The sequence below is a fragment of the Melospiza melodia genome, chromosome 24 (assembly GCF_035770615.1).
Source record: "Melospiza melodia melodia isolate bMelMel2 chromosome 24, bMelMel2.pri, whole genome shotgun sequence".
Lineage (NCBI taxonomy): Eukaryota > Metazoa > Chordata > Aves > Passeriformes > Passerellidae > Melospiza > Melospiza melodia.
The window spans coordinates 12,561,459-12,687,667 of NC_086217.1; the positions used below are offsets into that span (position 1 = coordinate 12,561,459).

Here is a 126,209-nt window from a genome sequence, read left to right on the forward strand (position 1 = left end):
GGCAGCCCTGTCACCCCACGGCAGCAGCGGCACCCCGCTGAACTGAGGGGTGTTTACTGGAGAGGCAAAGTCATCGCTTCCAGTGGGGGATGAATCACCCCTGTCAGGAATTCTGCCCGGGGGCTTTTCTGTAAGAGCGTGGAATTTCAACACTGGCCGCCCGTGCCCTCCCGGGTCCCCCCTTCTTGCACAACCTCTCGCCGGGGTTGCTGTTCCCAGGCCGGCCTTGCAGCCGCAGCGGGCACCGGGGGAACCCTGCAGAGCGTCCCTGCGGAGGGTCCATGCAGAGGGTCCCTGGGGAGGGTCCCTGGGGAGGGTCCACGCAGAGGGTCCCTGCACAAGGTCCCTGCACCGGGGGGACCCTGACACGGGGTCCCTGAACGGAGCGCGGCCCCACAGCCCGTACAGGCTGGGACAGGGCCAGCCGGGCTCGCAGCCTCCGCAGCTGCCCGCTCTCGGAGCTGCGCCCCCGGGCCCACAGAGCTGCCCCTGTCCCGAGCGGGTCCCCAGGGCCGAGGGCTCCCCCGCTCAGCGCTGTCGCTGCCGCGGTCGCTGTCGCCAGGCAGTGCTGCAGCACCGAGCCTGCACTCGCACCCAGCAGCGGTGCAGAGAGGGGACGTGCAGGGGATCAGCTGCAGTGTGGGCTCTGATGGAGCATCTTCGCTCTGCCACAGGCACAGCCCACCCCCGTCGGGCCGATGGTTCCCTGGGCTGAGTGCGGGCAGGGGGAGGCATGAGGCTGCAGACGGAGAGGCAGCCCCTGGCAAAGCCCTGCCAGCTGCCGCTGCCACCCTCCTGGAGCTGTCCTGCTCTGGGGGGACACCACTGCCCCAGCACGGGCCAGGCCACCAGACAGAAGGGGAGGAGCGGCCAGAGCTTTCCCAGCAGACTGAGGTGACCCCGAGCAGCCCTGCAGCCATGCTGGGACTGGGGATTCTCTCCGTTTCAACACACTGCAGAAACTCCGTGAGAACTCAGCGAGACCAGAGATGTTTTTGGATAAGGGGGAAGCGCACTCAGAGCAGGAAATGAAACATCACCTTTGAGATTGTGGCTGCTCTCAGCCTGGCGCAGCACAGATGGGCTGTGCTGGCTCCCAAACCGTCCCACAGGTGAGGAGAGCAGAGCCAGTGGCTGAGGGAGCCCAGAGAGAAGCATTCCCAGCATCTCCTTTCCTGGACACAGGGCTGCCAGGAGCAGCCATTCCCGGGAGACCCTTCGCAATGGGAACGTGCTCCCTGCTACATTTGGGGTGTCCCTGTGCCCCCCAGGCAGGGTCCCTGTGCCAGTGACAGCCAGCCCTTCTGCCACCACGGTTCGGCACAACAGGCCCACATGGCAGCCCTGCCCCTGGGGCATTGCTTCCAGCAGGAGGAAGCAGCTTTCTCAGGAGCCTGGAGGATTTGCCTGCCCCACTTTGCATGCCTGAGGCTGCCCGGGGACACAGCCACAGCCCCACACCCCAAGGCAGGGCAGAACCATCATCCCAGTTCAGAGCACCCAGGTGGGCATGTAGGAAAGATCAGGACAAAGCACCTCAGCCATAGGAAACTGCTTTATTTTTTGCTTTGCACTTTCTGCCATTCCTGGAAATGCATGAAGTGCCCGCCCTGAACCGCCTGGGTCAAGCAGCCCCCTTGCCCCACTCAGCCCCTGCCCCTCTCCCCCGTGCCAGGATTCTCACTCCCAGAGGGGCTCCCAGGACCCACAGGCTGCAGTCCCATGCACCAGCTCCACCCCAGCCCCACACATCAGCTCCAGGCTGATTTATAGAAACCCAGAGCCTGGGGCTGACGGTGCCTCCTGCCAAACCTCATTAACGGCTGGCCCGGGAGAAGGCAAACAGCTCATGCAGCAACAAGGAAATCCTTGTTTAAGCATTTCTGGCCATGCAAGGCCCTTCACCCCATACCCAGGGGAGAAGGAGGAAGACGAGGAGGTGAGGAGGAGGTGCAGGCTACCAGCCCCAGACTGGCACCACCCTGGCATGCAGGAGAACCAAGAAGGAGACACAAAGGGACATATCAGGCTCTGCACCAGGATGGGGTGTGAGCTGGGGGGAAGCAGGAAGCTACATGGGCATGATGGGGGCAGAGAACTGTGCCACAGAATCCTGCCTGCCCCTCTGTGCCCCTGCGCCCACCAACACCCGGCCATGGGTGCAGTGAGCTCTGGGCACACCGGGCAGTGTGGGAGCCCGTGGGAGCCAGAACCAGTGTGCCAGCCCACAGTGGGCACGGGACACCAGCACGGCGGCCTGCGGAGCCGGCACGGCGTGCTCCAGAGCTGCATCAATGACCTGCATCTGCCTGCCCCACGTATGGCTCAGGATCTATTTCATCATCTGGAGAAAAGCATTTACTGCCAATAAACGGGCTAATTAATTCTCCTCAAAGACCTCTCAATTATTCATCTCGGGCCACAGAGAAAACAATTAGAGCACTTACCTCAGCCCTGGCTCAGCCAGCGCAGCAGCTGGTGGCAGGCAGGGCACGGCAGCACGGCTCTGGGCACGGACCCGCGGTGCCCGGCCGTGCCCGGTGTGCCCACCCGGCCGGGGCGGCCCGCGGAGCGCTGGAGCGGGGCTGTGGAGCGGCCACAGCCGCCAGCCCTGAGCCGTGACCGGCCCCAGCGCTCTCCAGGGCGCTCCGGAGCATCCCCGGCTCAGGGCTCGGGCAGAGACCCCCGGCCGCTCCCTCCCCACAGCCCCCCGGGTACCCCGGGCAGCGGGGGCTTCTCCCCGGCGGTTCTCGGGCTCCTTGGCCCTCGGGGTGTCCCATCTGCCCCGCAGAGCAGCCCTGCTCAGGTGCACCCTGAGGAAGGAAACGGGGGGCACGATGGGCTGGGGGGCCGCTCCCGGCCCGGCCGGAGCCCACGGGGGCAGCGCCCGAGACGGCCCCGGTGTCCGGTAGGTCAGCCCGGCCCCGCACCGGCACCGCCGGGGCCCCGGGGAGCGGGGCCATCGCCGCCCGGGCCGGGCGGGCAGAGCCCCCGGAGCCGCCGAGCCGGGCCGGGCCGGGCCGGGCCGGGCGGGCAGCGCCCCGCGGGTGCCGGGCCCGGAGCCGCCCGTGGGGCGGGCAGCGCGGCCGGCCGGGCCGGGAAGGGTTAAGGGCGGCCGGCGCCCCCCCGGCGCGGAGGCCGGGCCTGTCGGGAAGCCGGGATCTCTGCGGCGGTTTTACTGGAAAAGTCGCTGCCGGCGAGGGGGGGCACCCGCGGCCTCGCCGGCTGGGGACGGGGCACCGGCCGGGACCCCGCGGCCACCGGGCTCCGGCAGGGACCGACCGAGCCTCCCCGGGCAGCCCGCGGGTCCCGCACCGGGCACGGCCCCGGCAGCCCCGGCACCGTGTCCGTCGGGGTCTGTCCCGGGCCGAAGCTCGGGCACTGCCGCAGCCCGGGACATGGCACCGGGGTCCCGGTCCCGAGTGCCCGACCCGGCCCGGCTGAGCCTGGAGCCGGCGCTCCCCGCGCTCCCGGGCATCGCCCCGCCGTTCCCGGCAGCAGAAACTGCTCGGCTCCGTGGCCCCGGTCCCTCGAGGGCGATGCACGGCAGCTGCCCCGGCCCCGGTGGGAGCGGGGCTCTCGGAACGGGCCGGGCCGGTGCCGCCGTGCCGGGACGAGCCGCGGAGCCCAAGGGCGGCCGGGCTGGAGCAGCACCGGCGGTGTGGCCGCAGGGCTGAGGCAGCCCCAAGGAAAGCAGCTCGAGCTCACGGTGAGCGGGTTACGGTCACTGCCAGTCCTGAGCCAGCCCTGGGCACCCAGCATAAGACCCCCGGGGCATGGCCTGGGCACTGACAGCTCCGTGGCCCCAGCCATGCGCTGCCAGCCTGTGCCAGGGCAGCCAGGTGCATGTGCCAGGGCAGAGGGCTCAGCCCCAGCCCGGTGGTGCCCCGAGAGCTGCAGCACCGTGCTCCCCCATCCCACAGCCCCTCCTGCGGCCGGGATGCGCCAGGCTCAGCCCCGGGGACGTGCGGATGCAGCGGCTGGGGCTGGCAGGCTGGGATGGGGCTGCCAGTGGGGCTGGTAGCAGGGGGGCCCAGCTCCGGGAATCGGCCCCAGTGGTTGCCAGGCCTGTGGTAGGGAGGGGGGAAACCCGATCCTCCGCGGTGGGATCTGGGCTCCACTCCCGGCTCCCCAGCCAGGCCTCAGCTGCTAATTTTAGCCCCGGGGAGGCACGGCTGGAGCAAGAGCTGAGCCCAGCGGGGCAGGGGCTTAGCCCACCACAGAGGCTGGCATGGGCAGGTGGTGACTGCAGTCCTGTGGTGCAGTGTGGTCCTGGGTGAGCCCCCTGCTAGTGCCCAGCTGCCAGCCAAGCCCCTGGCCAGACGCTGGCGCTGCCCACCCTCTGCCCAGCTCCCTTGGTGTCCATTCAGCCGCTCCACATAAGGCCACAAGTGCTTCCATGGTCCCTGTGCTGGCCCTGCTGGGTGCTGGTACCAAGGGGGGAACCCCAGGCAGGTCCCAGAGCGAATTCCAGGGAAAGGCACGGGGCTGAAGGACAAGGGGCTCTGGGGAGCACAGCCAGCCACACTGCGCAGTGCTGCAGAAGCTGTGGCTGCTGCCCAGCGAAGGAGCCCCTGCTCGGCTGCGGACCCTGCTGGGCTGGGGAGGCTGCCACAGCAGGGCCCTGAGCTGCCCTCCAGCCTTGGGCACACCAGGGCAGCCAACCAGCCCATCAGGTGCCATGGGAATGGATGGGTGGGTGGCTGGGAAGGCCAAGCTGAGGGGTGCTCCAGCCATCCGACCCTTCCAGGCAGAGAGAGCGGCTCCAAGGCTCCCCTGCCCGGGGGGATCCCTGTCCGGGGCCCCGCGCTGCTGCTCCCCAGCCCTTCACCTGACCGGCTGCGCTTACTGGAAGGGGAAGCTGACGAGAAGGCGGCGTGTGCGGCGGGGCAGCTTTGGGGAGGCTCAGCTGGGCTCAGCAGCCGGCACAGCTCAGCTGTCCGTGCTCCCAGGTCCAGGGCCAGTAACGGGAAGCGTCTGCTCTCAATGACGGTAAATCAGATCGGGGAGATTAGAGGCCTTTTTGCCTAATCATGAGCAGCTTGAAGTTGGAGGACAAGTTCCTGGAACAAAGAGGAAATGGAGGCAGTAAATAAAGTAAAACTGTTAACATGTGGCCCTGCGTGTGAGAAACGTCTCATGAAGGACTGTTTATGGCTCACTCATCTGCGGGCTGACAGCGCGGGGGGCGATGCCGAGGGAGGGGCTCATGGACAGGGGCACAGCCGGGCCATGGGCACCAGCGGGGCGGCTGCGGGGGCTCAGGATGGGGGACCTGGGGCAGCCAAGGCTGGGGGGGCCCGTGGCAGAGGGAGGGAGAGGGCAGCGGCATGGCACGGGCTGGAGCACACAGCATCCCCAGGAGGGCAGGGCTGAGGGGCAGAGGCGCCTTAATGGGCGCACCTGCCCTATTGGTGCCCTGCAAAGGCCGGGAGAGGCGCTGGGCGCTGCAGAGCGGTGCCCCCCGCGCTGGGAGCAGGGAGTGCGGTCCGGCTGGTCCAGCCCAGCGCGGGGAGGCGAGGGGGTCTCGCCACTGCTTTGGACACAGCCCTCCTGCCGGGGGGCAGCGGGGATTCCTGCCAAGAAATCCCCCAATTCCCGGGTCCCCTCAGAGCAGGCAGAGTGCCGAGATCTGTGAAGCTGCCCGGAGACCCCAGAGCTCCGCTGCAGCGCCAGCGCACCTGCGGTGCCACCGGGCTTTGGGCACGCCAGGGCGATCGGCTGCGGCCAGGGCAGACACAGCCGGAGCCGGAGCAGCTCCCAGCGCCCAGACCCCGGGGCAGCCTCCCGGCAGCGGGGCGGGAGCGATTCCTGCGCAGCCATGGAAAGAGGATCCCCCTGGCTCAGCCATGGAAAGAGGATCCCCCTGGCTCCCTCCCTCGGACACCCAGCACGGGGAGGGGCCGGGGGGCAGCGCAGGGCCGGGGCAGCCCCCACCGGTGTGAGGTGGGGATGGAGGGATGTGGCTGGCGGGGCCGGCGCTCCGAGGCGGTGCCCGCGCAGGAGCCACTGCCCGTTCCCGCCCCGCGTTCCCGGGAAGGAGCCGCTGCCCCGTTCCCGCCCCGTATTCCCGGGAAGGAGGCGCTACCCGTTCCCGCCCCGTATTCCCGGGAAGGAGCCGCTGCCCCGTTCCCGCCCCGTATTCCCGGGAAGGAGCCGCTGCCCCGTTCCCGCCCCGTATTCCCGGGAAGGAGGCGCTGCCCGTTCCCGCCCGCCCCGTATTCCCGGGAAGGAGGCGCTGCCCGTTCCCGCCCCGTATTCCCGGGAAGGAGCCGCTGCCCGTTCCCGCCCCGCGCTCCCGGGAAGGAGCCGCTGCCCGTTCCCGCCCCGCGCTCCCGGGAAGGAGCCGCTGCCCGTTCCCGCCCCGTATTCCCGGGAAGGAAGGAAGGAAGGGCGATCCCGCCCCCGCCCGGGAGCCCTTGCGGGGGGCGGTCCGGGCCATGCGGGCGGCGCTGCGGCGGGGGCGGCTGCCCGGGCCCGTGGGGGGGCCCGGGGGTCGGCAGCCGCTCGTGGTGGACCTGCGGAGCGACACGGTGACCCGGCCGTGTGCGGCCATGCGCCGGGCCATGGCCCGCGCCGCCGTGGGCGACGACGACTACGGGGAGGACCCGGCGGTGAACGGTGGGCGGGGAAATGGGGGGAACGGGCCCCCGGGGGTCCCTGCCTGACCCGGGGGCAGCCGGGACCCCCGGGGGTCCCCGAGCCCTCCCAGGACATCCGTGTCCCCGCAGAGCTGCAGCGCCGGGCCGCGGCCACTCTGGGCACCGAATCCGCTCTGTTCGTGCCCACGGCCACCATGGCCAACCTCATCGCCGGTGAGTCCGGGACTGCGCTCGCAGCCCCTCGTGCCCCCAGGCTGGGGATGCTGCCCCGTCCCCTCCCTCACTGCCCTTCTCCCCCAGTGATGTGCCACTGCCAGCGCAGGGGGGCTCAGCTCTTCCTGGGCCGGGACGCCCACCTGCACGTCTACGAGCACGGCGGGGCCGCGCAGGTGAGCGCGGCGGCAGTGGCGCTGGTGGCGCTGGTGGCGCTGGTGGCAGTGCAGGAGGGCGGCCGCGTGCTGCCCTCCGCTGGCTGCCAGGGCCCGGCCCCGCGCAGGATCCGCTGCCAGGGCATCCCCTGGATCGCTGTCCCGAGGCACGGGCTGCAGCACGAGTGAGGCTGGACACACCCGATGGTGGAGGGCACAGAGGGCTGGAGACGCCGTGCGCCGCCACCGCCCCCTGTCAGCTCCGCGCTCTCCGTGCCCTGGGCACAGGTCGCCGGTGTGCACTCCCAGGCACTGCCAGATCTGCCGAATGGCACCTTCGACCTGGAGCAGCTGGAGCTGACCATCCGCGAGGCCCACGGCAGCCGGTACCACCCGCGTCCTGAGCTCATCTGCCTGGAGAACACGCACAGCTCGGCGGGCGGCCGGGCACTGCCCCTCACCTATCTCAGGCAGGTGAGAGCCCACAGAGGGTGCTGGCACAGTGCTGCCCGGCGTGGGCAGCTGGGCCCTGCACAATGGCACTGCGGGGACACTGGAGCTCAGAGATGGCTCGTGGTGGTGGCACTACATGCCCCAGGGTCCCTCCCAAACCAGCTGTCCCCCTGACTACCAGGTCCGCGGGCTTGCAGACCGTTACGGGCTGCGGGTGCACATGGACGGCGCACGGCTGATGAATGCAGCAGTGGCCCAGGGCGTGGAGCCAGCCCAGATTGCCCAGCACTGTGACTCTGTGTCCCTCTGCTTCTCCAAGGTCTGCTTGTGAGGGGAGGGATAGCAGGGCTGGCAGGGGCCAGCACAAGCTGCAGCCTGCCCTGTTTGCAGGTGTTGGGCTGAGAGCAGCCCTGGCAGGCTGGGAGCTGGGGCAGCAGCCCGGCACAACTGGGTGACGCCGGCGGTGGCTCTGCAGGGCCTGGGCGCCCCGGCGGGCGCGGTGCTGGCGGGCAGCGGGCAGTTTGTGGCCGAGGCCTGGCGCGTGAGGAAGCTGCTGGGCGGGGGCATGCGGCAGGCGGGGGTGCTGGCGGCCGCCGCTCTCCTCGGGCTGCAGCACGCCAAGGAGACACTGAGCAGGGACCACGAGCACGCCCGGAGCTTTGCAGAAGGTACCTCAGGGCCCCGAGGGTGCTGGGCTCTAACAGCACACCTGGCACAGCCCAGCAGTACCACCCTGCTGCTGGTGCCTTGGGCACATCCCTGCACGGCCACACTGGGTCTCCAGCCGGGTGAGGATGCTGCTGGGATCCTCACCTGGCTGCAGTGCCGGGATCATGGCATGACCGTCCCCGTGCTGTGCTCAGTGACCCTGGTACCACATGCGGGAGAAAGGGCTCTCCTTCCCCCAGAACCTCTGGGAGGGGCAGGTAGCCTGTTCCAGGTGGCTGGGCAGGGGGCTTGCACACCCGGGCCTCCCGCAGGTGTCCAGGCGCTGGACTCTCCGCTGTGCTCCGTCAGCCTGGCAGCAGTGGAGACCAACATCGTGATGCTGGACGTGCCGGGGGCCTGGCCGTGCCCCGCCGAGCTCTGCGAGCGCCTGCGCGCCGTCAGCGAGGAGGAGGAGGCCGAGGCCGGGCGGGCTGTCAGCGTGCTGCTGCTGCCCTGGTCGGCGCGGGCCCTGCGCGCCGTCTGGCACCGCGACGTCTCGGCCCGCGGCACCGAGCTCGCCCGGAGAAAGCTGGAGTTTGTGGCCAGGAAGTGCCAGGAGGAATTGGCCTCGGGACTGCATCGAGCGCCTCCAGGCACGGGGGGAGCCTGAGCGTTGTGCCAGCCCCGCAGCTGCGGCGCTTGGGCAGCCCAGAGCAAGCGGTGGGAGCGGCCCCTTTGTGCTCCAGATGTGCGCCCAGCCGTCTGAAACATGACATCAGCCCTCACAGGCAGCCTGACAAACCAGTGTGAGCCCAGCCCAGCGGAGACCGCAGCCCCTGAGACAGTCAGTGCACAAAATAAACACCTTTTGGTGGTACTGTCGCTGTGCGGGATGTTTTCTCTCTTTTCCTTGCTCTGCAGCAGGGACATCATCACAGCCAAGGTCCCCATGGAGGGACAGTTGCTCCTGAGGACATGGAACCGTCTCAGCCACAGGACCAGGGTTGCTGCACAACAGTGCCAAGGTTTGTGTCTGGCCAGGACTGTCCCAGAGTGTGAGCCCAGCCTGGCCCAGATGTCTGTGTCACTCCCGTGTCACAGAGGCCTATGTGATTCTGTCCCACAGCAGCAGGTGGGCTCCCCAGGCCCCCCTGTCACGTTCTGGGTCAGCGAGCCCCAGAGCTCTGCACAGGAAGAAGGGATTCTCTCAGCAGCAGTTGCTTCGGGTGTGCACTCACTGCCTCCCTGGGAAGCACCACCCCAGGCAGCAGTAATTCCCATTTTATTTGTATTGCCAATGTGCCGTTTAAAGGACACTGAGGGATCAACGTTCATGGTCCAGCTGCCCAGTCAGAGCCTTGCAGCCCTCAGTCCCCTCTGCCCCAGTGGGCAGGGGCACTGCAGGGAAGGGGCACCAGCCTGGGCTGGGCTGAGCAGAGAGGGCACAGTGTGGGTCTGAGACAGCTGTGGCTCTGTGTTAGACCGAGGGGGCAGCAGGCAGGGGATGCCAGGTGCCCACTGCCACCACACAGGGCCATGGTCCCCATCTACTGCTGAGGTGCCATCATGCTCTTGAAATCATGTTCAGAATCACCTGGGGTGAGGAGCCAAACCCTGTGAAAAGCCCCTGACCCTGCACCTCTCCTCAGGGAGGTGGCAGCCTACCTGATCCGCCCTGGCACAGCCCTCCTGCCCACCTGAGTGAGGACATAGCTGTCCTCTGACAGCCTCTCAATGACATCAAAGTGATCCACACCAGCCAGGTCCAGCACAGAGACAGACCAGCCTGCTGCACGCAGGGCCTGCAGACAGAGCAGAGTGTAGGATGGACCCCAAGCTCCCCCTGCCCCGGACAAGCAGCAGGAATAATGTCCTGGCCAGGACCTCCAGTGAGCAGAAACTGCTCTGGATCCGCACAGAAGCTCTTCCTCCCAGCTGGGTAAGTTGGTGAGGGCTGCCTGGAGCAGTGTCCCCACCAGAGCCGAGCAGGGTGCTGGGGGAGCTCGCCTGGCTGTACTCCTGTGGCTGACTGGTGCTCACCTGGCCATGGTCCTGCCATCACCTGGTGCTCACCTGGCTGTACTCCTGGGACTGCCTGCGAAACTCTGGGGAGTCATGCTGGGCCACAGCCACGAGCACCTCACAGGCTGGTGGCACGGCTGGGGTGACGAGTCTCATGGGGCTGTTCCTCTGGGCCTCCTCCCTGCAGGAGCCACGCCGCGGAGCTGATGCAGCCCTTTGTGCCATCAGCTGGGCTGCCCTGCTGGGCGGGCGCAGGGGCAGAGGGGCTGCGGAGCCACCGGCACCCCTGCCCGTGCTCTGTCCCACAGCCTGTGGGCTCACCGGCTCATGCTCAGAGCATCGTTCACGTAGGTGTGCAGGATGGGCTCCAGGTCATACAGGCCGCTCACCAGCACCGCTCCTGGGGCAGAGGAGGAGCTGCAGGTGAGGAGCTCCTCCTCTGCCCCAGGAGCTCCCACAGCCCCGGGACCTCATATTGAGCATAATCAGCCCCGCAGCCTTGTCCCAGCCACGGAGACCTGTTCTCCTCTCGACTCTGTTCGGGACGTGGCAACGCTACCTTTGATATCTGGCACCACTTGGAATTCCGTCCAGTCTGTGGACAGCACCATGGCTGCCAGGTGGGCCCCTGCCGAGTGTCCGCACAGGTAAATGCCCCTGGAAGGAGGGAGTGGCTGAGAGGGACACCTGGGGACAGCTGGGGACACCTGGGCACACTTTGCCCCGTGCAGAGGAGGTGGCACAGCCCGAATGTGTCAGCTCAGGTGTTTCCCGATCCGCCAGCCGCTGCCTTGTGCAGTGATGGGATTGTGGCCACAGGCGCTGCCCAGTGCTCGGGCCGAGGTGCCGAAGCCCCCGGCCGCTCCCACAGAGCAGCCCCGGCCCGGGAGCTGCCCACCTGATCCTGGGGTAGTGCTGCACCAGGAAGGCGAGGCTGCGGCGCACCTGCAGCACCATGGTGTCCATGTGGCCTGAGCAGAGGACAAAGGGCAGGGCTGCAGGCGCTGGCTGCGCAGGCAGTCGCAGCCTCTGCAGGGCAGCACCTACCCTTGGGGGCGATGTCGTAGCCCACCGCCACCACTGCCACCCCCTGCGACACCAGCGGCGGGGCTGCAAACCCCGAGTCGTCCTTACTGCGGAGAGAGATGCTGCATGAGCCGCGGGGCCGCTGGGGACCGGCCAGACCGTGTCCCCGCAGCAAGCCCCGGTGTCGGGAGAAGGGGTCAGCGAGAGTCGGTGAGGGGTCCCTTCGCGAGGAGCCCATCCCGGCAGCCCGGCTCACCTCAGGCACTGCCAGTACCCGCCGTGGATGTAGACCAGCGCCGGGAAGGCTGCGCAGCACAGCGGGGTGAGCCGGGTGTCCGCCCGGCCCGCTCCCGGCCCCGCCGCCCCGACACTCACCTTCGGAAGGCTCCGTGGGAAAGTAGATGTCCAGCTTCTCCCGGTCCCCGTCGCCGTAGGGCACGTGCAGCAGGGTCTGCCCGCTGGCCCGGGCCCGCTCGGTTCCTGCGGGGGAAGGCGGTGGGGCGCGGCGCCGTGGCACCGAGCGCAGCCCCGGTCCCGGTGCCGCGATCCCCACCTGCCGCCGTCACCGCCAGGTGCGCGTCGATGATGGTGTCCCGGTCCAGGCGGGGGGACCAGCGACTGGGGGAGTAATGGTCCTCCAGCGCCTGCGGGGAGGCGGCGGGGCAGCGCCGGGGCAGCGCCGGGGCAGCGCCAGCACCCCCGGCCGGCGACCCGGAGCGGACCCGCGCTCTGCCATGCCCCGGGGCCGTACCTCCGCGGACATGTCCCGCCACCCGCCCATTGTGGGGCCGCTCCCGGTGTCGCTCCCGGTGTCTGTTCCCCTCCCGATCCCGGTCCCGTTCCCGGTGAAGCTCCCCGTCCCGATCCCGGTGCCGTCCCCGGTCCTAGTCCCGGTGCCGTTCCCGGGCCGCCCGCCCGCCGAGGGGCGGGGCCTAGGGGGGGCGGGCTGGAGGGCGCGTTCCCATTGGCTGTCCCGGAGGCGAGGCCCGAGCCCGGGGGCGGAGCCAGATCATGGAGGCGAGGCCAGAGCCCGGCGGCGGGGCCGTCTCCCATTGGTCGCTCGGGGCCGGGAGGGCGGAGCCTGCGGGCCGAGGAAAATAAAAATTTTGGCGCCCGTGGTCCCCATTGGACAGGGTTGCCGCGCGGCCGTGCAGACTCTTTCTCGATTGGCTGACGCTGCGGAGCGTGGGGGAGAGGCCTCCTCCGATTGGCTGACGGGCCCGGCCGGCTCGGCGCGCGCGGGCTCGGGCCGGCAGTCCGCCATGAACTGCCTGACGGTGCCCGGTGTCCACCCCGGCTCCCCCAGCCGGCCCCGCGGGCAGATTCAGGTACGGGCCCGCCCCGGGGCACGGGCGGGGGGGTAGGTACAGGTGCCACCTCGGGGCACCGGTGTGGGAGCAGATACGGGTACGGCAACGCTGCTGGGCATCGGGATGGGGGCAGATAAGGGCACGGCACTGCCCCGAGCACGGGCCGGAGGCAGATACGGGCACGGGCCGGGGGCAGATACGGGCCCGGTACTGCCCCGGGTACGAGCCGGGGGCAGATACGGGTCGGGGACAGACACGGGTACGATACTGCCCCGGGTACATGCCGGGGGCAGATACGGGCACGGTGCTGCCCCGGGTACGGCCTGGGGCCAGATACGGGCACGGTACTGCCGGAGCCCCGCGCACGGGCCGGGGGCAGGTGTGGGCGCCGCGCCGGGCTGAGGGGGCTGCCGGGCCCCGGCGGGGTGCAGCCGGGGCTGCCCGCTGGCCGCCGTTCTGAGCGCACCGTTCCGCCCCCAGGTGATCTTCGGGCCCATGTTCTCCGGGAAAAGGTAGGCACGGAGCGGGGGGCGGGAGGGCGGCGGGCTGGGGTTGGGGCCCGCTGACACCGTGTCTTGCAGCACGGAGCTCATGCGGCGAGTGCGGCGCTTCCAGCTCGCCCAGTACCGGTGCCTGCTGGTGAAGTACGCCAAGGACACGCGCTACAGCTCCTCCGGGGTCTGCACACACGACAGGTGAGCTCCGGGGCAGGAGGGCTCCCCGCTTCACGGGGCTGCCCGCCTGCCCGGCTCACTCCCTCCCTGCCCGCAGGAGCACCATGGAGGCCCTGCCCGCCGGGCTCCTCCACGACGTGTACCAGGAGGCGCTGGGGGCCGCCGTCATCGGCATCGATGAGGGCCAGTTCGTAAGTACACAGCCGGGCTGGGTGTGCTGGGCTCCGCGGGACACACGCTGCTCGCTGCTCCTGTGCACGCTCTGTGTCCTTGTAGCAGAGGGTGGGGGGTCATGCCCTGGGGAGTTTGATCTGTGTGGCCTTACAGTCAAAGTGCTCACAAAGCCTCCTGTGCTCACAGTCAAAGCCTCCTTCCCTGTAGTCCCTGCAGACAGCACGGTGGGACTGCAGCCCGTTTCACAGACAGGGCACGTGGCTCTGACTTTCTTTGTCCCTGGTGCTGCTGTCTGGGCACGCACTGTGGGATCTGGAGCCAAGTGCTGCCCCCATCCTTCTTTACAATGTCCTGTACCCCTCCAGTTCCCAGACATTGTGGAGTTCTGTGAGAAAATGGCCAACACTGGGAAAACCGTCATTGTTGCTGCTCTGGATGGTACCTTCCAGAGGAAGGTAAAACACTCATTTTGGTACCGCAGCTGCTTTGGGACCCTCGTGGAGCCCACCCAGCAGCACCTTCCATGCTGTCTCACAGGCCTTTGGGAGCATCCTGAACCTGGTGCCGCTGGCGGAGAGCGTGGTGAAGCTGAACGCTGTGTGCATGGAGTGCTTCCGAGAGGCCTCCTACACCAAGAGGCTGGGAGCAGAGCGGGAGGTGAGTGCCCTTGGAACAGAAACTGTTTCACTCTCTGTCCCGCTGGTACAGAGACTCCCTCCGGGATCCGGGCTCTGCAGCCACTCCCGTGTTTCCCTGCCAGGTGGAAGTGATCGGAGGAGCTGACAAGTACCACTCGGTGTGCCGAGCCTGCTACTTCCGCGCGCGGCCCCAGCAGCCCGGGCCAGACAACAAGGAGAATGTGCCCCTGGGCCTGAGGCAGCTGGAGACAGCTGCCCCTCGCAAGATCTTCACTTGACTGCTGCGAAAACGGAGGGCGAGGGAGCTCAGTGCTGTGGTGCACAGGCCCCTCTGTACTTTAACAAACTGTCCAGCCCTCCCCACCAAGCAGCACAACTGAGGATCCACCAGGCCTGATGCTGGTGGAAGCGGAAGGAAAAGCCTGGCTAGAGCGAGTTCCCATCTCAGAACAGGGACAGGGACCGGCACAGTCTCTGGTGCTGCCACACACAGGCCCTGGGGCACTGCCCGTGGGGCCAGGCTGCAGCACTGCTGCTCACTGTGCCTCTGGCCGGCTCCCACAGGGCTCCAAGCGGGCTCAGGCTGACACCATGCTGCTTCTGCTGCCTGTGAATGCAGCCCTTGTGCACTGTTGCTACATTCAGGGTTTCTCAAGACATTGTACAGCCATTCGTATTTTTAATGCAATTTTTAACTTCCTTCCTTAGCAGTCTGAGGTAACTTGTCCCTTGTCACAGAGCTGTGACACAGCTTTTAAACTGACACACGCGTCAGCCCAGCCCTGGGCAGCCCCCAGCCTCTCTGCCAGCCTGCCCACTGGTGTCAGTTATTGCTGAAACAGAAGGAGGCCTGGCAGCTGACTCTGCTGAGGTGCTGAGCCTCGAGGGCTGGCTGTGTTCTAGCAGGCTGTTACAGACTCGTTTGGAGGAACTGGTCCCAGGAAGAGCTTCCTCCAAATTCAGGGCAGTTTTTCTCAGGTTCAAGGCTGGTGCTGTCTCTTTGGTGCTGTGTTTCCTCTCAGGGGTTTGGAGGCCCAGAGTTTCATCTACCAAGATCTGGACAGTTATTCCAGGGAAGATCCAGCTGCTTTGTAAAGGGGCTGTCCTGAGGAGCTGCTTCTCCAGTCCAGTCATGTCTCTTGCTTTCTCCTCAGCCTTCCAAAATCCTCGAGGCTGACTCTTGGTCTGCTCTAAGCAGGATCCTCTTCCCTCTTTGTTAGACTCAGATTCTGGAAGGTTGTTGTTTCCTTATTGTCTGCAAAATTGTTTTTTCCCTGGAAGTGTTTTTTCCCAGCACCCACAGGCTCTGAGCAGTAGCTCTTTGTTCTGGCCAGGCCAGACCTCTGCATCTCTGAGTCCAGGGCTGCTGTTTGCCTGTGCCCTGCAAGGCTCCAAGAGCTGCCTGAACCCCACTGCTGCCCCCATGCTTCAGGTGAGAATTATTGTGCTCACAAGCACTTGACTGCCAGGCTGGGCTTCTCCCCAGGGCTGGAGAAGGCGCTGCTGCTCTAGTTTAATAAATAACTGAATTAATTTGTGTGTGTATTTTTTACCAGAGCATTCTGCTAAGGCTTCCTGGCAGTGCCCAGTGAGACAGCAGGGGCTGCTCACAGGCTGGGGCTGGAGCATGACGAGGGTGGCCTAAAAATAGGCACCAGCATGAGTGTGCTGTTTGCAGCACAGCAGCTGGAGGGGCTGCGCTGCCCCACTGACGCCCCAAGCCCTGCAGGGGCAGAAGGACTGCAGGAGCCTTTTCTGCTTCTGAGAAACTGCATTTCTGCTTCCCCTTCCCTGAAAAGGCACGTGGTGGCTCACAGGGTGGCTTGGTGAAAAAGTTTATTCCAACCTACAGTGACAACTACTCAAACGCTGGCCCCAGCAGGGATGGCCCACACACACGGCTGCTGGGAACAGCTTTACCACAGCACAGCAGCAAACACAACCTGAGAAATGCCCGTGGGCTCCTGGTGTGGCTGGAGTGCAGGCAGGAGCTGCGGGCAGGCTGCAGGAGCTCGGGCTCGCAGCAGCGCTCGGGCAGGCACACCAGGGAAAGAAAGTGCTGCAGGATGTCCTCAGCCACGGCCCTGCTGAGGATCTCAGTGCTCACCACTCCCACAGAGCCCAAGGCACACCATCCAAGCACCAGCAGCTCCAGTGCAGGCTGGGGAAGGCACAGCACGGCGTTAGAGAAGGGCAGAGGGGGCTTTGGCAAGAGCTGGCCCAGAAGCAGCCGCAGGGGAAGGCGGGGGAAGGCAGAGCTGGGCCTGGCTGTGCTGCAGCAGCGAGATGGCTCAGGGGAAAGCAGCCAGCAGGGCTGAAAGGCACTGGAGACAGGACGGGCCAGGGCACAGTCACAGGGGCAGAGCCTCGCCAGGGCCGGGGCATAAACTGCAGCCCACCACCAACGCAGCACAGCAAAAGCAGAGGCTTGTACGTGCCAGGGCTGCCCGCACACCCAACCTCCTGCAGCTGCATTGCTCACCAGCAGCTGCAAATCATGGTGTGCCAAATCACCCACCAAATCACACACTGGACCCTCCAGTGAGGATCTCAGCTCTGGGACCAGGCAGAAGCCCCTCCTGCACCCCATGGAAAGGCCCAGTCACCTTCAAACAAAGCAGCCACCACCCTCCCACCCTGCGTTAGGAATTGCACCGTTCAGCCGTCCCGCGGGAGCCAGCCGGGCTCAGTACACCGGGGGAGGCTGGTAGCCCTCCGGGGCCTCTGCCGTGTGCGTGAAGGGCGGCTGCTGGTAGCTCTCGTGGCTGATGTTGGGATAGCTGGAGTACGGAGCCGGAACCCCCGGGCTGGGGTCGGCGTAGCTTTGAGCAAAGTCCTCCACCCCCATTTTGTACCTCTTGTAAGCGAAGGTGAGCAGGAGCGCCTGCAGAGAGAAGGGGAGCAGCATCAAGGCCGTTCCAGGCTGTGAGTGCAGGGGGCCCCTCTGCTCTCCCCCCAGGTGGGGCAGAGGGGTTCACTCACCCAGGAGAAGATGGAGAAGAAGCTGAAGGTGATGGCAGCGCGGGCAGAGTCTGCTCCAAGGAACACATCCTCGGCCCGTGTCCAGGACCACTGGTTGGTCAAGAAACAGAAGCCGATGAACCACAGGAAGGTCCAGAGACCTGTGGGGGGAAGTGGCATGAGGGGCCAGGGCCGGTCCTGCTGCTCCTGGGCAGCCCCGGGCCCAGACCCTGCTCCACCGTGCAGGCTGGCGCAGGCACCCGGCCAGGGGCAGCCGCTCCTCGGGGCACTCAGTGGCAGCAGCAGCACCAGCATTAGCAGCAGTACCACCAGCAGCAGCAGCAGCACCAGCAGCAGCACCACTAGCAGCAGCACCAGCACCAGCAGCTGTACCAGCATTAGCAGCAGTACCAGCAGCAGCACCAGCAGCATAAGCAGCCCCAGCAACAGCAGCAGCAGCAGCAGCAGCAGCAGCGCGTGGCCCGCGGGCAGCACGCCAGACGGCAGCGACTCGGGAGCGGCTCCCTGGGCCAGGCACCGGCAGCCACGTCACGGGACAAGGCGGCCATTGTGGCACAGCCCGGCCCGCGCTGCCCCCGGTACCTGAGAAGCCGAGGTCGGCCAGGACCAGGTACTTGCGGTCCGTAGCGTTGCTGATCTGGGGGAAATAGACGTCCACCATGAAGAAGAAGATGCAGGCGAGGAAGGCGAGGACGCCGATGCCGATGCCGTAGCGACAGGCGTCTTCGTTGTGGTTGAAGATGCAGTAGAGCTGCGGGTCCTCGGACAGGTTCGTGTAGCCGTCCCCGACCAGGCAGGCGAACACGATCAGGGCGAAGACCTGCGGGGCGGAGCCGGTGTCCGGTGGGCGGCACCGAGACCGGGGGAGCCCTTTGGGGGCTGCCGGGCCCGTTGGGCGAGGGGCGCCGGCCTGCGGCGGGGCTCTCCCGTCCCGTCCCGTCCCGTCCGTCCTGACTCACCGCGCTGACGATCCGCGCCACCACCTGCGGCTGCTGCACGAAGCGCACCAGGTCGAAGGCACCGCCGGCCTTGGCCGCCCCGTAGGCGCCTCCGCCGCCCTCCATGGCGTTCGGCCGCGGCTGCTGCGCGGCACCGCCCCGGGAGGGCCGGTCCAGGCGGCCCGGGACGCCGGGGCGGGGCGGCCGGGCTGGCTCCGGCGGAACAGGGGCTCCCCCGCCCGGGCGCTCAGCGCCGCGCCCGTCCCGCACCCTGTCCCGGTGCCCTCCTTCCGCCCCGGTGAACGGGGGACGGGAGCGCCGGCCCGACCCTCGGCCGCCGCCGGGCCCCGGTGAGCACAGCCGAGGGGAAACGGGGGCTTCGGGGGGCTCCCGCCGCCCCCGCCCGGTACCGGGAGGCGGCAAGAAGGACGGGACGGGACGGACAGGGCTCGGCAGCCCCCGTTCCCCGCAGGTCCGCACCCCCGGCCCGGGCGGCGGGAGCGCCGGGGGGCGTCCCGTCGGTGCCCGCTACCGGGGCGAGCGGCCACCGGCGCCGAGCAGCCTTAGCCCGCCCCGCGGCGGAGAGGGAGAGTAGGAGAGGAGGGAGACGGCACCGGGCGGGGAGCACGGTGGGGGCACGGGGGGATCTTTGTTCCGACGGGACCTCTCAGGGCCGGTCCTGGCCCGTCCCGAGCCGAGCTCCGGGACTGGTGCTCGGGACTTCGTGCCCGAGCCGAAGGGTCCCGGACGGCGGGCGGAACCTCTCGGCCGCGGAACCGCCCCATCCGCCCTCTCTTCCTTCCTGAGACCGGGTTGGAGCCGGGGTTAGTCCCGGCTTAGCCCCGCGGACTCCGCGCTCCGGCTGCCCCCGGCCCGCACGCCGCGGCTCCGGCTCCGGCTCCGTCCCGCAGCGCCGGGGAGCGGCGGGAACCGGGGAGCGGCGGGAACCGGGGAGCCGCGGTAAGCGGGGCTGCTCACCCCGGCAGGGCCCGGGCTGGACGGACCCGCCCGGCCTCGCAGGATGTCCCAGCCGCCCTCCATCACCCTGCACGTCCCCGAGGGCTCCGAGAGCCATGGGTGAGTGTGACCTCCCCGCTGCCCTGCCGTGCCCAGGTACGATGGGCTACGACCCCGCGCCCTGCAGGCTCCAGGTGTCCGTGCCACCGTGTCCCTGTGTTCCTTCAGCCAGGAGCCCAGTCCGGACAACGAGAGAGCCCTGCACACCTCGTTCCACCAGCTCATCCTGGAGCAGAGCAGCTTGATCGAGGCAGGTCTGGAGCTGGAGATGCAGGAGAGGACCAGAGGTAAAGCACTGCAGCCTCAGCCAGGGCAGGCTGGGGACAGTGTGTGTGTCCAGGGCTCTCCCTCTGCTTGGGCCAGCTGTGCCAAAATGCTGGGGCCAAAGCATTCACGGGAGCCTGCTAATGCCTTGGCAGAGCAGAGCAGGGCAGTCCAGGGGAGATCTTGGGGACACAGAAAGCGTCCCTGGAGAAAGGGGTGCTCTGGGAGGAGCACACACCTAGCCTGTGTGCTGGAGCAGAGCAGCAGGGATGCAGGGATGAGCCATGGCCTCTCTGCATCCTGCCTTCTCCCTCCCAGAGTCCCCAGCTTACCTGGCTGTTCCAGACGCCTGTGCCATGGCCTGGCCAGAGCCCAGGCAAGATGAGGAGCACCCCAGCCACTCCTCTGCCTCCCTGCAGATCTTGGCCAGCATGCCCAGCCGCACCATCGGTAGGTGCCACCCGCATCCCCCCTTCCCCAGCTCCAGAGCCCTTGGAGCTCTGCCCAAGCCCTGCTGTGGCCCGCAGGACGCAGCCTCGGGGCCATCATCTCGCAGTACTGCAACCGCACGGCGCGGCTGCGGCGCCGGAGCGTCCGCCCGCCCCTGCAGCAGCTCTGCCGCACGGCGCGGCCCAGCCTGCGCCACTACGACCTGGAGAGCGACCCCAGCAGGGCCACGCTGCAAGGTGAGGGTGCCCGGACCGCGAAAGGAGGGCTGGCACTGTCCCCGTGCTGGGCTAGGGACAGGCAGGCCGTGAGTCGGCGGGCCGTGTCCCACTGAGCCCTTGTGCCCCAGAGAAGCGGTGCCTGCTGGTGAAGGAGCTGCTGAGCCTCTCGCCCAGCCAGTGCAGCCACATGCTGCTCACTATGCCCCTCAGCCTGGCGGAGAAACGCATCCTCAGGTAGGGCCCCTTCCCTGAGCGCCTGCTGGGCAGGGCTCCCCCAGCCGGAGCTGTCCCGGGCCCTGTGGGACCCCTGACCCCCTCTCTCCTGGCAGGCGGCAGCTGAGCGGACAGAGGGGCCCCGTGAGGCAGCGCGCCCAGCACTGGGACCCCTTCTCACCCTGCGCGGGGTCCAGGGTCTGCGTTGGCCTCGTAAGTCAGGCACAGCTCTGCACAGAGGCTGGGAGGGCTCCGTGCCGGCTCCAGCCCCACCGCTCTCCCTTGTTGCTCTCCCCAGGGCTGCCGAGGTCTCTGGTACAGGCTCCTGTCCCTGCTCCGCGCTGCCCAGCCCGGGCACTATGCCCTGAAGCAGATTGGTGGCCGCTTTGGCTCCAGTGTCCTGTCCTACTTCCTCTTCCTCAAGACACTCCTTATGTTGAACTTCTGTTCATTCTTCATCCTGCTGGCCTTCGTGGTGGTCCTGCAGGCCGTGTACCCTGCTGCATCAGTGAGCCCCCAGCCCTTCACTGGGCTGGAGCTGCTCACAGGAGCGGTAAGCGTGGCCCAGGCACCCCAGGCTGTGCCAAGCCTGGCGGGCAGCCCTGCTTTCCCACTGTAATGATAGTCCAGCTCTTGCCCTTGCCCAGCCTGGGCCCCAGGACTAGCAGTGCTGTGGATGCACAGAGTGGTGCTGCCCCAGCCCAAGGCTCTGTGTCCTGAGGCTGGCACACAGTGCCAGGCTGGGCAGGAAGCTGTGAGCACTGCCAAGGTCACCGTGGGCCCCTCATGTGCTTTCCCACAGGGCCACTTCACTCACTCGCTGCTGTACTACGGCTACTACAGCAACGCCACCCTGAACGACCCCTGCACCTCCACTCCTGAGGGCAGCGTGTGCCCCCTCCCAGCCCCCCTGCTCCCCTACAACCTGCCACTGGCCTACCTGTTCAGTGTTGGGGCCTCCTTCCTTGTCACCTGCATCCTGCTGGTCTACAGGTGGGTCAGGGGCACCTGTGGCACTGCAGCCTTCCCCTTCAGCCAGCCCCCATCCCTGATGCCCTTCACCTCGCTGCAGCGTGTCCTGCTCCTTTCGGGAGAGCGTGAAGAGCGCCATAGGGGACTTGGCCATCAAGGTCTTCTGTGCCTGGGACTTCAAGGTGATCCAGAGGCGCTCGGTGAAGCTGCAGTGCGAGAACATCTGCACCCAGCTGAAGGTGGAGGAGCAAAGCACCCCAGAGCCCAGCGTTGCTGTGCTTTGTCCGTCACCCCTCTGGGTCCTGCTGTGCTGCAGTGGGACCCAGCCCTGCTCCAGACCCGGGGGGATTTGGCAGCTCTGCTCTGCTCTCTCGCAGGAGCTGCTGGCGGAGCGCCGCTCCCGCTGCCGCTCCCAGAGCCGCTGCCAGCGCCTGCGGCACGGCCTGGTGGTGCTGCTGGCCTGGCTGCTGGCGCTGGGCTGGGCGTCGGGCTGCGTGCTGGCTGTGCACTACCTCTTGGAGCACATGCACACGGTGAGTGCCCCCTCTCACCCGGGATCCCTGCCCTGGCCTTGGAGGAACAGGGCTGGGGTACTGGGAGAGGGGCAGGGACAGCCCCTTGCAGCTCTGCTCCTGGCCTGGGCATCTGCTGCTCTCCCCAGGACACCACAGCTGGCTGCCAACAGCTGTGCGCTCAGCCAGTTCCTGCTCGCCAGGTTCAGCAGGAGCAGCAAGCACAGGGCAGTGGCAGATGGCAGCAAGAAGCCATTCTGCTGGTCCTGCCCCTTGTGGTGTCCCTCCTCAATGCCTTGATGCCCCATCTGTTCAACCTGCTGGCCATGTGGGAGAAGCAGGACTCCCCAGTGACACAGGTCTCCGTGGCCATCTTCAGGTGGGCTGGCTGGGCTCTGGTGGAGGGAGTGTTCTGCACCTGAGGCAGGCAAGGAGGCTTTGGGGCCAGGCACCCCATCTGTGGGGTTTGGCCCCTCCGTCCCCTGGGCTCAGGGACTTCTGGCACTGCTCCTGCTCCCCAGGAACCTCATCCTGAAGGTGGTGATTCTCAGCCTGCTGTGCTACCACTGGCTCAGCCGGAGCGTTATCTGCTCGACAGAGGAGGTGAGCACCACTGCCTCGGGGCCATGGAGGGCTGGGCTGAGCACAAGGAGCTGGTGGCATCTTCCCTGTCAGATATCAGGAAGGAATTCTTCCCTGTGAGGGTGGTGAGGCTCTGGCATAGGTTCCCAGAGAGGCTGTGGGTGCCCCATCCTATGAACTGTAAAAGGCCAGGTTGGGCAGGACTCAGAGCAACCTGGTCTAGTGGAAGGGTGTCTCTGCCCATGGCAGGGTGAGGAGAGAGATGAGCTTTAGGGATCCTCCCAGCCCAAACCAGTCTGTGGTTCTATGCCATGCTTGATTGTCTCCCCAGTGCTGGGAGACGTGTGTGGGGCAGGAGCTGTATCGCTTCATGGTGATGGATTTAATATTCACCCTGCTGGACACACTCTTCGGGGAGCTCATCTGGAGGTGAGAGACCCCAAGACATGTCCCCCCCATGTGCCATCCCTGCATGGCCCCAGCTCTCTGGTGCACCCAGGCTCTGCTGCCATCAGAGGGGGAAGGTGGGGTGTGAAGTGCCCCCAGGCAGCGTGGGGCAGAGTTCATTTCCACCCAGGCTGATTCTGGAGAAGAGGCTGAAGACAAAGCAGAGGCCGGAGTTTGACATCGCCCGAAATGTGCTGGAGCTGATCTATGGGCAGACCCTGACCTGGTGAGACGTTTCTGCCTGGCGTGGCTCCTTCCTCTGCTGGCAAATGCCTTGTGGTTCCCAGGGGCCCTGTGGGTGCTGTGGCTGTGCCCACCACTGTGCCCCTGGGGCTCAGACCCAGGCAAGCTCGTCTTTCCCCTGCTCCCAGGCTGGGCGTTCTCTTCGCTCCGCTCCTGCCAGCTGTGCAGATGCTGAAGCTGCTGCTGCTGTTCTATATCAAAAAGGTGTGGTTCCCCACCCCCTGCAAGTCCCTGCGGGGGCACTGTGCCCTGTCAGCCTGTGCTGCAGCAGTGCCACACGGAGCAGCCTCGTCCCTGTGGGGCTGAGCACAGCCCTGGGGACAGCACGGCCCGAGCTCATGGGCTGGCTCCCCGCGGGCAGCAGGGAGGGCACAGCTCTCAGGAGCTGGCAGCCACGGGACGCTGCTCCCTCCCACAGACCAGCCTGCTGCGGAACTGCCAGTCCCCCAGCAAGCCCTGGCAGGCCTCACGCATGAGCACCGTGTTCATCACTCTGCTGTGCTTCCCCTCCTTCCTGGGTGCAGCTGCCTTCCTCTCCTACACCGTCTGGTCGTGAGTACCCACCAGGCCGCTGCCCAGGGCACGGAGCCCGGCTGCCTGGAGAAGGAGGGCTGGGGAGAGCATGGCCCCTGTCCCTGGCACTGCCCAGCTGCAGGCTGTGAAGGGCTGCCCCAGGCAGGGCAGGTGCCTCCCTCCCTGCTGCTGGCTGGCCCCGCTCGCGTCCTGCGGCTGCTCCTGGTGCAGGGGCAGGGATGAGGACCCCCTTGTCCAGCCGGGGGTGCTGGGGACGGTGAGGCTGGGTCCCTGGAGGGCTGGACCCCTGAGACAGGCAGTGCCCTGCTCTGGGGGCAGCAGTTGCTTTAACAGCAGCTACAGCTGCCCGTTGCTCTGAACGCCCTGTTGGTCTGTTTGCTCAGGGTGCAGCCATCAGAAACCTGCGGCCCCTTCCGGGGGCTGGAAACCATCTACAAGTCAGGGAAGAGGTGGGTGCTAGTGCTGGAGCAGTCCAACCCCAACATCACCTGGTTTGCTTGGGTCTACCAGCACCTGTTGGAGAACACATGCCTACTGTTCTTCATGTCTGTGGCCCTGATGTGAGTATGGACCCGAGCCAAAGCTGAACCCCAGGCTCTCCCTTTGAGGGTCCTGCTGTCACAGCCCTGAGCTGGCTGGAGCCAAGGTGTCACTCCAGAGCCCTGTGCCCCATCCCAGTGCCAGGAGCAGCGTCCCTCAGCCTCCTGCCTGATGCCACCATCCCACCCTGCTGTCATTACAGAGCTGGGATCTACTTCAACATCCAGGTGGTGAGAGGCCGCCAGAAGGTCATCTGCCTGCTGCAGGAGCAGATTGCCAATGTGAGCGCTGCCCTGCCCGTGCCCGCTGCTTCACCGCCTGCCGCAGCCCCAGCACTGCCAGCGTGGGCTGTGGCCCCAGCAGGGCAGGCACTCAGCCCCCCGGTGCTGTCTCTGGTGTTGCAGGAAGGGAAGGATAAGCTGTTCCTCATGGAGAAGCTCCGCTCCGTGTACAAGTACAGAGGCAGGTGCTCCTGAGTGCCAGGTGAGGCCAGCAGGAAGGGCAGTGGGCAGGGGCTGCAGGCACCCAGAGCTCAGCCATGGGCACACACGCTCCTCTGCCTGTCCCGAGGGATGCCTTTGTGTTACTGAGGCCCAGAGACAGGGAAGAGGATGGAGGCAGGTGTGGGACAGGGACCCAGGATCTTAGGGACTCTGTCCTCTTGGTGTCCACAGGAAGGAATGGGATGGAACAGACTCTGCTTGCAGCTGGGACTGAATCTGTGCATCACAACACAGCGCTGGAAGCTGGGGGACCATGGAGTGCTGGGGAAGATCCTCCTCTTGCCATGGCCAAGGACCTATTGGGAGGTGTCATTGGGAGTGCTGCATCCCAGGGATGCAGGAGCTCCTGCTGCCTGGAGCTGCTGGGATGCAGCAGGCACGGGACCCAGCCTGCCTACACACCCCAGGGCACAGCAGGACTGCCTCACCTCACAGCCCTGCTCCGTGGGGCTCACTACTTGCAGAGAACTGCCCTTCAGCTCTCCCTCCTGCCAGCGTGCCCTGGCTGCTCTCAGAATCCTCTGGGGACCATGAGCTTTCTCCACAACCACCTTCACCTGCCTAGGGGCAGCAGGCATGAAGCTAGCTCTAGCCCAGTGCCAGGCTCACCAGGAGAGCAGCAGGCTGACTGCAGCCCCACAAACGAGGTCACTGGGCCAGCCCCAGCCCCGCCTGGTGGGACAGACCTGGAGGAATCTCCGTGCTGCCGAGGGCTGGGCTGGGCAGGGCTCTGCGGGCCCAATTAAAGTGCTGCTGTGCAGGAGTGCTCGGGCTGGTGTCTGACCTGTCGGCCTGGAAGCAGGCAGGGGGGGTGTCAGTGCTGCTGGTGGTGGTGACTCAGCAGCAGTGTCAGGCTGTGCTCGGGCTCCTTGGCACAGCCTGCATTCCCTTGGAGTGCCTGGGGCAGAGCCCACGCTGCTGGAGTGAAGGGCACTGCCACCCCCTTGCCACTCCCCATCACGGTGCAGCAGCTGCAGCCCCCAGCCCCAGGAGCCACTCCCTGACATGCCTGGGATGGAGCTGCTCCGGTGCCACAGCGCTGACAGGCCCTGGCAGGCTGTGCTGTGCTGTGCCAGGCACGGGCAGCCACCAGTCCCAGGCTTGGCACCAGGGCTGCCAGCTGAGGCAGCTGCCACCATTGAGGGCACAGGGTGTTATCTGCATGGATAGACAGTGCTTAGTGGTGTGGGCACAGGGCAGGGTCTCTACACAGCCCCAGCCCTTCTGGGGTGCATCAGGAACAGCATTGCTCAGCCCACAATGATCCTGCCCCCCTGCTCAGCCTGCTGAGGCTGCAGCTGGAGCGCTGTGTCCAGTTCGGGGCTCCTCAGGACAGGAGGGACATGAACTGCTGGAGCAGGCCCAGCAGAGGCTACGGAGACAGTGAGGGGACTGAAGCACCTCTCTAATGAGAACGGGCACGGGGCCTGCTCAGCCTTGAGGAGAGGCAGCTGACAGGGCACCTCATCCTCTGTCAGCAGGGCGGTGTCAGGGGATGGCCCAGGCTCTGCTCCACGGTGCCCGGCAGTGGGACAAGCAGCAACAGGCAGAAACTGATGCACAGGAAGTTCCACCTGAACATGATCTCGATGCGTCCCCTCCAATATTCTATGGTACTCTGTTAGAACTTCCCTGTGCCAGTGACAGCACGCTGGAGCAGATTGCCCAGAGAAGGTGTGGTGCCTCCTCACTGGTGACAGTCCAGAACTGCCTGGGTGCAATCCTGTGCCATGTCCTCTGGGATGACCCAGGGTGATCCCTTCCAGTGTGACCCAATCTGAAACTGCTGAGCCCAGGTGAGTGCTGGAGAGCAGCTGTGGGCTGGCACTTGCTGCAGCTTGTGAGACATCCCTACTGAAGCAGCCCTGTCACTGGCCTTGCCCTAGCTCCTGACACCCAGCAGGTCACCCAGGCCCTCCCCAGGGTCACCCCACTGTGCCTGGGCTGGCGTGAGGCTCACATCCCAGAGCTGCTGGCTGGAGCCCCCGTGCACTCAGTCTTAAACTCAGCCTTACCCACCCCTGCCGTGCTTAGCTCAGCTCAGCTGCTGCTCAGCTCAGTGCCACCGCAGGGACTTGCAGGGGGTGGGGAATCACACCTTTTTGATATAGAACAGCAGCAGCAGCTTCAGCATCTGCACAGCTGGCAGGAGCGGAGCGAAGAGAACGCCCAGCCTGGGAGCAGGGGAAAGACGAGCTTGCCTGGGTCTGAGCCCCAGGGGCACAGTGGTGGGCACAGCCACAGCACCCACAGGGCCCCTGGGAACCACACACCTCCAACCCCACTGCAGGAGCCCCTCCTGTGCCTGGAGCTGCCAGCACAGTGTGGCCTCTGTGGCTTCTGCCTGTCCCTTCCCTGAAAGCCCAGGATTTCCCCCCCGAGCACAAGGCAGGCACCAGCCTGGACAGTGTGGTGGGGGTTTTACTGTGAAGTCCCACAGGGATCCAGTCCATCACATCAGCAGCCCAAGGCGCCGTCCAGGCAGGGCAGCTGCTCCTTGGCCATTTCCCCTTGCGGCAGGAGCGTCCCGGGCTGCCGGCTGGGCTCAGCAGGGCTCTCGGAGGGCGCTCCGGAGCCACTGCAGCACCTCGGCCAGCCCGGTGCCGTCGCGGGCGCTGGTCTCCAGCATGGTGATGGGCTGCGTGGCACAGGCCACCATGTCCTGCATGCGGAACAGCGACTTCATCTCCGCCAGTGACATGTAGCAGGGCAGGTCACTGCAGCGGGGAGACGGGAGCTGCAGCATCAGCCCAGCACGAGGCTCCGTGCCCGGCCAGCCCCGGCTGAGCGCTCCCCAGCCCGACAAGAGCAGCAGAGCACAGCCCGCTCCCGGCACCCCCGGCGGGCTCCTCCTCACATCTTGTTGAAGAGCACCAGGACGGGCACGGAGGCGAGCGGCGCGGCGGAGAGCACCGAGAGCAGCTGGATGCAGGACGAGGAGAGCTGCGTGGGGTTGGAGGCGTCCACCACGAACTGCAGGGAACAGGGAAAGCGGGGAGCGGCTGTGCCGGGAGCAACCCGGGCCGGGCCGGGCCAGAGCGGGGCACGGCGGAGGGGATCCCGCACCGGGGCGAAACCGGGGCACCGACCCACGAGCCCGTGTCCCCCGGGAACACCCCGGGACCGCGGCCCCGGTGCTGCTCACCCACCAGGAGAGCGCTGCACTCGCTGTAGTAGCTGGGCCAGATGGGGCCCATGCAGCCGCCCAGCTCCCGCACGGTCACTCTCCGCGGCAGCCGCAGGTCCGTCAGGTTGGTGCCCACCTGCGGGACGGGCACCGGTACCGGTACCGGTACCGCGGGGTGCGGCCGAGCCCCGCGCCCGCCCCGCGCTCTCCGGGCCGTACCTACCGTGGGCAGCGTGGCCGGGGGCTCGCCCAGCTCCGCGGGCTGCTCGGCGCTCAGCTGTGCCTCGCGTTAAGGACACGGCGGCTCCGGGAACGGCCCAGGGCACGCTCCGCCCGGCCCCGCAGCCCAGCCCGGCCCGGCCCGTCCCTCCCGGTGCCCCGTGCCCCGTGGCCAGGATATGGCGCAGCCGCCGCACCAGCAGGCTCTTGCCGCCGCCCGCCGCCCCCAGCAGCAGGAAGGTGGGCGGGGAGCGGCCCGCGGCCATGGCGGAGCCGCCCCGCGCACCGGCCCCGCCCCGGCGGAAGCGGCCCCGCCCGGCGGAAGCCGGAAGCGGAAGAGCCGCGGCGGGGCGGGGAACGGACCGGACCGGACCGGGCCTGGAGCGAGCGGGCCGGGCCGGCGGCGGGCGGACACCATGGGGCGCGGCGGCGGCACCTTCGAGCGGCTCCTCGGTACCGGCGCGGGTCCCTCGGCGGGACGGGACGGGACGGGAAGGGAAGCGGGTCGGGGTCCGCAGCGCTCGGCCCCGAGAGCGGGCGGGCCCGGGGCACAGCCGGGCCGACCGGGCCGGGTGGCGGTGCCGCAGCCCGGTGCCGCCCGGGAGGTCACCGAGCGCTGGGGTGCCTGTACCGGGAGGGTCGGTGCTGTCCCGGAGCCATCGGGGTTTGTTTACCCCGAGCCTCGGGGCGGCGCCACGCCCGCAGCCTCCGGGAGCGGCGGTGGCGGAGCGGAGCCGCGGGAGCAGCGCGGCTCACGGCGGCACCGGGTTTGTTCGCTGCAGATAAGGCCACGAGCCAGCTCCTGCTGGAGACAGACTGGGAATCCATCCTGCAGATCTGCGACATGATCCGCCAGGGCGACACGCAGTAAGTGCTGCGGGCACGGCTCTGCCGGCTGCGCGGGGAAGCACAGACACCCTGCCAGGGTCTCGGACCTGTAACACGCATCTCATCGTACCCTTCCGTGAGAGCATCACAGGGGCTGTACGGCACACCCTGATGTGCTTCCCAGAGCCTGGCAGCTGCACATTACCCCTGGCCTGAAATTCTTAGGGAAACTCAAGCTGGAGTGTGCTTATTCCTTGCCAGTTTCACTCAGTGAATCACACACCCCTGAGCTCGCTGTGCCCTTTGTGGCACGGTGGGGATTGGTGGCTGTCAGCAGCAGGTGGGATCACCCTGAGAACGTGTCCCCTCTTCCCCTGCCCAGGGCGAAATACGCCGTCAACGCCATCAAGAAGAAGGTGAATGACAAGAATCCCCACGTGGCCCTGTACGCGCTGGAGGTAACTGCACCTGGCTGGGAGCAGGCAGGGGCTTCCCACCACTGCCTTCAGGCTGCACAGCTCCCTGCAGCCCAGCGTGGAGCCAGCCTCTTCCCGGCTCTGGCACTGAGGTTTTGGGGTGATCAGGCCAGGGCCTTCATGCTTTAGCTCCATCTTGGCTTTGGAACAGGCAGAGCTGAGGCTTGGGCTGCTCCCCCCGGGGTTGGTTCCACAGAGCACAAGGCCCCCAGCCCCCAGGGAGGCGAAGGGCAGCTGGCTCCCAGTGCAGGGAGTGGATTGGCATGGCCCCAGCACAGCTCACAGTTTAAATACTGCCCCCTGTTCAGCCTGCAGTGTGTGCTGGGACCCCCACAGGTTGCAGGGGAGGCAGGAAGCTGTGGGCTGATGTTGTCTTGGCCCTTGCAGGTCATGGAGTCGGTGGTTAAAAACTGTGGCCAAACAGTCCATGACGAGGTGGCCAATAAACAGACCATGGAGGAGCTGAAGGAAATACTCAAGGTAAATTGATTTATTTTACTGTCAGTTTCTTTCCTATGGAAAAGCAGCAGCAACAGGAAGAAATGTATGTGTCCTCTCTTGTGTCCTCTTTGGGTAAGGAGCAGAAGGGAAACTGGAAATGCACTTCAGAAAAGAGCAGATTATCGTGTGCTGTGAAAGGATGAGTGTAGGCAGTGAGGAGGGCTTCTGGGAGGAGGAGATGTGGTGGGAGCAGAGGTTTGCCTGCGCTGTGAAATGGCAGGAATGTGCTGTGGGGGCCTGGGCCATTCCATGGTAAATGCTCCTGGATGCAACACTTGGGTGGGAACAGCAAAGGAAAACAGGTGATGGCCAGGCACCTGTACCAAGGACCTGGGCAGTGGCAAGGTGAATTCCCTCTCATGGAACAGTGTGAGACACATAGGCAGGTTAAGCAACAAAGGAAAAACCAGCTGGAGCTGCCTCTGTGTCACGGCCATGTCACTGGAGTTGTTCAGGATGTGACCATGGCTGCTGGCACTGATGAGTTGTTGTTACAAGCTGTCACCAGTCTGATACCTGCTGGAGCTTCATGTGTCCTTGGACTGGGGAATTCCTTTAGTGAAGTGGAAATGAGAACCCCTGTCTCCAGCTCCCAGCTCAGAACAGCAATGCCCAGGCAAGAGCTCATTAGCATTGTACTTCTGTCTTCCACCAGAAATAAACAAACAGGTGACCCAGATCCTTGGAGACCGAGCTCTGTGAGCCATGTGTCACCTTCCTGTTAGGGCTGACTCAGTCTCCCTGCAGGATCTCCTCCTGAGGCAGGAGCACTGCCATAGCATGACAGCCAGGTGTGGTAGCACAGCTGCTCAAAGGGCTGAGGAGATCTAATCACATCCAGGGATTTTGTGGTTCTCTCAGTCCTTGCCTGCCTCAGGAGTTTCACAACTGTCCCATTCTCCTTCCACACTTGGAGCTTTGCTGCTTGTGAACACTCAATGCTGGTAAAACACTCCAAGTTCTGATGAGGTTCAGGGCTGTGACAAAAATGGAATGCAGGATTTTTCCAAATGTCCTAGAAGTTGGAGCTCCAAGAATTGTCAGTAAGTGATGCTGTGTGGGCTGAGGTCTTGGCTAAAATCAGAGCTCGACAGTGCTGCTGTGCTTCCTGGGGATTTCTGGAAGAGCCAGTCATGTGGATGTGATCATTTGGGCAGCTGATGACACGGCAGCCCTGAGGCTGGCTGAGGTCAGAACAGGCTTGCCAACTTTCCTCCAGTTCCCCGAAGTGTGGTGCAGTTGCCCTGCCTCCAAAGGGCAGCCGTGCCAGCTGTCCTCACTTTGTCACATCCTGAGATGGCTCTGAGTTCTCCTGGGGTGGCGGTGCTGGCAGCCTGCAGGCACCCCCAGCGCTGTCAGGGGTGGACAGGGTGGGCTCTGCTGTCCTGGCCAGCTGGGGCTCCCACCGAGTTCTGAGTGTGGGATGGGGGGCTCTGCTGAGGGGGTGCTGGCACTTGCTCTGAGCATCAAGGCCACAGCTCTGTTCAGTCCGTGCTGCACAAGGACATTGTGTTCTTTGTGCTGGAGGGGACAGTGGGGCAGCTGAAGGGGCTCTTTGTGCTGTGCATTGTCCTTGCTGCAAGTTTCTGACAGCTCTTACCTCTCCTGAGGACTCTAAAGTCTCTCTTTCCTGAGTGGTATTTCTGGCTTCTCCTTAGGGGGTTCACACCATCCTTTGGGTTTCAGGGGCATTTTCTGAGAGGTTTTTTCTCCTCCCTCCCTTCCTGTGCAGAGGCAAGTGGAGACGAGTGTCCGCAGTAAGATCCTGTACCTCATCCAGGCCTGGGCTCACGCCTTCCGCAACGAGCCCAAGTACAAGGTGGTGCAGGACACCTACCAGATCATGAAGGTTGAAGGTGAGGACTGTGGCCACAGGTGAGGGGACACCTGGTCAAGCAGCTCTGCCCTGCAGGAGCCTTGACAGTTCAGTGCCTGGTGTGAGCAAAATCTGGACTTTCAACACTGAGCTCTTCCTTGGTTCCCAATACCCAACAAACCCTTCAGGATGACCAAACCTTGCTGCAGACACGGCACAGTGCAATGGACCAGGGCAGCCTTGCTCTAGGCCTCCAGCCCAGCCTTCAGGGCTGGCAGGGAGACCTGAAAAGCAGGAGCTGCAACTGTTCTTGGGGAGACTGGCAGCAAGTCATTGTGTCCTCTGGGAGGGATTTGCTGTGGGGCAGTTCCTTCCTCACAGGCTTTTGTTCCTGCTCCCAGCATGGTCCCACTTGCTGACACTGTTGGTGTGGCATTTTCCCTTCTGTCCAGGACAGCAGTGTTCACTTCTGGGGCAGGGACGTGCTGCTGCCTCTGCTTCCTTCTGTGCCCCAGAAGGCAGTGGCACAAGATGGGAGGGTCAGTCCAGCATCCTGAGCTGGTGTTGCCAAGCTCTGGCCCTTGAAGCCCTTGAGCTCACAGCCCTGCCTGCCCATCCAGTGTGCTTTTTATCCCCCTCGGTTCAAAGTACTGAGAAATAAATAAGCCTTATCCAGAGGCCTGTGATGTCCCTTGTGGGTGTGCAAGGGAAACAGTTGGGGACTGTCCTCAGAGCATGGCTGAGGGGAGCCTGCTCCTGGTGTGTCACAGGGAGGTGCTGGTCAAGACAAGAGGTGGTGCTGAGCTGGCACCTGTAGCACGAGCTTACAGGCACGTGGCCTCCCTGTGCCAGAGGATTCCTCTCGCAATGGGCTCCCTTTTCTCTCCATTCTCCTCCTGCAGGGCACGTCTTCCCGGAGTTCAAGGAGAGCGACGCCATGTTCGCTGCAGAGAGGGTGAGCTCTGTGGTGGGGGAGCAGCTGTGGGACACACATCCCATCCCTTTCCCATCCCCTCCTGCAAACCTGCAGGTCTCACATTCCTCCGTTTTGTGCGGATTGGCGACCTCGCTGGGAGAACTGGCCAGGACAGGGAGTCAGAGCCATCATTCCTCCTGCTCACTGGCCTTGCAGCAGCTTGGCAGGCTGGACATGGCAGCAGGGCATTGCTGAAGTGATTGCTGTGCAGACAGTTTCCTAGTAAATCTTGTACTGGCTGGGAAAACATCACAGTCTCTGAGGAACACAAGAGGAGATAACTGGGGATTAATATTTCCTGTTGAGCTGCAGATGCCTCCAGTCTCCCCACAAGACATGAGAGAGCCCTGTTGCCATCAGAGCTCCTGAAAGGGCCGGTGCTGATGCACTCCTCCCTCCTGACTCCATTTCCCTTGGCCTCTGCAGGCTCCAGACTGGGTGGATGCAGAGGAGTGCCACAGGTGCCGAGTGCAGTTTGGCGTCGTGACGCGCAAGGTGGGTGCTGCTCCTGGGCTCCCTGCTCTGCACAGCCCTTGGCGCTTGCAGGACTCCCTGCAGGACTTGCTGTGTGAAGTGTGCTGGGTCAGGCCACATTTCCCGGCTGCTGGCAGGGAAATGAGTGTCTGATGTTGGCTAAGGGAGAAGGAGTGTCTTGCCGCCACACTCACGTCTCCTGCCCTTCACAGCACCACTGCCGGGCCTGCGGGCAGATCTTCTGTGGAAAATGCTCCTCCAAGTATTCCACCATCCCCAAGTTTGGGATTGAGAAAGAAGTGAGAGTCTGTGAGCCCTGCTACGAGCATCTCAACAAGTCAGTACCCTTCGTGGTGGGTTTCTTTGCCTGAGACACCTGGGACATTGAGGAGGGAAGCGTGGTGTGGAACTAGCTCCCTGCAGAGCACAAAGGGGGCTGCCCAGGCTGTGCAGGCTGGGCTGGGCCCTCTTCCTTCCTGGGAGTGGGCTTTGCTGCTGGAACATGGTGCAGAGCTGGGCTCTGGTGCAGAGAAGGGAGCTTTCAGTCCATACTATCACTTGTCACTACAGGAAAACTGAGGGTAAAGCTGCTGCCACCTCCGAACTGCCCCCTGAGTACCTGACCAGCCCCCTCTCTCAGCAGTCCCAGGTGAGCAGCTCCCCATAGGTGATCTGGTGATCCTGACCTGTTTGTTGATCCCATTACTGACCACCTCCTTATCTTTCCACTTGCAGCTGCCTCCAAAGCGTGATGAGACAGCTCTGCAGGAGGAAGAGGAGCTCCAGCTGGCTATTGCCTTGTCTCAGTCAGAGGCTGAGGAGAAGGAGAGAATGGTTTGTTGGCTCCTGGGGTCTGGGAGGGGTTGGTGTTCTTCAGCCCAGCTGTGCTGAGCCATAACAGATCTCTGGACATGTCCTGGTGTGAGCAAGGCTCAAAGCCTGTGGAGTGGGAGGGTGAAAGCAGGGCCTGGCACGGGCTGTGTTGTGGTTGGTTTGGAGCAGCCTGGGTTCTCTCTGAGTTGGCAATTTTCTCTTTTGCAGAGGCAGAAAACAACCTACTCCATGTATCCCAAGGCTGAGCCCACTCCTGTCACGTCCTCGGCTCCCCCAGTCAGCACACTCTACTCCCCACCCGTGGTACGTCCCTGGCAGCTCCTGCACGTGAAGTCCTGGACACAGGCCCCTTCCTGAGCCCAAGTCTGCCCCAATTGTGTCCAGTTGAATCCCCATACTGAGGGAAAATATTTGTCCCGTTCAACCCCTTGCTTGTTCACTCTGTTTTGAGCAAGAAGGTGTGTTCTAAGCCAGGACTGAGGTGCCTCCACTGCCTCCCAGCTTGTGTCCCCTTTGAGGCTCAGCACTGATGGTCATACATGGCCAGCTCTGAGCTGAGCACCTGGGTGAGACCTGGGGATCTCTGGTTTTGCTGAACTGGCTTTCTCCATTTGTCTCTTTCCAGAATTCCTCTGCTCCCTTGGCCGAGGACATTGACCCAGAGGTAAGGATCCTGGCCCTGCTAGTCTGCAGCACAGGCTTGCTCCTGCAAGGCAGTGATACTCATCTTCCTTCTCTCCCTGGCAGCTGGCTCGGTACCTGAACCGCAACTACTGGGAGAAGAAGCAGGAGGAGGTTCGCAAGAGCCCCACACCGTCAGCACCCCTGTCCCTGACAGAGCCTGCTGTGCAGCCTGGGGATGCCCACCCTGCCCCTCTTGGGGTGGTTGAGGTAAGGGGGGGCCTGGGCCTGCGTCTGGCACCCACCGAGGGGCAAGAAGCACCCGACTCTTGGGCTCTGCTGGCTCTTGGCACTGGGAGGTCACAGCTGACTGGCTGCCCCATCCTTCCTTCCAGCAGCAGTACCAGAACGGTGAGTCCGAGGAGAACCACGAGCAATTCCTGAAGGCACTGCAGAACGCGGTCACCACGTTCGTCAACCGCATGAAGAGCAACCACATGCGAGGCCGCAGCATCACCAACGACTCTGCCGTGTTGTCCCTCTTCCAGTCCATCAACAACATGCACCCGCAGCTGCTGGAGCTGCTCAACCAGCTGGACGAGCGCAGGCGTGCGTGGGGGCTGGGGGAGCTGCGGGCTGGGCGCGAGTGGGCGGCAGCCGGGGCTTCCCCGGTGTCAGGGCTCAGCACTCCCGTGGCACAGGCTCACTGGAGAGGGGCTGCTGTGCAGTGCAGGGGCAGCCCGAGCGCGCTGGCCCCTGTTCCTGAGGCTGTCCCTTCCCTCCCCAGTGTACTATGAGGGCCTGCAGGACAAGCTGGCCCAGATCCGCGACGCGCGCGGGGCCCTGAACGCGCTGCGGGAGGAGCACCAGGAGAAGCTGCGCCGTGCCGCGGAGGAGGCAGAGCGCCAGCGCCAGATCCAGCTGGCACAGAAGCTGGAGATCATGAGGCAGAAGAAGCAGGTGAGGCAGGGGAGCACGTCCAGGGCATTGCAGGGCAGCCCAGGGCGGGCAGGGATGGTGCCCTGCTGGCAGGGGCGTGTGGTGTGGTGCCTCTCACCACCCAGCCCTGTTCCCACAGGAGTACCTGGAGATGCAGCGTCAGCTGGCCATCCAGAGGCTGCAGGAGCAGGAGAAGGAGAGGCAGCTGCGCCTGGAGCAGCAGAAGCAGACTATCCAGATGAGAGCCCAGATGCCAGCTTTCTCCCTGCCTTATGCCCAGGTACAGCTGCTGGGCAAGGCTCCCCCTGCCAGGTTCCAGGGGCTGCAGCTTTAACCTGGCTTTCCTTCTCCCACCAGCTCCAGGCCATGCCCGCAGCCAGCGGGGTCATCTACCAGCCCTCTGGGCCCACCAGCTTCCCTGGCACGTTCAGCCCAGCTGGCTCTGTGGAGGGCTCTCCCATGCACAGTGTGTACATGAACCAGGCTGCACAAGGCGGAACCGGGCCCTACGCTGCCATGCCCGGCACTGGTACGTCGGGCAGCTCAGCCTCTGGGGGTAGGGGAGAGCCCAGGGTGGTTTCTCCAACCTCTGCTCTCTCCCCCCAGATCCCAGCATGGTGAATGCCTACATGTACCAGGCGGGTGCCAGCAGCGGGCAGGGGCCTCAGCAGGGGCCAGCGGTGCCCACCACCACCCCTGCATATTCATCCTACCAGCCCACACCCACGCAGGGCTACCAGGCAAGTGAGGCAGCATGGCCTGCAGCCAGCTGGGACGGGCTGGGGGGTTTGGTGGGGCTGGGCAACGTACCCAAACTCAGCAACGAGATCTCTGAGCAGGAGGGAGGACAGGCTGATTGGTTCCAGATCTCCACATCTGCTGCTCTTGCTGTGGAAGTGGGCTGGAGTGAGATCCAGTTCTGGGCTCAAGGGCCTTGTCCGGAGAAGTGAGCCATTGCTGTCTGTGCCACCTCTCACCAGCCTCTCCCCACAGACTGCAGCCTCACAGTCACAGAGCATCCCAGCCATCTCCCAGGCACCCCAGTCGGGCACCATGGGCTACATGGGCAGCCAGTCTGTCTCCATGGGCTACCAGCCCTACAGCATGCAGGTGAGCACTCCCTGCTTGGGCGTGGGGGGACAGGGCATGGCTGGGCTCCAGCCCATGGACCCATCCTGGGGGCAGTCACCCACCACTGCCCTGTGGGTGCTGCATGGACCCCAGCCCCTCTAACAGCCACCCCCTCATTCCCATAGGGTCTTATGTCTGCCCTGCCGGGCCAGGACACAGCTCTGAGCAGCCTGCCGGCCCAGCAGTCCTACCTGCCCGGGCAGCAGCCCCTCTACCAACAGGTGAGTGCCACCAGCCCTGAGGGTCAGGACACGGTGGGGCACGTGTGCTAACGAAGGCACACACTGACAAAGGTGTTTCCTCTGCTGCAGGTGGCCCCAGCTGGGGGTCCCCCCCAGCAGCAGCCCCCGGCAGCGCCTGCCCCCGGGCAGCAGCCCCCGGGCAGCGGGGAGGCCCAGCTCATCTCGTTTGACTGATGGCAGACACAGGGCTCCGGTGTAACACTACTCTTCATCCGAAATCACTCTGTACTTCGACTACTCGCGCTGCCCCCTGGCCCGTGCCCCAGGGGCGGTGGGGCCCGAGGCTCCTGCTGCCGGCTTTGGGGACCAAGGGGCAGGGGGGCAGCCCCACGCCCTGCAGCTGGGGCAGCAGCCCTGGCTCACCCACCCGCCCTCGGCAGCGGCGGCCCCGGGGCCGGGCGGGAGCTCGGCCTGCCCTGTCCTTGTCCCGGGCCTGTGGCACGGGCCCCTGCCCAGCGCCGGTGCCAGCCCTGCCCGTCTGTCCCGGCGCTGTGGCGCGGGCCCGAGGGTGCAGCCTCCAGCCCTGCCCGGCCCCAGTGCCAGCCCTGCCCCGTCTGTCCCGGCGCTGTGGCACGGGCACCTGCCCGGCCCCGGTGCCAGCCTGCCCCTGTCCTTGTCCTGGGGCTGGGGCTCGGGCCCCTGCCCCATCTGTCCCGGGGCTGTGGCACAGGCCCCGAGCGCTCCCGCCCTGCCCTGTCCTTGTCCCGGGGCTGTGGCACGGCCCCAGGGGCGCAGCCTCCAGCCCTGCACCGTCCCCGCCGCGCCCCGCTCCCTCACGGCCCGGGCCCCGCGCTGGCCCGGCCTGTCCTATCCCGCCCGTCCCGGCGGAGACCGAGCGCTACCGGTGACAATAAAGTGTTGGAACGAACCGCGGCTCCTGTGCTGGGCATCTCCCCGCGAACGAACGGGGCAGTGTTTGCCGCGGGCTGGCAGCAGCTCCGAGGGCAGCAGCTCCCGTCAGACCTCACCCGCAGCACCGGCCAGCTGCAGGTCAATCTGAGCTCTGGCCACTGAAATTTCCTCCCTACAATGTCTGGAATGTATCTGTGCTGTACATGCATAGTCCTAAATTATTAAGCTTCATGGAGCATTAGAATGTGTTACTACACTTAGTGAAGGTCAAAAAGGTAAAATGACAAGGTTTTCTGACTATTCTTGTTGCTTTTAATTTGCATTCATTATGCTTCAGGTTTACTGTTAACCATGCTGTGCAGTGTAGAAATATAACCAGTTCTCCTTCCAAACGTTCCAGAGAGGAAGCACTTTCTGTTCCTTCAGACATGGAATTTTTTCTATCCCATTTAGAAATGATAAATAGTAATGGATTTATCACGGCGGCCGTTGCGGTCCCATCGGCCCGCTTTGGCCTACATCTCCCATGGCGCACCGCTTTTCGGGCGCTGTGTCGCTATTGGCTGGGAGCGGCGCGCGGGGCCGCCGGGAGCGCGGGCAGGGCGGAGCGCTCGGTGTCCTCGGGCCGCCATGCTGCCCGCCGCGCTGCCCGCCGCCCGCCGGGCGCTGCTCCCGCGGCCCCCGCTGCTCCCGCTGCCGCTCCGGCCGCCGCCGCCGCGCCGCGGGGCCCCCGCCGGGCTGCGGGCGCTCGGCACCGGCCCAGCGCGGCGCTCGGAGGCGCTGGCCGGGGCGCCGCTGGACACGGCCGCCAAGGAGTACTCGCCCAAGGTGCGGCAGCTGGTGCGGGACATCGCGGGGCTGACGCTGCTGGAGGTGGCCGATCTCAACGCGCTGCTCAAGGTGGGTGCGGGACCCGGCCCCGCTCGGCCCGGCCTGACCCGGCTCGGCTCGGCTCGGCCCGGCCGCGTGCGCCGCCTGACCGGCAGCTGGTGCCGCCGCTCGCTCTTCCCGTAGGAGACGCTGAAGATCCCGGACGTGGGGGTGATGCCCGCGGCCGCCGCCGCCTCCCTGCTGCCCGCCCAGGCGGCTCCGCAGGTACCGGGAGGGGCGGGAGCGGGGCCGCGGGGGCCGCGGGGCGGGCTCGGCCGGGGGGCTCGGCCGCGGGGCTTCACCGCGCTCCGGCTGCTTCCAGGAGGAGGAGGAGGAGGTGGTCCCGCTCAAGAAGGAGAAAACTCATTTCACCGTCCGGCTGACCGAGTTTAAAGCCGCTGACAAGGTGAAGCTGATCAAGGAGGTGAAGAACTTCGTGCCCGGAGTGAACCTGGTGCAGGTGAGGAGGTGCTGCCCCAGCTCTGGGGTTTTGCCCCCAGGTCCAGCAGCCTTGGCTCTCTATTCAAAGGGGAGCCTGGATGTGTGCATTCAGAAGCACAGGCTGCCTGTGTGCATCTCAGTGCAGGGAGACGTGCGGAGCAGCGTTTGGTAGCTCCTTCATCTGGCATTTTCCGTTGTCAGAACAGGGGGATAAGGAGGAGGCTCAGAGCAAAGGACTCAGAGATGTCCATGCCAGCCTCCACTTCTCCAAACCTGAGAGCTGCCGTGCATGAGCTTTCCTGCAGAGCTCAGGACTAGTCAGCATTTCTTGCTACAGCTGGGTTTGGCTTGCCTTTCCCAAAGTCAATGTATTTCTGAAGTTAAATGAGCCTCTGTAATTCACACTTCTTGCAGTCCAGGCTTCCAGCTCTTTTCAGGGCCCTTCATTTTATAGGTGGTGATACTTCTTTCCTTGGAGGAGTCGGGCCTCAGCCCTGGGCAGTGTCTGAGCTCAGCCCTTGACCTTGGATGTGGGCTCAGCATGTTGGGTGATGAAGCTGCTACTGCTGAAGCATGTAATGTGCTGCACATCTCCAGGGTGGTGCTTTCATGTCTTGGGGTCAATAGTAGCACTTCCAGTATTCCAGCTGCAGTGTTGAGTATTGCAATATCTGCTCCTGCTGTAACCCAGGAGAGCAGAAGTGTTTGCAGATAATCTTGTGATCCATTCTTGTTGCTGCATTGCAAAGCCAGCAGAGAGTCAGTGGCACAGGTACAAGTTTGGCTGTCTTGTGGGAATAATTTCCTGACTGTCAGGAAGTTATCCTGGAAGTTGTTCATCTGTTATTGGCCCCAAGCAAACATGAAAATACCAAACCCTGTAAAGGACTCAATCAACAGATAATTAACTGGAGAGCTGATGCCCAGTGAGCCTGGCTTTGCACGTGGCACCTGCTGCATGAGCTGTTGGTGGTGCCAGTTATTGCAGCTAAACTCAAGTGTGATGTACCCAGGCCCAGCACACTGGTGAAGCACACACACAACACAAACAGCTGTGGAGGTTCTACCTGCAGGGACTCTGTTCAAAGAGGAGCCAAAGCCCTTTTATTGTAAATTTTGCTGCCATCCAGTCAAGGTGTTTTAATGAGGTTTTCGGGTGGATCTGCCCATAGTCTGTAGGGCTGCTGGTGTTATGGAGGGAAGCACAGGCAGTGCTTACCTTGGGCACTGCTGGGACCCAAACATCAGTCCTGTGGCAATAACTGTGTGATGAGACAGGTGTGTGACCAGCACACTCGGGAGCAGGGCTGGCTGCATCCCAGGAAGCTCACTGGGAGCTGCCCAGCAGATGCTTACCCTGTCACCACCAGCCCTGGGCTCTGGCTGCACTGGGAGCTGCTGCTCTGCCCCATTGCTGCTGCTGCACGGGTTCCACTTGGCTTGGGCTCTGCTCCTCTTCCCACTGAACACCAGGACCATCTGCCTCTCTGGACTGGGGCTGCTTTAGAATGGAGTCACACCTTCCTGAGCAGAGTTCAGAAATTAATAACCTGTGTTGTGTTGCCTGTGCTCATCACAGGGAGTGTGTCCAGGCTCCTGTCCAAATCCTGTCCTGGTGAGCAAAGGCATTCTTGCCCCACCAGCCCACTGCTCGCACATCTGTGCCTTCCAACCCCAGCAAAAAAAGCATTTTTCTTCCACCACAGATACAGAGGCATTGAACCCAGCAGGAAGTAAAGGGACAAAACCTTCCTGCCAGCACAGTGGCCAGTCCAGTGGGTGCTGAACACCTGCAGTGCTGTGGCAGAGAGCTGCTGTGTGTAAGAGCAGCAGGGGCTTGTCCCCCCTGGGCTCACTTCCTTCTCTATAGCAGCACTGCAGTAAATTCTTTAAATTAGCTCAGCAGTTTTGCAGCTTGCCTTAAGCATCGCAGTGCTGCTTAGTACCAGTAGTTCTGCTTTAAAAGTCCCTGAAATGTCAGAGTACTGTGTTGCCGAGTAGTCTGTGCTGGAGCTGTGTCCACTCCCTGCAGTGGCCTCCTCTCCTGCTGGCACAAGAATGTGAACCAAAACACGGTCCTGAGCAGAGCCAGCCCGGCGGATGCTGCCCAGCAGGGCACTGCAGGGGCTCTGCTGCACCCCCTCCTCTCAGGGTGGCCTGCACACCAGCAGCACCTGTGCAAGGATTCAAGGAAAGGTTTCCCAGCAGGTGTGTCACCACTGGCAGCCAGGGTTAGCTGCCTTCTGTGGGATGTGCCGCAGTTCAAGTGCAAGTCTCAGGGTTTGTGCTGGTCACTGAGCTTCCACGGTTGGCTTAAGCAGAGGTCAGGATCATGGCTCTAAATCCAGTAATCCAGTTAGTGAAAGCCTGTTTACAAGCCTGTACTTTGTCCCTCTCGCAGGCAAAGAAGCTGGTGGAGTCCCTTCCGCAGGAGATCAAGGCCAACGCCTCCAAGGAGGAAGCAGAGAAGATCAAAGCAGCGCTGGAGGCAGCAGGAGGGACTGTTGTTCTGGAGTAGGCTCGCCGTGGAGGGACTGGTGCTGCAGCTGCTGCCCCGGCCGGGCTCTGGACCTTTCCGAGTGCACAGTGGGAGCACTGTCCCAGAGAATGCTGTACGGTTGGGCAGAGCTGCTGCTTCTGCCATCACCATGAACTCTACCTTATAAATACCCAAAAAAACCTGTACAATGATTCATCTTTCTCAAGTGCTGATTGTCCCCGTGCTCCCCATGTCATGGAATCAGAATGGTTTAGGGTGGAAGTGACCTTGAAAGATCATCTCATTCCAGCCCCTTGCTATGGGCAGGAACACCTTCCACCAGGTGAGGTTGCTCCAAGCCCTGTCCAGCCTGGCCTTGAACACTTCCAGGGATGGGGCGGCCACAGCTTCTCTTCACAGCAGCCTGTGCCAGGGCCTCACCACCCTCACAGCCAAAACTTATTTCTAATATCTAATCTAAACCTACTCTGAGTTTGAAGCCATTCCCCCTTGTCCTGTCACGACACGCTCTTGTAAAAAGTCTCTCTCCATCTTTCTTGTAGGCTCCCTTCAGGTACTGGAAGCGTGTACCAGCGCATCGCCCACCTCCTCACACTGCCTCTTGCTGATGCCTCACCTCTCTGTTAGTTATTTACGAGAAGAACACACTCCCACAGGTTGTGGAGATGCGTGCGGGGTGGGAAGGTGTATTCTGGAGCTGTGACTGTCCCTGCGCTCAGTGTGTGCACGCTGGAACGCTGCCCTGTGTACCCGTGCCTCCCGCCCCTCTTCACTCTGGCTGGTGGCTTCAGCTCCCCATTAATTAATCCCTTAATGGTGGCCGGGAAGGGCCTTCCCCGGGCTGGAAATGGGGATGCGTGCGGGGTGGGAGCGAGGATTCCGGAGCCTGCGGCTGCCGCGTTCGCCGCAGCTCGGGGATGCGAGCCCCGGGCCCGCCCCACCCCCTTCCGGTACCGGGAGAGGGCGTGGCTTAACGGAAGGGGGCGTGGCCTTGTCCCGGTGAGGGCTGGCTTGTGGCAGCAGCGGCGCCCATGGCGGAGCAGCGCGTTTCGCGCTGGTACTTCGGCGGCCTCGCGTCGTCCGGGGCCGCCTGCTGCACGCACCCCCTGGATCTGCTGAAGGTGAGGGGGGACACGGCCCGGGGCGGCCCCGGCGGCGCGGGGAGCCCGTCGGGGGGCACGGCGGGCAGTGTGAGAGGCTGGCAATGGCTGCGGTGGCTGGGGGGGCTCTGAGAGGATGGCGAGGCGGTTACGGGGGCGGTGGCGTGAGGGGACGGTTATGGGGGCAGGTATCGGTGAGCGCTGGGGGGCGGTTATGGGGACAGGTATCGGTTAGGGCTTGCGGGCGGGTGTTGGTCGTGAGGGTCCCGGAGAGGGTGTGAGAGGCTGGGGAGGAGGTTGGGGGAGTTGGGACTGGCTGTAGGGGTTCTGGGGGGTCTGCGGTGGAGCGGGGAGGCGTTCCGAGCGTCCTGCAGCGGCTTTGGGGCGCTGGAAGTGGCTGTAAGGGGACGGGGAGGCGCTCCGAGGGTCCCGGGAGCGGCCGTAGGGGACTGGGCTGCAGCGGGGGCAGCGGCCGGGACGGGACGGGGAGCGGGTCTGAGCGTCCCGGAGCGGCTGCGGGACCGGTTCTGAGCCACCTGGCTGCGGGGGTGCGGCTGTGAGGGTCCCAGAGCTACTTCGAGAGGATGGGGAGCTGCTCTGGGGTTCTGGAAGGGTTGTGAAGGCACCGGGAGTGGCTGTGAGGGTCCCAGAGCAACGGAGGGAGCTGGAGAACAGCTGTAGAGGTCTGGGGAAACAGCTGCTGCTCTGAGGAGCTGACTCGTGGCTGTGCAGGGACACGGCTGAGGGGTCACAAAAGACCCTGGTCAGGGTAATGGGTGGGTGTGTGGCTGAGGGGTCCGGGAGCTTGGGGTGCCAGCTCCAGGAGCTGTGCTGGGTGCCCTGGGCGGCCCTGCCTGGACACGGCAGTGCTGGACGCTGGCCCACTGGGCTCGGAGCCCTCCGGCCAAGATGTCACCTAGGCGCCGCAGATGACCTGGCATGCCTGCTGCTGCACAAAGGGCGCCGCGCGCAGCCTGCGCTGCCAGCACCCACACGCGGGGCAAATGCCAGCGCTGCCCAGAGCCTTGTGCGCCGGCCAAGTGGCGACGGGCCTGGCAGCGGAGCAGGCTGCAAGGGGGAGGGAGGAGGCAGCCCAGGACAGGGCCTGCCCTTCCCAGGGCCATGCCTGTGGGTGAGGCTGGGACACACGGCCCCTTCCCACCCCACGGAGAGAGGGGAAGATGTTCCGGGCACAGGCCCAGGAGAGGAGCCAGCCTGGCAGGGCAGTGCCGCCTCCCCAGCGCTCGGCCTGTTGCCTTGCCCAGCTGGCCGTGTCTGCCCAGTGGAGGTGGCTGCCAGCCCGTGGGAGCTTGTGTGGGGTGCCTGGCGAGGCGCTAAGAAAGGGAATAAGTCTGGCACCTGCCTCTAGGTCTGTCTCCGAGCCAGCGTGATGGCTGTGACATTTGGGCTGCATCCCCGTGCTGTCCTGTGTGGATGAGCAGCCCCTGCATTCCTGCAGTGCGAGCAGCACAACCTGGCCAGCTGTTTTTGCCAGATCAATAATCACACTGACTATTGAATACAGACCCTTCTTTGGCCATGTGTTCCCCCACAGCAGGGGCTGGTGCCAGGCCTGGGGAGGCACAAGGGGCCTCAGGCTCTGGCAGGGCAGGGGACGAAGGGCGCTTCATTGCACCTCTGGACTTTGGCCCCAGTGAGAGGCCCTGGCCAGCTCACCTACAGAGTGCTTGTGCCCTTAGGCCAACTGTGCAGCTGCTGGCTGCCCACGGGCTGCTGGCCCTGCAGCGACCAGCGGTGACCAGAGCCTGGCCAGCCCGTCCCATGCCTGCCTGCCCTTCCTGCAGAGCTGGGACTGCAGGCAGTGGACTCTGTCCCTACATGGCCCTGCCCGCTTCAGCTGCTCCAGGCTGTGAACTGCCGCAAGCTCTGGTCCCTGATGTCCAAAATCCACCTGTGGGGATTGCAGTCAGGCCCCTGCACCCCTGCTGCTGCTTCATATGAGAGACAGTGGCTGTTCCCAATATCCTGCAGAGTGTCACACGACCCAGCTGTGCCACAGCTTCCGTAGTGGCCTGATCCCCTGTCAGCAGCCCTTTGCTCTGCTTATCTCCTGGGGCCTTTGACCCACATGTGGTCTCCGCAGCGCTCAGAGCATGCTCCAGCATCAGCGCACACGGCTGCCCCGTCCCAGCCAGCTCCTGTGCCTGTCACCGTTGCCCCTGGAGATGGTGGGAAGCGTTGGGCTGCTGCAGGCAGGAAGGCGCCTGGCCAGCTGTGGGGTTCTCTTGGTGCACTGAGGAGGAGGGGAAGTGGCTCTGCAGGCCTGCTGCATTGCATGGCCGTGATTTCACCAGCCCAGCTGCATCCCCTCGAGCAAACCCACACAGGGCTCACTCATGTACTGCAGGGCGCACACCCACACACCCACACCTTCCACCCTGAGGTGCCCGGAAGGGCAGGCGCACCCTTCACCTTGGGCGGCTGTGAGGGCAGGGCCCGGGCGGTGCTGCAGGCAGGAGCCTCGGCACTCTTCCCTCCCTCCCTCCCTCTCTGCCTCCGCCCCTCCGCTGCCAGGCCGGGCCAGCCTGCTCGGGGCTGTCCATGTCTTGCAGTTGGCTCCTGTGCCAGTGCTGCTGTCCTGGCACAGCTCCAATTCCCACCTGTTGCGTGCCCCTCTGTCCCTGCCCAGCCCCGCTGGGCTGACGCGCGGCGCTCTGCCCCAGGTGCACCTGCAGACGCAGCAGGAGGTGAAGATGAGGATGACGGGGATGGCGTTGCACGTGATCCGCACCGACGGCTTCCTGGCGCTCTACAACGGGCTGAGCGCCTCGCTGTGCCGGCAGGTGAGAGCTGGAGTCCCTGCAGCCCCCGCTGCTGCTGTGGGGAGCTGCCCTGTGCACACACAGCCGCTCATGTCCCCCATGCAGATGACATATTCCTTGACTCGCTTTGGCATCTATGAGAGCGCAAAGAATCGCCTGAGCAACCAGGGGCCTCCCCCCTTCTACCAGAAAGTGCTCATGGCTGCAGCAGGAGGTGAGCCAGGCACTGGGGCCCTTGGCACTGGCTCCCTCAGGATGGATAAGCCCTGACCCAGCTCTTCTTTGGCCACAGGTTTCACTGGCGGGCTTGTGGGAACCCCGGCAGACATGGTGAACGTCAGGTCAGTTCTGTCTGCACGACCAGGGCTTTTGGCCCCCCGTGCATGACGGCATTTGGGGTGCTGGCTATGCTGGGGTTCTCCTGACATCTCTCCTGGCCAGCCTGCCCCGTGGTCAGTGGGCCGGGAGCTCTGTGCCCAGGATGGCCAGAGCTGTTCTGCCTTTTGGTGACAGCACCCAGCCGTGTGTGACCCTCAGGGCGAGTGGGACTGAATGCAGCTTTCTTGGCCCTTTGTTAATGGGTGACACAACACCACTGCCCTGTGCTGGGGTCCCCGGTGCTGCAGGGGCCAGCGGGGTAGCGGCTGCCCCCTCACCTGCGGTGCTCTGCCTTGCAGGATGCAGAACGACATGAAGCAGCCGCCAAATCAGCGGCGCAAGTGAGTGAGGGGCAGGGCGAGGGGCGCGGGGCCGAGCGGGGAGGCCTGGAGGGGCCGGCGGGACGGGGGCCGGGGTCCGCGCGGCCGCGGGGGGGCAGCACCGCACCGGCGGGACCGGGGCCCGAGCGCCGCACCGGGGGCGCTCGGTGGGGTCCGGGCGGGGCCGCCGGTGCCCGGGGGAGCGGCGGGGCTGCCGCCGTGTGGGGAGCCTCGGGCCCTGACCCCTTCCCCTCTCGCTCCTTCCAGTTATTCCCATGCCCTGGATGGCATGTACCGTGTCTTCCGGGAAGGTGAGGCAGTGCCAGCCGTGTGGGTGAGCCTGCTCCGGTGTCCTAGCAGGTGCCGGGTCAGGGCGCCCTGGAAGTTCACTCAGCCGGGGCAGGGAGAGGGGCCGGGGGATGCCCTTGGGGCGGGGGGCATTCAGGGGAGCGCAGGGTCTGCATCTCCTCATCATCTGGCTGGGCAGGGGCTGGGCAAGGTCTGCCAGGGCCTGGCAGCCTGCACATACCTGGTGGGAAGGGGTGAGCTGCTGGGAGCTGCAACAGAGCAGCACAGGAGGGTGGAGCAGAGGATGAGCAGAGGCGGGGACGAGGTCATGCTGCTTTGAAGGACTCCTTCAGCCTGTTTGCTATGGTGGGCTTCAAGCAGGGCTGTGTGCGGAGTTGTGGACACACACTGGGCATGTGAGACTCCCGGGGTAATGGAGTCTGAGTGATGGCAGAGAACCGTGCTGATCCAAATCTGTCTGTCCACAGAGGGCGTGAAGAATCTCTTCTCAGGAGCATCAGTGGCATCAATCCGTGGGGCCCTTGTCACTGTTGGACAGGTAGGGCAGCTCTGCTGGGCAGTAGGGGACTGGGATAGGGACAAGGATGGTCCCTGGTGCACGAGGAACGGGGAGCATGTCGCTGATTCACCATGTCTCTGCAGCTTTCCTGTTATGACCAGGCCAAGCAGCTGGTTCTCGCTACTGGATTTCTGTCAGACAATGTCTTCACTCACTTCCTGTCCAGCGTCATCGCTGTGAGTGGGGCTGGGGGCTGGGGGCAGTGCTGCGTGTGCCTGCAGCAGGGTCAGGGTGTCAGGCTGGGGCTGCCAGAGCTGCTGCTCTGGGCTCGGCTCAGCACAGTGCCTCCAGGAGGCTCCAGGTCCCAGGGTGGCTCTGAGGCTCTGCAGTGACCACAGCAGCTGCTGGCACAGAGGTCTCCTGACTTGGCTGACTCTCTGCAGGGCCTGTGTGCCACATTCCTGTGCCAGCCCCTGGATGTGCTCAAGACCCGCCTCATGAACTCCCATGGGGAGTACCAGGTGAGTCGCCCACCTTGCCCACCGTGCTGCTGCCTGTCCCCCCATCTCCGCGTGCCAGCTTCTGCCTCCCAGCCCCTCCCAGCTCATCTCTCACCCTCTCTCTCCAGGGAGTCGCTCACTGTGCCGTGGAAACCGCCAAGCTCGGACCACTTGCCTTCTACAAGGTACCTGGCTGGGGGCGCAGGGGTGGGGCAGGCTGGGCCGCGCTGGGAGCAGAGGCTGTGGCCCAGAGCAGTCCTGGGGCAGGGAACCTTCCAGGTTCTGCTGTGGCAGTCCAGCTGCTGCCTGCTTCAGGCCTTTGTCTGCCCGGCCCAGGCTGGGCCCCGAGGTGTTGCAAGCCCTGGCCTCAGTGGGATTCAGGCTGGGCCAGGCACCGCAGCTGTGGCCCTGCTGCACCCGTCGAGCTCCCAAGCAGCAGTGCAGGTGCCAGAGGGGTCAGCACGTGGTGCTGAGCCCTGTGTGCGCTGTGGTGGCTGTGGTGTGACAGTGCCTGCTCCACAGCCCGGCCCGTGCTGACCCACGCCTGCCCACTCGTGCTGCTGCCAGGCTTGGGCTGCTGGGACAACCAGTGGCAGGCACACACTGACTCTTCCCCTTCTTGCTGTCCCCTTCCAGGGCTTCGTTCCTGCTGCTGTCCGGCTGGTTCCTCAGACTGTTCTCACCTTTCTGTTCCTGGAGCAGCTGCGCAAATATTTTGGGATCAAAGTGACCACCTGAGTCTGGGGGACTGGACCCTGCCTTGCCCCAGGGGGGTGAGCGTGTGGGTCACCCCCAAGATCCCAGAACCCCTCTCTGCTCTCTGGGGCCAGTGCCATTCCCCCTCCTCTCAACTCTACTCCTGTGCCTTGCCAGCACCTGTGGCCAACCTCCCCTCACAAACTCACCCTTCCTCTCACCCCTGTTCTCAGCGTCTCCACCTCTGCATTACTGCTTTGGGGGATTTTGGGGGGGATTTCTGTCTTCCCACTTCTCTACTGGCTCTGAGTTGTGTCCTTGTCCCCCCCGAGCCTTGTCCCTGATGTGCCCCCGAAGCAGGACTGTGCTGTCTCAGGGAGTAGGGAGATCAGAGGCCAGGCTCTGTCACAGAGCCCGTGGGGCTGCTGCCCCTGCAGCTGTGGGCTGGGGCTTGGGGCAGGGTCTGTGAGGCCGTGTCCTCCCTCTGCCTTTAGCCCCCGTGCTCCTCCCTAACCCCAGCACAGCTTGCACCTCCTGCCCTGCTGCTGGCCTCCCACCCTCTGCTCCTGCTTGGCCAAAGCTCCTCAGCACCGCTGGCTGCTGGGCTCTTCAGGGATTGTGCCTCATACCAATGATGGTGGGGAGAGGACCTTGCTCTGGCAGGGCTGCCAATGCCTGCTTGGGGACCCAGTGCTCTCTTACCACACTGCACCCACCCCACACTGGATCTGCTCTCTGTGGGGGCGTCCCCACCACCACTCTGCAGCCCCTCTCACCTTGGGGCTGGGCAGACCCCACTCCTCACAGCCCCTCACCCCACTCTGCCCAGTGTGAGGGGGCTGTGAGCACCAGCCCCTCCGCTATGGCACCCCTGTGTGAGCTGGCCCCAAGGAATCAAAGAACTGGAATATCTGAGACCTTGCTGTATAATAAAGAGTGAAGGTGGCGCAGGGCCTGCTGTCCTGTTAGGAGGGAGAGATGCTGCACTCCTTTTCATGGCTGGGGGCATGGGCCAGGAGCTGAGCCCCCCAGAGCTGAGAGAGGGCAGCAAGGCTTGGCCCTGGTGCTGTGCCGAGCTCTGTGCCCAGCACCCCTGGCCGTGTGGGCAGGCTCCCCGGCTGAGCTGTGCCGGGTCTCAGCTGGACGGCAGCTCCAGGGCAGGGCTGTGCCAAGGGCGCCCGTCGCCCCTGCGGGAGCTGCCTCCTGGATGTGCCACTAATTGGGCTCCGGCAGACTGGCACAGCAGAGCAGTGAAAGCTCGTCACCTTAACGAGGCCTAATGATGCTGGCTGGCATCTCCACTCTGGGCTTATGCCCAGCTGCAGCAGAGGCCATGGGCAGGTGAAGGCTCGTGGAGCTGGGGCTGCCCTGCCAGGCTGTGCTTCCTCATCCCCCGCGTCCTGCAGCACCCCAGGCTCTGGGGGTGACGGCTGCCGCTCTGTGCCATGCAAAGGGCCAGCGTGGAGCAGGAGAGCCGTGGAGCCCCGTGGCCCCGGCAGCACGGAGCCCTGCTCAGCCCTGCGCTCCCGTGTGCGCGTTCCCTGTCCCCCATCCCCTGTGGCAGCCGAGCTGCCGCGGCCACACTGGCAGGCAGGACAGCGTGTGCCAGACACGGCCGCGAGCGAGCGCCCACAGCTGCAGTGCGAGGGCACCGCTTATCTGCTGCGCATCGGGGAACGCGGGGCTGGCAGAGCCGGTGGCCGTGGCCGTGCCGCCTGCCCCCGCTCCCGCCCTGCTGCCCGCAGCGGCTCCCCGGACACCTCTGCCCGCTCCAGCTACGGCTGGGGCTGCCCGTCCTCCCGCAAAGCCGCCTCCCGGCCTGGAAGGTGCCGGGGCCATCTCCGGGGGCAGCGGTGGCTCCGATCCTCGTGGCAAAGGCCAGACCCCCGCGGGTCCCCGCGCTCCTGCGCCCACGCCCGGGGGAATTGCTGCCGCCGGCGGCCGCCGGAGCGGAGCCCGCGGGAGGCGGCTCCGGGGATGCGGGGCTGCGCTGAGCGCCCACCGGGCTTCGCGCGGGCTCAACCGGCACGGCCCCGGGTAAATGCGTTCGTGCCGGGAGGCCGGCACAGGGCACCCCCAGGCCGGGGCTCCCCGGGTCCCCCTGCCGCCCCGGCCAGCCGGTCCCGGTGCGTTCCTGGGCTGTGTTTACCTGCAGCGGGACGGCGGCGGCCGACACTGACCCGTCACCGCCGGCGGCGGCCGGAGCGCGGGTGTTGAGGCGGCCGGCGGCGAGACCCGCCCGGCTCCCGGAGGCTTCGAGCAGCCCCCGGAGCGGGCGGCGCGCTGGGACCGGGGAAACCTTCCGAGGAACGGGTCCCCGGCCCGCTCCCCCGGGGCTGGCGGGTCTATCTGCCCCCGCCGCTCCGCCCGTCCCCGCCGAGCCGAGCCGGTGCCCGGGAGCGGGGCGGGGACAAGCGGCGGCGCTCCCGGCAGCGGCCGCCGGTGATGCGGGGGCAGCGCCCGGCGCTCGGGCGGGGCCGGGCACCGGCTGTGCCCCTCTGGTGCCGGCGGGAGGAGCGGGGCGGCGGGACGCGGCTCCGTGCCCGCGGTCCCTCCCCCGAGCCGGTCCCTCCCCCTGGGTCGCCACAGCCGCTGCCGTCGCGGCTCCGCTAAAGTTTCGCCGAGCGCGCCGGACCCGCTCCCCGCCGGTGGCGAGATGCGTTCGGGAGCCGCCGCGAGCCCAGCCCCGACAGGTACGGGCAGGGCAGGGAGGGAGGAGGGCAGGGAGCGCCCGCAGCCGCGGGCTCGGGGCTCGGGATGTCGCCGGTCCCGTCGCGGGGATGTGGATTCGAGTGAGGACTGCGCAACCCCGGGGCCGCGAATGGAGCCCCGGGACCCCGGAGCCGCAGCTCCCCGAGCCGCCCCGGGGCTGGGCGCCGGCCCCGGGGAAAAGGAGCCCCTGGGTGCTCTGGGCCTGGGGCTCCCGCGGGGCTGCGCCCGCTGCCCGCTGGCATTCCTGGGCAGGGGCGCTGCCGTCGGACTCACGGCACCCCCGGGCTGCGATTCCGGCTGGACTCCGCCGCTTTGGGAGCGATTCCCGGAGCAGCCTCGGTCGGGGCGGGCCGTGCGTGGTGTCCCTGCCGCGGGCACAGCGGTGCCCACGCGTGTCCTGCAGAGGGGCCGAGGCAGGGGACACTTTGCCAGGTCCCAGCTCTCCCCAAGCTCTCTGGGTATTACGGGGGCCTGGTGCGAGTGCCCTTTGTGACTCTGTCCCGAGCTCTGCTGTGTCAACACGGTGTTGGTAAATGGCTTTGTTTAACCAGGACATGACGGGTATGTGACCTTGCCGTCCTCCTGGTTGCAAGTGCATCTCCAAAGCTGCTGCGGGTCCCCTCTGCCCGGCCCTGCACTTCCCCCGGGTGGTGAGGGACGCAGGGACCGCGGGGCCAGCCTGCTCTCCGGCACAGAATGGCCTCAGGACGGAGCATCAGCTCTGCTGAGCCCCCTGCCCGTGCGGCGCCTGCCGCGGTGTCCTGACCCACACCAAATTCAGTGACTTCCCCTGTGATTTTGTCTGTGCATCAGCAGGAAAATTTAGGGCCTGCAGGACCCCTCGTCAGCGTGTTAGTGCTGCCCCAGCTGCCAGCTCCTGTGGCTTCCCACCAATCCTGCTCCTTTCCGCACACTGCGGTGCATTTCTTTTTTTTTTTTTTTTTTTTTTTTTTTTTTTTTTATGTTCTGTTGCCTAGAGAGGGAAAAAGAGAAAAGGCTGAACAGAGAATAGGCAAAATGTGGATTAAAAATAGTTAATGAAAAAATGTGACCGCAAGCCCTGATCAGCAGCACAGGGCTAAAACCAGCCACTGAGCACAGCATCTCCATGCACCTCGCTGTGCCAGGCAGGGACTGGGGCAGGAGAAGCCGGACATGGGGGAGATGGGATGGCTGCTCTGCTCCATCCCCTGTGCTCCACCACTGCCTCCTGCTTTGTCCTGTGTCCCCATGTCCTTGTTGATCTGCCCCAGCTCTGGGGTCGGGTGCACACACTTGTGGTGCCAGAGGATGGCTGGGCACGTGTGGCCCCCGCAGCAGCCCTGACTTGCTGGGGCTGCATATCTGCTGCTCGGGTGTGGAGCTCCCAGTGCAGGGGAGTGTGTGCACCAGCCTGTCTGCACTGACCTTTTCCTAGGCTTTTCCCAGCCCTGTGCCTCCCCTGTGACATGCTAACCACACGTGTCACACTGCCTCCTGTGCCTTCCGTCTGTGTTTCACAGGTTTTCATGCAACGTGATGAACAAAAACACCCCTTTCCTCGAGCCAGGGATGAGGTGCTGTGTGGCTCAGCATCCCCATGACAGAGCCAGCTGGGCAGCAAGGTGATTTGGCTGCTGCCAGGCTGTATCATGGTCCCTGTATCGTGGTTTGGTACAGGGCACCTGTGCAGGTGCCCCCTGACCATGGCTTGTGGTGACCAGGCTGAAGTGGAGGTGATGCAAAGAGCATCCTATGCTCCTGTTGATGAAAACACTGTCAGGGCTGGTTTGGGTTTTCTTGGTCCAGGGTTAGACAGAATCTGCCATCACCAGGGCCTGGTGATGTTGGCTCTCTCCATGTGCCACCGATTCCACAATCTCGTAGCTCTGTGCAAACAAGTCACAGCCTTGCAGCACAAGGACTGTTCCGGGCTGCTCAGCTGCTCCTTTGCTGCCAAAGTTCCTCATACTTAGTTCTCAAGGAAAGAACGGAGAAGGAGAGTAGGAAACCTCCCTGAGCTTCCGGCAGGGACACAGGGCAGGGACGGTGCCGGACAGAACTCCTGGACCTCCCTGCCAGGGCCGTGTCCCCTGCCCTGCCCCGCTCACCCTGGGCCCGGGTGGGAAGTGGAGCAGCATCTGCAGGGCCAGGCTGGCACCGGCACTGCATCGGCTCTGGCCCAGCACCGTCCCCTCCCCTGCCAAGTGCCAAAGCCCCTGCCGAGCTGGCATGTAGCTCCGAGCTCCAAGCCAAGCCAGCCGTGGAAAGCACCGCATTAGCGCATGGGGGGCTAAGCCCTGTGTCCAGGGGCTGCACAGCCCCACAGCTCCAGAGCTCCACAGCCCCCACAGCTTCACAGCTGCCTCCGAGCCAGCGAGGCTGTGCTGAGTGAGGGGCTGTGCTGTGTGTGGGGCTGTGCTGGGTGTGGGGCTGTGCTGGGTGTGGGGCTGTGCCGGGTGTGGGGCTGTGCTGGGTACGGGGCTGTGCTGGGTACGGGGCTGTGCTGGATGTGGGGCTGTGTGTGGGGCTGTGCTGGGTGTGGGGCTGTGTGTGGGGCTGTGTGTGGGGCTGTGCTGGGTGTGGGGCTGTGCTGGGTGTGGGGCTGTGCTGGGTGTGGGGCTGTGCCGGGTGTGGGGCTGTGCTGGGTACGGGGCTGTGCTGGGTACGGGGCTGTGCTGGATGTGGGGCTGTGTGTGGGGCTGGGTACGGGGCTCTGCTGCGTGAGGGGCTCTGTTGGGTAAGGGACTGTGCTCACACGAGGCCAAGCCCCCACCCCACCGAGCCCTGTGGCACCAGGCTCTGAGGGCTGCGCCAGCCTCGCTGCACTTGTGCGGGGCTGTGGCTGTGCCAAGGTGCTCCCAGGTCACGTTGCAGATGCCCATGAGTGTCCTGTGGGGATGTTACCCAGCCCTGATCCACATGACCATCCACAGAGATCCCAGATGTGGAGCTCATTCTCTCACACGTGCAATGGCAGCAGTGCTGGAGGGGCTGGGGTGCCAAAATCCTCAGGGCAAGGGGCCATGGTGGGAAGAGGAGTCTCTTCCTAGGCAGGGCTGGGCGCTCAGCCTTCAGTGGGGGTCCGTGCTGGCACAGAGCTGCTGCAGGGTAGCGTGGAGGCTGCACAGCCATCGGTGGGGAGCAAAATCCCAGCACAGGCCCTTTGCCATCCATGCCGCCTGCCTTGGTGCAATGCCATGGCAGCAGTGCACCCAGGGCCTCCATTTGCCCTGCACCCTGCCTGGGCTGGCCCCTCCCGACCTGCCTGGGGCCAGGGGCAGCTGCCATGAGCTGCAGGGGCACCAGGGGCACAGGCCAAGGGGAGTGGGGGTCCTTGCTTTGCCCCTGTGGCTGCAGGGGCACCAGGGGCACAGGTCATGGGAAATGGGGGTCCTTGCTTTGCCCCTGTGGCTGCAGGGTTGGCACTGCTGGCTCAGGAAAGGCAAATGCAGCCACAGCCACACTGTGAGGGCAGATGGGGGTGCCTGTGTGTGACCCCTCTGGCCCAGCACAGGGGCTGCCAGCAGTGGTGTTGCACATGTCCCAGTGCTGTCTCCTCGTTCCTGCTCTCCTGGCACAAGGTCTCTCCTCCACAGCTGTGGCCCCAGGTGGAGCTGCACTGGGTGTTTGCGGCCTGGCTCCACGAAGGTCAGCAGCCACAGACCGTGACACAGGAGCAAACCCCAGTGTCCAGCGCCAGCGTGGGGCAAAAGTGCCCTGGACACCTGCTGTCCTGCACTGCAGCCCCTCAGAGGCACCAATTCAAGGCCAGGTACCCTCCTGCTCATGCCCTGGTGTGGTGGGGCATCCCCAGAGCCTGGCCCCAGCCGGGGATGAGGTGCCAGGGCAGGGAATGTGGCCCTGGGAGCCGGCTGGGCACAGCAGAGGGAGGCGGTGAGGATGTGGGGCCAGGCCCCTGTGCAGAGCTGCCTGTGGCACCCAGGCGCGGCTGAGAGGCTGCAGCCTATCCAGCTGGCAGAGGCACTGCCAGGGCACCCCTGGTGCTGCTGCTGGGCAGTGCCAGCCCCGGGGAGGGACCCAGGGTGCTGCCAGGGCTCCCGGCCACCCCAGACCTCGCTGTCCCAGCACACAGAGCCTCTGCTCCCTCTCTGCCACTGCCCACTGGCACCACTCCAGGGAGAGCTGGTCCAGGGCTGCCTCTGCACCCCGGGTCTGTGCTGGGAGCAGCCCCTGTGTGCAGGGACCCTGTTGCTGTGGCTGGTGGGCATCTCTGTGGCTGAGCAGCACTGCAGCAGCTGGGGCAAAGGGCCTGGGCAGGGACAGGGGGAAGACCATGATGGGGCTGGAGCGTGACTGGCCCCCGTGCCAGGACCCCTCACCCAGTGCAGTCTGCCCGGCTTGGCCACGCTGGGGCAGGGCTGGCAGCGGCTGCCAGATGGGGGGAGTCCAGGGCAGAGGCCTCCCTGCTGCTAAATCCCACTGCAGCCACTAAAAATAGCGGCACCTCTGCCCCAAAGCTGCTCCCCGGCCGCGCAGAGGGGCTGACAGCAAATCCCTGTGACCCAGGGACTGGGGGAGCATTCCCAGCCAGGGCAGGGACTGATGCCTGGCCAGAGACTGGCACTGGCATCTTCCCGAGGGCTGGGACAGCGTGGCAGTGGCACGGGACAGGGAGGGATGCTGGTGTGCTGGAGGGGGGCACAGGGATGGTGGGGAACAGGGACAGGGATGCTGGCATGAGGCTGTGGGAGGAGAGAGACAGGGATCCTGAGGTGGGATGGGAGAGGGACTAGGACAGGAATAGTGGTTGGGCAGTTGTGCTGCTGGGGTGGGGCTGGGGTGATGACAAAAACAGGAATTCTGCGGTGGTGAGGGGGCTAATGGGCACCCAAGAAAGGTCCCTGTTCACAGAGCCCACCCAGTGAGAGCTGTCCCCAGAGACAGCTCCGTCTGTCCTGGGACTGGCTAAATAAGGCCATGGCAGGTCCTGCTCCCAGAGCTGCATCTGGAGCCCCAAGTGCTGATTAACGAGCTGCTCCAGCAGCCACTTGGACACGGCGAGTGGGTCTGCACGGACGGAGGAAACGCGACTTTCCCAGGGATAAAAATAGGCACGGGCAGAGCGGCGAGCCCTGGGAGCAGACTGATGGGGAGCACGGCGCTGTGGCTGGTGCCGGGGGAGCCCAGGGGCTGCGGCCGTGCTGCCGTGCCCGCGCTGGCCCTGGCACCGCTGCCCACGCCCCCGGCCCGCCTGCCCTCACCCCACACAGTGGGCTGTGCCAAAATGGGCCCTTGTGGGAAGAGCCAAAATCCTGCTCAGGAGCCCCATAACCGGCTTAGGGCTGGAGGGAATTACGGCACCTCGTGAGCCACGGCCTGTGGAGCGCCCGGAGCCCCAGCACTGCCCTGGGCTGGGGGAGATGGAGCCACAGCTGAGCTTGTCCCAGGCCCACAGCAGCCCCGCGAGCCAGGATCCCTGCGGGTCAATGGCAGTGTCCCTGCCCTGCTGCCCCGTCCGTGCCCTCCCTGGCCGTCCCTGGGGTGCTGCTGCCAGACCATGTGCCCAGGTGCCAGCCTGAGGGGGTGCTCAGGGGTCCCCTCTGCCACGGGGGTCTGCATTCTCAGACTCAGCAGTGATGCCCAGCGGGGCCCCAGCAGCAGCGTGGGGTGGCACCAGCCCAGGTTTCCTCTGAGGGTCTGGGGGCAGCACTGCCACTGCACTCCAGCCACACAGGGGCTGAAACTGCCTTGGCAGCTTCTCCTGAAACTTGCAGGAGAACCTGCATGGTCACCGTCCCAGTGCCTTCCTGGGGAGGATAATACAGGCACTTGGTGCAAAAATGAGTGAACAAATATCTGAATGTGGACACCAATCAGGGCCAGGTGGGGATGGGGACAGGCTCTGTGCCAGAGCAGCCGTCTCCAGCCCCACCTGCCCTAGCCCCATCTCCCCCAGCTGTGTCCCAGGAGTCCCCGTGACCAGGAGTCTTGCACAGGGCTGCCCACATGCCAGGGCCGGCACCCCCAGGCTGGAGAAGCTGCTGAGGGCCAGTAGGAAGCCGTGTGCCCTGCACTGTGTCCCATGCATGGGGTCCAGAGGAGGGATGTCCCAGCCACGTCTCCTCACCCTGCTGGTGCTGCTGCTCTGCTGCCAGGTAAGGATGAGCTGTCACACACGAGGGTGCTCTGCCCCATGCTCAGCCCAGTACCCACGCAGGACTGCCACCGAGCCACCCATCGCACTGCATGCCCTCACCATGGCACGTGGTACAGCCTCTGGTGCCCCTCTGTGCCTCCTCGTGGCGTGGCGTGGCTCAGAATGGCACGGTGTGGCTCAGAATGGCATGGTGTGGCTCAGAATGGCATGGCACGGCACGGCATGTTCGGCAGCACCAGCTGGGGTCACTGCCTGGCACAGCACGGTGCCCCCGCGAGCAGGACACGGGTGACGGGTGGTCCCTGGTGCCCACAGGGTCCCTCTGCCCAGATCACGGATAACGTCGTGGAGAGGTGGAAGGAGTACAGCGAGGAGTGCCAGCGCAACATGAGCCGCCAGCCCGCGCCCACGGGTCAGTGCCCGCGGCCCCCCAGGTCCTGTGGGATGGGGATGGGGCCCGGAGCCAGCGCAGGGCCCGGCAGGATGGGGGCAGGCAGAGGGGCAGGGAGGGGGAGGCCAAAGCTCCTGTCCTCCTGCAGAGCTGGTCTGTAACCGCACCTTCGACAAGTTCTCCTGCTGGCCCGACACGATGCCCAACAGCACAGCCAGCGTGCCCTGCCCCTGGTTCCTGCCCTGGTACCAGAAAGGTAATGCGGGGAGGGGCGTGTGCACGTGCACCTGGGCGGTGTGTGCAGCTGTGCAGTGTGTGCAGGTGTGCTCTGTGTGTGTGCACCTGTGCAGTGTGTTCCCACGTGTGTGCAGCTGTGCTGGGACACCTGTGTGCTGTGTGCATGTGCTGCTGCAGGCAGTCACACCGGGGCCGGTGCACGCTGCCCACGGGGCTGGCACTGCTCACCATCCCTCCCCTCGCAGTGAAGCACAGACACGTCTTCAAGACCTGTGGGCCGGACGGACAGTGGGTGACAGGCCCGCGGGGACAGTCCCTGCGCGATGCCACACAGTGTGAGCAGGATGACGAGGACCTGAAGGCGCAGGTGGGCAGACCTGGGCAGCAGGGGTGTGGGGGTCCCTGCCTGCCCCCCTGCCTGCCCTCCGTCTGCCCCTGCCCTCACTCGCTCCCTCCTCTTCCAGGAAAAGTTTGCCAGGACCTATGGCAGCTTCAAGGTGATGTACACTGTGGGCTACTCTGTGTCGCTGTGTGCGCTGCTGCTCGCCCTGGCCCTGCTGCTGGGCTTCAGGTGGGACTTTGGGCGTGGCTGTCCCCAGGCTGGGCAGGGGGAGGCCGGGGCCCACGCACGGGCATTGACAATGGCCCCCAAATCCACAGCAAGCTGCACTGCATGAGGAACTACATCCACATGAACCTGTTCGCCTCCTTCATCCTGAAGGGCGTCTCCGTGCTGGTCATCGACGCCCTGCTCAAAACCCACTACAGCGACAAGATCGACGGCTACAACGTGCAAGTGTGGCTGAGCGACGAGGTCAGCGCAGGGACAGGGATGGGGACAGGGACAGGCACAGGGACAGGCAGTGCTGTGGAGCTGGGGGCTCTGGTGGGGCTGGGGGCACGGGCACACACACACAGGCAGTGCTGCAGCCCTGACCCCTGCCCACAGGCAGCTGCAGGCTGCAGGGCAGCCACGGTCTTCATGCAGTACGGCATCGTGGCCAACTACTGCTGGCTGCTGGTGGAAGGCATCTACCTGCACAACCTGCTGGTGGTGGCCGTCTTCTCCGAGAGGAGCTACTTCACCCTCTACCTGTGCATCGGCTGGGGTGAGTGTGGGCGGGCTGGCCCCTGACCCTGTGCCCTGCTGTGCCTCACCCGTGCTCTGCTCACCTCCCCTCAGGGGCACCCATGCTGTTCCTCATTCCCTGGGTCATTGTGAAGTTCCTCTACGAAAACATCCAGTGAGTACCAGCTCCAGCTGCTGGCTGCCGGGGGGCACAGGGCACAGGGAGGTGCGTGGGGGACTCTAGGGACGTTGTGCTGGTTCTGGAGTCACTCCACACCGTTGCCCATGGCAAGGAGCAGGGTTCTGGGCCTTAGTGCTTGCTTGACTCAGGCTGCCAATCCATGCCAGTCTCCAGCAGCTGCCTGGTCAAGGGGCTTCCTGGCAGTCCCCATCTGTCCGTTCTGCAGGTGCTGGTCCACGAACAACAACATGGGCTTCTGGTGGATCCTTCGCTTCCCCGTGTTCCTGGCCATCCTGGTGAGCCCCCTGCAGCCCCTGCTCCACGTCTGTGTCACAGGCCCCAGCATGGCTGTGGAGGGGGTGCCCAGGGCAGGGGAGCAGAGGCGTCCTGTGTGCCCCTCCTCTGGCTCTGCCTGTGCCCCTGACGGCTCACTCCATTCCTTTGCAGATCAACTTCTTCATCTTCATCCGCATCATTCAGATCCTCGTTTCCAAGCTCCGTGCGCACCAGATGCGCTACACTGACTACAAGTTCAGGTGGGTGTTGGACGTGGCTGTACACTGTGGGGCACACTGTGGGGCACACTGTGGGGTTACACTGTGGGGTACACTGTGGCTGTACACTGTGGGCGCACACTGTGGGGTACACTGTGGGGTACACTGTGGCTGTACACTGTGGCTGTACACTGTGGGGTACACTGTGGGGTACACTGTGGGGTTACACTGTGGGGTACACTGTGGCTGTACACTGTGGGGCACACTGTGGGGTACACTGTGGTGTGGATCCTGTGTCCCCACGGCACACAGGGCTGCGTGCCCACCCGTGACCCTCATCCCACAGGCTGGCCAGGTCCACGCTGACGCTGATCCCGCTGCTGGGCATCCACGAGGTGGTCTTTGCCTTCATCACGGACGAGCACGCCCAGGGCACACTGCGCTACGTCAAGCTCTTCTTCGATCTCTTCCTGAGCTCCTTCCAGGTGAGCCCAGCCCTCCTTGGGGACACGCAGTCTCAGGAGGGACCGGACTGAGGTCTGGTTATGCTCTTCACGCCTCTCTTCCACCTTCCCAGGGTTTGCTGGTGGCCATTCTCTACTGCTTCGTCAACAAGGAGGTGAGCAGGACAGTGGGGCACGGGCAGGGGGGCACAGGCAATAGGGGGCATGGGCAGCGGGGCACAGACAGCAGGGTCACAGACAGAGAGGGCACAGGCTCCCACTGACAGCTGCTCCCGCAGGTGCAGGCAGAGCTGCTGAAGCGCTGGCAGCGCTGGAAGCTGGGCAAGGACCTGGCTGAGGAGTACAAGCACACCTACAGCCACGCACCCAGCGCCCGCAACGGCGCGGGCAGCACCTGCGAGAAGCACCAGCTGGTGAGCGGCTGCACCAACGGGCTGGGGCGCAGCCTGGGCCCCCCGGGCGGCTCCCAGCGCCTGGAGAGGGGCGCCGCAGAGCACCTCGCCCTCGGGGGCCACCACCACTGCTACGAGTTCCCGGAGACCACGGCCGAGAGCCACTTCTGAGCCCGCAGCCAGCTGCGAGGGCTGCGCTGAGCCGGGCCCGGCCCCGTCCGCCCCTGGTGCCTGGGCACACGGACACAGTGAGGCAGGCAAGGGGCACCTGGACCTCTGGAAGGGAGAACTGTGGGGCCAGGGGGATCTGTAGGGGGGGAGTTTGTCCCGTGGTGCTTCCTCGTGCACCTTCGAGTCCCCGTGCACAGTGCTGTAATTTATCTGTCATATCTGTAAATAGGTGTGGGCCCGTGCCGGGCTGCAGGGCCAGCTCTGTGTGTGCCTTGCTGTGGGGACTGGGGACTCAGGGGACATTGGATGTGTGTGGGCCATGCTCCTAAGCACCCCATGGATGCTCCACAGCCATGGATGAGGAGCTGAGTGACCCGGCAGGTATGGGATGCTCCGGAAGACAGCCCCACGGCCTGCCCCAGCCCAGCCCCACGGCCTGCCCCAGCCCAGCCCCACTGCCTGCTCCACGGCCTGCCCCAGCCCAGCCCAAATACCTGCCCCACTGCCAGGCCCCAGCCCAGCCCCACTGCCTGCCCCACTGCCAGGCCCCAGCCCAGCCCCACTGCCTGCCCCACGGCCTGCCCCAGCCCCGCACAGGTGAGGCGGCAGACGTGCAGCCGCTGCAGCGCTGCCGGCCGGGGGCAGCTCCAGCTCCCCAGCACGCGCTTTCCTTTGGCCGCTAATCGGCTCTGTCCTCTCGCTGCCAGGAGCCCTTAATTAAATCATTTGGCTCTGCCCGCGGCACCCCCGCTCTCCCGGTCGCTGCCCGGGCCGTGGCCGGGCACCAGCCGGCGGCAGCGCTGGCTCGGTGAGCGCCGCGGGGTGCGGGGCTGCCGGAGCCCGGTGCCGGCCCGGGGCTGCGGGCGGCGGGCTCACGCCGTGCCCTAAGAGGCTTGTGCTGCGCACATGAGCGCTAAGCCCGGATGCCGCAGCTTTGGGCGCCACAATCGCCTGGTGTGCGGGGATTAGGCCGGTGCTGCTCCCCGGCCGGGCTCGCCCTGCCCGAGGGTGGCGGCGGGACGGACAGCCGCCCTGCCGTGACCCCGCCGCCCGCGGACCGTGGGCACTGCCCGGCACCGTCACTCAGCGTTCCCGAGCGGGTGCCGGCCCCGGCTGCCCGAGGCCCGCACCCAGCCCGGCGCCGGGGCTGAGAGCTGGGAGTCCCACCGGGGAACACCGGGCAGGCGCTGCCCTCGGTAAATCGCACCCAGCCGCAGCACCGCCCGCCCGGCCGCGGCCCCGACAGCCGCGGGTCCCCCGGAACCCACGGCTGCCCGACATCCACGGCTCCCCGACACCCACGGCTGCCCTCACGCCCACGGCTGCCCTGGCACCCTCGGGAGCCGCGCTGCCTGCAGGCTCCCGGCCACAGCGAGGCACCGACGGGGCTGGCGTGGCACCGCCGAAGAAGCCATGGCCCGGGCCACGCAGAGCTTGGCTCCGGCAGCAGAGCCCAGCCCAGCGCACAGTAATTTTCCTCTGTTTACTCGACAACTCGCTGTCTGCCCTGGCCGAGCAGGAGCCGGCGCCCGAGAGGCAGAGCAGCGCTGGCAGCGGGGATGGGAGCAGCAGAGCCTGGCACAGAGGCTCTGGGCGGCGGGGCTCGGGGCCGTGGGGCAGGGGCAGCGGCGCCGCGGAACGGGCGAGGGAAGGGGCGCACAGTGCTGGGGGTCTGCCCAGGCCCCAAGTGCGGGGATGGGACAGGAACAGGCGGAGGGACAGCATTGCCCCGCTCACAGCCATGTGCCCGAGCGGCCCCGGCAGCCCCCGCGGAGCCAGCGGCCCTACAGCCGCTGCCGTCACTGCGGCCTTCCTGACGCGGTAACGAGCCTAATTGAGGCAAATTGCTGGAGCACCAAGCGGTTTCTGGGAAGGTAAATATGGGCATGGCACGGAGCTGTGCCCTGCGCCTGTTGCTCCAGCGTTGCTGTGGCAACACCTGCTGCGGACCCCCGACCCTGCTGGGGCCAGGCTGGCCCCCAGACCGTGCCCAGCAAGGGTGGCCCTGTGTGTGCCACACAATGATGGGACCCTCCAGGGACCTCAAGCCAGCCCCAGCCCATGGGTGAGCTGGGGAAATGTCCTGTGTCCCCTGGCGCCGAGCCCTGTGCAGGTGTGTGCACACATACAGCACACATGTACGCCACACACACACACACACACACACACACACACTCACGTGTACACACACACAGGCAGGCGCTGCCCTCAGCCGCCCTACAGGAGCTGCTTGTTCCTGGTATCCAGAGGGATGAAGGTGCTGACAGCAGCCTGGCCAGACTTGCAGGATGGTTTGGGTGGGAAGGGACCTTTAAACGTCCTCTGGCCCAGCCCCTGCAGTGAGCAGGGACACCTGCAGCACCAGGCTGCTCAGAGCCCCGTTCAGCCTGGCACTGAGTGTCTCCAGGGATGGAGCACCCAAGCACCCCCTGCCTTTTCAGGCAGCCCGCGCTGGAACCACTCTGCCCTAAGCAGAGACTCTGCAGAACCACAGCGCAGCCATGGAGCCAGCCCTGGCTGTGAGCTCGTCCCAGGGCACGGAATGGAGCTGAGGCAGTTGCTCACCCCCAGACTGGCGGCCGGGGCTGTGGCCCCCAGGCAGTGCCCTCTGGCACAGCCAGGCACGGCGGGCAGTGCCCCCAGCCCAGCCCAGCCCAGCCCAGCACGCACCCCTAGGCGCAGCGCCTCGTAGGAAAATTCCCACTTTATCAAGGGAATTGAGCACCACAAATTGGTCTCCTAAGTCGATTCTGCCTGCTGCCAGGCCTCTTCACCACCACCTAATTTGATGACAAACACGTTCCTCTCCTCCTCCCACCCTTTAATCTAATGAAGAGCACTGTGTCCAAGGCACAGGGAAATAAACTCTGATGAGGTCGATTTTTACAGGTAAACAGCCTGATTTCTCTGGCCTGTGGCCTCACTCCTCACACCCCTAACTCCCACCACCTCCCCCTACCGCCTCACCATCCTTGCCCTGCAGTTTGGCATCAGTCTTTATAAAAATCACCTACTTATAGGATGTTTTTTGTACATTTCATTAGAGCTTGAGCAGCTGCTTTGCCTCTGGCTTTAGTGTGCCCAAGCAGAGGAAAACAAGGCAGAAGTGGGGGTGCTGCAGCAGGGCCCTCATGCCCAGGGCGTGTGGGGGTCCTGCAGAGCTGGGATGGCCCCAGACGGGGGGCAGTGCTGGGCTCCCTGGCAGCTGAACAGGCCTGCCTGGACACAGGACACAGCCCTGGGCATGCTAAGGGCTTTGAGCAGGGCATCTCACTGGCCTGCCCGGCTCCCTGAACACACCACAGGGCCCATCCCAACACAAGAGTGAAAGGAGAAGGGCTCTGACAGTGACGCCGTCACTCCTGTCCCCCACTGCCCGCAGCTGCACGGACGCAGGGCCTGGGGTGGCTCAGGAGGCAATAGGGGCTGAGTTTCCATCTTGCTGTGCCAGGACCAAGCAGCAGGAATGTTTTGGTGATGGGAGGTAAACAGGGTTGTGGCAAGTGTCAAGATGCACTCAAGCAGAAATTCTAGCAATGCTAAGTATAGCCTAAATGCCATTAAAGCAGGAGAGGGAAGAGGATATGAGGGTATTAATAGTCTCAACATTTAAATCCTGGGTGCAGCCACAGCTCCCGGGATGCTGGCTGCCCGAGCCCAAGGGCACTGTGCCACCGACACGCTGCACCTGCCTGCAGGGAAACCAAGAGCCCAGCAAGGGCAAAACCAAATGCAGCCCTCTGCCCCTCGTCCACGCCCCAGAGCTGGGCCAGGCTGCAGCACCACACCAAGGCCGCCCCAAAAGGACACCAGCGTTTATTTACAACACTCCTCAAGTGACATACCACAGAAAGGAAAGGGTACAGTACAACTCAAGGACTCAACAAAGGAAAGGTATTGGCAGCCCCAAGTCCCTGCAGCCCTCCCCACAGCCACTGGCACTGCACGGGCCTGGCAGCCCCATCCCCGCCAGCCCGGAGCAAGGGCGGGCAGGGGGCTGCCAGCCCTCCCTCGGGGCAGCCCCGCAGCTCGGCTGGGCACAGCTGGCACGCCAACCCTCAGGCAGGGACGCAGGAACCATCCACGCAGTGCCACGAGCGAGGGGCTAAAGGAAGCACCCCTGGCGTGGCTCCACCACTGCGGCCACCCAGGGCAGGCTGAGGGGCCGGGTCTCTTCCAAGGGCTGCGTATCTGGAAAATGGTGTTAGTACAAAACTGCAGCGTTGCCAGGGCAAGGAGCTCCCGAGCCTTGCTCCGTGCAGCCCCACGGCTGCCCCCACAGCCACCGTCTCCTGTGGGGCTGCAGGTGGCCCAGGTCCCTCTGAGCACCTCTCACAAGCCTGGGGCTGGTGCTGACACTCCACCTCTCCATCTGCAGGAGAGGAACACCTTCCCCTGCAGCACCACAGGGACCAGGCCTGATCTAAGCAGGTAGAAAATGTGGCCTCAGATGTGGCCCACGTGCTCTAGCAGCAAGCAGCCCAGGCAGCAGCTTGCTGCCACAGAGGAACTGGGAGGAGCCTGGCTATGGCCTCCCAGCCCTCAGCTGCACTGCACAGGGGCTGTCCCTGTGTCGGGAGGCACAGGAACAGACTCGACTGTGCCACCTGCCCTCGGCCAGCCCCAGCAGAGGTGGAGCTGAGGCGCACAGGGGAAAGCGAGACCCCGTGCTGTCCGATCCAACAGCGCATCTGCCTCGGCCTGCCCAGCCTGGCACAGAGGGCAGCGACAGGAGGGGAACAGGGGATCGGGTTGCTCAGCATGAAGTGGGGAAGGGCGGTTTGAGGCCAAAGCTATGAGCGGGGGACTGGAATCCTTTGCAACAGGCTCTGGGCAGTCTCGGTGAGGCCCTGAGCATCCTCGACCTCAGGCAGCTTCAGAGCCAGCCCCAGAGCTGACTGGCTCTCCCACGGGCTTTTAGAAGGACAGACCAGAGGAGGAAATCAACACAAAATCTCAAATTAAATCTGCTTGAGGACCTCAGGAGAGCAGCCGACCCGCAGGGAGGATCCACTTTAGGACTTCTTTGCATCCTGTGTGTTCCTCCTCTTCAGATCACCCAGATCGACGGGTTTAAACGCTGCAAGGGAGACAGGAGAGACTCTGGGGGCAGAGGCAGGGCAGCCCCCGCCCGGCGCACCCAATCCGGGCCGGCCCGGCCGGCGCGGTGCCCCCGTCCCCCGCACCTTTCAGGCTGGGGTTCGGCATCTTCTCCACGTATTCCTCGACCAGGCCGCGCTCGGAGCCCATCTGGCTGCGCAGGTCGCGCTCCACGCACTGCCAGGCTGCGGAGACAGGGACAGGGCCAGGGCCAGGGCCGCTCGCCTCGGCCGCCCCGAGCCGCCCGCGCCCCCACCCCGCGGCCGCCGCCCCGCTCACCCTCGTAGATGAAGCGCACGTTCTCCTCGTGGGCCGGCGTGAAGATCTCGCTGCCGGCGCCGGGGGAGCGCGGGCCGCCGCTCCGCTTTCCGTTGTACACCACCCGGGAGACGGGGGAGCTGCAAGCGGAGCGCGGGGGGAACTGAGCCGGGCCCGGGGCCGCGCTGGGCCCGGGGCCGGGCGGGGCTCACCTGGCCATGTCGGCAGCGGCGCTCGGCGGGGCTCGGCGGGGCCGGAAGGGGCTCGGCGGGGCTGCGGGAGGAAGGGAGGGCTCGGCCGGGCCTGGCCGCGCGGCGCCCCCCGCCCGTCGCCGGGCAACGCGCGCCCCTCACCTGGGCCCTCCCGCCTGCGCCAGCCGCACAGACGGAAGCGCCGCACCGCGCAGGCGCGGCCCCGCCCCCTACCGGCGGCGGACACACCCCCGCGCCGGCCCTGCGCACGGCGCTGGCCACGCCCCCGCCGCCACGCCACGCCCCCGCCCGCCACAGCCCCGCCCCGGCGGCACCGGAGATGGCACCGGAGGCGGTACCGGAGATGGTAACCGAGATGCTTTATTGGAAAAGTACAAAGTGGTTCGCGATTCGCAGTACCGGGCGCTGCTGCCCGTTGGCCGCCCGGGCCCAGCCCGGGCGAGCCCCGGTTCCCAGGCAGGCGCAGCCCCGGTTCCCGGTCCGGAATAGCCCCGGTTCCCGGTCCGGAATAGCCCCGGTTCCCGGTCCAGCTTAGTCCCGGTTCCCGGTCCAGCTTAGTCCCGGTTCCCGGTCCGGAATAGCCCCGGTTCCTGGTCCGGCGCAGCCCCGGTTCCCGGTCCGGCGCAGCCCCCGGGCCGGCCCGCGGCGCTCGGTGTTCCGGTCCCGGCTCAGCGCAGCGCGGCGCCTCCCAGCAGCTGCACCAGGTCCTCGTACTCGGGGTCGATGAGGTCCGAGGGTTTCTCCCCGTCGTCCGTGGTGGCCTCCAGGCTGGCCCCAAGGGACAGCAGGTACCTGCAGGGCGCGGAGCTGAGCAACCGGCCCGGCCCGGGCAGCCCGAGGAGCCGCCGGTGCCCGTGCTCCATGCCCCGGGGCCGTACCTGGCGATGTCGGCGTAGCCGTCGCTGCAGGCCATGTGCAGGGGCGTCCAGCCGTTCTCGTCGCGCTGGTGGATGTCAGCGCCGTACTTGACCAGGAGCTTGACGCAGTCCAGGTTCCCCGTCAGCACGGCTTCGTGCAGCGCTGCCATGCCTGCGGGGACAGCGGGTCAGCCCTGCCCGGGAGGGATCGCTCTGCACGCTGCATTCGCAGCTCGGGAAAGGGGGCAGGCACTCTCCTGCTCAGGGAGAGGACGGTGGGGAAAGAAGCACAGAGTGAGAAAGCCAGAGGAGCTGCTGTGGGTTCCTGCTGCCCTTCTGCAGCATGAATGCCCTGTCTGGGAGGGTCTCCATGGCCCTGTGAGAGCACAAGCCAAGCGCAAGAAAAGGACAGATCTGGGCTCCACACCAGCCTGTACAGATCAGGCATTCCATGAACAATTTCTGGTGAGGCTGTGCACACAGAGCTTTCCCTGAGCCCCCAGAGTCAGACATACAAGAGGGAGCAGTGCCTGTGAGAAACGGGCAGAGCCAGGAACAAATGCAGATCCCCCAGTCAGGGGAAAAGGCAGGAGCCCCAGGGTGCTGCCCAGAGCCCGCAGCCTGTGCTTGCTGCCGTCCTTTGGGGTCCCGCCAAGCTGTGGGGGCTCGATGGTGCCTTACAGGGACCGGGGCCAGGCTCCCCCTTTCCGCTGACTCTGCTGGTACGGGGAGATGCTGGGGCCACCCTGGGGCTCTGCTCCTTGCTGAGGGGCCCAGCTTGCTCAGTCCTGCTGAGGGTGGCCCACAGCGCAGCCCCGGTGTCCCTCACGGCCCCACCAGGCTGTGCCGCCCAGCAGCACTCACCAGAAGGGTAGATGGTGTCCAGCGTCACCTTCCTGGCCCGTATGAACCGGCCCACCTGCTCCAGGTCCCCCTGCTTGATGTGGTCCTGGAAGACGACGTCGTTGGGGAAGCGCACGGTGCGGGAGGCCCGGAGCCGGGGCGCGTACCGGCCGTACCGCGGCGTGCACCGGCCGTACCGCGGCAGCGCCGGGCAATAGTCCCTCATGCTGGCGGCAGCAGCCCTCAGGCACAGCGGCATGGGGCTGCTCAGCACGCAGCCCTGCCCCTCGCTGCCCTGCTGCCTCCTCTGCGGCCCTCACGGCCCTCCCGGCTGCAGCTCTGTGCTGGCCCCGCCGTGTCTCGCTGTGTCCCCTGCTGCAGGGATGTGGCTGTCACCGTGCTCCTCTCCTGCTCTCCTAGGGCACTCGCAGGACGTGGCACCGGCACCGCAGCTCACCTCCAGGCCCTTGGCCCAGGACTGATGCACCGCGTTATAAAGACTGCCCCGGGCTATTTTGGGGACGTGCAGCTCATGCTATTTGCCATGATGCTTTGTAATCGAGCCGCCCGGGCCTGCAGCCTCCCACTTTTGGGCAGAAGTTGGTGTCTCATCTTACCACCCACCTGTTGACGTGCCCCGTCCGAGGGGTCAGATCTACTCTTGCTTGGGTAGTCCTTCAGGGGAGCCTGGAAGGAATTTCCCAACATCAAGCCCTTGTGGGGAAAGGGGCACTGGCCGCCCTGTCCCAGCGCAGTGTGGGTGTGCCAGGGCTGTGGGCACCGTCACATCCAGAGCTGTCACCCTCCTGTAGCTGCAGGGGACAACTCAAAAGGAGCAGGAGGAGCTGTGCTGCCCAGCCCAACTGTGACAGCACACAGCCAGCAAGCACAGCCTGAGTGTCTGATGGCCCCTGTGCCCTTGTGAGGACAGAGGTGCTGCTGGTGATCCCAGGACAGGCACAGAACAGAAGCCTGCCCTGCTGGTCCCTTGTCCTAGAGACAGGGAAGCAGCTGCTGCTGAGGGCAGGCTACTGCAAGCAGCCTTCGAGGAACAGCAGAAGAACAGCACCACCACCAGACAGCCCCTGCCTCTGATACTCTCCAGCTACACTGTCGTGACCCAAAACAGAACCATCTGCCACAGAGGAGTCATTCAGGTCCATCAGGGTTTAAGCAACCACTGTTTTCTCCCACCCAGGTTTGGGCACATCAGACAATTAAGCATTTTGTGCTTTGTCACGGTGATGGGGATTGTCCAGGCGGGCGTGTCAGAAAAAATCCCTGTGCTGCTTCAGGAGTCAGGGGTTTCACTCTGCCCACCTGCTGCAGACCCCTGCCCTGACCCCAGCACCACAGGCAGGCACACACCCCAGAACTCCTGCACTTGTTTATCTGCTGGCAAAAGCATCGATCCCTTGGCTGAGCATCCGCTCGTGGATGCGCCTGAACACAGCACAGAACACTCGCAGCCTGCTTTCTTGGAACAGCAATTAGGCATGTACATCCAATGGCTGCTGAGCTCCTGCCCTGCCACAGGGACCCTTGGGCTAGGGGAGGCACCTCCTCTAAGCCGGGCACAGTGGGTGTCTGCCCAGGGAGAGGAGAGCTCTGCAGAGCTCAGGCTTGGTCACAGTTCAACTGGCTGTGCAAAACAGACCCAGCTGAGTCAAGTTCTAGTCCCTCCTTTCAGTGGGACTTGATTAGCGAGAGTCCCTTCCTCCCCACTCCAAAAGACCAAGCAGCTGTCACCAACCAGCCCAGGCCCCCAGCACCACTGTGTTTGTGGGTGCAGCAGTGGCCACTGCCCACCTTCAGTCATAGCCCTGGAGGGAGGCAGCTCCTCCCTGTATCTGCAGGTACAGGTCTCACACACACCTGGCTGCTGCTCTGTCAGGGACAGCCCTTCCTCATCCCGTGCTGAGGGGGGGCCTGCTCAGCCCCAGCCCTGGCGCTGCTGTGCCCCAAGTTTGGGAACACCACATCTGGGGCCCAGCAAAGGCTGGAGCTGGAGACAGACACAAGTGTTGTCCAACACCCTGTGCCACTGCTCCAGCACACATCCCATCCACTGAGGTGCCCCCAGTTGTCCTCTAGCCTCACCATGCCCTCCCTGTGACATTTATAGCATATTTTCTAACCAAAATACCTTCAGCAGCAAGCAGCAGGTTTGGAAATAGCAGCAGTGGCTCAGGGGGTCATGTGAGCCTGACTAGCAGAGCCCAGCAGCAATGTCCCCTCAGCCCGGCCAGCTGGCCCAGGGGCTGCGCACTCCCAGAGCCAAGCCACGGCCGCTCACACCTGCACCAGCCCTGGAATCCGGACAGGACACCGGCACTGGAATGTTCTTTTCCTTTACTAATTACTTGGAGAACGTGACACACACCCCATTGCAGCAGAGTCCCTTGGGAATCAGCCTACAACTCTGATCTCCCCTTCCAGGGTAGGTTCAAATATCCTACATGCTGATAAAGACAAAGAGACATAATAGTATTAAAATCTCAACTTTATTTGGCCATCAAATTCAGTACCAATGTTATTGTAGCAGAATGCTAAGAACCAGCCTGATGCAGCTCAGGCCTGTGAGGCACTCCCTCAGCCACATTCCCAAACCCCAGTAATTGCAAATGTCCTGTCTGATCTGTTTATCAGGCCCTCCCCCACCACCCACCTGCCGGGTCAACCCACTCAAAATAATTCGTGAAAGGGATTGCAACTCTTGTCTTTGATCAAAAGGATGTCAACACAGCTGGTGAGCCAGCAGCCACCTCCACCCTCAGAGCCTGCCACAGCCAGTGCACACAGTATTCCACCCCTCCAGGAGCTTGGAATAGACATCTCCAAGCGTCTTAAAGGAGAAGGGAAAGGAAACGTCTGGCTAGCATGAAGAGAAGCACCTTCACATACACCTTTCCCCAGGAAGCCATCAGCCTTCTGCCCCCACATCTGCTGAAGGCCAGCTCCAGGGAAGAACAGCTGACACCACTAAGGACCCTGCCAGGTGCAGAAATCAATTAGGGGCTTTAGTTTTAAAAGAAAAAGAGAAAAAAAAAGCTGTCTGGAAGATGTTAGTGGCAAGGCTCCAGATTGTCAGGCTACTGAACTCCTGGTACCACCTCACAACCTCCTGCTGCCCAGAAGAACAGAGTTCTCCAGACAAAAGCTGTGTACAAAAAAGTACATCACAATAGAAAAAAGAGCCCAGCTGGCTGGGCTGGCTCCCTAGTGACAGTTCCCTTTTCAAAAGCCAAAAGAAAGAAAAGGTAAGTGTACAGACAAGTGAGGGTAAAGTGTTACTTTAGAAGCCAATCCCTGGATTTCCAGTCATTTACCTTCTGCTTTAAATCTTAATGGGTTTCTGACTCACTGGGCTGCATCATAGCAGCCAATTTAGTGTCTGATTTTTTTGGGTGATGTAGATCAGTCTTCTCTTTACAATTCATCCTTTTGAAGTTTCTGCTCATCCTCATCACCTTCCTCAAGTTCAGTTTCTTCATCCATCTCCAGGTCCTCCAGATCCTGTGGAGGTTACAGACAGCTCCTGGTTGCTGGCACATGAGGCAGACCCAGAACCCAGCACTGAGCAGCACCCCTCATCTGGTCACTGCTCTCTGCTGCCATGCTAACAACACATCCAGAGACTTCCATCAAGAGCTTCAGACTCAGGACATTAAGGATTAGGAAGCCTTACAGAAGATGGCACCTGTACACCTGTAGTAGCCTCCCCAGCCCCCAGCAGGTGAGAGCCTCCAAGCAGACACACAGGTATGTGGCGCTGATCACACAGCCCAGTTCCAGGTGCCCAGTGCCCCAGCAGTGCTGCCTGACACCCTCGGGGTGCTCTCCAGGACAGGAGGCACTGCAGGCCCACAGCCACCCAAACAGACCACACTGGTGTGGGCACTTTGCTCACCAGCAACATGATATGGAACAACACAGGATCTTATTTAGGACTGAGGGTTCAGGCACAGAACCCTGCTCCCAAGGGCCCAGAGTAACCATACACATTACTCACATCATCAGCTGCTGCCCCATCCTGACCTCCGCTCTCCAGGAATTTTTTGAAGCCTTCTAGTGTCCTCTCCCCATTATAGTCAATTACCTACACAGGAAAACACAAGGATGCTGGTTATGGGCACTACAGACCCACACCCCTGGAGAGGAGAATTCTCTTTCTGAGCAACAGTGAACATGCCAAGCAAAAGGGAATTTAAAAATTCACCTTCACCCATATGAGACGAAGGAAAACAGCTCAGCCACTAGACTTCAGAGATCACTGCGAGGAAAGAATAGCCTGCAGATGAGCACACTGTCCTCTATGCTCCCTCTTTTCCCCATTCCCACTTCCCACTGCCCCCCAGGCTCTTTCCCTACAGCCCAGACCCCTCAGAGGGCCCTGGGTGTCCTGCAGACTCGCTGTGTTCCGTGCCCACAGGATGCAGAGCCCTCCCCAGTCCTGTGCAGAGCGAGCAGCGAGTGCTCTGTGCTCCCTGGCCAGCCCAGCTGCCTGCTTACATTTCTGCCAGAGCCTGCAGGGAAGAACTTGAGCGTGGGGAAGCTGTGGATTTTCACTGCCTCCACTTCATTAGCTGTCGAGTCCATCTTGGCAATGACAATATTCTCGTGGTCCCTGTAGGTTTCTCCCAGCTTGTCCCAGATCGGGGCCAGCTGCTTGCAGTGACCACACCACGGGGCATCTGTTAATCACAGACACACAGCTGCACCAGCAATCTAACGAGGCACCACTCCTCCCCAGTCAGACAGTTCTCACACATCTCTGCAACCGAGGCACTGCTTTTGGGGCCCAGGCTGCAAAAGGCTTTTCCCCTAATCCTGGTCACACAGGGGTTTTGGGAATCCTTTCACACCAGTTACTTGGAATCAGCTGTAGAAAGATACTCACAGAACTCCACAAAGACATTCTTGTTCTCATCAAAAGCAACTTCTTCAAAGTTCTTCCCAACCAGAACTTTGACAGGATGCTTGTCCCAGTCTTCAGGAAGATCCTGACTCATTAGGTGGGGCTGGAATAAAAAGTGAAATTCAGACAAACTGTTTGCTACATAGCTACTGGGGCTGATCATGCAATCACACATCCTGGAAAAGCCAGGTTTCAACACCCCACTGGTGCCTCAGTCACAGGCTGTAAGCAACCAGATGAACTGTCACTTCCTCTTCTCCCACAGAGCCTCCTTCCCACCCCGGCCCAGCAGGAGGAGCAGGTGCTCTTGAGCAGAGAATGACAACAGAGCTCTGCAGGAGGAAAGCCCCCAGCCCTGCTGACAGCCCTGTTCCCCAAGGACTGGGCTTTGCCGCACCCTCACTGCGGGCTGAGCCACACAGAGCCCCTCAGCAGATGGGAGCTGACAACCCTTTCCCCTGTGCCACACAATTCACACCTTCCACACACTGCTGGCACAAAGAGCAACTGGACCAACAGTGCAGTCCCCACAGGGAGAGCACAGCTGCCTGCTCTGGCTCACCCTCCTGCAGCCTCCGGGCCCCAGCAGCTTTGCCTTTCACTCCTAAGCACAAAGCCCACGGGATGCTCCGTGCACAAGGCGGAGGAGCTTCTCCAGCCCCTCACAGGGAGCATTTCTGTTCCCTCTCAGCCACCCCATTCATCACCACTGCTGCTAATCCACATACCTTGATCTTGCCTGCCAGGAATTTGTTACAGAACTCTTTGATCTTGTCTGCCGTGAGCTCATCAGATTCAGGTTTGTATTTGGTCATTTCTTCCTCCAGGGTGATCAGACGTACAGCTGGGCACTCTTCCTTCTTCAGGCCAAAGAACTCCAAAATCCTCTGGTTGTCACTGTGGTCACTGTCTATGAAGATGAACAGGATCTTGGGAGGAAAAAAGGGAAAGGCAGGAGGTGAACACGAGTACCTTGTAGCTACTGACGCTTCAGGTGCACGCTCACACCAAGTGTAGCTGAGCTGGCTCTTTTCCTCCCCTGTCCCAGAGGAGAGAGCTAGCTTCAAGTTCCCCTCCACAGCTGCTCCATGGTTAAAGACAGTGCTACACCTCTCTGCGGAGGTGGGTGGTCTCCTAGCTCATGATCCAAGAAATCCAGCTCACCTTCCCTTTGAAGTCCCCAGCTGCACTCTTGAAGTTGTCCAGCTTCCCTTGATAGTCAGACACACTTTTTGGTAGGAAAAGCAGAATATGAGTCTTGATCTCTCCTCCAAATATTTTAGGAGCAGTCTGAGGAGTAAAAAATAAACTTTATTTTTGGAACAGAGGCATATCAGTATCCAGACCAGTTTAACTCCAATGCTGCAGGCCTGCTCTGCACAGCAAGCTCCCATCTCTGTATTCTGTGTCCTCCCCACTCCTCCACATCCCCAGAGCCAGCTCCACAGTAAAACATGATCATACAATCTACAAGTGGACCTCTACTACATTCTTGCAGCAGCAATGGGAAGGCCTTGTTGGACATCTAAAACCCACCTGCTCAGTGAACTCTATGACCAGAGGCAATGAATTAGACTTGATGAAGTTCAGCAGATTATCTTTTGTGAGATCCCCTTCAAAGTTGTTCTGGCCTTCATCAAACTGCAAGAACAGACATTTTTCATCAGAACACTTGTGCATCTCACACAAATCTCTCACTGCCCCAAGGGATCTCAGCTGCACTCCTTCTGAGCAGGCTTCCATCTCAACGAGGTTACCAAAAATCCACCTAAAACCTGGATCAAGGTGCCCATCTTCCTTGCAAGCAAAGCTTTAAATCACCCCCCACCAGAAGGCAAGCAGCAGCAACAGCCAGGTTTGATCTCAGCCTTGCTCTGCACCACTGTGAGAGCACTCATGGTGCAAGTCACCAAGAAGGGCCCTGAGCAGCCACTGCAGCCACACAGTGCTGGGAACAGCTGACAGCAAACAGCAACTTGCCCAGCTCAGGGGACTCATTCCAGTCTGTGTTAGGACAACAGCACATGCTGCACACCACACTGGAGGTGCCAGGTCCTGTTCCACGGGGCCATCACCCCGTCAGCCCTGAGCAAGATTCCCAGAACCCTCTGGCAGCCTGAAACAGCAACAGCTGCAGGGAGGATGTGCAGAAGGGCACAGCAGTGCCCTGGCAAGGCCACACTAGGGCTGTTGACAGAAGGAAGAGTGTGGACTCAGATACCCTTCTGTTAAGGGGAGGCATACCAGCCTCAGTGGAAAAGCTGAGGAAAACAACTCTGCAAACACTCTGAGGAGTTCTGCAGATTGCCTCAGCACCATCAGGACAGCTGTGTGAGGCCCTCTGCAAGCCTGGACAACTCTCACAGAGTAAGAGAAGAACAACGAGCCAAACCCTCTCAGTTCGGACCCCACTAATGGTATGGAGCCAAAGCCCAAAACAGGCCACGAAGGTCTCCTGCCCTGGGGTTTGATTTCTGTGGGTGCTCCTTTTCTGCCTGGCTCAGAGCAGATCTATGCAGGAGCTGCTGTGGCGCTGCCACGCCATTGCACAGAACAGAGAGGAGCCCCAGTGGCTGGGTAGGTCTGAGCACTCCTGCCCCTCCCCAGCCTGGCACAGCATGGTCACTCCTGCTCCCAGCACACACTGGCTGGCACACAAAGCTGACATACAGAGCTACTCATACAACAGCACACAACTACCAAACGAGACAAGAACAAAACACTCCTCCCTCCCTTCTCCCCGCATTTTGTTAATGCATTTTGAGCTCATTAGCCAGATATTTCCTCAGCTACACTGACCTGAGTGACTCTGACTCAGAATTGAAGTCTACAAGCTTCTATCACCATAAAAAACCTACAGTGTCAGAGGTACAGTATAATAAAACAATTGTTTCAGGTGAACAAGAAGGAAGTCTTGTGTTAGGTCAGGCTGGGCAAAGTCACAATTGATGACATTACAGCTTTAGTAAATCTGAACCCAAAGCACTCAGTCCTGCCTCACAGCACCTCTGGGTGAGGAGCCACCAAGCCTGAAGAACCTCTTCTTGTCTGCTCAGACTTGGAAATCCATCCCAGTGACAGGGATTGTCATGCCTCCATTAGAGCATTTGTGGTTCTGTAGGCAGTCAGCACCCTCCTGCACATAATCCACTGCCCCAGCCCAGTCAGCTGGAACTGCAAATCCTCTTAGGAGCTTCTCTGGAATCCCTGCACTGCAGAACCCACAGCAGTGAGACAGAGCAGCTCCTGGACACAGCAGGGGTCAGCAGTGGGCAGTGAAAAGCAGCTCTGCTACGACACAGCCAAACAGCACCATGGCAGCCAGAGGGCTCATCTACTGTTCCCCTGGGCCTGTCCAGGACTGTGAGACACTGCTGCACTGCAGAGAGCTGGGTAAAAGGGAAGGGAGTGAAGGAACAACCTGCACCCAAAGCCCAGCAGCTCTGGGAGAGCAGCACAGGGCTGGCAGACTGACACAGCTGCACACTGTGGGCCCTGAGGCTCCCCAGCCCACAAAGGGGCCACAGGCTCTGAGGCCCAAGAACAGCTACAGCAGCAGCATGGGGCCTTTGTTTCATCCAGGACTGACCTTGTGGGAGTCTGACTAATTAAATAAAAGGAAAGAGACAGCAGAGCCCAGTGTGGTGCTCAGGCTTGGGACCAGCCAGTACCTTCTTGAAGAGGATGACACTGTCCTTACTAATCTGGTACTTGGTGAAGACATCTGCACTGGAGGAAATCCCAAAAGGAATATCATCCACAGCTTCTGCTGCCTGCAGGAACTCCTTTGCTGCCTCTGATGCCGAATCCTGGGGAGCAAAGGAAGGTGTCTCAGAGGAGCCACATCACCTCAAGCATTCCCATCCCAGGGCCCAGCCCGAAGAACTGGAAGATCAAGGAAGGCAATGCAGCGAGTATTGCACAAGGCACAGAACCTTCCCCAGCCAGGAGGGAGCAGGGAAGGCCCTGGACACACACAAGAGCATCTCCAGGGGAAACACAAACTCTACCTTGAAGAAACCAATCACCACCACTTCACTGGAGTCCACCAGAGCCTCAGCAGCAGCCACATCAGCCAGGCTGGCAGCAGCCGGGCCCGTGCGCTTCCTCAGCCAGCTGACGATGTCGTCTGCCTCCCTGCCAGCTACAGGAGAGAACAAGGAGTCACCTTCCCCCAGCCAAGGCCAAGAGCACAAAGCCCTACAGCTTGCAGAGACAAGATTTTCAGCAGCTGGTCAAGAGATCAGCAAGAACCAGGATCGCATTTGCGCAACTCTTTCCCTTTCACTCATAGTGTAATTAAGCTTATCCCTAATTGATAAGTCAAGGTACAAGGGACTCCCACAAATCCATTCCTCTCTCACCTCCTGCCCCCGTCCTTAAACTTTGACCAGTAATGCAACACACTTCTCCATGACCTCAGTATTACTTATGCTATCACAGCACCTTTTCCTTCCAGGATCTCTATTATGGATGTCACCCTCTGTTACCAGCACTCTGGGGCCTGGCTTGGCTGAATTCTGTCTTGGCCTTCCTTGCAGCCCTCTCACTACCCGTGTTTGCCTCCTCACCCAATGGCCCAGGTGTGTTTCCAGTTCTGGAAAGGCTTGAGTCAACTTAAGCAACACAAAAAACAAGCTCAAGTCACTTTGCTAAAAGCAGCTTCCTCCACTCTGGCTGCCCTCAGGGATCTCTCCAGAGGGAGGCCATTGCAGGCTGGCCTGCTCCCCATGGGCTCAGCACCATCCCCAGGTCGTTGTCACAGTGGACCTTGTCCGGGCACAGCAGCACAGCTCCAGCACGGGGCCATGTGCTGGGACCCGGCGCCACGTTGCTGCCCTCTGCACCCTGGCGGCGCAGCCAGGCCCGCTTCACCTGCGTCCTGCCCCTCCTCACCCGTGTACTCCTTGGGCGCAGCCTTGTCGCCGTTCTTGAAGAACTTGATGGTGGGATAGCCACGCACGCCGAACTGCTGCGCCAGCTCCGACTCCTCCGTGGCGTCCACCTTGGCCAGCCGGATTTCCGAGCCCTCCGCCTTCAGCTTCGCCGCCGCCTTCGCGTACTCGGGCGCCAGCGCTTTGCAGTGCCCGCACCACGGCGCGTCTGCGGGATGGGGAGTCAGCGGCGGCCAGGCCTCCCCGCCACCACTCCCGGGCGCACCGAGGCCCGCCGGGACTCACGGAGCCCCGGGGAGGGGCGGGCCGGGGGCCGCGCAGACCCCCGCCCCGGCCCGGCCCCACACCCGCCAGGGAGAGCCCGTCCCGCAGCGCCTCTCCCCGGCCCGACCCTCCCGTCCCCGGCCGCGCCCTCGCTCCCCGCCCGCCCGCTCCCCCCGGCCCGGCCCGGCCCGGCCCCGCCGCGCTCACAGAACTCGACGAGCAGGTATCGGTGCTCGGCCAGCGCCTGCTCGAAGGAGCTGGCGCGCAGCACCAGGACGCCATCCTCCTCCTCCTGGGCGGCGGCGCGGTGGGGCAGAGGCAGCAGCAGGGCCGTACAGAGCAGCGGGAGCAGAGCGCGCACCGCCGCCATGGCTGATGGCGGCCTCAGGGTCGGGCTGGCGCGGCCGCGGCGCCGCCTCCCCCTTATAAACCCGCCCCCTCGGCCGCCGCTGCGCGCTATTGGCTGCGCCGCCCGCCTGCCATTGGCCGGCGCCGCTGCCCCGGCCACTGCGCGCCGCCCATTGGCTGGCGCTCCGGGCACACCCCTCGGCCGCCGCCTCGGGTTGGCCGCCGTCCGCGCTCCCCGCCCGCAGGCCTCCATTGGCTCCTTTCCCCGCGATGCCGCTCGCCATTGGTCGGCGCCGCCGTCTCGCGTGGCCCCTGCCCTCGAACGTGGCACTGGGGAAGCGCCGCTGGGCGGCACTGCGCGTGCGCGTGGCCACGGGCGCGTGGTGGATCCTGACTGGGCCGCGCGCCCCACGTGACCAGCCCGGCGCGCGAGGCCTGCCCGGCCCGGCCCGGCCCGGTTCGGTTCGGTTCGGTTCTGTCCCGCTCTGCTCGTACCTCCCCGAGACACGGCCTTCCCCTCGGGGTCACGGCAGCAGCACTGCCCGCCCCGACCTTGTCTGTCTGCCTCCGGCGCTGGGCTCCGACTGGGCCGAGCACCGGCCCCGTTCGCTTTGCTGCAAGCTCGCCGGTCACGGAGACAGGCCGGGCACGGAGGAGCCCGGTGATCGCGGCACGGCAAACCCCGCCGCCCGGGTCTGCCTGCGGCACTGCCGAGGGTCCCGGCTGCTGTTGCTGCTGGTGCGCGCAGGGCCCGGAGCGGGGCCGGGCTGGGGCTGCGGGATCCCGGGGATCGCCAGCCCGGAGTGCTCAAAGCCGCTGCTGCTCTGTGCTCCGGGCAAGGGCCGCGCCCGGAGCTCGCCGGCTCCCGTACCGAACCCGAGTGCTGCCAGGAGCTGCGGCCCGTTCATTGCTGCGGCCGGTGCTGAGCCACGCGCTCTCGTCAGGCCCGGGGAGAGTCCAGCGAGGTTTGGGAAGGCGCACGGTCAGGGCACCGCGGCCACCCAGGGCCGGGCAGGCACGCCGGGCTGGCGGGGAGGGAATCAGCGCTGCATTCGTGCGGCCACCTCGGGGCCTGTCGCGTTCCATGGCTGGAAGCCACTGCCCGGAGAGCCCCGGCAGCGATGGCTCCGCTCAAGGGCCCGCCTTGCCCCGCGGTAGCTCTGTATGTGCACTGTCACTGTGGGGTCAGAGGGAGCTGCTGCAGCGCTGGAAAAGGGGAACAGCCCGGGCTGGTCCTGCACAACTTCTGGCCGAGGTCCTTAAGGTGCATCACCTGCAAGGGGCCAAGGGTTTACTTTGGGAACCAAATTCATGCAAATGGTCTGTCCCACGTAGGCTGTGACAGGAGCCACCCATTCCCAACTCATGGCATGCACCAGGCAAGGAGCACAGCTGTCACCCTGCTGGGGGAGGAATGTGCCAACAAGAGAGGCAGAGAATCCCCGAAGCTGGAGCACAGCACAGCTGTCCTGCCCCTGCAGGCCTCCTGCCACGGAAAGGCCATCTAACAGAAACCTTGACACCCAGGGTGTGGAAACTCTTGCCAAAGCGCTGGGGTTGCGTCAGCTGGGTGCTCATCCCCTGGCCGCAGAGTGGCTGTTGGGGCCAGCACAGGGGCCTTTGTTCAGCAATCGGGCACATCTGGGCTCTAACTGACACACTGAGGGTCAGGGCTGGGGGCTGTTCTTTCTCCATAGCCAGCAGAACGAGAGGGCACTGGCCACATGCCAGCTCCTACCCGGCCCAGACTGTTGCCTTCAGTCCTTGTCCTTTCCAAGTTCCATCATTTCCTTCAGCAGTTTTCCAAGGCCCAAGGAAGGGCCTGTGCTGTGAGCTCCAAATACGGAGGGAGCCTATGGAGTTCTCAGTTACTGAGTCCCCTCCTCCAGGTTCTCTCACACCATGGATTCTGTAAAGAGCTTTTCATGGCTACACTTTCCTTTATCCTTAACACAAACATGCCACATGCTCTGTAAACATCCGCCAGCTCCTGGACTGTTTTCTGATTGCCTCCCTCATTCCTGTGACTGCACAGGAATTTCCCTTTGTGTGTGCAGCTGGAGCCTGCCTGCTCCTCTGCTGCCAAGAGGCCCCCCTTGGAAATCCCTGTTTTCAGAGCCTCACACACCCCCACCCCTCACACTATGGGCATTGCAGAACAGGGCAAACAGCAAGAGACAGATCCTGCACACATGCTGCCACGGGGCCTCTCCTGTCCCAGCTCCCCTTTCACATTCTAGCAAACCCAGAGATCCTGGTTTTCTCCCACCCTAGGTGTCTGCAGAAATCCCATTCAGCCACTTCATGCTGAAGATCCAGCATGGACAGTACACGGTCAGTTCAAAGATTTTATTTAACTGTCATAAAAGGAGAAGCAGACGATGATTCCGAACCTGTTAACCTGGGTCTAGGACTTAAAGACAATACGCACCAAATCAAATTAACAAAAAAAAAAATCTCTCTAGGGGCAGGGCGAGGGCAGTTAGAGGCAAAGACGTAGCTACGAGAAGCCACATGTACTTGGTCCCAGTTGTAACCTCGGTGTGGTAGATCCAGATCGGTGGGCTGCAGAGGTGGCACACGCCTGCCCAGCCCCGGGCCTCGCAGGGCCCTGGGGCTGCTTTGCCCCAGGAGCTGCAGCTGTGCAGCCCGGGGTGGAGGCAGGCACGGGGCCCAGCGTCAAGGCAGTAACTACAGGCCAGGCACAGATTTTAAAGGCAGAACAGATACATAAGGCATTAACCGCTTCAGAACACTTGTCCATCGCAAGCTCTTTGCTGATGGCATCAGGAGCAGCTGCAGAGACAGACTCGTCCATCCTCAGCCCAAAGCAGCCAGGAGGGCAGGTGCTGTCCTGGAATCTCAGTGCTTTGCAGCTCCTGGGCTGCAGTGAGAAGTGCGAGGTGATGGCAGCCCCGGTGAGCCCTGCACGCCCTGCCCCACAGGGCACCCAGAGAGCTCGGGGCGCTCTGCAGGCCAGGCTGGGGCCAGCCAGGCCAGGGCTCGGGGGCAGGTGTCACCCAGGATGTCACTCCCTCTCCCCTCTGGAGATGTCCTGTCTCGGGTGAGGAACGGACCAGCAGTGAAGTGGGAAGTTGTGAATCTTTCCTAATAACACATGAGGGGCGTGACAAAGCTGAGCCCACGCCAACAGACGGGGAGGGCAGGTGGCGTTTAAAAAGTGTAACAGAGGCAGGACCCCCTCCCTAGAGGATACATGTTACACATTTAAGGCATCATGGTTACAGGGAACATCCACAAATGAAGCTGCCCAGGACACTGACAGGGCGGAAAGGGCAGGCAGACAATACTGGAGCCAATAAACTGATTTGACAGCTGCCTGGCACCAAAATTCTTCAGCTACTTGGAGGCAGTAGCTACCCTGAGCTGTGCGCAGGAAAGCCAAGCACAGGATCCTAACGGGGTTCCTCCCCTTTGGCACCTCCTGGGTAAAGGAAGGCGGGAAGCAAGAAAGGGCCTGGCAAGGGAGGGGGCACTCCCCTCAGTGCTGGGGCAGCACAGCCCCAGGACGGGCAGCTGGAGACCAGATGCAGACAGCATGGTTTGGTCAATGCACTCAGCAATTCTCTGGGGAGGGGGCACATAAAAAACTGAGCTCTCTGGTCAAATGATAAAGGGGGTGACAGGTAAGAGGGTTCCAATGTCAGCACTTTGGTACAGGGGGGGAATTCTACGGTAGCCACTGTCTGATTCACGCTCTCTGGGGTTTGGCCTCGGGAAGGACTAGTCCTTCCAATCCTTCTTGATGGTCAGGTTCCACTCCCAGGACAGGTGGTCAGTCTTATCATCATCTGTGAACTTGGATTTGATGTTGTAGCTGCCCCGGGCCAGCATGCCCTTGGGGGCCTCTTCCATGGGGGTCAGAAACTCGTACTCCTCTGCTCGGGGGCCATAGCTCCCAACCATGTACTCGGTCTTGTCAACTAAAAAGACAAAAACAGTGTATGGAGGCATCATGGAGGCACCAGAGGTTCAGGAGCCTCCCCTGCATGGGGAGCAAGGCTGCAGCAAATGAAAGGTCTGTTACTGTTGCAACAATCCACAGAGCAGCTGCAACAACAGGAATCTCCCCCAGCTGGGAGCTCCCTTCCCCAGGAAGGGGCCCCTCCTGCGGGGAGTGACCTGTGAGCCCCAGCAGTGCTGTCAGTGGGACCTGCTTGCTCGGGGGCATTGGGATCCACACTGTGCAGGACCACGGGCTGCCCCAGCCCTGCAGGGCTCCACGGGCCCGTGGCACTGAGGACTGTCCCCTCCCGAGAGGAGCTGCTGGGCAGCCCCTGTCACTGTCTCAGCAGCAAGAGGAGCAGGAAGCCCTCACTCACTTTTCACCAAGCCAAGAGAAGCACTTACTTTTCACCCCTTTCCGGAACGTGTGCTGGATGTACTTCAATCCTGACACAATCTCCCTGTTTACCTGCAGAGAGAGGAGCAGGGACTGAGCAGGCTGTCTCCATTCACACTGCCCACCCTACATGGGCAGAGCCCATTTCTCCAGCACAACCCCACTTGCAGGGCATGGGCACTCCCCAGGCTGGGACTGCAGCAGTCTGTTGTTCCATTCCTTCCATTTCCAGACCAGAATCCTTACCCTAAAGGAGATTTTTATCCGGTATTCCACGCCCTCCTTCAGCACAAATGATTGCTTCTTGTAGCTCTCCAGATCACCTACAGAGACAGGAGAGGGTCAGAGCTCCTTTGTGCTGTGCTGTGCTCTGGGGTGAATTTCTGTGGCACAGCAGCTCGGGCAGGAGCTGCAGGAGCTGCAGGGCCCCCTCTGCTGCCAGAGCCAGGCAAGCAATGCCCTGCAACAGGACACTGCAAGCACAGCTCTGCAGTTAATTCCAAGCTGTTTCTTTGCAGATGTTTGCTCCAAGGCTGTCACCATTTCGAAGCTGCCATGAAGGTCACCGTGCAGGCTGGAAGAATCTGCCTGCCCCACCTGGCTGCTCACACCTCTACACAACACCCAGGTGTCACGGAGCTGCTGCTGGCTCCAGGTACAGAACCTGCTGGGGCCCAACAGGGTGCTCTGCTGCCAGCCCTTCTGACACAGGAGGGCTCACCCACCTGCCAGCAGTGCTCCTGGCATTCCCTCCCAGCTCACCTGTCAGGTCCAGCTCCAGGGGGCCTGGAGCAGTAGCACAGACCAAGGTCAGTTTGGTCACCACCACATTTGGAGCGTTGGGATCTGGAGACAAAAGAAAAAGCTGTTAAACACTCATCTCCAATGCTGGCCAACACAGCTCCTTTTCCTTCCAGAGAACTTCTTGAAAGAGCACAAAACCCAGCAAAAACAGGCTCCAACTCTGTAAAGGCTCCCACTGCAGCAGGCGCAGCCCACAGTGCCTGCAAAGGCAGAGTGCCACCCTCCCTCCAGTCCCCGAGCCCTTCAGTGCGGGCCAGCCAGGCACAGGGCAGCACAGGCTGAGCTCGGGGCTCCTGCCCAAGCCCCGGGTGGGGAGAGCAGCTCCCCCGCGGGAGCAGAGGCCAGCAGGGACAGGGCTCACCTGGGACAGGGACAGGGCTCACCTGCACTGACGGTGACGGCGCCCAGCAGGGCCTCCTTGTACTTGCGCAGGCTCTCGTCGTCCTTGTCCAGCTCCTGGATCTCCTGGATGCTCTTCTGGGCAGGGGGCTTGTAGTTGACAGAGTGCTCGTCCTCCTCATTCTCCGCTGCAATCTGGGCCAGCTGCTCTGCCGTGGGCTCCTGCTCTGCCATCCTGGCACACGTGCTCCACACTGAAGCACAGAGCAGAGCTGTGACTGCCCTGAGCAGCCACCCCACAGCAGGACTGCCCAAACTGCCCTGCTGTCCCTCTGCAGGTCCCACTCTCACTGGGCCCTTCTTGCTGGCCCTGGGAGACACAGCCCCGGCCCATGGGAGACACAGCCCTGCCAAGGACCCTCAGCCCCTGCCCAGGACCCCCAGCCCTGCCCAGGGTCCCCAGCCCTGCCCAGGGTCCCCAGCCCTGCCGAACCCTCCAGGTCTCATTTTCAGTCCACAGAGACCCAGACAAGAGTGAGAAAAAATTCAACCTCAGTGCTCTGCTTGTAATGTAAATACCCCAAAGCCATAGGGGAGACATTCTCCTCCACAAGATCAACCAGGTGAGGCTTTCAATTGGAATAAGCTAGAGCCCAGAATAAACCCAGTTCTGCTCTCCACATCAGGATTCCAGCTAAGAATAGGCCTCTGTCTCACCACTGGCCCGATTGCCAGGAGCCTCTGCTGGGAGCTGGTGCCCACGTTTTGTAACTGCCACATCCGTGCTCTGTGCCAGGTGCCTTGGCAGAGTGGGATGAGACACCTGGCTCAGCCCTATGCAAGGATCTGTGGCACACACAACCAGGGAAACAGGCAATGAAATAAACAAGATGTGGAACCTGCCCAGGACTCTGCCCAGGAAATGCCCAGCCACGCCAAGGGCAAGGCAAAGGTGATGCCAACACTCCACTAAAATCCTCAGTAAAAGCCAATGACACATTCAGGAATTCTTGGTTCCACAGGGCACGTTGTGTGAAGGGTTATCCTGTGGCAAATATCAGCTTGGACTCTCTGAAGGCGCAGAACACTCTGGCACAGCCCTAGAAAGGCACCGGGGGATGAGGGACATGCGGGGCTGTACCAGGGCTCTGGCCTGGCGTGGCACAAGCACCTGTGCCAGGAGCCTTTCCTGCTGCAGCTGCACAGCCAACAGTGGCCCTGCCGCGCGGCGTCCTCCAGCATCCTCACACTGAACAAAGTGGAAATTTCTCTTCAAAAGGACATTTAGCCTCATGTCACAGATGAACAGCTGATGAGATTTCATGCCAGTGTCTCCACATCAAACCCAAGCAGCCGCCAGGCTCGAGGACTCCCAGGAGCGCTGAGCAAACGCTCACTTACACACCTGCACTGCTCCATCTCTTCCTGCACCCTGCCCAGTCCCCTCCTCACGTCCTTTGGCTCATCTCTGGGCTAGATCCCACCTCCCGTGGGCCACGGTTCGTTCTAACTCTCACACCTTGCTCTCAGGATACCTGCAGCTTCCAGGAAAGTGAGAGAATTTCAGCTTTACAGAATCAAGGTCCCAAACTTGTGGTGGCTCTCAAATTCTGTGGCTGAGCCTTCTGTGAGAGCACACTAATGGCAGAGCATCCACTAGCATTCACACAGCTGTCTCCAGCAGTGGTAGGCACACACAGCCACGGGCACCCTCCACCTTCCAATTTCCAGACCAAGCAGAGACACAGTCTCTCACAGACAGCCAGATCAGGGACAGCAGGAGCCATGGGCAGCCTCTGCTCCAGCACCTGGAGCTCCTGGAGCCAGTGCTCTGTGAACAACAGCACCAGTCCCTGCACAGCTCCCATGGCTGGGAGACAGCTGCACTGATTGGGAACTTGGCGTTCACAGCCCTGACTGCCAGCAGCTGGGCACCTCCAAGAGCCAGAATCCTCTCCTGGGCAGTTTGCAAATGCCCTGGTTTGGTGTCAGCACAGAGCTGCCACTCCTCCACAGCTGAGCCCTGGGGTAACACAATGGTGACAGATTTCTCCCACACATCACGAGCACCATCTCCACCAGAGCCACCAGGAGCCCCTGACACAAACTGGTATTAGGGCACAGAAGGAAGCCCAAGCCAACCAAACCCCAAATCCCCAGCTCTTTGGTCACGTTCCTGTGTTCCAGCCTTACTTCTGTGACCCAGAGCTAAAGAATCATGCATACCCAGCACACAGATGAATCACAACCCACCCCAACCTTTTCAGGATTCCCAAAGTGACAGGAGCCCACCAGGACTGAAAACACCACTGGGGACAGAACCAGCGTGACTCCAGTCAGCACTGCAGGCCAGGCTGGGCTCGGCTCTGGGGAACAGCCCTCACCCTTCCCATCAGCTCACGCACAGGTCCTGGGGCTGCCCTGCTCCCCAGGCACTGCCAGGGCTGCGGGACGGGCACAGGAGGGCTCCTGCACCTCCAGAAGCAGACCCCAGCTCCCAGCAGCCTGCAGAAGGCAGCAGGAGTCTCATCCCCACCCGGGAATTTGCCGTCCCCGCTCCCTCAGCCCGGCACACTGTTCCGGATTCCCAGCACGTTTTGTGCAGGACAGAGCAGCTGCAGCAGCCAGGGCCGGGCAGCAGCACCAGCAGCGTCCCTGCATCCCCGCTGCGTCCCGGCGCGCTGGGAACGCCGGCTCTGGACCCCATCGCAGGGCAGCGCGGAGCCGGCATTAGTCACAGAGTCAGATGAGCTCATCCGCCTCCCCCGACACCCGCCAGGCCTCGCACTGAGCACGGCCCGTTCCAGCCGTCCCCACCCTTCCTCCTTCCCGCGCGGCCCTGGAGAGCTCGCTGGAATGCGAGCGAGGGCTGCCCAGGGCCCTGCGCCGCCGCTGGGCCGGGACGGGGAGCCGGGACAGCCCCGACAGCCCCAAAGAGCCCGGCTGGGGCACACGGACAGCCCAAAGAGCCCCAAGAGCCCGGCTGGGGCACACGGACAGCCCGGACAGCCCCGACAGCCCGGCTGGGGCACACGGACAGCCCAAAGAGCCCCAAGAGCCCGGCTGGGGCACACGGACAGCCCGGACAGCCCCGACAGCCCGGCTGGGGCACACGGACAGCCCAAAGAGCCCCAAGAGCCCGGCTGGGGCACACGGACAGCCCCGACAGCCCCGACAGCCCGGCTGGGGCACACGGACAGCCCGGATGTTCCCAGGGCAGCACGGAGGGCACAGAGCCCAGCCGGCACCGCCCGAGGCTGTCAGGGCACACCCAGGTACCGCTGCGGCCCCGGTGCTTTGTAAGAGCACCCAGGGAATCCCCATCCCGCCCGATCCCCTCGGGTGTTCCACAGCCCGCGGCAGGAGGGACTCGGGAACAGGAGGACACTCTGCTGCCCAGCGGGGCCTCGGCAGCCTGAGCATGGAGGAGGGTTTTATGTTTTGTTCTTTTTGCTCTGACACATCCCTGACCTGCCGTTCACCTGCAGGGCTGAACGGTGCAGAGCCAGGCTGAGGGCTCACAAAGCTCCAGAAGCACGAAGACTGCCGGCAGTGCTGCACCAGGGATGGAACCAGCACTGTGTGTGCCTGGAGCCGGGGCTGGGACCCATCCCTGCGTGTCAGCAGCTGAACCCACAGCGGTGAAACTGTCCCCACTCTGCAGTCACGGAATGAGATCCTGGACACTGCAAAAACGCTTGGACAGCCGGAGCAACAGAGCGGACCCGAAACCCGCGAGTGAACAAGGGCGGCCGGGGATTTCTCAGCACAAACAAACGGCGGTCACGGCTCTCAGCCAGCTCCCGGGAAAACGCCGCTGCTCCCGGTGGGGTCATGCTCGTGGGGCAGCGCAGGAACCGCGGCTGCCGTGCGAACCCCGCCGGGGCTGGAGGCGCACCCGGCCCGCGGCGGAAGGGCCTGCCTTGAACGGAGCAGCCCGAACCCGGTACCGGCTCCCAGTTCCTCATTCCGTGCCCAGCGGCCATTTATGGACAGCCCGTACGCGCCGCAGGCACGGCCGACCCCGGCACGCGTCGGGCCGGGCGATCCCCTGCACCGCCCCTCGGAGCGAGCCCCGGGCGCCGGGCACGGCCCGCCGGGCGCCGCCCCAGCCCCTCCGGTGAGCCCGGGCCGCCAGGGCCGCCGCGCCCCGCCCTCGCCGCACGCGCTCCGCTCCGGGACGGCCCCACCGGGGGCGGCGGCTCCCCCGGCCTTCGGAAGGTCGCGCAAGGGCACGCGGGGCCCCGCTCCCGCCCCCCGGCCGCGCCCGGCCCTTCCCGCGGCCCGGCCCTGCCCGCCGCTCCGCACCCGCTCCCGCCGCTGCCGCCGTACCGGGCTCGCTCGCTCCGCGCTGCGCCGCCAACGCCGCGGATCCGCCCAGGCCCCGCGCGCCCCCGCACTTCCGGGACACGCCCGGCACTTCCCGTTACTCGACCCCGCGCCGCCGCCGCGCTTCCGGCCGCGGGCGGCGCGCTGATTGGCCCGGGGGACGCGCGCGCGGGCGGGGCGGGGCCGGCAGGGCGGGGCGGGGCCGGCAGGGCGGGGCGGGGCCGGCGGGGATCCGGAGCCGGAGAGCGGCCCGGGAGCAAGAACGGGACCGGCACCGGCACCGGGACACGGAGCATCACGGTATGTGAGGGAGCGGGACGTGCGCGGGCCCGGCGCGGCAAGGCAGCAGCCACAGCTCTAGACATGGTTCTATTTTATTACGGCAAAGGTGAAAAAGCCACCTTGGCCCAACAGGCAACCAGAAAAATTTATCCCAAAAATAACTCGGTACAAAACAGGTCTGCTGAGAATTAAAAAAAACCTTTACAGGAGTTAAAACCTATCCCAGAACGTAAAAGTAAAACAAATCCCATCCTCGGTAGTAGTAGCCACAGCCGCAGCCCCTGCCGGGAGTGTGGAGCAAGATTGGAGTCCTTCCCTGGCCCACTGCTGCCGCTTTAGCTGGTGTCCATCTGCAAGAGAGGGAGCAATGTCACCACGGCCCTGGCACGGCCCTGGCACCCTGCAGCACCCCCTCACCCCAGCCCAGCCCCTCTGCAGGCAGCCGGGCTCTGCTGAGCCCCCCGATGTGGTGGGGACAGGGACAGCTGGGTCCACGCCCCAGCACACCGTGCTGAGCACCACTGCACCCCACACTGCTCCAAGGCTGCTCCTGGAATCCTGCTCATCCCACTCCTTCCATGCTCTCGCCTGACCTATCCCATCCTCAACACCCGCTCTGCTGCCGTGGTGTCCTTGTGGCCTCAGCTCTGCTGGGCTCCTGGCACAGGCTGAGCAAGTTCCAGCCACAGCTGCCCCCTGCTCATGGCTCCCCAGGCTGGGGCTCATTTCTGCCACCAGCACAACACCCTTCCCCAGCAGCAAACCACACAGTTCCTCCACATGAGATTTCCCTTGGTTTTCCCACTCCTGCATCCCATCAGCTCTGTGAGTTTTGTTCAGCAGCTGCTGCTCATAGTGGCTGTTCCAGCTCTGGGGCCTGGCAGGAGCAGAGCCTGTTCCTCAGCCATCAGGAACAGTGACAAACTGCTCTGGAAAGCGAAGCTCAGGCCCAAGCCAAGGCACAGAGGCAGCTTCAGAGTGAGGCTGCCTCCGTGCAAGGCCTTGGAGAATGCTCTCTCTTTCCTGCCAGCTCCAGACTGCCAGTGCTTTCCAGGATGAGATGCTGTGGGGAGCCCATTACCGTGCCCAAGCAGCACTTACCCTGGCATTGTAAGCATCCAGCTGTGCATCTAGTTCTTCTGCAGAGAGCTGCTGTTTGGAAGTTCTTCCAGCTCCTCTGCCTCTCCCTCTGTTCCCGCCACGAGTCCCTCGCCTGTTGCCTCCACCTCCAAATCCCCCCAAGACCCCGCGGTTCCTGGTCATGCCACCTCTGTTTACACTGCAAGTTTGAAAAGCAACAGTTTTAGTGCCTCCAGTGAAGCTGAGCAGGAGCCAGGCTTCCCAGCAGGGAGGGCTCTTCCCTTCCCTCCCCCTGCTCGGGCAGGGCAACCCCACCTCTGTGCTGGTCTCCGCTGCGTGTCGATCTGTGACGTGACCAGCTGGATGTTCATGGGGCGGCCTGCAGGGAGAGCAGCAGGGACAGGAGAGCAGCTGTGAGCCCCAGAGGGACACACACACACACGGGGCACAGGGACGGGCAGGGGGCACAGGGCAGCAGGGACAGGGGAGCAGCTGTGAGCCCCAGAGGGACACACACACACACGGGGCACAGGGACGGGCAGGGGGCACAGGGCAGCAGGGACAGGGGAGCAGCTGTGAGCCCCAGAGGGACACACACACACACAGACACACATGGGGCAGGGCACAGGGACAGGGCAGCAGAGACAGGGACATGCAGGGCCCTGCCCCAGCCCCAGGAGCCGTGGGGCCAGGCCAGGCAGCCTCACCGTCCAAGGGCACCCCGTTGTACTGCTTCATGGCCTTCAGTGCATCAGCCTTCCTCTCGAAATGCACGTCTGCCGTCCCTAGGCTGCGGCCAGACCTGTCATAGTGCACAGCTGCCTTCTTCAAGGTCCCAAACTCTGCAAAGAGCTCCTGCAACGAGAGGGAAAGGAGCACGCCCGTCCATCAGTGCTGCAAACGCTGCAGTGCCCCACACTCGGGGTCAGGGCTCGTCCAACCACCTCAGACAGCCTGCAGAAACGCCCAGAGGCACAGCAAGCCCCTCAGCCAGAGTCCAGGCATGGTCACAGGTGGACTCCACGCTCGTGTCCTGCAGGAGGCACATCCACAGCCAGGGAAGCAGATTCAAGGGATGCTGACCTGTTTCCCCAGGGGAACTGGGGGCCTTTGTTGAAGACGAGTCAAAGCAGCAACAACTGAAAACACTCCAGAGCCCAGACACCTTTCCCAGAGGAGAATGGCCATGTGAGTGCAGGGATCCACGAGAGCACAGCACTTCTGCTGTGCAGGACTCCTGGCCCTGAGGAACACACCCCAGAAATGGAGACCAACCAAGGCCTGTGCTGAGCTCTGGCCCGTGCTGCCACAAAGGCTGGGAATAAAGAGGCAGCCACAGAGCCCCCAGTTTTGTTTGTCAGGCACCACATTTGGGAAGCCAGCAAGGTTACTGCACAGCCCGTGTCAGCCTGCTCCCTGGCAGGGCTGCACGGGCACAGCTGCACAGGGCAGCTGGCTGATGCTTTCTGGGCAGAGCGTGGCAGGCAAGGCTGTGTCAGCCCTGCCCAGAGCCCGGGGTCGGCTGCTCCTGCCTCAGGGGACACCAAGAGCAACCAGAGCACCTCGGGCCTCTCACACCACAGAAAGAGGCACTGGCACAGCAATAAAACCACATCTGAGGCAATGCTAAATTATGGGGCTGGGGACAAAGCCACTGTCAGCCCTGCTGCTGCTAAACAAACCCCAGTGGGAGCTCGTGCAGCCGCAGGAAGGAGAGTCCTGGCTGCAGTCGAGGCACAGGGGCTGAGTTTTACACACTGCTGCCTCACTGCAACAAACAGGAACTTGTTAAACCCAGTCTGAACCTACAGGAGGGCAGCACACTACCCAGTGAGTGACAGAGCTCCTTCCCAGTTCCCCACACGCAGCCAGGTGGGTGTGTGGAGAGGCTGAATGAATGATGAAGAAGGTCTGGCAGCAGTGGTTTGGTTCTCCCTGGAGAGGCCACGAGAGCCAGAGGCCAGGGCGATGGCAGCCCTCTGTGGCACTGAGTTCCTGCAGAGCTCACAGCCCACGCCTGAGCCTGGGACACCCCAATGCACTTGACTGCAGCCCCTGTGGGGGCACGGCCATCACAGGTGGAGCACAGGACACCATGGCACCAGTGCAGCTGTGACAAATACCGACCTGGCTGCACCGAGGGGTGCATCCTTGGGAACCCCTGACACCCACCAGAGCCCACAGCACCCTTAGGAACTGCTACAGCTGCACAGGGCAGGAGCTCACAGAGTCACACTGCACCCTCCCATCACAGCGTGACCCAGCAGAGCCACGGCATCACTCTGTGCACCGGGCAGCCCCATACAGAGCACTTATAAACCGAATTTTCCAGCCCCAAGGAGATCACCAAAGCAGGCACACGTAGTGCCAACCGGGATTAATTCACGCGGGAATGCTCGGCCCCGGTGCCAGCCGGAGCAGGGCCGGCGGGGCTCCCGCGGGCACCGGCCCGGCCGATGAACGGGGCCGCGCTCCCTCTCCCCGAGCCGCACCTGGATGTCCGCATCCGAGACGCCGAAGTCCAGGTTGGAGACGAGCAGCTTTCCGCCGGTCTCCACGCCGGCCCCCGCCCCGAAGCCGCTGTCGAACAGGTCGTGCTGCCACTTCTCCGGGAGCTGCTTCGGCTGCAACGAGACCGGAGCTCGCTGACCGGCGCCGGGGCCCCGCCGCCCGCGGCCGCGCCGGGACCGGACAAAGGGGCCGCCCGCGTCCCCGCCCCGCGCGAGCCCGCCGCCCCAGCCCGCCGCGCCGCCGCGGCCCAAGCCCCGCCCGCCCGGTCCGTACCCGGCTGTAGGGCGCGGGCCGGTTCCTGCCGCCGCCCCGGGCCATCACCGGCCGGTTCCGTACGGGGCCGCCGCCCGCGCGCCCGCCGCCAACGCCGCCCCGGCCGGGCCCGCCCCCGCGTGCGGTGCCGCCCCGGCCCCGGCCGCCCCGGCCGCCCCGGCTGGCCCCGCGCTGGCTCCGGTTGAGCTTAATGATGTCGTCCAGGGACATGTCCATCTTGTCGGCCATGATGGCGGCACCGCTCCCGCCCGCACTTCCGGCCGCGCTGCGCCCGCGCCGGAAGCGGAAGGGGCGGGGCTGCGGCGCGGCGTGGCGGGCGCGCGAGGCTCTGTGGGGCGGGCGGCACTTCCGGCGGCACCGCGACCGGGAGCAGGAGCGGGACCGGGAGCGGGAGATGCGGGTGCGCGTGCGGAGCTGGCACGGAGTCGCGTCCTGGCTGTGGGTGGCCAACGACGAGAACTGCGGCATCTGCCGGATGGCCTTCAACGGCTGCTGCCCCGACTGTGAGTGCGGCACCGGCACCGGAACTGGGCGCTGCGCGCCGGCCGGGGCTGACGGTGTGTCCGTGCCGCAGGTAAGGTTCCCGGAGACGACTGCCCGTTGGTGTGGGGGCAGTGCTCGCACTGCTTCCACATGCACTGCATCCTCAAGTGGCTGAACTCGCAGCAGGTGCAGCAGCACTGCCCCATGTGCCGCCAGGAGTGGAAGTTCCGCGAGTGACGGCGGCACCGGGCACCGGGCACGGCCGTGACCCGCCCGGCCCGGCCCGCCCAATAAACGTGCGACGCCAGTCCGTGTCCGTGTGCGGTGTCCCGGGCTCGGTGCTCGGAGCGGGGCCGGGCAGTGACTCCGCCGGGCGCCCCGCGGGCTCCGCCGCCCCGGGAAGCGGAGCGGCGGCGGGGCGGGCGAGGCGGCACCCCCGCCCGGGTGCCGCTGCTCGCGCTGTGCCGCCCCGCCGAGCCCCGTTCCTGCGGGCGGCCCGGTGGGCAGGACCTCGGGGCGCTCTCGGCCTGTGCCGCTCTCAGCTCCGACACCGGCGACTCTGCCCAGCTCGGCCCGCTGCCGCGGGGCTGGGGGCCCTGGGGTGACAATAAACGTGCTCGGGATTGCTCGCTCTGTCTGTCTGTCTGTCCTTGCTGGGGAGGGGGAGCCCACCCAGACCTGGGAGCTCCAGATGCCAGCCCTGCCTGGCTGCAGTGCCCATCCCAGACACGGTGCCAGCCCTGCCTGGCCCACATGGGTACCGTGCTCATTAGCAGAGAAGCCAGGGAGTGTCCCCAGTGTCCCTGGCTGCAGCTCTGACACACGTGGAGCTGCCCTGCTGTGCCAGGCAGAGCCCAGGAAGGGCCAGCAGGGTGAGTGGTGGCTGCCCTGGGGCTGAGCAGCCCCGGTGCCATGGAGCCTCGGGGAGTGTGGGGCTCCCTCTCAGGAGCAGGGCACGTGTGCCCCGTGCCCCTTTCGCTTCAGCCCCAAAAACACCAATGCACAACTCTTCAACATTTTATTAATGATCAGCAACAAAAGTTTACAAGAGAGAGGACACCAGACACAGCCCGGCAGGACCATCTGGCACAGTGCAGTGAGCTGCTCAGGATCCCCAGCCCAGGATCCTGGAATGTGAGAGGCAGAGGGGGCTCACAGCTCAGGACCCATCTCGCAGGCTGCACCTGCCCTTGGAGGCAGCACGCTGCATGTCAGCCATCAGGAGACACCCCCAAACCTGCCCCTGGCCAGGCCCTGCCCTCAGCTACTCCATCAGCACAGCCCACATGGGCACTGGGTCCTGCTGCCTTGCAAGGGACAGCCTTTGGGGACAGGATCCCTGTGCCTCGTGGGCAGAAATGCCTGACCTGGCTGCACCTGCAGCAAAGGAACTGCCCAGGGCAGCTCTGGCTGTGGGCAGGGGCTGAGCAGAGGCAGCCCCTGGTTCCCGAGCAGAGCTGCAGGGAAGCCCAGGAGCCCTGTCCTGTTCCCAGGCTGCTCCCAGGGCCCGTGCAGCCCCCAAGCCCTGCCCAGGGCTGCTCTGCACTGCTGAGCCCGGGCTGGCAGGGCAGGGGCGCGGGCAGCTCCTCCACTTCCCTCCGACTAAGAGCCAGAAACGGCGGAAGGTAAAAGCACATCAACGTGTTAAAACATTAGTTATAATTAAAACCTTTTTGTTTTGTCAAATCTCCTCCTGGGAAAAGGGACAGGGACTGATTAACGGAGATAAAACTAGGCAACGGAATCCCAACTCGTTATGTCTGCGTAATTAGTGCAGGAGGAGCTAGGGCAGCACATCCTGCGTGCCAGCAGGGCTGCCCCCTTCAGGGCTCCTTTCCTACGGAGCAGCTGCTCTCGCAGAGGGTGAAGCTGCAGCTCTCGGTGGTTCACACACGCCCCTCTGCAGCCTAGTGCTTCTCCTGCTCCAGCCTCCTCATGGCCTCCAGCACAGCCAGCTCTTTGGCTTCTTTCTTCTGGTTGCGAGCTTCAAACTCCAGCCTGCAAGTACCACACAGTGCCCTGAGGTTCTCATTCACCCACACTGCCTGTAGACAAAAGCCCCTGGAGCAGGGCAGCGTTGCCTTCTGTGCTGCTCGGTCCTGAGAGCCCTTCAGAAACCCCCCAGGACCCCCAGAGCCTGCCATGGCTGCTGCCAGCCCTCTGCAGCCCCGCACTCCCACACTGGTCACACTGACTTCCTTCTCCCTCTGTGGAAGCTGCTATTCCATTCTTGGGCTGTTCTGGGTGATGTAACACCAAAATCAAATTTATCACGGATGTGAGCCAAGGTGCTGAAAGAAGGACTCGGGCCTAAAAAGACCAAAAGCAACATGCCCTTTCCCCTGGGATACAGCAAGGGAAATCTATCATTAAAGGAGAAAACCAATAAATGCAGTGCAGCACATTCTGACACAGCAGAGTTCAGCTGTTCCCTTCCCTGTACAGATTGATGCAATCACATTTACAGCCTGCCCAAGCCATGACAGAGGAAGGAAGCCAAGTTTGCTGCTCTGTGCCTTCAGACAACACCTTCTCTCCCTGTTTGGTCCCATCCATCAGTCCCCAGACACTGGAGGGAACAGTATGTGACAGAACCAGGAGACAAAGAAATCCAACCTGTTCTTGATGATTCTTTGCACAATTAGATCTGTGGTGAGATTGCTGCCACTGTCCACCAGCTGGAAAATGCCACGTCGCTTTGGTTCCTGCAGAGAGACACAGACAGGGCTGTGAAAACCCTGGGAGTGCAGCCCAGCTGGATGCACAGTGACCTCCTCGCAGGCACAGCAAACACTCGCTGAAAGCAAAGCTCCACACACACAGGAGCTGCCCAGCACAGAGCACCAGGATTTCTCCCTCTGCCACGAAGGCATCAGGAACAGGCAGAGCAAAGCAGTGCTTGGAGAGTGGAGCTGCTGGGAGTGATTTACTGACTGCTCCATGGTGCTGCCCTCAGGCGTGGATGAAAAGCTGCCAAAGCCTCCTCTGCAGTACCTTCTCAGTCCAGGAGCACAACCAGAGCCAGGCCCTGGCCATCAAATGCTGACAAAGCAAGTGGCACTTTACCTCATATGGATCAGAACCGTCCTTGTCCGGCACCACCTCAGTCATCCCATGGCAAACAAGCGTCACCTGGAGGAGGACACAAAAGTCACTGACAAGATCCAGAGGATGCCAGGGACATTTCCTGCCACTACTCCCACTGAGCACAGCCTGGAGACCAGCAAAGGCACCCTCGTGCATGCACAGCCTGAGTCCCAGTGTGAGCAGGGCCCTCCCTCCTTGCCCCCCTGTGCTGTCCTGCACCACTTCAGCTCCCCACACATCTCCATGTCCATCCCTGTGCAAGGACTCACCCTGAAGTGATCCAGCAGATCAGCAGTGACAGCGTAGGGAGCTCCAATCACCACCTCTGAGACATACTGAAAAAGGAACCAGGTAGAGTTTTTAAATTTAAAAAAAACCATCAAAGAAAAACCCAAAACCCAATCCCAAGCCAGAAGCCAGCTGCTTCTTAAAGAGACCCGAGCAGTCACCTGGCTACAGAAGTTCAAATAAGGGAACAGAGAAGTGGGTTCAGCAGTAACTGCTTGTCACACAACAGCTTTTTGTTCCTCTACAGAATGTCCTTTCTGTGCCTATAGAGCAAATCCAAAAGTTAATTGCTCCAGGCACACATTTCTGGGGTTCCCCACGATTTTGCCTCAGGTATTTTCTCCCCTGCTGCAGGGAGCAGCGTTTTCTGTCTGACCACACAGCTCCCTCTGTGGCGTCCAGCCCTGCCACTGTGGCTGAGCAGCTGGATGGGGCACAGCTTGGATCAGCCAGGATGGCACAGGAGCCCAGCAGAGCCACCCAAGAGAACCAGCACCTCTGGCAGCCTCAAGTGATTCATCTTGTCTGTGTTCTCAGGGCACACCACGGAGCTCGTGCGAGGTCACTGAGCACAGGTGCCCACCAGCAGGCCCTGGGCAGCCCTCAGAGTGCAGAGACACCACTCACCCTGCAGGCCAGGACGCTGAGGGTTCGCTCATGGATGTTCATGATGGGATAGTTCTTCCCTTTGTAGCGATTCACCTCCTAGGGCAGAGCACCAGGCAAGTCAGAGGGAGACAGAGCAACTCCCTTCCCTCCTCCCTGTCCCAAAACAACATCCCTGTCCTGTCTGGGAGCACAGGCTGCCTGGCTCAGAGAACAGGCCCAGCTGCTCTGCCCTGGGACAGTTCCACACGGACCTGATCGAAATGCAGCCCAGCAATGATGTAGGGCTTCTCTGCCAACTGGTGAACCTTCTCCAGGAAATCCACGTGGCCAACATCTGCAGATCAGTTTAAGGAATTGAAGCTCACGTGGAAAACAGAGGAAGGAAGACAGAAATAGAATCACCCAAAAACGACAGCAGGAGTCAGGAATCCCTAGGATTTTATTCTTGCACTCTTATTGCCCATTTCCAAGAACAGCTGCTGCCTCCCTCCTCAGGTTCCACTGGTTCTGGGCAAAAGCCAGAGACTTTTTCAGCTCCAACTTACATGGACTCAGCTTTGCCTCTATCCAGAATTTCTGCTTGTTTGGATGTTCTGGCACAAAGCCTCAAAGCCTGCCCCAGGAACAGCGTGTCAGCTCCAGGTGCTGTGGCAGCCAGTCTGCACCACAATCACTGGAGTGCTGAGAATATCCATCTATCTGCCTTCCTGAAATCCAACAGCCACAGATTGCTCCACACAGGAGCTACAGCCTCTTTCTCAGCATGCTGTGACTAAGACACTGCCAGGAAGAACTCACTCCTGACTCCTCCCTCACACACAGCTACAGAAAAGGAAGAAGAACGAGGCAAATACGCAGTGTGGTGCCTCCCAACATGGGAACATCAGCCAAAGAGCCCCGGTGCAGCCCTAGAGAGGGAAGGATACGGAACAGGTCGAAGGCTCCAGCCACGTAGATGATGGTGTCTCCTGGCTGGGGCTCCTTCCCTGATGCAAACTGGATGATCTTCTGGGATGTCTGCAGGAACTGCGAGACACCAGTCCAGGGACTGTGACCCTTGGGCCCCTGTGGAAACATACACCAGACACAGCTTCTTTTCAGGCTCTGGGAGGGGCTTGGGACAACACACAGTGCTGGGCAATCTGCTCATCTGAATTTGCTGGCCACTGTAACAACTCCCAGTGCCTCAGACTCTACATTCCTGGCATCGAGTGTTCAGACAGTTTCACAAAAGCCCTTTATGCCCTGTCTAAATCATCACCTCAGCAGACAGCTCAGGAGATGCCAAGAGGAAAGCTCAGGAAGGAGGAAGACAACAGGGCAGGTTTGAATTTCCATGAGAAGCAAGACAACACCGACCAAGCTACGCTCTGGCAGCCCCAGGGCGCCTGCCTGGCCCTCAGCTCTGGGACAGAGCTCGGTCCCCACCGCGTGGCAGCTCTGCAACGGCCACTGTCACCTGCTCTGCCACCCAAAGCTGCTCCATGGCACTTGGCAGGACACCCACGCTGCAGTGGAGGCCAGAGCAGGCCCTGCAAAGGGCAGCACGCAGACAGCTCAGCTGTCAGGGTCACCCAGGGTACCCAGTGCCCTGAGCCGTCCTACCCGGATCCAAGCCCCAGCAAACAGCCATGCTAGAGCAATATGCCCCAAAACACCTACTCAAAACCCCCAAAACAGTGAGCAACTATGGAAGATGCAGACAAGTCAGCAGATCCCCTGTGAGTAAAACAGAGTTGCTCGAGCTGCTGGTGCAGCTCATTCAGCAGGGACAATGCGGCTGGAAATGAACAGGGCTGGCTCCTTAGGAGCAGTGTGAGCCCCAGGCTGGCCCTGGCAGCTGGAGCACCGAGAGGCCTGTGCTGCCCCGGAGCTCTGCAGCAGCGTGGCCACACCTGCTGTGTCCACACCCAACACAGCACCTGCACAACAACGCGAGCACTGAGAGCAGCAGCCAGAGGCTGTCCCAGGCTGGAGCCACGGGCACTTGGGAAGTGGCAGGAAGGAACTGACAAGCAAGGAAGGAGCCCAGCAGAGGCTCAGGGGGCACAGCAGCCCTGCGGTCCCCCTCAAGGACAGCTCATGCTGCCCTGTGCCACAGCTGCCCATCACACCCACTGCCATGTGGGGACACGGACGCTCACTGAGACATTGCTGCTACACGTGGGAGGACAAACAAGCCTGCAACAGGCCAGAAAGCACACTGGGAATCCTTCTCAGGCAGGACAACAACCAGACGTCCACGACCAGAACTCACATTACCTTCCCAAAGTTGTCAGTGTGCTTCCGATAGTCTAGGTCCTCATCCTGAAGGGAGATAAAGAGTCAAAATGTTTAAGCACTTGCACAGCTCATCCAACCAAGATATGCTTGTGTGTGGGAAGTGCTGGGAAGGCCAGGCTCAAACGCACACCAGGGATCCTGTCACTGAATGCTGCCAAACTAGTTAATACCTAACCAGAGTCCTGTCCCAGCATGAGTCACAGGAAATGTGTCCTTATCTGATCCCAGCTTGGCACTGCCAGCAAAGGTGGCTCTTGCCCAACCTGCAGCCCCAAGAGTGCTGCACAGCTGCATGCTCCCTCGGCCCAGCAAGCCCCTGACAGGACAGCATCCCTTTTCCTGCCAAAGACCCTCACGAGAGGCAGGCTCAGGCACCTGCAGAAGCCAGCAGCACCGGGCAGATCTCACTGTCAACTCCTGTGCTACAGCTAAGCCAATTTAACAGCTCAGCACAACAAAACATGTCCCTCTGTCCCTCAATTCGCCTGTGGGTCACTTGTTGCTGCAGTTACCCAGGTGGTTCTGTTCTCCGATTCCTTCATTACTCAGTAAATTCAACTCATTACCTGACATAAAACCATTGACTTTACTTTTTCCTGGCTAGGTTAGCTCTCAGCCAGAGAGAGCTGAGGAGACTCAAGAAAGGTCTGATTAGACTAGAGACAACAGAAGGCAGAAGCATGAAGCTCAGTGGAAAGGGAGAGGAGTTTCTAACTCTGGCAGCACCTGGCTGACAGATCCATGTGCCTGCACTGTGCTGTTCCACCCTGGCAGGAGTCATGGGCTTGCTGCAGCTCCCCTAACGTTCCGAGCCCACCCTGATCATGAGGCACCAGAGTGTGTCCCATCACAGTGCCATCTCAGGCGCGCTGAAGCAAACATGAGCAGGTTGTTTTGCTGCCCCTGCCCGTTCTCCAGGCAGGAGCCAGGCCCAGGAGCTCTACCCTCCACTCTGCTCCGTGTGGGGCAGCAGAGGGAAGAACTGCTCGTGCCCTTGTGCCCCACCTGCCCCCAAGCCCCCTGACTCACTATGTTGCTGTGGTGAGCCTTGGTCATGAGCAGCATGCGGCCAACAAGGTCAGTGGTGGACACGCCCTGGGTGCGCTTGCATTCCCTGCAGAGACAAGCAAAGCATGAGGCAGGAGCAAAGGCTCTGTCCTCCCACCACTGCCACAGGGCACCTGTGACACCTGATAAACCCAAACCAGGGGCTGGCCTCCTCAGCCTTCCTTCTCAAGAACAGCATTTATCTGCTGAGCCTCGGCATCACCCTCCGGCCACAGCCACTGCTGGCGTGAACACCTCCCTCACCCAGGCTGCCCTGCAGCCAGCTCTCAGGGAGGCTTTAAAGCCAGAGCCAGCCCTGCCAGGAACCAGACAGCCCCACTGGGCAGGAACGCTGCCCCCCTTCCCTGAAGCCAAAATGCTCGCAGCAGTGGAAGCTCTGACACACAGCCAAATTCAGGTGTGACCTGAAGAATGGTATGTTTCATCTGACTTTCCTTCAAGGCACAAAGTCTAACTCTACCCAGAAACTCTGCCCAAAACAAGATAAACAGGTAAGCAAGAGGTTACCTGTATCGCCCTGCTGTCTTTACTTCCTCATAGGTGTCCTTGCCATCGATAGTTAAGGTGATGTCATCTGCAGAGAGAGAAAAGCCTCAGAACTGGACACAAGCTCTCCTGCACAAAAGCAGCAGCTGCACCGGTCCCACACACCTACAACTCTGCAATCCAAATCCCTGTGCCTCCACAGGGGACACGTCCTGTGCCCCACAAAGATGTCAGGGAAGTGACAACTGTGACGACAGTGTCTGTGGAGACAGGGATATTCCTGGACATTAACACCATCACCCATCTGGGGCACTGCTGGGTGCCCTGCAGCAGCAGGCACTGCCGACTATTGTCTGAATGACAATAAACAAGCACTATCTGTATCAATGTTAAAAATGAACATTTTAGCTATTCTGGGACTGGTTTTAACCCTTGGCTCGTGTTACAAGTTTTCAGTCAATGAAACAGTTAATCCAGTGGAAAGTTCTTCCTCTCAGTGGCTGCACTCCCACAGTGACATCCAGGACCCTTCCACAGAGGCCATTCTGGCTCATCTCTGGCTCACGGCTCCCAACTCGCCCTGCAGAAACACCTCTCACACTTTTGGTGATGGTGCAAAGCCTTCACAAGCAAAAGCTAAGCTGGTTTCCCTTTGCTAAGGAGCCAGTGGGCAGCCCTGAGTGTGCCCACACAGAGGGTGCCTCAGTCCTGCACCGCTCCCCAAAACCCCACAGCCTCCCCTCAGAGCACAGCCTGGCGTGCCAGGGGGGCACACACAGCCGGGCACACACAGCCAGGAGGGCACACAGAGCCATGCAGGGCACACACAGCAGGGCAGGACACACACAGCAGGGCACACACAGCAGGGCAGGGCACACAGAGCCAGGAGGGCACACACAGCCAGGAGGGCACACACAGCAGGGCAGGGCACACAGAGCTGGGCAGGGCACACACAGCCAGGAGGGCACACACAGCAGGGCAGGGCACACAGAGCTGGGCAGGGCACACACAGCCAGGAGGGCACACACAGCAGGGCAGGGCACACACTGCCAGCAGGGCACACACAGCAGGGCAGGGCACACACTGCCAGGAGGGCACACACAGCCAGGAGGGCACACACAGCAGGGCAGGGCACACACAGCAGGGCAGGGCACACACAGCAGGGCACACACTGCCAGGAGGGCACACACAGCCAGGAGGGCACACACAGCAGGGCAGGGCACACACAGCTGGGCACACACTGCCAGCAGGGCACACACAGCAGGGCAGGGCACACACAGCTGGGCACACAGAGCCGGGCAGGGCACACACAGCAGGGCAGGGCACACACAGCAGGGCAGGGCACACACAGCTGGGCACACAGAGCTGGGCAAGGCACACACAGCCAGGAGGGCACACACAGCAGGGCACACAGAGCCATGCAGGGCACACACAGCCAGCAGGGCACACACAGCAGGGCAGGGCACACAGAGCCGGGCACACAGAGCCGGGCAGGGCACACACAGCCAGGAGGACACACACAGCTGGGCACACACAGCCAGGAGGGCACACAGAGCCATGCAGGGCACACACAGCCAGGAGGGCACACACAGCAGGGCACACACTGCCAGCAGGGCACACACAGCCAGGAGGGCACACACAGCAGGGCTGCTGTCACCACCTCGGGTAAGCGCAGCTATTTCCACACTCAGCCTTTGCACAAACACAGCCTGGCCAAGCTGCCGGGGCAGGGTGCTGCTCGGAGAGCACGGGGGGATTGCGACAGGCCAGCGAGTGGCACAGGGGACGAATGCAAGCAGCTGGAGCAGGGCCACGGGCACTCCTGTGCTGCCACAACCCCTCAGCACCCCTGCAGGGATCACGTACACCAGACACCCTCAGGGCAGGCAATGAAGGTAATGAGGAATTTGATAACCACTCCATCCACGTGAAAAAAGAATATTTATCTTCTAAAGATGAGGGATTTATTTACACTTTGTGAAATACTTGGCTTATCAACAGCAGGTGGCTGGGATCAGATGAAAGATACACGAAATGAGTGCAAAGACTACTCCTGGTCAAAGTAACAAAATTGCTTCAGAGGGGCAGGGAAGAAGGGCTGAGGCCTAATGAGCATTGGCAGCAGCCCAGGAAGGGACAGAGTCCCAGAGCAAGAACATTTCCTCAGAACACTGGTGCTCTTTAGCAACAGTACACCCAAAAGTGTTCACACTAAGAACTAGGTCTCTGGCCACACAGTCAGCTGAGCCACTGAACAGCTTATCAGCTGGATAAAGAGAGAAGCTTTTCAGATCTAACCTTGTCCCAGGATAAGTAGAAATAAACATGGTTGTATTTCTGCATGCTTTCCTTTTCAATAGTGTTTTTCACACTTAAGTTTTGTAGATGGCTTTCCCCTTTGCACAAATTTCTGCTGGTGCTAAGGGCAACCTTGGGATAATTTTAAATGACACATTTCACCTTTTTAAGTTAAAACCAAGGGCCCAGGCCACTCTCGAGGTTCTGAGCACACTGATGTTTCTCCAGACCACGAGACCAGAAGCAGCTGTGCTGCCCAGTGCAGGTGTTGAGAAGGCAGAGCTGTGCAGGTAGCCCTGCCCCTGCAGGTTTGCAGCAGGGCACCTGGAGCCCACCTGGAGCACACCTGGAGCCCAGGTCAGCACAGCCACTGCCCCATCCCCACTCACCCCCATGCACGCAAAAGTCACAGCTGTACTTGTCCAGGGTTTCCAGCGTGGTGACATACGGAGCTCCAGGAGCAATCTCATCCACCCACTTGATGGCCTGCACCATTTTGTACCTCTCCTCCTGTGTAAAGACGGGGGGACCCTTGTGCTTGGCAATCTCCTCTGGGGGAGAAACAAAATTCCAGTTAGAAGCACGTCCTGCAGCTCCAGTGACTCTCAGCCACTGCCCCTCTCATTTCATGGGCAGGTGAACTTCACTGCAGGCTTATGCTCAGATTTGGATCAGTCTGTGGTAGCAAAGGAAGCCCCAGATAGATCAGAAAATATTTTGATTCGGTTGCATTTCCTAGACATTTAACAAGGGCCCTGGAATTCACTCAGAGGGCAAAATGTCTCAGTGCCTCCCTGTACCCAGATACTTCTTCTTGAAGGGATGAGCTGGGGCTCCCAGCATCCTCCCAGGAGAAAGTTCCCTCTTAAACAGTAACTTCATACTACCCCTGGTTCATACTGGAAATTCTGCATCCACAAACCCATTTAAAATACATCTTGACATGCCAGAACTTGTTTCTGACACTTAACTTCCAGATTGCCTTGAAAAGAGTTTTCTTCACAAGGTAATTTGTTTTGAAACGTAAATTCTGCACCTCCTACCAGCAAAAGCAGACTGATTTTTGGCTGTTTCAACTGTTTTTATAGCACAGAAGGCAGATTAACCCTCGGAGCCTGCAAGACCTGACCCACCTAATCCTCAGTCCAAAAGTATGACGGGGTAACTCCACTCCCAGAGAAGGGACATCTTTCTCTTGGAGGCTACTGATGCTGGAGCAGATGCAGGATGAAGCCTGACCCTATCAGGAGCTCTTGGGGCTAATGCTGCTGGGCAATCTGAGGGGCTGCACGGGAGGAACGCTGGTAGAACCTCTTACCATCGGTGTGGACCCCAACGATCAGGTAATCGCCCATGGCCCGCGCCTGGCGCAGCTGGTTCGAGTGGCCGTAGTGCACCATGTCATAGCTGCAAAGAGAAGGGCCGGCTCAGCCGGGCAGCTGCGGGCGATCCGCCCCAGCCCCGGGGCTGCCCGGTGCTCCGGGGCCGCTCCCTCCGTGCACCTGCCCGGCAGGGCGGGCTGGCCCCGGGGCAGCGCACCGGCCGCGCCGGCGCCCGTTAAGCGGCCGAGCGAAGGGGCGCTGCCGGTTCGTGCCCAGCCCCGTTCGCCGCCGCTCGCCCGGCACGGAGAGCGCCGCGGAGCCGCGGCCCGGCCCGTCCCGCCGCGCTGACAGAGGAGGCGGAGGCACCGGCGTAGCCAACACGGTTTATTTCCGCGGCGCCGCGACACGGCCCGGCCCGCCAGCACTCACCATCCATCGCACCAGACGCGCACGGGCCGGTGGCCGCCGCCGCCCGCCGCGGCCCCGCCGCCGCCCGCCGCCCCGTTGCGCAGCATGGCCGCGCTGTCACCGGCGCCCGCCCCGCCCCGCGCTCAGCGGCTCTTCCTGCGCCGGCCGCCCTTGGCGCAGCCGCGGCCGAGCCACCCCCCGGGCCGCCCGACCGCCGCCTCCGCCCGCTCCCGGGGCTGCTCCTGCTCGCGGGGCTCCTCCCGCTCCCGGGGCGGCGCCACGGCTTTCCGCGAGTGCGTGCCCTCCTCCCCGGGGCGCAGCGGCTCGGCCAGCGCGAAGATCGGGTCCCGCGCCCTGCGGGAGGAAGCACAGAGGGCGGCGGTGGGCGCTGCGGCGGCCCCGGGCCGGGCTCCCGCCGCGCACGGCCCGCGCCGCTCACCGGTCGTAGCGCGGGATTTCCAGCCCCAGCTCCGCCATCAGCAGCCGCATCACGTCGTCGCAGCGGCCGTGCAGCTTCAGCGCGGCCAGGTCGTCCTTCGGGGTCCACTGCGAGCGAGAGCAGAGCCGGCTGCAGGCGGCTCCCCGCGGCAGGACCGGGGGCTCCGGGCCCCGCACGCCCACGGCCCCTCGGCTCGCCAACCCAGCGCCGAGGGCTCTGTCTCACCTGCAGGTTCACAATATACAGCTTGGGCCGCCGTGTGGGGGGCTTGCTCATGCACCACAGCCGCGGGTATTTTTTCAAAACCTGCCACAAAGCACAGCAGATCAGCACAGCCACAGGCACACGCAGCCGTGAACCGTATCAGCGAGAGGAAAAGGAATGTATTACCAGGAGGGGAAAGAGGGAGGAAGAGAGACTATCACAGATGTTGGGCGAATCCTGACACCAGAGTTTACAGTTGTCTGTTTGGGAGGAGACTGCTCAGCACCAAGGTGTATCACCAAGAGGGAATGCTGCTAACAATCTTCACCGAGTCTCTAAAGTTACCTTTAAGCTGGAACCCAGACAAAGAATCACATCTGCTTTGCTCGCAGCTTCTGTTGCTGCTTCCCAGTTCAGGGGCTGTCTCAACGTCCCCTTCTCCCCAAAGTGGACGATTGTATCTCTCAACTGTGCCCCACACTTGTGGCACATCCTGCCCGTGTGGTGCCTGTGCAGGGCCGTGCGCTCCGTCACATCAAACACTCGCACGTACTCTCTGTTGGGTGTGCAGGACGTGCAGACCTGGCGCAGGACGAAAGCAGAAACCCCGTCACACCATCAGCATCACACCCACTCCAGGCCAGGAGCAAGCCTCTTCTCTTGGAAGAAAAGCATTTTTTGGGGACAACGCAGAAGTTGTAGACAGAAGCATCAGGGATCAGATGCTAACTTGGAAAACCTCAAGGGTTTTTTGAAAACCAGCCACAGGCAGCCTTTGGCTACATGGTGGGAGGGATTTCAGAGAAGGGCTGAGGAAGAGGTGTCAGAATCAAAAGGTTCCGGTATGTACAGAGGAAGAGCTACAGAGCTGTGTTTGGCACTTCCTAGGCAGTTCACCCCAAACCCAAGGGTCTGAAGGCAGGAACTGCACACAGGCCAAGCCCTTGTACTGATTCCTTCTGAGCTAGTGGCAGATCAAGAGTTTACATTCTCTTTTTGTGAGGCCACTTAACGTTGACTCTTCCTGCCCTGGCCACTCACCTCTATGTACATGTTCCCGTGCAGCTCAGATATGGCAGCTCGGGGCAGCCCGCTCCGCAGGTGCAGCCCGTCACAGTTCTGAGACACCACGTGCTGCACCTTGGAGGGAACACAACACTGAGCGCCTGCAAACCACACAGGGATCCCTCCAAGCAGGGATGCACGTGTCCCAAACCACACCAACAGCCTGTACATCAGGGCAGGACCCACAGGGGAAGAGCCTGGTGAACAGACCTTTGTGAAAGCTAAATAGAAACCTCCTCCTGCTAAAATGAACATTTTTAGGGCTGGCTGATTTGTGACCAGCTCCCCAGACCAGCCTCACCAGGGACAAATACAACATGTTAAAGAAAAGGCACTGGGGAAAACTGCCAGAGCCGGAGCCTCCAGCTGACCGAGGAAGGCTTGGACATGTTTTCCTACATGGATATGCAGCCACTTGAGCCAAAAATGCAGTGAGGCAATATTCTCTGACTATTCCCTGCTGGGTTTATCATTTTTAGGCAGAGGAACACAAGTGAGGTGAGGTAAAAATATCTTACCAGGTTGTGCTTGTGCAGACAGGCAATGCTCATATGAGTGAGTGTGGGCTCTGCCTCACTCAGGTCTGCAGCCCTGATAAGAAGCAAGGGGGGGAAAAAAGTTGGAATTGCCATTAACCTCTTCCAGTATCAGCTTTCAGGGAATTTGGCTCCTCACCTGATGGTCCTGCCCTTCTGCAGCAGGGTCCAAATGCCATTGGGGCCTCTGTAGTCTGGGATCGAAGCTGCCTGTCACAGAGAGAACAGCAGGGCTGATGGGGGGCTGGCACAGCTCCTGTGCACAGCCACAGCCAGCCCAGGACAACTAGACACAGGCAGCCAACACAAAGTCCAGCCATCACTGCTTTTTCATTCACTCCCAGCTTTCCAGCATAGCTGCTCCTTGAACACAGGGAAACCTCTTGATCCGTTTTCTCTCTCTCTTCTACGTTTCAGCTCTCATTATTACTTCTAGTGTCAGCTTTCTCCAATTTTATGATTATGGAATCCCTCCAGAACTCTTTTTCATCCTTGGTACTTCCCACTTTGCTACACAGCACTCCATTCTTGAGCCTTCTGTTATTTTGCCTAGACTCTATTCTGGCCTGTCCCACTCAGCATCTCTGTGAACATGCAGGTGACACAAGCACCCAGCCCCCTGCCCTGAGTCAGGCTCCATTTCAGCAGAGAAGGGAGTGACAGAGTTCAGACAAAGGGGGAGGTGACACATTAGAAGAGGTAGAACCAGACTGCTGCTTTGTCCCAGGCTACTGCCACAGAGCAATTCTCAAAGTGCTGTTTATAAATGCCAATAATACCCAGCTGTCTCTGCATGTCAGATAAGACATATGGCATTGCTGAGCTAACTGGTCTGAGGTTTTACACCAAGTCGTGGAAGAGACTCGAGTGAAGCCAGAGCAGTGTCCTCCGGCTCAGGCTGTGCCTGGGCAATCCTGCAGCCACAGGATCTCCGGGGCGGCAGGAATGCCCTGGGCTGCAGCCCGGAAGCTGCAGGACTCGTGGCTCGGGCGCTGTGCCGGCCCCAGAGCAGCCTGCAGGGCCGGGGCTGGCACGCACCGTGCTGATCCCAGCGCCCGTGTAGATGACGAGGTGCCTGGCGCCGCGCACGGCCGCCGCCAGCTCTGCCACCTTCCTGCTCAGCTCCTCGGGCTCATCGCACACCTGCAAAACACACCCAGCAGGTCACACGGCTCGGGCCACGCAGGAAAAGCAGCATAGACACAGCATGAGCAGTCGTTTCCAGATTAAAAGGACGTGGCATTGTTCGTGACAGGATCACGGCAAAAAACCTCCTGGAGACCGGTAGCTGCAGACCCAGCCCCTCGGGAGACCGGTCCGCACAGCCAGAGGCGCCTGGAGCGCGGCTGACCGGAGACAAACACCGGCAGTGCCCGGAGGGCCGGCGGGCTGCCGGTACCGGGGCACGGCGGTTGTTCACCTGCTGCGGCTCTAGAGCTCGGCGGCAGCCAGCCCGGCAGCCTCCGCCGCGCCTCTCCGCGCCCGGGGCCGCTCCCCGCCATCCCCGGCGCGGCCTCCCCGTGCCCCCGCCGCCCACCTCCTCCTGCCGCCGCCGCAGCCGTTCGCGCCGCTTGCGGCGCCGCTCCAGCTCCCTGACGATGTCCTCGCTCTCGTTCAGCACCTGGCACTCCTCGGGGCTCCGCTCCGCCGGCGGCTTCCTCCAGATGCGGGACACCTGCCCGGTGCACACGCGTGGTCACGGCGGCCCGTAGCGGCGGGGTGGAGCGGGCCGGGCCGCGCCGTACCGTACCTGTCTCCGGCGGTCCCGCTGCTCCTCCTGCTGCAGGATCTCGGCGCGCGCCGCCGCTTTCCGCTCGGAGCGGCTGAGGCTGCCGCCCGCCGCCATGGCCCGGACCCGCCGCGCCGCCGCCGCACCGGGCCCGGCTCCGCCGCTTCCGCCTTCCGGCCGGAGCGCGCGCGCGCCGCTTCCGGCAGCGCCCCCCCGCGGCAGCGCCCCCTGGCGGCCCCCAAGGACGCGCAGGCGGCGGCTGTTGAAGCGCTTTATTGTCAGTACAAAGGCGGCCGACACTGTACAGAATAAATAACGGCAATAACTTAGCAATAAATACCGCCTGCACCGAGCCCGGAGCCCCCGGCGGGACCCCCTGCCCGCCAGCCCCGGCTCGGGCCGGGAGCGACCGCACACAATTCACAATACACAAATCCCGGGCGGGCCGGGGGCGCTCCCGCGGGGCTGGGCAGGACCGACCCCTCCCCGACGGCCCGGAACGGCACCAGGAAAAGGAGAACGGGAACACGACACCCTTCACAGCAGAAAACCAAACGGACGAGCACCTCAGGAACAAGAACTGTCACACTCCAGAACACTATATACGAGAGAGAAGGCGGCGCGACGGCTCCGGCACGGGCAGGGCACGGGCACGGGCACGGCAGCCCGGAGCCGGACCGGAGCGCTCGGACGCTGCGGAGACACATCCCATCCATCACTGCTCCTACACTGCACTGCGAACTAAACCAAAGCACGGGCAAAGCGCCGGGGCCACGCTGACATCCAGCGCGGCAAACGGAGCTCGTTTAGCACAGGGGTACCCTCCAGACAGCCACCCTTCAGCCTCCCTCGAGGCACGGCTGCTCCTGCCCTCGCCCTGCTCCCCGAGCACACCTCGGCCCGGGGCAAGCTGCAGGAAGGGCGGCTGTCCTCGGGCAGTGCTGCCCGCCCCGGCACAGCAGCGGCTGCAGCTCCCCAATACCCGGCACCACCAGACCCAAGCTCTCCGCGGCTGCAGGGCTGCCCGTCCTCGCTGCCGCCTTTCCGGGCTCTCCCGACACCAGAGGCTCCAGCGGTGGAACCCAGGCCCTGGCCAGCCCCGTCCGCACCCTGCCCGCTGCGCTGGCCCACACCAGGACTCAGCTGTGTCCCAAGGGCTCTGCCTGGCTCAGTTTCAGCCTGGCTCTAAGAGGGATGCGTTGGGAATCACACCCCAGGACAACTGGACGCCTCTGTGTTCTGTAAAATCTCACTTGTCCCAGCCACCACACAACCAGCTGTAAGACCAGAGCCTGCTGAGTGCTGCGCAGTGTGTGGGCTGTGGTGGATGGCTGCAAGTGGCACACCAGACACTTCAGAGAAGAGAAGAGGAAGTCCAGGGCCAGAAGGGGGACGTGTGGAGGCAATGTTCTAACCTGCTCCTCCTTTGGGAAGTTTACTTGGAAAAGCATCCCAAACAACTCCCTAAACTCCCTATCAATCAGAGCAAAGCTGATCTCCAGCAGGAAATCCCCATCAGCTACCTGCTCCTCTCCTGCCACACTGCAGCTGCTCTCAGGCTGCCTGCCCCTCTGCTCAGGGGACAGCAGTATCAGTTCAGCACTCAGAAACACCCCCAAAACCTATCCAGGACAGCTGTACCTCACCACCAGACTGTGGCTTCACTCGTGTTTCCCCAGTCTGCCCCCTCCACTCAGATCTTCAGCAGCCAGGAGATCACACGGGCTTCCCCCTCATGCCCTGCTTCTCTAAAACTCAGTAAATCAGCTCAGATCTTTGGGAAGGGGAGAGGGAAGTCAAAGTGTTTGTGGAAACGGAGCCTGGCCACAGACAGATTCCCAGCTGCATGCCAGCTGTGAGTCTGAGCCCTCTCCTAAAGCCCTGGGCAGAAGCCACCCCAGGAAGGACAGTGATCCTGCCACAGCTCGCTGGCCAGCAATGTGCAGACACCAGGACTAGCCTGTCCCACGCTGCCCCTCCTGTTGAGGTGAGCACAACACAAGTCCTGACCACAGTATCTAATTCCAGAGCTCAATCCCATCAGCGTTCCCCTAAGCCCGGATGAGTCTCCCTTGCGGTACTTCTCTGACAGGTTTGCTGCACAACAAGAGTGCAGCAATTTCCTCCCCAGACACCCGAGCTGGCCTGGCACCGGCTGCTGAGCAGGAGCTCCTCGGGGCAGGCCTCGCTGCACCAGCCAGCCGTTCCTGGCTCCAAAAACAGCAGCAGCGCCTTCGCCTGTGCACCAGTACCCTTCTGGAGAATCCAGAGAGATTTCAACTCACCCTCTCAGTCGAGTTTAGGGAAAACGACAACAGTATGAAATGACAGCACATGGCAAAGGCACCAGCACACCACAGCGCCACACAAGAGCTCGGGAGAGAGCACCCAACACCAGGGGACACCACAGAAACTAGCCAGGTCATGAATAAGTCACTTTTGGTACAATTGCAAAAAGATATCAAACAGGACTTGCCTCTTTTTTTGTCTTTTTCTAAGTTTTATAAATAAAGTCTGATAACTCTTTATAAAAACTAACCTCAGAGCCACAAACAGTTTGCAGGAGGTTCATGAGAAACTTTAAAATTATTTATTTATTAACTTTTAACTAGCAAAGTCTCTGAGAATATTTCCCCACTCATATGGTCAAATATTCTCGCCTTCTCAGGTAAAAAAGCTGACTATAAATACGCTCTCTCTTATGTCCAATTTTAAACTTAGATAATTTAATAATTCTTAAAATGATGTTTCTCTCTTTAAATAAAGGGCTATTTAACCACATAAACTGGTTGTGTAAACCATCACACTAGAGACACTTGATACCCTCAAAACACGGGAACAACTAGTGATTTTGGTCTTGTTCAGTGCAACACATTAGGCACAAAACCGGCCTGCAGTCCACACAGTCCCACTGCTGCCTCCTTCCTTCCTTCCTTCCTTCCTTCCTTCCTTCCCTGCGGGGGCTCCGCACGCGGCAGCGCCGTCCCCCAGCACTGCCAGCTCACACAGCCAACGGCACGGCCCGAGGGACACCCACAGCTAGGGCACAGAGGCACACCTAGAAAGGAATAAAACCTAGGACACAGAACACTCCAACTGTAACTACAGGTACCAAAGGAGACAAAAGCAGCAGGTTCAGGCACTGAGATGCACCACCTGGAAGAGTCATGGAATAAAGCCTTTGGAAGTAACCGAAAATAAGGGTTCCCAGCCCCCAGGAAGAAAGCTTTCCTTGGGCCACTCCTCCACCCTTCTCTCAGCCATGCTGCACAGATTTTCTTTGGGTAGAAAACCAAAATCTCACAGCCTGTCCCCAGGGCACCCGAGGGCTACAGACTGCTGGGTGGGAAGCTCTGTCTGCACAGGACAAGGGATGCATCACCACTGCTCATACCAATCTGGACACAACAAAATAAACTGGAGCGATCAGCAGGCCAGTCCTGGGCCAAGTCAAAGGAACCCGGACCCATGTGGGGAGGGCTTGTGCTTTGGGGATTCCAGGCTGGTTTTGTGCCTAACTGCCCTGCACAGACAAGCTCAGGCAACGCTCGCTTCACTAAGACCGGGCGTCCGTTTTGGATTTCACTATTGTGATGACACTGGTGGTAGCCACCTTGCCAGGGACGAGGGGCCCCATACTGGAGGCGAGAGGCCCCCGTGCAGGGGTCACGGGGCTCCGGGCCACGGTTCTGGCGAAGTTCTGCAGGGCCTCGTATTTGGAGCGGAGAGCATCAAGTTCCATTTTCATGCTGGCGTTCTCTGAGGCCAGCTTCTCCACTTCTTGCTGCAGCTCTGCCTTCTGCTTCTCCAGTTCCTCCTTCTGGGTGACGCGCTTCACTCTGCAGCTGGCCGCGTAGCCGCGGTTCTTGAGCGTGCGCCGGCGCTGCTTCAGCTGGATGATCTCCTCCTTGGACAGGCCCCGCAGGTGCTGGTTCAGCTCGCGCACGGACATGGTCACCAGCTCCTCGTCTGTCAGGCTGGTCCCATTCTCGCCCGGCTCCCTCTTCACCTGGGGGAGAGGCAGCACACACCTGTGAAGCCTGAGGTGATGCCCACGCCCATCCCGCGCCCCGTTCCTCCCCCGCCACGTTACCTTCAAGGCCTTGTTTCCTTTGTTGGGGGTCGTCATAACACGACAGCCTTGGCAGCTGGGTTCTGCAAGGGAAGGAAGGTCAAATTAGCACCTGGGACACTGCAGAGCCCACGGCATTCCTCTGGCAGGGTCCAGCAGCAACGCCCCCAGGTGCTCCACATCCCAGCCCCTGCCATGGGGTGCTCCACATCCCGGCCCCTGCCCCGGGGTGCTCCACATCCCAGCCCCTGCCATGGGGTGCTCCACATCCCGGCCCCTGCCCCGGGGTGCTCCACATCCCGGCCCCTGCCCCGGGGTGCTCCACATCCCGGCCCCTGCCATGGGGTGCTCCACATCCCAGCCCCTGCCATGGGGTGCTCCACATCCCAGCCCCTGCCCCGAGGTGCTCCACATCCTGGACTCTGCCATGGGGTGCCCCACATCCCAGCCCCTGCCCCGGGGTGCTCCACATCCCAGCCCCTGCCCCGAGGTGCTCCACATCCCAGCCCCTGCCATGGGGTGCTCCACATCCCAGCCCCTGCCATGGGGTGCTCCACATCCCAGCCCCTGCCCCGAGGTGCTCCACATCCCAGCCCCTGCCATGGGGTGCTCCACATCCCAGCCCCTGCCCCGAGGTGCTCCACATCCTGGACTCTGCCATGGAAGACAATCAGCAAGCAGCCAGCTGGGCTGGACTCACAATGAGCAGAGTGTCCCTAAGCAGAACCTGCTGCCCTTACACACCTCTGCTCCCACGGAGACTCTGTGGCAATGCTGCTTTTGTTTATGGTGGGGGAAATTAAAGAACTAGGAGGAGTCAGAAGACTTGGAAGCCACATTTTTAAAAATAGCCTTGCAAGCAGCAGGCAGGGTCCAGAGCATGGCTGCTCCAGGCCAGTCATGCTGACTCAGCAGGCTGGCACTCTGCACCACTCGCTCCCAGCCTCGTCCTTATCACTGCCAAGCAGGGCAGCTCACCTCACACGCCCTTCCAACAGGTGCCCAAGCACAGCCCAGGAGCTCCCCACTCCTACCAGACTCCTGATGCTGCCAAGGATGGCTCAACAAGACATAACCCTGAGCAAGGGTACACTGGAATTCCATCACAAATTTGGGCTGATGCCTCAGCAGCCTTCACCTTTCCCAGTCATACAAAAGTGACCCCAGTTGTAGGTCTTTTCTGTGAGAAGGCACCTGTCCATCCCTGGCATGCCAGAGCCCAGAAACACCTTCTTCCTCCTTATCTTAAGAGCCAAGGTGTGCTCACAAGAAAACAAAGATTTAAGGTGCTGAAAACCAGAGCAGAGCAGACTCCTTCCCTGCCATGGAAAACAAGACTTCAGAACTGGTAAGAGCAATTCCCAGGCCTGCTTTACAGAGACTTATTCCCAGGCTCCTGCTTCCTTCCCCACGTATCTCCTCCCCTCAGGGTTTTCAGATTGCTACTACACTGCCCAAGGAATTGAAGCACACAGACACTCCCTGACAGACACGGCTGTGCCTCAAACAGCCCACACTGCACCCACGCAGCCCTGGCCAGCATTCCTGCACAGCCTCCAGGCGCCTCTGCCCCTTTCATCTTGCAGGTGTTAAACAACAATTTTGTCTGCCCCTGCCTTGCTCCTAGCAGGACTCATGTCCAGTTACAGACCAGAACCAAATGCACACATCAGCAAATAGGGCTTAGTGCTCTTTCAGCAGCTGTGGCACAGGCTCCCTCCAGTGCATCTACGACCTATGGGAGGTGAACAGGACCAGCAGTCCCCAGAACACCAGCAGAGATATTCCTAAAGCCTGCAGACTGCCAGGAGCCAGGCTATTTATACATACCTAGAGGACAATGCTCCTTCCAACAAGATGTCTGCTGCCCCCAACCACACCGGCATAGCCACGGTCATCTGCTGCCCAAGGAAGGCAGCTGCAGTGAGGCAGAACAGGCAGCATGCAAGCAACTGCTGCACAAAATCAATTCTTCCCTCCTTCTCAGACTGCTGCTTATTCCTTCTGTTCCTACCTGGTAAACAACATGTCTGCTGGGAAAAGGGGAGAGGAAAGGGAATAGCTGGAGAGACCAATGTGCCTGCCCCTGCAGCACTTCTGTGTCCCATCCTCCTGTAAGTGGAAGGAGTCAAGTGCAGGTATGGGCAGTGGGACACAGGAATTTGCCTGCCCTGCAGCACTAAAGAATTTACAGCTACCTGTAAACACAGGCTGCCTTCATTACAGCAGACCCAAACTGAAACAAACGGGGCACACGCATGCTGCAGCAGGCAGGGCACTGGGAAGATGCTGCTCAGCAGGCTGGGGAACTGCTGGCAGAGCTGCACACAGCAGAGGCAGGCAGCTACTCATTCCTGCCTCTGCGCACTCTAACACAACGCCTCCCAGGCAGGAGCCTCTCTCAACAGCCATCCGAGCTGCCACAGGAGTGGCCCCAAAAACCTGGTGATCCCACCTCTCCAAGGAGCAGCAGCCAGTAGAACGGAAAGAACGGCCCAAAGAGTTTCCTGGGTCCCGTTTTAACCGGGCTGTTTGGCAGCTCACAAACAGGACACCCAGAGAATGGGTTACATAGCAGAGACCAAACTTTGCCTTAGTCTCCAGACTGCTGACGGATCAGCTTTTGATAGCTTCCTGAAGAAAGATCACACTGAAAAGTGCCAAACACTGTGGCTGCAATGAAGAAACTGCAGCCTCGACACATTTCCCCAGAGCTCAAAAGGCCTGAACTCAGCACAAGCACAGCCAATTCTCCCCTCAGCTCAGCGGCGGCACACGGGAGCTGACAGCAGCACGCATGATCCAGCACGGGCCCTTCTCCAGCTCCTGGTGCAGAACCCTGCCCCGAGCCCGCGTAAACACGGCGATGTCCCTGCTGCAGCGGGCAGAGCAGGGCGGTGCTCCCCAGGGCTCCGGCAGGCACAGGAGCGTGTCTGTCTGTCTGTCTGTCAGCAGTGACGGGGCACACGGCACAGAAACACTCTCTCCCAGTGTGGATTTCATACTCTTTATTTGCTTGCCGGCAAATTGCCTCACACAGTCTCATCCAATGACTCCCCAAATTACCTGTGTAGCCTAAAACAGTGCCTTGCTGTGTTCCCCACCCTGGGTTCCGCTGGCGATGTCATCCGACCCCGAGCACTTCACAGCAATTTTTTCCTCAAGGAATCTGCCCGCCCAGCTGGTCCTAGCTCTGCTCACACTGCTAAAGCAACGGGCCAGCTCCGCGACTCCCTCCCCGACCACAGAGCTCACACATCCCGGACAGCCGGAGCCGTGCCCGGCACAGACGGACGCGGCCCCTCGGCGCGGGTCGGACACCGCAGTGCCGGGGGAGCCCGCTCCGCTCGGGGCCCCCGCAGCGCCCAGCACCGGGCAGCCCCCGCGGAGCGGCACCTCCGCCCGCACGGCAGCGGCCACCGAGCAGCGCGAGGGCACGGCACCGACCGCGGGCAGCGGGGCCGTGCCTGCCTCTGCTCTGGGCACCGGGCGAGCGCCCCGATGGCCCCTCAGCCTGCCGGCCCTCCCGTCCTCGGGAGAAGAATGACAGACCGCGGCGGGGGCCGCCCGGAGGGACGGGGACCAGGAGGCCCCGCCGGGGCCGGGTCGCGGCCGTACCGGCGGAGCCGGAGCGCCCCGAGGCGCGGCGGGGCTGAGCGGGGCAGGCTCGGCCCGAGGGCAGCCGGGCCGCAACACGATCGGGGCGCTCGGCAGCCGCGGAGGGAGGGAAGGAGGGAGGGGCCGGGTACCCGCGCTGCCCGGGGTGGAGCCGGGAGCGGCGGGCGGGGCGGGGCAGGCCCCGGGCCCCGCGCACCTGTTGCTCGCCCGCCGAGTGGGGCCGGGCCGGGCGGGGGCCGGCCGGGCGCGACCCCAACGCCCCGCCGTGAGTCAGCGATGGCGGGCCCGTCGGGCACCCGCCGACCCCGCGGCGGCCCCGGCCACCATCCCGGGGCCCGCCGTGCCCGCCCCGCCCCGGCCCGCCCCCGGGGACCGGCCCGCCCCGCCCCGGCCGGTGCCACGGCCGCGCCCGCGCTCGCTGCCGGTGGCGCTCACCTCCTGCCGGGGCCGCCGGGCCGGGCCGGGCCGGGCGGGGCGGGGAGGCCGCGCTGGGAGGGACCGGGACTCACGAGCCGCCGCCGCCGCCGCTCACGGAGTCGTCACGTGATATTTGGGTCACGTGGCTCCATTCATGAAGCGCCCGGCGCAACCGCCCCGGGCCTTAAGGGGGCCGCGCTCCGCTCCGGGGCACCGGCCCGGCTCGGCTCGGCCCGGCCCGGCCCCCGGCGAGCGCCGGCGCTCCACCGAAGTACGGGGTCGGCCGCGTCTCTGGCAGCAGCCACGGCCGCCCGCCGGTGTCCCCGGTGCGCACCGCGCGTTTCAGAGCGCGCAGTCCCTCGGGCCGGGGCCGCTCCTCTGCCCCGGACCGCCGCTCTCTGCTCCGCGCACAGGGGATGTGAGCGCCAGCCCTGCGGGGCTGTGGCAGCCCCTGATGGGCTGGGTTCCACCTGCTGCGGTTACAGCTACGGGTCTATAACCATCTAGGAAGTTCATCTGTAGCTCTGTCTCTCTGGGAGGACCCAGGGGCATCCCAAACATCTCCCTGCAGAGGGGTTCAAGCTCAGGCATCTATTCATTCCGCATCCCACTTTTCAGCCAAGTGGGAACTCTTTCCACAACACTCCCTTGCATTTTGCATCACCCTCTGCTACAGCTGCTGCAAGCCACAAGCCTGCTACAGGGGACACCAGCATGCTGACTGAGCGTTTTCCCATGGACAAAATAGAAATAACACAGAGAACACTAACAGTTGTGGCTTAGGAATGGCATTCCCTGTATTAGCGTTCCCACTGAAATACTCAAAACCACATGCTGCTCACTCACTGCCCTCTTGTCCCTCTCCCTCTGTGGTGGGCTGGAGAGAACTGGAGGCACAAAAGGTAGAGAACATGGTTTGCTACAAGAACAATTTACTGTAAGCAGTAATGAGATAAGAAAACAAATAATAACAGCGACAATATTAAGAAGAGTGTAGAAGAGAGGTGAAGGATTCCCACGATTGCTCACCACATGTAACATGATGCTGCTCCCACTGCTCACCTGATGCACCCAGGCACAGGCACCCCGTCTCGCCACCCCTCTTCAGCCCCTCTCCCCTGCCGCAAACCCTCCCCTCCCCTTTGCCCACGTGTACAGAATAACCAGGGCCCTGGCCATGCCATTCCTGGCTAATGCAAAGATTAACCCAGTCCTGGCTGCAGCCAGGACACTGACATTCAGCACTGCCAGAACGCAGCAGTCTGGTCAGTTCTTCTTGCTCTTGCTGGTGAACAGACTGACTTTGCTAGCAGATGCCACAGACAGAGAAGGAGAGTCCAGCTTCACCTTGTCCAGCAATGTTTTCTTTATGGCTGCCGGGGAAATCTGCTCTTGGTCTGCCAAATGCTGCAGCTCCCTACAGTGGGGTAGTGGGAGAGGAAGACATAGGAAAAATAAGATGGGGAGGGTGGGGGGACAAGACTTGCAAGCTCTTTAGTTCCTAGGTGCCCACCTTGTGCGGATGCAGGAAGCCTCCACAGCGTTGATGAGGAGAGAGCGAAAGCCACCACTCTCCAGGAAGTGCAGGGCGTGGATGGTGGCTCCCCCGGGCGAGCAGACGTTGTCCTTCAGCTGACCCGGATGCTGCTCAGATTCCAACAGCATCTTGGCAGCACCCTGTAGCAAGGAAAACACCTGCCAGAGCCTGACTGAGGAGGGCAAGCCACTGTCTTACTCTCCTGTTCTCCACCGTCATACCCTCCTGTTCTCCACTGCAAGAGCAGCACCAACACTCACAACAGGCACACCTGGGCTCCTGCAGGCCGCCAAAACACTATTCAGAGCTGATGAGGCCTCAAAGCAGCAGAGTTTCCCAGGGCCGAGCTCCCACCCCACCAGCAGCACCAGCAGATTGCTGCAGACTCTTCCTACAGCCCCTCGCCAGGAACTGCATGCATTCCAACCAAACACATTCCTTAAAGCAGATTCTGCCAGAGCACCACGACCACCTCAGACTGCGAGGTGCAGATTGCTCTGCAAGGAGCAGCACAGGCTCGAGGTGCTGTGCAGCAGGTCACACTGACCAGCAGAGCCTGCGCTCCCAGCCGAACCGCCAGCCTGCGGGGAAGGCCCATCTTCACTCCTCCGTCTGCAAGAGCATCCAGGGCAGTGAACGCCTGAGAACAGAAGGAAAGAAGGGCACTGAAAGACTGGTAAGGCTTAGGGAAGAGAGAATCCAGGGCTTCAGGACTGTTCTGTGACTCCTGTCACTCACAGACTTGACAAAAGCCTCCCCCTTTCCTTCATGGATGCCATGCCAGGCTTCCCTCCCACCACTTCCAGCTCAGGGGTGGGGGGAATGGCAGAAATTCAGCTTCTGATCATGCAAACTACAGGCCCAAGTTTTGCAACATGGACATGAGGGCACTGCACACTGGCTATGGACTTCAGACTCATCTGACTCTTAAAAAATTGTCCTGCTGTCCCAACTGGACACCTGGAATACATGTCCCATTGCAAATATGGGTGATGGGAAAAATAAAAAAGAAAAGACAAGTTGAAGTTGCACACAGTTTATGGCAGGCAAAGGCAACTGCTCTCCCTAGGATGGCACTAGCTGAGGAAACAGCAGCACATACATACGCAGGGCCACTGCCACTGAGCCCCGTTACAGCATCGATGAGGTCCTCTTCCACCTCGGTGCAGAAGCCCACGCTGGCCATCAGCTGCTCCAAAAGCTTCCCATCTTCCACATCCGCATGAGTGCCAGTGGCATAGACCGTAGCACCTTCCCGGACTATCACAGGGGTGTTGGTCATGCACCTGATCACTTTTGGTGTGGGGCAGAAGGTAGAGAGTTTCTTAGGGCAGAAAATCATTGAAGATAGAAAGCAAGAAAAAAAGAAAGAAGGGAGAAAAATGAGCTTTAGTGCATATGTTTCATCAATGGGTTGTTCAGGAAAGGACCCCCCCCAGGGGCAAGAACAATACAAGCAGAAGGAAAAGAGAGACCCCTGTATCTCAGATGTCCTGCTTTGAGCCACAGCAGCCCATCCGTGAATGTGAAGCCTTGCTCAGTACCAGCAAAGCAGGAGCTGGGCAAAACTGAGTTGGAAACAGCATCCCAAAGGCCTCAATCCCACATCAACCCACAGATCTCCCAAACAGCTCCTGCAGACACTTAGCATAAAATCTGCAGAAATTCAGGCGAGATGACCCACTGCTGTTAAAATAAACATGACTGGACAGCACCTCATGTGAGAGAAGAGCTGGATGAAGCCTCTAACAGCATTTGCCGATGAACACAGGTTGGCTGCTGCTGTGTGACTTTAGTCCTGAGCAGCACGAGTCCGCGGCAGGGCTCCGCGGGTCAGAGGAGCGGAGCCAGCTCAGGGCCGTGCCGGGTCCCCGCTCACCTTCTCGATGGAGCTGATGGTGACTCCGGCCGCGCAGGACACCACGATGTGCCGGGGCTCGATGTCGGGGCCCACCTCCTCCAGGATGAACGGGATGATGGGTGGCTTTACGGCCAGGAAGAGGACATCGCTGCTCTTCACCGTGTCCTTGTTGCTCACCGTGAAGTTCACTCCCATTTTCTGCACCGGTTCGGGGAGAAACGGGACCGCTCAGGCCCGGGATGGCCGGGAGGGGAGCGCCGCCACCCGGTGCCCGCTACCCGGCCGCACTCACCCGCAGCCCGCTCACGGTGGGCAGGTCAGTGTCCGGGGAGCTCGCCGTGATCTTGTGCGCAGCCAGGACCCCTGCGAACGACCCCGCCCGTCAGCCCGAGGGACCGGCACCCCCGGCAGCGCCCGCCCCCCGCCCCCCGGAGCCAGGCCGAGCTGCCCCGCGCACCTGCCGCGGTGAAGCCGCGGGCCAGGGCGAAGGCGAGCTGCCCCGCGCCGATGAACCCCACGCTCATCGCGGCGCCCCGGCCCGGCCCCGCCGCCGCCGTACACGTGGCCGCGCGCGCACGGAGGCGAGGCCGCGCGGCGGGACGGGGGCGCGCAGCCAATCGGCGGGCAGGGGGGCGGGGCAGCGCCAGCGTTCCGCCACTCAGCGGGCGGGGGCGGGGCCAGCGGCGCGGCGCTCGCCAGCGATTGGGGCAACCGGCGCCCGGTGTTGCATCATTCACCGCCCGCGGCGCCGCCCCGCGCCGGCCCCGCCGCCAGGCGGCGCCCTGCTCCCGCCAGAGCCCCACAGACCGGGCCGTGCTGTGCCGCGCCGTACTGTGCTGCCCCGAGCCCCGCGGGCCGTGCCGTGCCGTGCCGTGCCGTGCCGTGCTGTGCTGTGCCGCGCCGTGCCGTGCTGTGCTGTGCTGCCCCGAGCCCCGCGGGCCGTGCCGCGCCGTGCCGTGCCGTGCCGTGCTGTGCTGTGCCGCGCCGTGCTGTGCTGTGCTGCCCCGAGCCCCGCGGGCCGTGCCATGCCGGGCCGCGCCGTGCCGTGCTGTGCTGTGCTGCCCCGAGCCCCGCGGGCCGTGCCGAGCCGTGCTGTGCTGTGTGTGCTGCCCCCGAGCACCGGGGTGGCCCCGTCGGAGCCTGGCGGCCCCGGGCTGTGCAGAGCCCGGACCGGAGTGTTCCTGTAAAACCCATAGCCGGCAATGATTTTTTTCCTAAGTATCGTCTTACCTCTCTAGTTTTTTGGGTTTTTTTAACTTCTTCATTGACAGAAATAAAGCTCAGTGTTTTTTCCGCTGATAAATGTTCCTAAACGCTGATCTTTCATGACTACTGAACCCCGAGCTTCCTAAAAAGAAGGGAAAACCCCAATCCAAACCCATTAACAATTCTGACTTTAACCCATCCGTGCTGGAATCCTCTGGGTGCTGACAGGATTGGCTGCAGCCACAAGTCCACAATTAACGAACACACATAAATGCTAACATTAGTTTACCAAAAGAGGTTGGGAATGGTTGGTGACTGGGACAACCAGGTTCATGGGGAGCTACTTGATCATCATCTGTTAATTAAGGGGGGGAGATGCTCTCTGGAAATGAAGGAGGTCTGGAGAACTGAATCATGACAGAGCTGGTTGGTAAATCCTGATGACTAGATATCAGATGTTCTCTGTTCTGGATTGGGCAATCTCATAGTTTCCAATGGTTGGGGAATGTTTTAACCACTGAAGCATGAGGTTTTGATTTTTTTTTTTATTATTTTTTTTTTCTCCTAAAAGAGAGGATTGTTGTCGACACAATCTTTTTTTTGCCATTTTGACCATGTTCACATTTTTTGCTCAGTCTTTGGCTGGCAGATGAGAAAGCTAAATCTGAACACACTGTTCTTGGCAATGACTTGTGTTTCCACTCCTCCAGTCAGTGGGATCATGGTTTCCATGTTAAATCCTCTTTCTCCTTATTTGAAGACACTCCATTTTGCCCTCATTGTTTCCCAAGCACCAGTTCCTCTCTGGCCCCTGGACCCAGGCTGGGTGTAAGTCGCACCAGCCCCTGGCATTGTCAGTTTTACCATGTTTCTGCTCTTGCTCCTACTCGGTGCGAAATCTCCCCTGCAGCAGCCCGGGAGTGCCTGGCGGAGCCGAGGAGCTGCTGCTGCTGCTGCCATGGCCCTGGCAGTGCCATCCCTGGGACGGGCACCCCTGCCTGGAGCCCCCAGAGCCACCCCAGCACGGGGCAAGCAACGTCCTGGGCCCTCTGCGTTGGGTTTTACAGCAAAAGCCATGGTCCTTCACAGCACCTGTTTGGTTTTTAGTAATCTGAAATAACAACAACCAAAAAAAAGAGAGTAATTTTCAAGTATTACGTGGCTTAATTTGTCCATATTGATGGGTTTAACAGGAATATATCATAATTGCTCAAGGTCCCTTTGTATGCAGTGGCTCCTGTAAATTGACTCCTCCAACACAAATGGATTTCCTTTCCCAAATCAGCATTTTGTTCTTGTACAGCCCATGATTTGTTTGGGTGGCAAGAAATAAAGCTCCTGGTTTATATCTATAGCAGATAGCGGTGGGTCTTGCCCACATCTTCCAGATTTCCTGCCCTTCCCTGGGACTCACAGAAGAGAAAACCCCCTTGGCAGGCTGTTCCTCTGTGCTGGATCCCAATTCTTGCCCCATGTCCTGGCTGATGCTCCCCACTGCTACGGGCTGGTCCTTGCTCAGAATTATTCAACATCGTCTGTCCCAACAAGTTTTCCCTTTGCTTTTCAAACCCCACACAAAGCACTGATGAAAAGTAAGTTTGCTTCCTTATTCCTAAGTCATTCTGCTGCAGAGAACCCCCTCAGAGGTCTTGCTGTGTTGTGTCTGTTGTTTTTTGGTTCTGTGTTCAGGCTTTGTACACCAGAATAAAGTGAGCTTTGCCTTCACGCAGAAAGTGTCTGCTGCAATGAGTGTGGAGAGCAGGATGACAGCACACAGATCTCAGGAGATGTAAGCATACATCTACCATTCAGCTTTATTTTGTTTTGGTTAAAAAATAAATCTTGCTTCTGACAGGCAGCTACTGGAGATTTTAATCAAAGCACTCAAGTCTGCACGTGCTGCACAAGCACTTGGACATGCTGGCTTCTCCCTGCGACAAATGAGGATTCCTGTGGGGCCTGGAATCTGAGCTGAGACATGTGGGGCTTTGAGGAGGGTGTTTTCGGGGGTGGGTCTGGGAAATTGGGCTCCCCAGTGATGCAGGGTGCTCAGGAATCCCAGGCTGCACCGACAGGGCACAAGTTCTGCCCTGTCCCGTCCTGCCCGTGCCCCCTCCCCGCCCGCTGGGTCCCTTGAGCAGCACTGTGAGATCAATCACTCTCTGCCTCCCCTTTGCCATGCCCCAGAAAAACCCCTTGACCCCAGTGTAAAGAAATGGTGGCCCATGGATCAAGACAAGAGCACGTGCCAAGGTACATTTTGCGCTGCTGAAACGAGGATGAGGATGGCAGGTCACACTCGGTCACTCTGCAGGATGGCTCTGCTCTGCACCCTGATCCTCAGAGTACAGCCCCGGCTTTACAAATTTTCATTTCTGTAGTGAATCAGTGATTGCTAAATAGGAGTATTACATTAAATAGGCCTCCTCCAAGGTGTGCACTTGAGGATATTCCTTTTCTGTGCTAGACAGCAAAGGAGAGGAAAGGAAATGACTGGCAACCTTCAAAATACTGTTACGGCTATGATGCTCTTCTCAGAAACACCCAGACTGGAACTGCTCACACTTGCAGGCATTCCACATCTCCCAACACTGTCCAAACTAATCCAAACTCCAAGGGATTGATTTTCATCTACTGAACTGGTGTTCCTTCATGCAGCTTTCAACTTTTCCACTTCCCAAGCAGTCACTTGGTTACTGTTAGGCGCTGGTTAACAGTTTCAAAATCCTGGATGCATTTCCTAATGTTTGGCTCAGTAACCTGATAGCCTCCAGCCCCACTGCTGTGGCCACAGGCACTCCTGCTGTCTGCAGATGCCCGTGGAGCTGTGCCATTCCTCCGTGCTGGCCTGGGCAGGTGAGGCAGAACCACGGGGAGTTGGGCTGTGTGGTGCCCACTGCAGCCCACCCGCTCCAGGTCATTAATTCCTTAGCGTAGTCAGTCCTCACTGAAGTTTGGCTGACGGTGGCGTGTGCCTGCCTGCCAGCACCGCTCTGCCCCGTCCCTCTGCACCTGCAGGGCTTGGCACTCTGAGAGGCCTCCACGGAGGCCGAGCCACGGCTCAGATGTGTGAGACGAAGCGGATGCGCTGGGAGTAGGCCAGGTCCAGCACATAGAGCAGCAGGTTGACATAGGTGAAGATGGCAATCACCAGCTGGCTGTCCCAGGGGCACTTGCCCTTGGCACAGAGGCCGGGCCGTCGTGGGGAGCCGTACTTGCTGTCAAAGCAGAACACTGGCCAGATGACCGCAGCACTCGCGTAGAGCAGCACCGCCCCAAAGGTGTAGATGACCACCGAACGCTCAAAGGGGAACCACAGCAAGGCAGTCTTACCTGTGACACTGAAGGCCACCACCACCACCGTCACCACAAAGCAAAAGCTGTAGACAGCCACACACCACTGCGTCGCCACGTATTTACCGTACTGGCTGTCGTTCACCAGCGCCCCAAAGATGATGCAGGCCACGAAGGCCTGGACGATTTTCAGGAGGCCAGAGACGGTGGCCATGTAGCTGGTGACCTGTCCCGGCTTGGCCCTGGTCAGGAACACCTCGGCGGCGTAGGCGAGGAACAGCAGGCCTGCGAAGACGCTGGCAGCGATGCGGAAATCCCTGACCTGGCAGCCGATGGGGTAGCAGCCCGCCTGCACGAAGTAGAGCGGGTAGATCACCGCCGCCGTGACCGACATGAGCGTGGCCAGCATGGCAAAAGCCGCCGTGAAGTTCCCCCAGGAGAGGCTCAGGCAGCTGTGCAGGCGTGTGAACTCGCAGGCGATGATGAACACGGTGACGGCGAAACAGAAGGTCCAGACGAACATGCAGAAGGTGCCGTAGGCGGCACTGAACCCCCCTTGGTGGGCGACCAGGCTGAAGGTGGCGCAGCCGAAGGTCATCTGCAGCAGCCGGGCTATTCCCACCGGGGAGGTCACGGCGGCCGCGTTGAGGTACGGCCCTCCCGTGCTCTCCATCACGCTGCGGCGCAGCGCAGGGCGCTCCGAGCCGCCCCGAGGTCCGTTCCGCCGCCGTGCCGCAGTCACACCTGGTGCCGGCTCGGCCCGGGCCCCGCCGGCGCCTCCGGGAGCCGCCCGTGACGCGGCATCGCCGGCAGCTCCGCGCCGACCTGCGGCTGCCGCCGGGCTCTGCCCGCCGCCGGCGCGCTCCGCTCCCTCAGGTCCGGGACCGGCCCCGGGGCTGCGCTCCGGCCGCCGCCTTCCCCTCGGGATGGGGCTTTCCCCCGCAGGCTGACATCTATTCCATTTTAGCTCCGCAGCTGTAGCTTTCTGCCGCACCGTTCACAGGAACCTGGAGTATAAATAGGGGCTTTATTAATAGTTCTGGAACGAGTCCTGCCCCCACTCAGCTGTTGGGAGCGGGTGTTATTTAACACTGGGGCTGCGAGCTCCATCAAAGGCTCCTGATTATCCTTGTGCTGCTCTTGCAGGAGCTCCGGGGTCGCTGGAATGCTGCTGCTCGCTGAGGGGAGCTCAGTCCTGCAGACCCAAGAGCCCCTGAGCGGGGGCACAAGCCCAAAGGCAGCACAAGCCCTATGAAAGAAGGGATTTAGGCCAGAGGCTGAATAAAAGCTGACTCACGTTGCTGCAGTTGATCTGGAGCAGCGATACATTTACCTGCTGTGCTTTGTGCGACAGCTTGTGGCTGTGAAGGCTGACAAGCGCCCGTCCTCAACATTTCCTTAAACCCTTCCCTGTCTCTCTTTTACTTATGTGGGAATCAGTTTTTCTTGTATCTCTGAACGCAGTAACTGAATACAACTGTTAAAAAAAAATTGCTTTGATATTCTTAGCACTGTTTTGGAACACAGATTTTAATAAATAGTGTAAAACTCTCCCTCCTGTGAGATCAAAGCTTTCACAGTGAGCCATTCTTGGTATACAGTGCCTCCCAGACTTCATCTCTGCCCAGAAGTCTCTTAATTATATCTCTAAAAGCCCCAAACAAAATTTCTGATGTAATTTCAGAATGGGAATGCGTGAATGTTTTCACCACAACATAGCAGAGAAATTCCTCCCTTACCCCAGAGCATCATTGCTGACTCCTCACTGCAGTACCCATCCCAGTATGGAAGCAGCAAAACTTCCCGGCTGGAATGGCTCACATGAGAACAGTACTTTTTTTGGCTGTCATGGTAAAATGTGCCTACCTTCAGCTTTGTCACCATCTTGTAACCTCAGTATCTCTTTCATTCATCTCAAGTCCCTTCCATTTTCCTTTGAGAGGCCTCTGGTGCTAAAAGTACAAAAGCCTGCATTCATTTGGGGTGGAAGCTGCACAATTAACATCACAATAACCAGGAAATGCAGCAGGAGGGCTGAGGGACTTCAGGTGAAGAGGTTCTCATACTGAGATCTTGCCCTACCTGACTGTCTATTAATGCTTCACCTCTAGCAGTGTTCGGGGTCTCTTTGGCAGGGGTCACTTTCTGCGCGTTGGCACCGTGAGGGGCATCCCCTCGCTCTGCCCGGGGACAGGGACACTCAGGGACACTCAGGGACACCGGGGCTCAAGGCAGAGCTGCTCCTGCTGC

At 62.3% G+C, this 126,209-nt stretch overlaps 21 protein-coding genes across 30 annotated transcripts; 8 read left to right on the forward strand and 13 right to left on the reverse strand.

The window, feature by feature from the left end:
* Nucleotides 1-6,480: 6,480 nt before the first annotated feature.
* On the forward strand, nt 6,481-8,953 carry LOC134428768 (uncharacterized). Of its 3 annotated transcripts, XM_063175720.1 has the most exons (7): nt 6,481-6,621; nt 6,732-6,815; nt 6,903-6,991; nt 7,259-7,444; nt 7,605-7,742; nt 7,899-8,091; nt 8,404-8,953. In XM_063175720.1, exons 1-7 carry the CDS (start codon nt 6,555-6,557, stop codon nt 8,739-8,741), a joined length of 1,095 nt encoding a protein of 364 aa, XP_063031790.1. In that variant the 5' UTR covers nt 6,481-6,554; the 3' UTR covers nt 8,742-8,953. The 3 variants fall into 3 exon arrangements, with proteins under 3 accessions (XP_063031790.1, XP_063031789.1, XP_063031792.1); XM_063175719.1 differs by having other exon boundaries at nt 7,899-8,953; XM_063175722.1 differs by lacking the exons at nt 6,481-6,621; nt 6,903-6,991 and having other exon boundaries at nt 6,644-6,815; nt 7,899-8,953.
* A 347-nt stretch (nt 8,954-9,300) lies between these two features.
* Nucleotides 9,301-12,030, reverse strand: AFMID (arylformamidase). Of its 3 annotated transcripts, none has more exons than XM_063175724.1 (11): nt 11,871-12,030; nt 11,673-11,763; nt 11,495-11,599; nt 11,376-11,424; nt 11,141-11,226; nt 10,992-11,064; nt 10,653-10,750; nt 10,415-10,493; nt 10,145-10,274; nt 9,769-9,873; nt 9,301-9,685 (listed from the first exon to the last, which is right to left on the reverse strand). In XM_063175724.1, exons 1-11 carry the CDS (start codon nt 11,898-11,900, stop codon nt 9,662-9,664), a joined length of 870 nt encoding a protein of 289 aa, XP_063031794.1. In that variant the 5' UTR covers nt 11,901-12,030; the 3' UTR covers nt 9,301-9,661. The 3 variants fall into 3 exon arrangements, with proteins under 3 accessions (XP_063031794.1, XP_063031793.1, XP_063031795.1); XM_063175723.1 differs by having other exon boundaries at nt 9,301-9,665; nt 11,871-12,026; XM_063175725.1 differs by having other exon boundaries at nt 9,301-9,873; nt 11,871-12,029.
* Nucleotides 12,031-12,381: 351 nt separating this feature from the next.
* TK1 (thymidine kinase 1) lies at nt 12,382-14,408 on the forward strand. The gene is made up of 7 exons (XM_063176048.1): nt 12,382-12,447; nt 12,910-12,941; nt 13,011-13,124; nt 13,201-13,294; nt 13,643-13,732; nt 13,815-13,934; nt 14,038-14,408. Exons 1-7 carry the CDS (start codon nt 12,382-12,384, stop codon nt 14,191-14,193), a joined length of 672 nt encoding a protein of 223 aa, XP_063032118.1. The 3' UTR covers nt 14,194-14,408.
* A 1,326-nt stretch (nt 14,409-15,734) lies between these two features.
* SYNGR2 (synaptogyrin 2) lies at nt 15,735-17,964 on the reverse strand. The gene is made up of 4 exons (XM_063176047.1): nt 17,857-17,964; nt 17,480-17,717; nt 16,898-17,037; nt 15,735-16,799 (listed from the first exon to the last, which is right to left on the reverse strand). The coding sequence occupies exons 1-4, from the start codon at nt 17,959-17,961 to the stop codon at nt 16,602-16,604; spliced, it is 681 nt and encodes a 226-aa protein (XP_063032117.1). The 5' UTR covers nt 17,962-17,964; the 3' UTR covers nt 15,735-16,601.
* Nucleotides 17,965-18,804: 840 nt separating this feature from the next.
* Nucleotides 18,805-25,093, forward strand: TMC6 (transmembrane channel like 6). Of its 2 annotated transcripts, none has more exons than XM_063176045.1 (20): nt 18,805-18,912; nt 19,021-19,139; nt 19,435-19,566; nt 19,644-19,802; nt 19,913-20,018; nt 20,114-20,210; nt 20,296-20,550; nt 20,800-20,990; nt 21,070-21,208; nt 21,347-21,502; nt 21,631-21,860; nt 22,003-22,084; nt 22,395-22,492; nt 22,641-22,736; nt 22,882-22,957; nt 23,172-23,305; nt 23,671-23,847; nt 24,030-24,108; nt 24,232-24,310; nt 24,502-25,093. In XM_063176045.1, the coding sequence occupies exons 1-19, from the start codon at nt 18,857-18,859 to the stop codon at nt 24,301-24,303; spliced, it is 2,454 nt and encodes an 817-aa protein (XP_063032115.1). In that variant the 5' UTR covers nt 18,805-18,856; the 3' UTR covers nt 24,304-24,310; nt 24,502-25,093. The 2 variants fall into 2 exon arrangements, with proteins under 2 accessions (XP_063032115.1, XP_063032116.1); XM_063176046.1 differs by having other exon boundaries at nt 21,685-21,860.
* A 1,640-nt stretch (nt 25,094-26,733) lies between these two features.
* On the reverse strand, nt 26,734-27,808 carry ARL16 (ADP ribosylation factor like GTPase 16). Its single transcript, XM_063176049.1, has 4 exons — nt 27,681-27,808; nt 27,480-27,593; nt 27,188-27,303; nt 26,734-27,047 (listed from the first exon to the last, which is right to left on the reverse strand). Exons 2-4 carry the CDS (start codon nt 27,525-27,527, stop codon nt 26,876-26,878), a joined length of 336 nt encoding a protein of 111 aa, XP_063032119.1. The 5' UTR covers nt 27,528-27,593; nt 27,681-27,808; the 3' UTR covers nt 26,734-26,875.
* A 223-nt stretch (nt 27,809-28,031) lies between these two features.
* HGS (hepatocyte growth factor-regulated tyrosine kinase substrate) lies at nt 28,032-37,382 on the forward strand. 2 transcript variants are annotated; one of them, XM_063175651.1, is made up of 21 exons: nt 28,032-28,129; nt 28,459-28,543; nt 28,887-28,962; nt 29,368-29,460; nt 31,214-31,337; nt 32,200-32,252; nt 32,700-32,768; nt 32,960-33,084; nt 33,318-33,396; nt 33,483-33,581; nt 33,789-33,884; nt 34,207-34,245; nt 34,329-34,472; nt 34,598-34,811; nt 34,990-35,162; nt 35,281-35,421; nt 35,499-35,670; nt 35,748-35,881; nt 36,135-36,251; nt 36,398-36,493; nt 36,584-37,382. In XM_063175651.1, exons 1-21 carry the CDS (start codon nt 28,093-28,095, stop codon nt 36,686-36,688), a joined length of 2,271 nt encoding a protein of 756 aa, XP_063031721.1. In that variant the 5' UTR covers nt 28,032-28,092; the 3' UTR covers nt 36,689-37,382. The 2 variants fall into 2 exon arrangements, with proteins under 2 accessions (XP_063031721.1, XP_063031723.1); XM_063175653.1 differs by having other exon boundaries at nt 34,601-34,811.
* A 614-nt stretch (nt 37,383-37,996) lies between these two features.
* MRPL12 (mitochondrial ribosomal protein L12) lies at nt 37,997-41,368 on the forward strand. The gene is made up of 4 exons (XM_063175507.1): nt 37,997-38,266; nt 38,381-38,461; nt 38,559-38,696; nt 41,079-41,368. The coding sequence occupies exons 1-4, from the start codon at nt 37,997-37,999 to the stop codon at nt 41,193-41,195; spliced, it is 606 nt and encodes a 201-aa protein (XP_063031577.1). The 3' UTR covers nt 41,196-41,368.
* Nucleotides 41,369-42,030: 662 nt separating this feature from the next.
* On the forward strand, nt 42,031-48,708 carry SLC25A10 (solute carrier family 25 member 10). The gene is given in 13 exon segments (XM_063175506.1): nt 42,031-42,085; nt 42,088-42,180; nt 42,183-42,298; nt 44,962-45,081; nt 45,166-45,274; nt 45,353-45,401; nt 45,738-45,779; nt 46,026-46,069; nt 46,535-46,605; nt 46,710-46,802; nt 47,010-47,087; nt 47,195-47,251; nt 47,703-48,708. Coding segments are annotated over 13 exon segments (1,029 nt in total). The 3' UTR covers nt 47,805-48,708.
* A 1,668-nt stretch (nt 48,709-50,376) lies between these two features.
* Nucleotides 50,377-60,231, forward strand: GCGR (glucagon receptor). The gene is made up of 14 exons (XM_063175496.1): nt 50,377-50,455; nt 56,374-56,572; nt 56,890-56,986; nt 57,114-57,221; nt 57,448-57,569; nt 57,667-57,773; nt 57,863-58,016; nt 58,152-58,311; nt 58,386-58,446; nt 58,679-58,748; nt 58,900-58,988; nt 59,293-59,431; nt 59,524-59,565; nt 59,689-60,231. The coding sequence occupies exons 2-14, from the start codon at nt 56,504-56,506 to the stop codon at nt 59,971-59,973; spliced, it is 1,503 nt and encodes a 500-aa protein (XP_063031566.1). The 5' UTR covers nt 50,377-50,455; nt 56,374-56,503; the 3' UTR covers nt 59,974-60,231.
* A 3,542-nt stretch (nt 60,232-63,773) lies between these two features.
* MCRIP1 (MAPK regulated corepressor interacting protein 1) lies at nt 63,774-65,642 on the reverse strand. Its single transcript, XM_063175767.1, has 4 exons — nt 65,544-65,642; nt 65,353-65,471; nt 65,160-65,258; nt 63,774-65,053 (listed from the first exon to the last, which is right to left on the reverse strand). Exons 1-4 carry the CDS (start codon nt 65,549-65,551, stop codon nt 64,989-64,991), a joined length of 291 nt encoding a protein of 96 aa, XP_063031837.1. The 5' UTR covers nt 65,552-65,642; the 3' UTR covers nt 63,774-64,988.
* A 240-nt stretch (nt 65,643-65,882) lies between these two features.
* PPP1R27 (protein phosphatase 1 regulatory subunit 27) lies at nt 65,883-67,765 on the reverse strand. Its single transcript, XM_063175587.1, has 3 exons — nt 67,265-67,765; nt 66,422-66,572; nt 65,883-66,335 (listed from the first exon to the last, which is right to left on the reverse strand). The coding sequence occupies exons 1-3, from the start codon at nt 67,500-67,502 to the stop codon at nt 66,212-66,214; spliced, it is 513 nt and encodes a 170-aa protein (XP_063031657.1). The 5' UTR covers nt 67,503-67,765; the 3' UTR covers nt 65,883-66,211.
* Nucleotides 67,766-69,728: 1,963 nt separating this feature from the next.
* Nucleotides 69,729-77,719, reverse strand: P4HB (prolyl 4-hydroxylase subunit beta). The gene is made up of 11 exons (XM_063175548.1): nt 77,528-77,719; nt 77,058-77,264; nt 76,172-76,305; nt 75,833-75,970; nt 73,698-73,802; nt 73,326-73,451; nt 72,890-73,090; nt 72,144-72,264; nt 71,756-71,937; nt 71,256-71,342; nt 69,729-70,759 (listed from the first exon to the last, which is right to left on the reverse strand). Exons 1-11 carry the CDS (start codon nt 77,688-77,690, stop codon nt 70,673-70,675), a joined length of 1,551 nt encoding a protein of 516 aa, XP_063031618.1. The 5' UTR covers nt 77,691-77,719; the 3' UTR covers nt 69,729-70,672.
* A 2,283-nt stretch (nt 77,720-80,002) lies between these two features.
* On the reverse strand, nt 80,003-87,587 carry ARHGDIA (Rho GDP dissociation inhibitor alpha). Its single transcript, XM_063175501.1, has 6 exons — nt 87,507-87,587; nt 83,219-83,428; nt 82,794-82,877; nt 82,278-82,354; nt 82,040-82,103; nt 80,003-81,612 (listed from the first exon to the last, which is right to left on the reverse strand). Exons 2-6 carry the CDS (start codon nt 83,406-83,408, stop codon nt 81,413-81,415), a joined length of 615 nt encoding a protein of 204 aa, XP_063031571.1. The 5' UTR covers nt 83,409-83,428; nt 87,507-87,587; the 3' UTR covers nt 80,003-81,412.
* Nucleotides 87,588-87,859: 272 nt separating this feature from the next.
* On the reverse strand, nt 87,860-91,892 carry ALYREF (Aly/REF export factor). Its single transcript, XM_063175858.1, has 6 exons — nt 91,650-91,892; nt 91,358-91,489; nt 89,573-89,720; nt 89,181-89,244; nt 88,887-89,064; nt 87,860-88,135 (listed from the first exon to the last, which is right to left on the reverse strand). Exons 1-6 carry the CDS (start codon nt 91,875-91,877, stop codon nt 88,121-88,123), a joined length of 765 nt encoding a protein of 254 aa, XP_063031928.1. The 5' UTR covers nt 91,878-91,892; the 3' UTR covers nt 87,860-88,120.
* Nucleotides 91,893-91,971: 79 nt separating this feature from the next.
* Nucleotides 91,972-92,439, forward strand: ANAPC11 (anaphase promoting complex subunit 11). Of its 2 annotated transcripts, none has more exons than XM_063175663.1 (2): nt 91,972-92,223; nt 92,316-92,439. In XM_063175663.1, exons 1-2 carry the CDS (start codon nt 92,044-92,046, stop codon nt 92,367-92,369), a joined length of 234 nt encoding a protein of 77 aa, XP_063031733.1. In that variant the 5' UTR covers nt 91,972-92,043; the 3' UTR covers nt 92,370-92,439. The 2 variants fall into 2 exon arrangements, with proteins under 2 accessions (XP_063031733.1, XP_063031732.1); XM_063175662.1 differs by having other exon boundaries at nt 91,972-92,152; nt 92,224-92,439.
* A 697-nt stretch (nt 92,440-93,136) lies between these two features.
* Nucleotides 93,137-104,088, reverse strand: PCYT2 (phosphate cytidylyltransferase 2, ethanolamine). Of its 2 annotated transcripts, XM_063175531.1 has the most exons (13): nt 104,003-104,088; nt 103,570-103,658; nt 102,641-102,802; nt 99,975-100,041; nt 99,429-99,513; nt 98,379-98,423; nt 97,043-97,181; nt 96,368-96,450; nt 96,135-96,212; nt 95,489-95,554; nt 95,199-95,264; nt 94,749-94,837; nt 93,137-94,130 (listed from the first exon to the last, which is right to left on the reverse strand). In XM_063175531.1, exons 1-13 carry the CDS (start codon nt 104,086-104,088, stop codon nt 94,040-94,042), a joined length of 1,146 nt encoding a protein of 381 aa, XP_063031601.1. In that variant the 3' UTR covers nt 93,137-94,039. The 2 variants fall into 2 exon arrangements, with proteins under 2 accessions (XP_063031601.1, XP_063031602.1); XM_063175532.1 differs by lacking the exon at nt 98,379-98,423.
* A 36-nt stretch (nt 104,089-104,124) lies between these two features.
* Nucleotides 104,125-108,077, reverse strand: SIRT7 (sirtuin 7). Its single transcript, XM_063175862.1, has 10 exons — nt 107,976-108,077; nt 107,763-107,900; nt 107,264-107,368; nt 106,365-106,435; nt 106,208-106,280; nt 105,666-105,764; nt 104,970-105,206; nt 104,646-104,726; nt 104,421-104,527; nt 104,125-104,335 (listed from the first exon to the last, which is right to left on the reverse strand). The coding sequence occupies exons 1-10, from the start codon at nt 108,069-108,071 to the stop codon at nt 104,125-104,127; spliced, it is 1,218 nt and encodes a 405-aa protein (XP_063031932.1). The 5' UTR covers nt 108,072-108,077.
* Nucleotides 108,078-110,510: 2,433 nt separating this feature from the next.
* MAFG (MAF bZIP transcription factor G) lies at nt 110,511-116,149 on the reverse strand. Of its 2 annotated transcripts, none has more exons than XM_063175681.1 (3): nt 116,080-116,149; nt 112,048-112,109; nt 110,511-111,963 (listed from the first exon to the last, which is right to left on the reverse strand). In XM_063175681.1, the coding sequence occupies exons 2-3, from the start codon at nt 112,081-112,083 to the stop codon at nt 111,511-111,513; spliced, it is 489 nt and encodes a 162-aa protein (XP_063031751.1). In that variant the 5' UTR covers nt 112,084-112,109; nt 116,080-116,149; the 3' UTR covers nt 110,511-111,510. The 2 variants fall into 2 exon arrangements, with proteins under 2 accessions (XP_063031751.1, XP_063031752.1); XM_063175682.1 differs by lacking the exon at nt 116,080-116,149 and adding an exon at nt 112,771-112,899.
* Nucleotides 116,150-116,976: 827 nt separating this feature from the next.
* On the reverse strand, nt 116,977-120,017 carry PYCR1 (pyrroline-5-carboxylate reductase 1). Its single transcript, XM_063175847.1, has 7 exons — nt 119,917-120,017; nt 119,752-119,822; nt 119,478-119,657; nt 118,701-118,922; nt 118,146-118,238; nt 117,575-117,738; nt 116,977-117,478 (listed from the first exon to the last, which is right to left on the reverse strand). The coding sequence occupies exons 1-7, from the start codon at nt 119,981-119,983 to the stop codon at nt 117,328-117,330; spliced, it is 948 nt and encodes a 315-aa protein (XP_063031917.1). The 5' UTR covers nt 119,984-120,017; the 3' UTR covers nt 116,977-117,327.
* Nucleotides 120,018-122,455: 2,438 nt separating this feature from the next.
* MYADML2 (myeloid associated differentiation marker like 2) lies at nt 122,456-124,696 on the reverse strand. The gene has a single exon (XM_063175678.1). The coding sequence runs from the start codon at nt 124,630-124,632 to the stop codon at nt 123,727-123,729; it is 906 nt and encodes a 301-aa protein (XP_063031748.1). The 5' UTR covers nt 124,633-124,696; the 3' UTR covers nt 122,456-123,726.
* Nucleotides 124,697-126,209: the final 1,513 nt, after the last annotated feature.

Bases quoted from the DNA above. Each gene is read 5' to 3' on its own strand.
- MAFG (XM_063175681.1), bottom strand. From the start codon at position 112,083: ATGACGACCCCCAACAAAGGAAACAAGGCCTTGAAG. The intron at 111,964-112,047 runs GTAACGTGGCGG...CCTCTCCCCCAG, and splicing joins AAGGAAACAAGGCCTTGAAG to GTGAAGAGGGAGCCGGGCGA.
- TMC6 (XM_063176045.1), top strand. From the start codon at position 18,857: ATGTCCCAGCCGCCCTCCATCACCCTGCACGTCCCCGAGGGCTCCGAG. The intron at 22,085-22,394 runs GTGAGCACCACT...TTGTCTCCCCAG, and splicing joins TTATCTGCTCGACAGAGGAG to TGCTGGGAGACGTGTGTGGG. The intron at 22,958-23,171 runs GTGTGGTTCCCC...TCCCTCCCACAG, and splicing joins TGCTGTTCTATATCAAAAAG to ACCAGCCTGCTGCGGAACTG.
- HGS (XM_063175651.1), top strand. From the start codon at position 28,093: ATGGGGCGCGGCGGCGGCACCTTCGAGCGGCTCCTCG. The intron at 35,422-35,498 runs GTACAGCTGCTG...TTCTCCCACCAG, and splicing joins TCTCCCTGCCTTATGCCCAG to CTCCAGGCCATGCCCGCAGC. The intron at 35,671-35,747 runs GTACGTCGGGCA...CTCTCCCCCCAG, and splicing joins CGCTGCCATGCCCGGCACTG to ATCCCAGCATGGTGAATGCC.
- SIRT7 (XM_063175862.1), bottom strand. From the start codon at position 108,071: ATGGCGGCGGGCGGCAGCCTCAGCCGCTCCGAGCGGAAAGCGGCGGCG. The intron at 106,436-107,263 runs GTGCGTGCCAGC...TCTCTGTGACAG, and splicing joins CGGGCGCTGGGATCAGCACG to GCAGCTTCGATCCCAGACTA. The intron at 105,765-106,207 runs GTAAGATATTTT...GTTCCCTCCAAG, and splicing joins GTCTGCACAAGCACAACCTG to GTGCAGCACGTGGTGTCTCA.
- ARHGDIA (XM_063175501.1), bottom strand. From the start codon at position 83,408: ATGGCAGAGCAGGAGCCCACGGCAGAGCAGCTGGCCCAGATTGCAGCG. The intron at 82,878-83,218 runs GTGAGCCCTGTC...TTTTGTCTCCAG, and splicing joins CGCCGTCACCGTCAGTGCAG to ATCCCAACGCTCCAAATGTG. The intron at 81,613-82,039 runs GTAAGTGCTTCT...TTGTCTTTTTAG, and splicing joins GTTCCGGAAAGGGGTGAAAA to TTGACAAGACCGAGTACATG.
- LOC134428768 (XM_063175719.1), top strand. From the start codon at position 6,555: ATGCGCCGGGCCATGGCCCGCGCCGCCGTGGGCGACGACGACTACGGG. The intron at 6,992-7,258 runs GTGAGCGCGGCG...CCCTGGGCACAG, and splicing joins AGCACGGCGGGGCCGCGCAG to GTCGCCGGTGTGCACTCCCA. The intron at 7,445-7,604 runs GTGAGAGCCCAC...CCTGACTACCAG, and splicing joins CCCTCACCTATCTCAGGCAG to GTCCGCGGGCTTGCAGACCG.
- PYCR1 (XM_063175847.1), bottom strand. From the start codon at position 119,983: ATGAGCGTGGGGTTCATCGGCGCGGGGCAGCTCGCCTTCGCCCTGGCC. The intron at 119,823-119,916 runs GTGCGCGGGGCA...GGTCGTTCGCAG, and splicing joins CCGCGGCTTCACCGCGGCAG to GGGTCCTGGCTGCGCACAAG. The intron at 117,479-117,574 runs GTGGGCACCTAG...ACCCCACTGTAG, and splicing joins GCTTCCTGCATCCGCACAAG to GGAGCTGCAGCATTTGGCAG.
- ARL16 (XM_063176049.1), bottom strand. From the start codon at position 27,527: ATGGGCCCCATCTGGCCCAGCTACTACAGCGAGTGCAGCGCTCTCCTG. The intron at 27,304-27,479 runs GTGGGTGAGCAG...TGTTCCCTGCAG, and splicing joins GCGAGTGCAGCGCTCTCCTG to TTCGTGGTGGACGCCTCCAA. The intron at 27,048-27,187 runs GTGAGGAGGAGC...TCCCCGCTGCAG, and splicing joins CTGGTGCTCTTCAACAAGAT to TGACCTGCCCTGCTACATGT.
- MCRIP1 (XM_063175767.1), bottom strand. The intron at 65,259-65,352 runs GTGAGCGGGGCG...CTGTCTCCGCAG, and splicing joins CGTGCGCTTCATCTACGAGG to CCTGGCAGTGCGTGGAGCGC. The intron at 65,054-65,159 runs GTGCGGGGGACG...TCTCCCTTGCAG, and splicing joins GCCGAACCCCAGCCTGAAAG to CGTTTAAACCCGTCGATCTG.
- PCYT2 (XM_063175531.1), bottom strand. From the start codon at position 104,088: ATGCTGCGCAACGGGGCGGCGGGCGGCGGCGGGGCCGCGGCGGGCGGC. The intron at 96,451-97,042 runs GTATCCTTCCCT...ACTGATCTGCAG, and splicing joins TGGAGCCTTCGACCTGTTCC to ATGTTGGCCACGTGGATTTC. The intron at 95,265-95,488 runs GTGAGTCCTTGC...GTCCTCCTCCAG, and splicing joins ATCTGCTGGATCACTTCAGG to GTGACGCTTGTTTGCCATGG.
- TK1 (XM_063176048.1), top strand. From the start codon at position 12,382: ATGAACTGCCTGACGGTGCCCGGTGTCCACCCCGGCTCCCCCAGCCGG. The intron at 12,448-12,909 runs GTACGGGCCCGC...TTCCGCCCCCAG, and splicing joins GGCCCCGCGGGCAGATTCAG to GTGATCTTCGGGCCCATGTT. The intron at 12,942-13,010 runs GTAGGCACGGAG...CGTGTCTTGCAG, and splicing joins CCCATGTTCTCCGGGAAAAG to CACGGAGCTCATGCGGCGAG.
- PPP1R27 (XM_063175587.1), bottom strand. From the start codon at position 67,502: ATGCCGCTGTGCCTGAGGGCTGCTGCCGCCAGCATGAGGGACTATTGC. The intron at 66,573-67,264 runs GTGAGTGCTGCT...CTGTCCCCGCAG, and splicing joins GGACACCATCTACCCTTCTG to GCATGGCAGCGCTGCACGAA. The intron at 66,336-66,421 runs GTACGGCCCCGG...CGCGCCCTGCAG, and splicing joins GGCTACGCCGACATCGCCAG to GTACCTGCTGTCCCTTGGGG.
- SYNGR2 (XM_063176047.1), bottom strand. From the start codon at position 17,961: ATGGAGGGCGGCGGAGGCGCCTACGGGGCGGCCAAGGCCGGCGGTGCC. The intron at 17,718-17,856 runs GTGAGTCAGGAC...TCCGCCCCGCAG, and splicing joins TGGCGCGGATCGTCAGCGCG to GTCTTCGCCCTGATCGTGTT. The intron at 17,038-17,479 runs GTACCGGGGGCA...TTCCCCCCACAG, and splicing joins GGCCGACCTCGGCTTCTCAG to GTCTCTGGACCTTCCTGTGG.
- MYADML2 (XM_063175678.1), bottom strand. From the start codon at position 124,632: ATGGAGAGCACGGGAGGGCCGTACCTCAACGCGGCCGCCGTGACCTCC.
- ANAPC11 (XM_063175662.1), top strand. From the start codon at position 92,044: ATGCGGGTGCGCGTGCGGAGCTGGCACGGAGTCGCGTCCTGGCTGTGG. The intron at 92,153-92,223 runs GTGAGTGCGGCA...TCCGTGCCGCAG, and splicing joins CAACGGCTGCTGCCCCGACT to GTAAGGTTCCCGGAGACGAC.
- ALYREF (XM_063175858.1), bottom strand. From the start codon at position 91,877: ATGGCCGACAAGATGGACATGTCCCTGGACGACATCATTAAGCTCAAC. The intron at 91,490-91,649 runs GTACGGACCGGG...GTCTCGTTGCAG, and splicing joins GGCCCGCGCCCTACAGCCGG to CCGAAGCAGCTCCCGGAGAA. The intron at 89,721-91,357 runs GTGCGGCTCGGG...CTCTCGTTGCAG, and splicing joins TCTCGGATGCGGACATCCAG to GAGCTCTTTGCAGAGTTTGG.
- MRPL12 (XM_063175507.1), top strand. From the start codon at position 37,997: ATGCTGCCCGCCGCGCTGCCCGCCGCCCGCCGGGCGCTGCTCCCGCGG. The intron at 38,462-38,558 runs GTACCGGGAGGG...GGCTGCTTCCAG, and splicing joins CCGCCCAGGCGGCTCCGCAG to GAGGAGGAGGAGGAGGTGGT. The intron at 38,697-41,078 runs GTGAGGAGGTGC...TCCCTCTCGCAG, and splicing joins CCGGAGTGAACCTGGTGCAG to GCAAAGAAGCTGGTGGAGTC.
- AFMID (XM_063175725.1), bottom strand. From the start codon at position 11,900: ATGGGCGGGTGGCGGGACATGTCCGCGGAG. The intron at 11,425-11,494 runs GTGAGTGTCGGG...TGTGCTGCGCAG, and splicing joins TCCCACGGAGCCTTCCGAAG to CCTTCCCGGCGCTGGTCTAC. The intron at 11,065-11,140 runs GTAGGTGCTGCC...TCCTCTGCTCAG, and splicing joins CTACGACATCGCCCCCAAGG to GCCACATGGACACCATGGTG.
- P4HB (XM_063175548.1), bottom strand. From the start codon at position 77,690: ATGGCGGCGGTGCGCGCTCTGCTCCCGCTGCTCTGTACGGCCCTGCTG. The intron at 76,306-77,057 runs GTGAGGAGGGGC...TCTCTCCTGTAG, and splicing joins TGCGCCCAAGGAGTACACGG to CTGGCAGGGAGGCAGACGAC. The intron at 72,265-72,889 runs GTATGTGGATTA...TTTTTATTCCAG, and splicing joins TCCTGGCAGGCAAGATCAAG to CCCCACCTAATGAGTCAGGA.
- GCGR (XM_063175496.1), top strand. From the start codon at position 56,504: ATGGGGTCCAGAGGAGGGATGTCCCAGCCACGTCTCCTCACCCTGCTG. The intron at 58,749-58,899 runs GTGAGCCCCCTG...ATTCCTTTGCAG, and splicing joins CCGTGTTCCTGGCCATCCTG to ATCAACTTCTTCATCTTCAT. The intron at 59,566-59,688 runs GTGAGCAGGACA...CTGCTCCCGCAG, and splicing joins ACTGCTTCGTCAACAAGGAG to GTGCAGGCAGAGCTGCTGAA.